Source organism: Passer montanus, unplaced genomic scaffold (genome assembly GCF_014805655.1).
Source record: "Passer montanus isolate IOZ18808 unplaced genomic scaffold, ASM1480565v1 scaffold4, whole genome shotgun sequence".
NCBI lineage: Eukaryota > Metazoa > Chordata > Aves > Passeriformes > Passeridae > Passer > Passer montanus.
In genome coordinates, this window is record NW_024368818.1 from 5,873,778 (window position 1) to 6,006,074 (window position 132,297).

General features: G+C 42.8%; 2 protein-coding genes and 1 long non-coding RNA gene across 4 annotated transcripts; 1 reads left to right on the forward strand and 2 right to left on the reverse strand.

Annotated features, from left to right (window-relative positions):
• The first annotated feature begins 19,356 nt into the window (after positions 1-19,356).
• ARHGAP20 (Rho GTPase activating protein 20) lies at positions 19,357-78,487 on the forward strand. Its single transcript, XM_039718736.1, has 15 exons — positions 19,357-20,569; positions 30,442-30,527; positions 47,879-48,049; positions 53,112-53,261; positions 55,090-55,131; positions 56,082-56,166; positions 58,806-58,883; positions 62,363-62,429; positions 64,352-64,534; positions 68,690-68,868; positions 71,751-71,912; positions 72,888-72,997; positions 73,237-73,426; positions 73,868-73,979; positions 75,539-78,487. Exons 1-15 carry the CDS (start codon positions 20,471-20,473, stop codon positions 76,627-76,629), a joined length of 2,805 nt encoding a protein of 934 aa, XP_039574670.1. The 5' UTR covers positions 19,357-20,470; the 3' UTR covers positions 76,630-78,487.
• Positions 78,488-85,775: 7,288 nt separating this feature from the next.
• LOC120506717 lies at positions 85,776-90,771 on the reverse strand. The gene is made up of 3 exons (XR_005628583.1): positions 90,576-90,771; positions 89,303-89,376; positions 85,776-86,459 (listed from the first exon to the last, which is right to left on the reverse strand). It is a non-coding gene; the product is annotated as an uncharacterized LOC120506717 (long non-coding RNA).
• Positions 90,772-97,447: 6,676 nt separating this feature from the next.
• On the reverse strand, positions 97,448-113,325 carry FDX1 (ferredoxin 1). 2 transcript variants are annotated; one of them, XM_039718357.1, is made up of 4 exons: positions 113,048-113,318; positions 106,685-106,809; positions 103,703-103,832; positions 97,448-100,494 (listed from the first exon to the last, which is right to left on the reverse strand). In XM_039718357.1, the coding sequence occupies exons 1-4, from the start codon at positions 113,215-113,217 to the stop codon at positions 100,380-100,382; spliced, it is 540 nt and encodes a 179-aa protein (XP_039574291.1). In that variant the 5' UTR covers positions 113,218-113,318; the 3' UTR covers positions 97,448-100,379. The 2 variants fall into 2 exon arrangements, with proteins under 2 accessions (XP_039574291.1, XP_039574292.1); XM_039718358.1 differs by lacking the exon at positions 97,448-100,494 and adding an exon at positions 100,516-101,957 and having other exon boundaries at positions 113,048-113,325.
• Between the last annotated feature and the right edge of the window lie 18,972 nt (positions 113,326-132,297).

Here is a 132,297-nt window from a genome sequence, read left to right on the forward strand (position 1 = left end):
TCAAGCACACCTGAGCTGTAGTCCTCTTTGAGAAGTTCTGAGACCTTTTTGGCTTGAGACCAAAAGGTGAAAATGTAGGTTCTTGACACCATTTTTAGATTAATTTCTGCGTGAAGTGATTAGGAAACATGGCTGCAATAGCATTGCTTTTGGAAACTTAGGGCTGCTTCTTCCTGGATTTCAGATTTAACACATTTTCTTTTTTTCAGCTCTATGCTAATTAACATCAAACTGTAATGAGATAGAATAATTTAAAAAATAACTTAAACGAGCCAAGAGTTATAAAAATAACAAATCCTGTGGGTAGCATCCAAAAGAATTTCTATCATGCTGACTGATTAGAAGACTCACCGAATTGTCTGTATGGAAATTTTGTGTCACCAATCCCCGGCATTCAGAAATTTTGAGATTTTAAAATTAACAGGTTCACATCCCTTCTATTTGCTTTAAGACTGATTTTGTAACCTCTATACTGCAGGCTCCTTTGTTTCGATATGAGGATTTTTTTTCTGAAAAGTCAAGGAAAAGGCACTTTTTTAATTCTTAAAAGCTGAGATTCTCTGATGTTCACTGGGTGTCAAGAACAGTGTTCTTAAAATATTGCAGATGCTGGGCATGTCACAAAGGCTATAAGGAGCTGTATTTATTTATTTTCAACATGAAGAAAATACACAGATTTCCATTTAAAAAAATTTCCTTTTAAGTGTTAAGACATTTCCATCAGAAATTGGACTGATGTGTGTTGTTGGGCTTTCCCTAGGCCGGTGGTGCAAGGTGGACAACCTGGTTAGGAAAGCAGGCCACACAATATGATTTTTTAAGGGTTGCATCTTGGAAGATTTAAATTCTTCATTCCTGAAATGACCGGAAGGGGTCTGATCCAGGTATACCCAACACTGCTTGTCATACACATGGGGATGGTCCCCCATTTGTTTGGGTGCAAGGGGTATTTCAACCTCCATCCCATTCCACATCTCTTTGACTCCTGCAAGCCAGGGCTGGAGTCTCTCAGCAGCTATCCAAATGGGGCCAGGAGATGGATCCTAGGGAGAGCTGGACCCCCAGGGAAGATGGCACCACGTGGTGCCAGCAGCACTACATCGTGGGAGCTGACCCCACTGCAGCACTGATTCCTGGGGCAACTGACTGAAGCTCTGCATGGCTGGTGCCTTTGGGGAAAGGGATGTCAGGAGCACTGATGCTGCAGCACACATTTCAGGAGACCAGGTCTGCTCAAGGCCCTGCTAACTGCAACCAATACCTTGGGTATTAAGCAGAAGCTGGGAGACAGCCAGTTTATCTGCCAGCTTCTTGCCTCTAGCTGAAGACACGTGTGATAAGCCATGCTTTACAGAAGCAGTCCCAGTAGCAGATGAACTGGCCACAGACAAGCTTTCTTCAAAAGTTCATCATCCCCATTTCAGAGGGTTTACTTAAGGCGGGGCCTGCCTTGAGCTGACAGGCAGCTCAGGGAGACAAGGAAAGCTCAAGGGACAAGGAAAAGTGACACAGGAGGGACAGAGCTGCGTCATCATTCCTGGTATCAAGCATGGCTGTGGCCATGGCTGAGCTTTCTGCATAATGGTGTTGTTTAAAAACTGTGCTCAGGCCAGGCTCTCCTTGATTAAGAGCAGCCAGATGGACACCATAAATCAGCTGGAAAACTCTGGGCCAAACTCCATGCTCACACTGATTCAAACAGCCCAATTTAAAGTCACAAATGGGATTTGTGGAAACAGAGCCCAGAGCAGAATTTGGCCTTTCTTGTTTGTTTAGATTAAGAAATTTGGACAGTAAAAGCCCACTTATATTCTGGCTAGCAGGGTGGGTATCAGAGCACTGGAACAGTGGGAAGCCCAGACAGATGGTTACATGAATCACAGAGAGGCAGGTCTGATTATCTTGATATTTTTCATGAGATAAAGTGGGGGGATGCAGTGCCATATGGTGGAATATGGCTGAGGGACTCTCAGCAGCTGGGCAGGATATGAGCACTTTCCAAGGCAAGTGGAAGAGTTCTCAGAGGGTTGGACAAGGAAAAGGTGGCTTTCTGGGACAGCCAGGGATGCTGAGCCACTGGAGCAGCAGTGTCCTGAGAGAAGGATGAGAGAATAAAACCAGACAGGTTGGTCCGTGCAAAAGCACTGCAGCATGGAGGGAAACAGAGAGGAGAAAGGTAAATGTGTGAGGGTGAAGAAAGAAGGAAAGAAGTTTTGCATGGAGGATGAGGGAAGCCAGTGGCATTTTTGGGTCCGAGTGCCTACAGAAAGGGCAAAGGGAACAGGAGACCAGTGCTGCTAACGTTCTCTGTCTCCAGAGGCTGCTGTTGTTTTGCTGAACCTCACAGTTATTTCTTACAGGCTACCCTAGAATAGAAACAGCCTATGGTTTGCCAGTCCATCTTATCCTAAGGACTGCAACAAAAAGGAAATTGCACAGAAGAAGTGGATTTCCACAGACATCTTAAAAAAGTGACCTTGTGCACAGTCATTTAGACTCACTTCACTTTCATGAGCTGTTGGCTGGGATTGCTGCTCCAAGGCTTTCTGTTTTGCTTGTAGCAAATCTATGTGCAGACTACCCCATTTTAAAACAATATGCTATCTAAAATCAAGGAAGCCTACTCCTCTGAGGTAATCAAAGTATATAGTGGGTTTATATTTTGAGCCCAAGTGACAAGAACTCTCTGGCAGACAGTGCTTAGGGGCCTGCAGGTGCACCAGGACAGTGGGTGCCTTTCACAGAGAGAGAGAGTGTCAAGAAGATGACACAGTGCCACAGGACCTACCAGAAATAGCTCTCCACATCAGTAGCAAATCCAGAGCACAGTGCTGAAAAACATTCTCAAGAGGTCAAAAAGATTTTAGCTGAACCTCATTGGATAACCAAGGGTGCAAGGGGCTGACCCAAGGTCTGGATACCCAAGAGTGGAGGCAGGGGCATGAGATGCAGGGAGATGTGCAGTGCTGTATCTCAGCTTGACCACTGTTTCCCAGAGAGGATAATTCGGGGTCTTCTTTTCCAGTGGCTGGCAGGCAAATCTCATGTGTTCAAACTGGGGAAGTGTCATAGATGTTGTTTGGGTCTGGTCAGGAAAATGAGGAATGAGCTTTCTTTTGTTTGGGTTCCGTGGTTTGCTTGAAGCTGGCTGCATGTTTAGCAAACCTCAGAAATAGGGTTAGATACATCAGAGAGCAAGTGGAAAAGTACTGGGGAGGAAGTGTGCGAGGGCTGTCTGGAAGATACCACATGGGCTGGCTGGACCACAGGCTGGGTGAACCAAAGCTCATGCCCTGCAGTGCTGGATCTGGCTGCGGTCACAAAACCCACGGGACACAGCGTGTGAGCCCTGGTGACACTGCGGCAAGAGCCCCACGCCTCCAGGCCTTCCAGCACCAGGAGCCAGCCCCGCCTGGCAGGACAAACTGGAAAAGCAGCATTGGAGACCACTTTAAGGGGCAAAGTATCAATAACTTGACTTGCAAGGAAACAGCAGACTAGATGACTCGCTGGAAGTAAAATGGGACAGTTTCAAACCAGGTGCCTTACTTTACTCATCCAGCATGCATCTAGTTGCTCTGATTTATTAACATTAGCTGATGCCCAGCAGTACAATTCCAGAGGGAAGCCATAATTCCCACCTCTTTTATAACTGTAGGCATCTCAAAAAGCTACTGGGAGTACATGTGCAGGCAGTGCAGGGACAATTTTCAGAGTGAATTACATGCTGCTGTTTTATTCTAAGAATAGGGAAGGGACTGTACGTTATTTCTGTCAAGTCATTGCCCCATAGAAGGGCTGATTGTCTCTTGTGTGCTGAAGAAATAGCAAATGTCTCTTTTTTTTCTGTCAGAAGATCAAATAGACAGATTGCACAACAGAGGAACTGGACCCTTTGCATGGAGAAGTAGCTGTGTGAAGTAAGAGACAGCCTTTTGAGTCAGCAGACAGCTTCATCAAGAAATACAGGGTATATTTGCAGGGATGCAAAAGTGCCAGTGTGTGGGCAGCCTCTTACCAGAGGCAGGTAATACGACAGGCCCAGGGGAACGGAAACAGTGAGGGGCAACCTAGTTATGCTCCCAAGGTGGGGCTCATGTCATGACACATGATGTGAAAAGTAGGAATGATTAACTGTGGATGTAAAAAAGCAGGATTTAGGGTGAGAAAAGGGAATTGATTTCAGATTTAGTGTCTGAGGCACTTTCACAGAATGGCTCTGGCAATTTGTTAGCCAGATCAACGTATGATTTCTTACTTCGGAAATGTTCATCTCTGCTTGACACGCCGACGCAGGGATGGATGTCAGTGGAGACAAGAAAAAGGACTGCTTTGCCTTATCTGGCCTCTTTTGCAAATGTCTTCACTTTCAGCAGTTTATAGCTTCCATCTTGTCCACATAATTCAGAAACATCTCCAGACAAATCCTGACTTCAGAGGCCAAGCCACAAAATCCCTTGCCAGTTGTGACCCGGTATGCAGCAGAGTTGTGAACCGGTTCTCTGCTGTTGCTATTGCCAGCAAAGGCACAGTGAGAGACAGAGTTCTCCTCCCAGGAATCCTCTGAGCTCAGGGAGAGGCATTTGAGGGATTTTGGCAGGCTCCCAGGTGATGGGGTCTTCATGCAAACCAGCTGTCTGCATGTGCTGTGCGAAGCCGAACTCTGGGCAGCAGGACTGAAACAGTTTCTTGGAAAGCAATGCGGACTTGCTACTTCCCTGGAGCTGCTATGACTGCAGTACAGCACCCCGTGTGCTCTGATCAAATGGCAATTACCCAGTTTCAAAGCAGAGGTCATGGTCATTAATGCCAGGGACCCTTTCTGACGACAAACAATGCAGTAAATAACAACATCCATCCAGCTTGCGAGTGGAGCATGAAAAGCACAGTCCCAGGTCAACTTCAGGATGCTCAGCCTTACCTGGGGACTGTAGCAGCTCTTGCCCAGTCGAGCTGCTCTCCTGCTTATACCACTCATGTGCTGGACTCATCTGTCCTGTGAAGATAAGGTTGTGTGAGTTTATGAAGATCATACACTTTGGATTTTATGACTGCAGACATCTCCTGTCTCTCCAGCTGCAGGAGGGCAGTATACATGCTCTCTTCCCATCTGGAAGCAGAGACCACCTGCTTGGCTCCTGTTGCAGCTGCCTGTGGACAGGCTGAGCAGGAGGAACATGCAGGGCTTGCTGAGAGGGTAGGGCAAGGCCTTGCACACTGGGACAATGCTGCCTCACAGGCAGCCAGAGTCCTTGGCTGAAAACTGCAGGACGAAACCAGAGCAGGCAGGAAAATAATGGACAGGAAAATGATGAATCCATCTAGGTGTCTGTGCACATGAATGTGTGTACGTGTGGCTGAGGAAAGTGCAGAGCCAGAAATGCATAGAAGCAAACCCTCCAGGACAAGGACAGATTATAGTGCTTTTCTTTGATTTACTCTAAAGGAGACCTTCCCATTATGTCATAGGGGAAAGAAACATGTTATTACTTTTTTATGGCGATCAAGGTAAAAATTTGTTATCTGCCACTCTTTTGATCCAGAAAGCCTGAGCTGGTATAGATAATTTTGACAGATGAAAAGAGAAAAAATAAGCAATGCATGAACACACTGTGCTAAGGAGCAGTCACCACCTAGAAAGGACAAGGGAAGCATTCCTTTCTTTTCTGATGATGGAAAGTGGGAAACTCACTATAGACAGGCACAGACAGAGATGTCATTTGAAATCACCTTTCCCATGGATGACAACAATCATAAACAACTGGAAAATATGTATTTCATTGGCCTTACATGCAATTACTGTCTATTTTCCACACAATTACTGCCTATTTTCTTTTCTACATTTGCATATGCATTCCAAATAATTTAATACACAATTTAACAGATAGAAAAGAAACCCTCCCTCAAAATTCTTTGTTTTTACATAAGAAGCTAAACTGTCAATAATAGTCACCATTTCCAAAGACAGCTTAAGCAGCAGTAAACTTGTGGAAGGGCGTGGAATTTACTTTTTTGTGTTGTTTGAGTCACAGTCTTATTTAATAAAAAATTTCTAGAGTATCAGGTTTCTAGAGATATCTTTTGGTTGTTACCTTGTGAGATTATTTCCCCCAATAGCCATCACTAAGTTGGGAAGGGGCAGACCCACAGAATCCCTAGTTTGGGCTGTTCCTGCAGGTCTCCAGGGATGGTGACCACAGTGTTGCTGGATGGGTGCAAAGGACAGTGGAGACTCCCATCTGCAGTGCTAATTGTGAGATTACTGTACCAGAATACTTGATGACTTGACTCTTTCTGAATACTAGCCAACACAATGCATCAGAAGGTGCATGGATTTTCACAGCCTCTACCCATGCAGCTGTATTTCATTAATTAGGCTGTATTTTAGTAAGTTTTAAACTAAAGTGATGTTCAGAATCTGAAACATTTTAAAACTTGGCTTGTTTGAGATATTTTTTTACATTTTTAATAATGAATTTAGTGAGACAGATTTCTCTCAAACTTGAGCCTGATTATCCCCAGTTACTTCTCCTACCCCGGACATTGCCCCTTCCATTTTCAGGTGGGCACCACTGTATCCCATTTGGCTGCCTCTGATGGTACCATGTGAGCTGAACTAATTTATCCAAGCGCTATGATTTCAGAACAGAAAATAGTATTGAGTTGATTTAGAGGCTGATTCAGCAGCTTTCTGGAGGATAAGTTAATTTAGAGACAGGATCTGATTTCTCCATCCCTGAGGTCGCATCTCTCTCACAGGTGACTCACTGCACGTCCCAGCCAAGCCCAAAGTCTGCCTGTCCAGGCATGTGGCATGGTGATCAGTGTCACATATGGCTTCTGTGAAAGTGCAGCAGACTCAGTCAAAAATATTTCTGGGACAAACTTACAAAAATGCTGGATTGCAGATAAGATAATAATGCTGGTTGCAGTTGCTAACCTTGCCCTCGGGACAACTGACATAAAATACTGGTTTGGGACTTGTCTGTAGCAAAAATCCCACAATGAGGAAAAGAAACAAACTGTTTCTGTCCTGACGTTTAGTATGATTATTGTTGTGATGCTCTAAACATGGCTCTCACCTTTCCATATCAAGTGGATGCCACAAACTTTAAATCAAGTAGCATTATCTCTGACATCTTGGCTATTATAATACCAGACCAAAAGATTTATATTTTTCTCAACATAAAGCAGTTACAGCTTGCCTCTGCTGAGGAGGAAGTCACAAGTGGAATTTGGTGTCATTAAAACAATTTCATTCTCGTTAAAACAAACCCTGTTTGCTATGGTGATTTAGTTCAACCTATCTCTTGTCCTTACCACCTGCTGCTCAGAGATGCCTAGTCAGCTTTTGGCTAGCAAAATAAACTTCTCTAGCAAGTCCCACCAGTGTTCTCATTCTATCAAGGCAAAAATAGAGACTCTATATGAAGAAATTCAACTTCAGACATATCAGAAATTTGAGCCACCCCCTTCCAAACAACAAGTTCATTTTTACATTATATCCTGAATGCACATCTTTCATTTCATCAAGGAAACATATCTGTCATATTTCCAAAGGCAAAAAACGTACACACATATACACCTTCAAGCTCATAGAAACCTGAATCTGTAAGGTATTAACTTGTCCTTGTCAGTTCTCTATCATGTGTATATGAGCTAATTTTGAAGCCTGCTCTCCTTGCAGTCAGTAATAACCTATGCAGAGGTAGCTCAGTACACCCACAGTAATCACAAAATCTGCAAAGAGAAAATGCTCCAGTAGAGATAATATATTTAAACTTCAGGAATCTCCATGCTCATGTATTCTACATTTTCAGAGATGTAAATATACTTAAGAAGAGCCAGAAAGGCATAACAGTTAAGGTTGAAAATGGAGTTATCAAATTTGGACTAGTCTTTTCCAATGTGTCAACATTCAAATGCTTCCTGTTTGTCACCCTTTTTTCCTTCTTGTAGGGAATATGTGAAAATAACTTAAAGAATGGAAGTAAACGGGAAAATGGAGAAACCAGTGCATCAAATCTCTCCCAAATCTCTCACACAACCCCCCTTCTCATATCCCATGCATTGTGTTTTCAAATTGGCCAAAACTTGGTTTACTAATTAAAAGCTACGCCTCTCTTCTAAATTGTGGTGAGCCATGACATGGTGGTAAACAAACTGTGTATAGAAAGTTCTTGAAACCATTACTGTGTTGGCATCGTTCATGCATTTTACAAGTATTAGGTCTGCAATGCAAGTTATGAGAGAAATCTTTTTTGGTTTGGAAAGTAATAAACATCTGGGGGAAAGGATGACCTTCTCACTGAGAACTAATAACAAAATAAACAAACAGCCTAAACCACATGGAAAAATATCATAGCTCCCTTGCATATGTGCTCTACATTGTAGGAAGTGTAAATGCATAAAAATGATTGGTCAAGTATGAAACAAATGTGTGTGTGTCCCTCCCTTCCCTCTACATTAATACAACATTAAGATTGCAATTATGATCATGAAACATCAACACAGCAGTGGAATTGCAATAAGCCACATGTGTTTCTAAATGAAAGATCTTGCCAAACAGTCTTGATTACATTTTATGATGGCGTTTTACTATTACTGGACAAAAGCAATGACGTAAAGGAAATATTCTGGGATTTTAGGGAAGCAAATGATAGGGTATCTCACACCAAAGAATAATAATCAAAACTGGCCTGGAAATGAACATTGTCACATGGATTAAAATCTGGCTGGAAAGCTACAAACACAGAGCTATGAGGCATAACAAAACATTTAGTAGAGAAGCCTCATGGTCAGCCAACCTTCAATTCATTTTGCAGAAAAGCAGGACAGGCTAGCAGCCAGGATCAGCGGTAGCCAACCTGCAGGGCAGGGCGATGTACAGCCCAGAACAAAATCTCTGGCCTACAGCCTGCTTTCTGCTGCCAGCTAGCCTCAAAGTCCTCCAGACACAGGCAGCATGTGAGCACCCTGAGAACAAATGACTAATGGTAGCAGTTATTCAGAAAGATGAACAAACAACAAATAAGGGTGAAACAAGGGAAAACAATTTGGTTTTGGTTTATGCCTGGGAAAAGATTCCTTGCTGTAGGTAACTGTAGAAAGCGAAGGGGGAGAAGTGATATTGTGGCAAGAAAATTTTGAGATCAGACAAATAAAAGAGTTCCTGGAGGTTTTTGGATACCACCATGTTTCTCATCCCTCATGCAGGGAAGCTAAGACACCAGTGACTTTTTATCAGCCACAATTGCTCGTCTGAGCTGAACTTCAATTCTCATTTTACTTTTATTACCATCCTGTGCAATTTTCTACAGTATTATGGGAGTATTTTGCTCCAGTAACTCTATGGTCCCACTCATAAATGAACATTACAATTTTACTGGTAAGCATCATATGAAAATGCTGACCAAAGCTGATATAATGCTCCAGCTTACAGGGACTGTGTAAAATTATAGTGCTTTATGCAGAGAGCTGAGTGGCTTGTGGGCCAAGAAAGCTCCTGGTTCAGATTAATTCCCACTTGAGAACAGCAACAACTAGCAGACAAAATGATACACACTCCACATTGATCAATATATAGGCCAGAAAGAAAATAAGTTTTATAATGAAAATCCTTCCATAATGTCATTTAGATATTAATTTAGTGGCAGGGTATTATTATTCCCTAACATGGTATTTATTTTACTGACAGATTTTATAGTTATCAAAGCCCTGAATAAAAGAAGGAGCTCTCAGTGATGACTGTTAGCTTTCTGGTGTGACTGTCTGGAAGAGCACATCATCTGTTATCCCCATTGGCATGCTCATAGCTCATTACCTAACACTCTTATGACAATTGCACTTCAATCCATATGTGCCCATTAGGCAATAAAGCAGCCAAAGCCACAGTCAAGCTCACCTTATTTCCTGTCTTTAAGACATGGAGCTTGAAGAAATACTCTTTTGGGTTCGGGAAGTAGCAGCTGGAGGCAGAGCAGAAAACACGCAGGGTAGCCATTCCAGATTAGAGGGGATGGATGCAAGGGGAGACAAGGATGGAGCATGCTGGGAATGGCCAGGGCTGCCTGGTGGGGTTAAATAGCACCAACAGTGCTCTGTTTTCAGAGGGTTTGAAAGAGGAAGAGAGAAGCAGCTCCAATATTCTGAAATATCTGTGTCAGGTTAATGAGTCTGCAAATGACATCAATCTGCTGTGTAAGGAGCTGTGGTTTAAGAGACTGGTTTTTATGTCACAACTTCAAGAGCTGACATTATACCTTCAGGTCCAGACTTAGGAGGCACAGGGGCAGCTCCCATGCCCTGTGTGCCACCCCACTTCACAAAGCACCCACCACTTTTCCCAGCAAAGTCCTGCAAGGCTGTAGCACAGCTTTGCATTGGAGTGCTGGCCTCCTCCCCCAGCTCAGCTCTGGAAGGGGTCTGAAATGAAAGGCATCTTTCGGGGGGGTATGGAGCCTTTCACACTGCTGGGGTGGTCTGGAGGGGCTGGCGGCAGATGGGAAGCAGCAGGGCTGTGGTGCTTTGGGATCCACGTGGTGGAGCAGCCAGGGCTCCGGAATTTGCAGTGTAAACTATGCAGGAGGTGCGACGCAGGACTTTTATTTTTCTGCCAATGGAAACTTCTGAAATAAAGAGGAAGGGAGAGCTCTGGCACTGATGTAATTCCAAGGGTTTCCACTGATAACACTGATGATTTGCAACCACATATCAACCTAGTTTCTGGCACCAGCTCCTTCTCAGACACGGCGCTACCCCAGAAGATTCATTAACATCAAATTACAAACCCCTGTTAAAGAAATATGATTTACGAGCATCTTGAGGGTGAATGCAGAGGTGGAGGTTTCCTGGATTGTTTTTAATGGGTTTGAATTCAGGTGCAGGAGAAGGAAAGGTAAGCTAGAAAAGGCTTGGAATGTTGATGAATTTGTGGATGAAATAACCTTCTTCCAGCAGCTTTTTACTTTTCTTCACCAGTCCAGTGAGGTAACTGTAAAATTTAGGTATCCAAAGAAAATTGCAAAGCATTAAATAAAGCACAAAGCCAGAATGTATTGTAGAATAAGTGGATCATGTGACACCAGTGTCAGCTCAACCTTTTGAAACCAGCAGAATTGTCCTGGGGACATAAAAATATGTGTCATTTTGTCATACCGCAAAACACTGGAAATCCTGCAAAACCTAGAGTGTACATTTTTACACATTTTAATTTCAGTTCAATTGAAACGGATTTTTTGCTGCCTTGGTTACTGAAATTGGCCTGGTAAGAACAAGATTCAGCCAAACCCCATAAATCACTCATTTTTCTTGACAGACTCTCAGGATCAAGAGTTTCCACTGACCTGTAAGTCTTCGAGCCAAGAGCAAATCTCTTCAGTGCAGAAATTAATCTGTGAACCTTGAACAGCAGCAGAATCAAAATGATAGTCCTGTGATAACTACTTCAGATTTCTTTTTAATAAATGCCAGTACTCTCCTTGACAACAATTTTAAACTGTTTTTTTAAGTGTATTCTTTATTTTCATGACCAAGAACACATCCCCACAGGCAACTATGTTTTGACAACTGCAAATGCATAAGATGTGCAGCTGGCAGGCTTGCCATGTTGCCCACGTTGCATGAAGATGGTCCAGGAGCACCTAACAGTGATCTTCTATGCTATATGCTGTATTTCTCAGGAATGACATTAGCTTATATCTCAGTTACACTAAAATAATTATGAGGTGTTTCTGTATTGAAGTTGTGTGCAAACTGTTGTAATGTGTGGCACTGCTGTATTGCTGATGCTGTCCAACCCCATGTCAGAGAGCTCCCTTGAGAGAAAATCCCCTATGAGAACTAGACCATCTAAGTGCAACATGTAAAAAGAGTCATGGGGGGAAAAAAAGTCATGCTCCTTTAAGAAAAATCATGGTTTTCAGTAATTTGAAAATGCAACACCTCTGATGCCTCCATGTCCCTTCTGGCTGCATGTGCCATTTCTTGACTTGGCAGCTCTGTGGCTGCCAGCCCTGAGCCTCTTCTTCCTTCCCATCTCCTTCCACCCCTTTCAGTCCTCTCAGCTGTTACTCTGGCCCAAATCCTCTGCATTCACGGCAATTAACATTTTCACTCTTCCAGCTATCTGAAGGAACCTTTCTTCCAAAATGTGTTAATAATTTTTTCATATTTTGGTTTTCCTAATTTAATTTTTAACGAAGTTTATAAAACAGTATTTTGTTTTGAAGGATCTGGAATTTATACCAGAGATATTGAAACCCAATGACCTTTAGGGTCTCTCCCAACCCAAACCATTCTATAGTTCTATGATAACAGTAACAACCCTTTCTTTTTTCTCAAGCTGGTATCCTAAAATAATTCAAGCCCACTATTGTCCTGCAGCTTAGCTTTCCACCCAAATCTGTGCACCTCGGTAGCGACAACCTTTCTATTAATTTAAAAGCAATAACCATTTAGCTTTGCTTGATAACCAGGGCCCATATCCTGCTGATTCAGGAGAAATGCTGGGTCACAGCTTTGATATTGAGAAGTAAGCGTGATGGGAATATCTGCTGGAATCTCATTTAAACTTGAACTATAATAGCTTTGTGGATATTTTCTGAGGTCAACAGATATAATGTCACTTAAGAAATGTAAAATGAATGTATTTTACTTTGCTAAATGGCTTTTCATATCATGGAGAATAACAAATATTTTTGTAAAATATTAAGGATTGACTGCCAATCTCCCCATACCTCTCCCCACAGCTACACCTGTCTTCAGTTAATAAAAAAGCAGGGAAATATTTGGGTTGGAAGTAGGGTGTGAAAGGAAGAGAAACATGTGCACATCATCCTTACAAACAAAACACATCCTGCTTTGGAAATGATGATTTAGAAAGGAAATGTACCAAAATGGAAAGAATTCAGAAAACAAGATGGATTGGAGGATCAGGAATCATGGACTGCAAGGAAAGCTGAAGGATTTGGTATTGTTTAGTCTAGAAATAAGGGTTGTGGGGACATAGTGTCCAAATATGTAGAAGGTAGCTCTAAGGAGGAAAGAATAAACTCTGCTCATATCCCCTGGGGTTAGGACATGTTATCATAGGCTTAGCTGAGGAGGAGATGGTTTCATCAGGGAAAATAGCTCCCAGCTGAGGTGACAAGGAAGCGACAAGCTCACAAGGGAGGATGCACATCCCCATCACCCTTCATTTCTAAGAACAAGTAATTGAGGAAACACTGAGGAAAAGCTGCCTGATGATGAGGTCAGGTGATCTGAAGTCCTTTCTAAGCCTGCGTCTTACAATTACTGTGTTGGAATTGGGAGCAGCTTGGATACACTCCAAAACCATTGGGTTTTTTTTTCTTAAAACATTAGGATGCTCAAAGTAGCAGTTGTGAGGCAGAGTGACTGTGGCAGGAGCCTGGCACAGATTTTGAGCACTCCTTGTCCTCGCTGGCCTCCCCTTTCTAGAAATTACACCCTCTTACACTGCAGTAAAAGTCAGACTCCATTTGGAGGTCGACAGTCCTTGTTGTCCATATCAGACAGAAGATCCAGGAATTTCAGCCCTCACTGTATTTGGTTTGTGTGGCAAGGTTTTGGTATTGTGTGTGGAGGCTACAGGGGTGGCCTCTGTGAGAACCTGCCAGAAGCTTCCCCCATTTCCAAGAGAACCAATGCCAGCCGGCTCCAAGACAGTCCCACCAGTGCCCAAGGACAAGCCCATCAGTGACACAGAAGAGTAATGGAGTGGCTTTGTAAGCACTTAGCATCCGACCAGGGTCAACCCCCCCCACTCATGTAACAGACCATTTAATCTCTAAAATGCTGGGGGTGCTGTATGGCCAAGACAGACAGGAGAGCCAAGACCTTGCTCAATGGAATGCAGTGAAGTCTGGGCTCCCACCTCGGCTTACAGAAGCTGAAGATATGTACATCAGCTTATATGGAGTAATCCAACACACTTTTAGAAAAATGGAGCTGTTTCCTTTTGGATCCCAAGTAAGTGGGAGGATGTCTAGTTCATTTTTTATTCATCTGCATCACTTTTGAAAGCATCCAAGTCTTGCAGTGAAAAATTTTGCAGTCTGTTATGAAAGGACACCTAAAAATCTTGTCCATCATTTTTTTTTTCTTTTAATGTCTGTCCTTCACAGCTTGACAGTCCCACAAGCTATTAGGAAAAGGGAGTTCTCTGTGGTGAATGGAAAATAGTAAATGCAGGATGGGATCAGAAGTACAATACAATACACCAGCATGTTAAAAAAACTGACAAAAAATATGGCCCTCAGGGCTGTATTTTACACTCACAGTAAAAACTGTCTGGGTTGTGAATTAGAGAGACAGAGAAAGTGATGCCTGAAATGGATACAGAGCAAGGAAGATAACATGACAATTTTTATGGATGAGTGAATGTTACACTTGAAAGGGCCCCCTGTCCATGAGAGCTTCCTTCATGTTTCCTAAAGAGCCAATGTCAACAGTCCACTTTCTGCTTGCTATACATTTAAGTCCCATCAGCCATAAAACAAAGATGCCCTATTCTTAGTGCAACCTCAATAACTTCCCATTCTAGTTACTATAAACGTTTCTGTTAGGAATGTATAATTCTCACCAGTCCCTTGTATGCCAACCTGACTCATGTTACCTAATTTATCACTCTGTGCCTCAAACCACTGAAGTGGGGATTTGGCTGTCTATGTGGCCAGTGCTTTGTGGAGCTCCAGGGAGTCTGTTGGCAACACCTGGCTGTAACACAAAAAACAGTGCAGGTTATTTATGACCTGTATGCTGATAACCATGTTTCTCAACTGTAATTTTGGGACAAGCATCTGAAAACACCTCCCCCAGCAAAGTTTAGGTGATAGAATGTCTTTTCTCAAGAATATGTTGAATATGAATAGAAACAAACCCTGATGCTGAGTATCACTGTGGGTGCTGAGGACCATGGGTTTTCAGGACTCAGGTAGTGTAATATGTACACTGAGATTCAATAAGGCTCAAGCTTATACTGAAGAGATGTGTGTTCTGCCCATAGCTGCACACTTAATAGATGTTTCCTAAGGTCAGCCTCCTTTGTCTTAATGGCACCTATCTTTTGTACTCAGGATTAAACTGGGGTTCTGGTTCTGTGTGTTCCACCACTACCCACCTACCCGAGAGCAAATTTAAATGGCTCCAGGCACAAGTGCTCAGATTAAGTTTGGAAATGTTGCACACAAAGGGAAGAGATTAAGCTTTATCTTAAATGAAATGCTATCCTTTCATGTCTGATACTTAGCTCCTCCTGAGGTCCTTGTGGATCCCGTTACTGACTTTCAACTTGGCCTCCCAATTTGCAATTGAAAGACTGAACACTGGACAAGGACAGTAAGAAAATCTTCAGTGCAGAGAAACCAAAAAGAAACAATCTTATGAGCATATTAGTGTGAATGAAAGAAATAAGGCATAAAAAAATGAGAAGGAAGATAGAGGAAAAACAGGGAAAATGTGCATGGTAGGAAAATTCAAATGTCACTTGCTTCTGGGAGGTGTTGATATTGAGCCACATACACATTGAGATACTTATGCCAGCCATATTTGCTCACAAGCACAGTACTGGTTTAACTACACTGATTAAAAAAATCAAACTTAATTAAATCAGAGCAATGTTTGCATGCAGGAAGCATGCAGCCCTTCAAAGGCAAACTTCCCTTTGATGTGCTGGACTGAATTTCACAGAGCATAAGGCTGAAGGGAATATTAAGAATTGGTAGAATCATTGGCTGGTTCATCCATAAGGCTGGGACATAAAACTCTTCCCTGGTGTCTGGGCACTAGGTGTAGCTATGGGAGGATGGCCCTAGATGGCCACAGTGGTGATCCCATGTGGAACACCCAGATTCTCCCTGTACTGTGCTGTGCCTGTTCCTACAGCTGAGTTGTCAGCTGGGCTCCCCATTCAGCTCCACCCTCATCCCTGCTGCTGGAAACACGCCACGTGCTGCAAACTTGGACTCCACATTCACGCAGGATCACCTGCACTTCTGGGGTAGAGAGAGAGGGTAGGTCTCTGTTTATTTGACAAGCTTTGGCAGAACAGCCCAAGTGAGGTGTTTCCCAGCCGTTAAGGAGCTTCTAGGCAGAGCATCTGGCACAAAACGCCCCGTAAACTTTACTGCTTGGGAAGGGACAGAATGGGGTGCTTCCTGTTAACGTGATACTATCTGCACAAAACATTAATAACTGCTGTGGCCTGAATCCCAGGAGGTTCATGAATTCCACTTAGCAGCTACTCACATAGCATTTAGCAGTTTTATTAGCAGTTTGCTATCAAAACAGAAGGGCAGGACTTGGTGCCTGGGCCACCTTCTACCCAAACCCTTTGAGACCAGAGCACAGAGGATGCTCTCAGTTTACAACTTTTTGAGAAAGGAGCAGCAGTAAATACCATGATGATAAACAACGAAGGATTCACACTGTAGGGCAAATACCTGCCTCTAAAAGCTCTTGTGCTGAGTTCCAGCATCCATTCCATTCATCCTGTGTTCTTCTCCAAGTTTTCATTTCAGCTCAGATTTTCTCCATCGGAGTAGCTCCAATCTGTCCAGGATATGGTCCTATTTTTAGCTGTTCACAATCCACAAGCAGCACAAGATTCTAGGTACTGGGATATTAAAACAGAAAGTCATTGCATCAGATCTCATTGAAATACAACTGCCCCTGGAGTTTCCAATTCAGATCAACTTTGTGTCTTTAATTGCATGGGGCACTGGTGTGCTTCATAAAATTAGTGTTCAGGCAACTGTGCCCTTTTGGGGCAGATTTGATAGAACCATGGGTTTTTAGTGCAGGTTAAATACTGTTCATTCATTTATAGCCTCACACTGTTCCTCAGATATCATAATTTTCTTGGAAGGGAACGTCTGCTAGTGCTAATGTGCTTGGAAAGCTCATAAAACCCAGAGGTAGCAGCAGCCTGTGTATCTTGCATTTGCTAACAGTTCACTGTGGGTTTCTCTGATGTGGCAGATTTACAGGGGTCATATTTCCACCTGGATGAGTTTGCCCATGAATAATTCTCCCGTCTTGTGTACAAACGTGATTTTCCTACAACACCCATATATTTCTCTGTCCCAATTCTCCCTGTGTATCTCTCTGGTATTTTTCTTCACACCACACTGTGGTCAAGGCAACAGAAAGAAAATCTTTTTATGAACATGCATGTTATTTTCTGAGCCTTCTATGTCTTTTTTGAGGGGGGTAGGGCTCAAGCAGGATTTTAGCTGATGGTGATAATGGTGCAGATTAAGGCTGATTTGATGCAATTATACACCTTGTCTTTTCATTGTTCAGACCAACACAGGCCAGAAATACCCAGGCTGATGTTAAAACCCTGATAGCACGAGAAGCAGCACCCAGTAGGTGCCCCACAGCCTGGGCAATGTCACAGTGTGCCTGCTTTGTGCTGTGGGGTGGCAGGGACTGGGGTGGCTCAGGCAGCAACGGCCCTGTCCTCATGCCTGGCCTCACACCAGCCCATGTGGGATTTTCTTCATCCTTGGACAAACACTGTGAGAGAGCTGGGTGATTTTCCCACTGGGAATCTCTGCACAGAGGCAGGTTAACCATCAGGCAGAGGCAGTTCTGGGAATTCTGCACAGGCTGCAATTGCATCCTGTCCCCAGCCTTGATCACGTCCCCAGTTTTCAAAGTTCTCTCAAAATCCAAATGAAAACCAACAAAGTCCTGATCTGCCAGAAATAAACTGTTGGTGAAACTCTGAACAGTCTTTTGGGAAAGCCTACTTTTCCTGTTTCCCATTTTTGGCAGTTGTTAGCAGATTCATTTATTTTTACCCTTTGAGATTAATCACTGTGAGACACGAGACCCACTTGCTGCTCATGTCACTCCAGGCAAGGTGCTCCAGGCTGCCTGTAGATTTCTCCTGTACCTGCATGCTTCCTCCTGGTCACTTCTGCTCCAGCAAGGGGAAGGGAGGCTTGTAAAACCCTGCTCCCTCCCAGTGACTCCTGCCAGTTCACACCTCCTGCACCAAACCTCCTGTCCACTTTTTTCTGTCAGAAGAGATTAAGGAAAGGTATGGAAACATTGGATCCACAGAAGAACTGAAGCTAACAAAAACATGTTGGCTGTATGTTTGCATATGCAAACATAGTTGTGCTTTGAAGAGAAGAAAGCTTCCCCATCTTGGTCACAAAACAGCAAGATTTTGATCTATTTGCCTCTGTGAGTAGGTGAAAGAGTCGGCACTCAATGAAGAGTGTAGGAAATGCCCTCATGGTAGTAGATAAAAGAACACCTCTGTGCACGTGCAGGCATTTCGGCAAGCTTATGCAACATTTCCTTTTCAAATAAACAGATATGAACAGCCCTGTTTCCAAAATGTCACCGAGAATATCACTTGCAAATGTTTTTGGAAAGGAGGTTGCCAAATTGCTATATATATTCAGTGCTTTGAATAGGCATTTTGCACTGTTTCCTTTCTACCCTGATAAATCTTTTCTTAGCCCTCCCACAGAAACTCAAAGACCTGCCTGGGGACAGCATCCCTCTGGGTTGGGTGCTTGTCCCCGTGTTGTAGAGCTGGGTGCTGTGCCAGGGGAAGCCTCTGACCCTGCCTGTGTCCCCTGGCTGCCAACCCCTTGCAGGACTGGCACTGGATGAGGATGTAAGGAGGAGAAGCAGGGATGTGACCAAAGGGGTGGGACGGGAAGGATGGGAGAAGCTGTGAGAGCACCAGCACAAGGTCTGCACTGCGCGGGGATGGCGCTCACAGCCAGCATGGCCCAGAGGGGCAGGAATTAGCTGGCATCATGGTTTTCAGAGACTCACGCTTTAAAAATTCAGAAGGCTTTTTTATATACTACTTTGCCTCAGTGATGAATGGCCATCTGTCTGTAGATTAGTACAGACAGCAAGAATGCATCATTTCAAGGTTTTTACACTTCAGCTGAAAGACCTTACACAGGCAATGGAGAGGAAATGGTGCCGCTCATGACACATTAGCACACACATTGTATAAAAACCTCTGCCCTACCATCCACTGCTTTCCCAAAGATATCAGGGGCAGCCTGCTGGGCTTTCTGAAATCAGACAGTGTCGTCTGAGAACTGTTTCCTGGTGGTCACGGTATCTATGAGTTTCTTTTTATTGGTCAGTCATACAGTAGGGAGAAAAAGTCAGGTCAGATCCACAAAACCCCAGTGCTTCTGAGGAGGCAGAAGAACTCATACTGCATTCCAGACTTAAATATTTAATCTTTCCTTACGTGATTCCACTGACTCACAAAAATGAGGGTGCAAGGAGAGGGCAGATGCCCACATCAATCTCAACAAAGAGATCACTGAAGCACTTTTACATGGACATGCTGAGCCTAAATAATGCATCCAGGGTAGCTACACAACATGGAACCAAATTCATAATTTACTACTATTTTAGTCATATATGGCAAGAGCCACCACCACAAAGCTGCAGAAGCAGCACATCCATTTATGCTTCCAGAAGGAGAACCAGCTTGGGCCCTCCAGATGTAAAGGAATCTTGTTAAAGCTGAAACTCTTCCCAATCCAATTCACCACAGGGATGTAAAAACTTATCTTGCAGAAGGAAAGCGGTGGTTTTGAAAAGCTGCACACGAGATGTAGGGCCTCTCTGCTTTTTCTTTTGTGATCAACGTGGGAGAAAATGCATGTGGAGTCTGTAACAGCTAGAAAGGCTGGAGATAAAAATATCCCCCAGAAAGTGTAGGAAGGGTTAGAAAGAACCTCCTGGGTGATCAGGAGTAGCTCCCCGCTGCTGAAGACACCACGTTTAATGAAGGTATACAATAATGTACCAGCATGACAGCTGCATCAAACCAGGACCACTCGGAGTGCTACACCTTCTGCTCCTGGCTGGCAGGGATCCTCCTCCTCTTGGGATCAGTACGATCGGTACGCTTTCTTCCCTTCTCCAGCTGAGATTTATTTATAGCCTCCTTACAACCATTTGTTCTTGAGCCAGCACCATCCATTAGTGGAACTAGTGGTTCCTCCGTACTGCTCACGGCTTTCCGGAGCACCACGGCATCCCCTCGGCCTCCCCCAGCGCACGGGCAGCCTCTGGTGCTTCTGTCCCTCACCAGGGACCCAACCAGCCCTGCACCCAGCCCACGGCTCGCCCCTCAGACGGGCACGTCCGGCGGGAGGGCCCAGGGGAGGCCGTGCCCGGCGCGGAGCCGGCTGCTGCAGGGACACTCGGGGCGCCACAGCTCTGTGGGCACAGCGCAACACCCGCCGCGCTGCCGGCGCCCCACAGCGCTGAGCCTGCACCTCCCGCCACAGCGCTCCGTCCCCACAACACCCGAGGCTCTTCTGGGACCCTGCGGCACCCCGCGGTGCCCTGCCCCTGCCACACCCGTCCCAATTCCCGGGATCCCGCAGCTCCCGCCCGTCCGCGCGCGTGTCCCCGCGGCGGGAGCGCGGCGGCGCGGGGCTGCATGGACGTGATGTCCCCGCAACAGGAGCACCTCGGCCCGGCCCGCTCGTCCTCGGTGAGCGGCGAGAGCAGGGGCTTCGCCGCCGCCGACAGCAAGAAGGTGAGGCCGCCCCCGGAGACCACACGGGAAAGCGCCCCCCGGTCCTCGTCCGCGTCCCGGAGCTTCCCGCGGCGGGCACCGCGCCCTCCGCCGCGCCGTCTGCCCGGGTCCTGCACGCCGCCCTCGGAACCGGGGTCGGGGGATCCGCTGGCGGAGCCGGGGCTGTCGGCGGGAAGCGTTCGAGCACAGGCTCCCCGCGGAGCCGGGAGCGCGGCGTGCCCGGTGTGCCCGGGGGCTTCTGGCGGCTGGATAACCCGGGCACCTCGGCGTGGGTGCACGCGTGTCCCGGGAGCACCGGGAGGCTGCTGCCGGCGGGTCCGGGGGAGGTGAGCAGCGGCGCTGCCCAGCTGTCCCGGCGGCTCGGAAGGGTTTGCTCGGAGCTGTTCGGTGCGGTCACTGGGCTTTGCTGCAGGGATTTCCCGGGGATCTGGCGCGGAAAGCCTTGCTGCGTGGATGTGCTGGACCGATCAGGGGTTTGCTACATGGATTTCCTGGGGAAGCCTAAAGGACGTTTTGCTGGATGGGTTTCTGGAGGTTTTGTTCGGTGGGTATCGGAGCTGGGGAATGGATTGCAGAGCGGTTATCCAGGGGATCGAAGAGGGATGTGTGCCTGGAGAGAGCGAGGGAAGGGTTTGGTAGAGATGAGGGTGTTTGGTGGCTGCTCTCGCACGTGCTTTGTGCAAGAGGAATATAAGAAGCTCCCTGAAGAAGCACCTTATTCAAAGTGTATACAATTGATAGCAGAAGAACCTCATCCCATCTTCAAAACTGGTGGTTAAATCTGTTTGATGTCTCAGATTACTTTTCAGCATTTGACACAATCAAGTGCAAAATGCTCTCTTCTGCATACAGGCAAGCACTTGTTCCTGCCTTTTACTTAGCTGTAACAAGCGAGCTGTGATAACCAGATCCTTCCTGCTGTATAAAACAGGAATTCTTTTTTTCTCTTGGGTTTAGCAAGTGCTGAAGTGGTTTTCTATCCAAAGTAGAGCTGGTACCTTGCTGCCTTGCAGATTTTGCTTCACAATGACATTTGAATCTATTCACTGCCTTGGCTTTAGAGGTACACTTTAGACGACTGCCAAACAGGCTGGCAGGATTAGAATGACTGGCCAGGTTTCAGTGTCCCTTAGTAAATCTGTCCACCTGGTGACAGTTTAGGATGGTAGTAAAGTCTGAGCTTGTTTCCAATTCCGTGGCTAAGCAGTCCCTGGGATTTTGCTGGCCGTGGCACAGCAGTGCTGATGTGTCTCTTCAGGCTGGGAGGTGATGCTGTGTGTTTCCATGGGTTGTGTCTGTGTGTGCTGTGTTCCACCAAGCCACATAGTGCTCCAGCCTGACTGCAGCCCTGGGGACCTCTTCTTATGATAGCTGCTGTCAGTGGTGGAATGGTTGCCTGGAGAGAGTTTCGCCAAGATTTCCTCTACACTTAAAGTACTGCAGTTAATACCTGATTGGTTTCTGAACCGGGCGTGTGATACACCTACACAAGGTGGTGGAGTACCTTCTGCTGCCCAGCCGGGCAAAATGATGGAGTAGATACTCACCCTTTCCAAGTGCTGTGATCTAATTTCAGATGGCTACAGGTGCAGCTTTGATTTCTATCAAACATTTCTTTCATTTTTGCTGAAGACAGAATACCACGTACCTTCCAGCCTGGCAGAGCCCTGATGCTAGGCACCCACCTGAAATGAGAAGTTATGTTTGAGTACTGCGAAGATGAACGTTTTTATTGTGCAAGTTCCACTTCATTATTCAGCATTCTGAGGACAAATATTAATGGTAGCACTTGTGTTTCCTATTCGTGTTCCAAAGAGCCCACAGTCGAAGGAATGCAGACCTTGTTTTTGCCAACGCTGACAAGAGAGCAGGGATATTACTTTTTACAGATCTTGGCAGCCCTTTTGGAATTCCTCAGCGTGGAGGCACATGCAGTGGGGGTACAGATGGAGATCCTCCTGTGGAGAAGCAGCTTGAGACCCTGGCTGGGCCCTGCAGCATATGGCAGCTTTGTACCCCATGCACAGCCAACACAGGCAGCCACCAACATCCAGCCTGCAGCTCAGCTGCTTGTCCACAGTTGTGGTGCTTCCTTGAGAGCATGTCACCTCTTTATGTCTCTCTGGGGAAGAAGATTCCTACCTTTATCCATGTACAGGAAAGGAGAATTCCTAATTTTTCCTGAAGCTGGATCTCAGTTCAAATATTTCTTTTACTGCTTGAGTCCTTTGGACTCTGTGTTGTCTTCTACTCAGTGCCAAAGCATCATTTTTTCACAATACAGAAAGTCTTTTTTGGTAACAGGGAGCTTACCTTGTTTGTATTGGTTGCATACAGTGAAATGAAAGAATGTGTTGGCAAGAAATCAGTTTTGATGCTGGTGACACAGCATGTCAAGTTAAACAATTTTGTTGCAAATATATATTTAACATCAACTGTTTTGCTTTCTGGCAAAAGCTACCCCTAAATATGTGATGCAAGGCAACCACTGAACCTTTCTCACTTTTTATTATCATGACTGTTTTCTCAAATTAGCTGGGATTTGCTGCATTGTTCTGTGGTTTTCTGAACTCCTACTTCATCTTCCACTTGGCTGTCAAAACGAAGCTGAAGGATCACGTGCTTGATCACACCACAGAACCAGAACAGGGACAGAAAATGTCTAGGGCTTTTTTCATGTATTTTATATGGCCATTTAAACTAGCATCCTGGAAACGTTTCTGTGCCTATTCTTGGCATGCAAAATAATTTGCACTGCTAACCTACCTCGCGGTCTGTGGGAGGTTCTCTCTGTTAAATGCTCACAACGCTCTGCTAAAAGGTGACATTGAAGTGCGGTGTTTTAGTTAATGCTTTTGGAAAATTCTGGGCTAGTTTCCCTCCTTTACTGGAGTCACTGGAGTCACTATGTGTGATTGACCTACAGAGAAGTTTTGTGTTGACTGTTTAGCTTAGAAACCAATACCAGTGAATTGATGCAACTCTGAAGTGGATTGCAGTAGCACGAGTAAAAGTGATGATACTGACAGAGCTTATTTCTACAAATTTGTCAGAACAAACTATGCAGCAGAGATGTCTTCTATGCCAATGTAACTGTGTCAGCAGTAGCAGCTGGGTCATTTAACCATATTTATAAGTTCCTGGTGTTTCACTTCTCTCTTCTCAGAGGGACTAGATTCCAACCAACCCTGAATATTTACGCAAAGCAATATCTGGTAGCACAAGGAGTCAGTCCTAGGATTTTTGCTGCCTCCTTTACATTTTAAGTAACTGCTTAAAATGTTTTGGAGGCTCAGCAATTTTTAATATTTACACCTACAGAGTGTGCAAAAAATTAACCATTTTGAATACTACCCAAAGCAGCTTTTATGGTTTGAAACTTGAAAACTGGCAATTCCGTCACTGTAAATATGTGTGTCTTTGTGATTCTGATCACAAATGCAGCAACAGTTTACTGGCAGGGAAAATGTTCCTCGATGCTGCATTAAATGGATAAATTCAAACAAATTAATGACATTGGAAGAGTATTCATACATAATCTTCATCCCTTGTTTTACTCTGAAAAGATGAATCAAGTAGGTATTTGCCATTGTATTGTATGATACCTTGATCTCATGCCAAGAAATTTATCTTTTTTAAGACAAATCTCCTTAAGCAGGGATTTCTTCTTCCTGCAAGATTCTGTCCTGTTTACTGTGGTCCTGGCTGAGGATCTGGTGGGTTGTTCTAAAATCACACCTGATAGTGCTGGAAATTTTAGACACATGGGAAGGCTTCTGGCACTGTTTAGTGGAGTGATGAGCAATTCCTATCATCCTGCCGACATATCCTGTAGCTATTTTGTCTCTGATGAGGACTGAAAAAGCTCCTACTTTAACGAAATCACCCACAAAGTGGGTCATTAGGTTAAAATCACCTTGATGGGCTGTCCTGGCTTGTGGTAATTCCCTGTTGTGATGTGCCTCCTGGTGCTGATTTAATTATGAACTAGTGTTAGCAATCCTTCATTCCTCTGTCCATGAGAGAAACTGAAAATTATGCAGAAAACAATGTGTTCTAATTCTTGAGTTCTTGAGTTTCCTGTTCCTGGGTTTTTGTTTGCCCCTCCTGGTGGCAGTAGGATAGAGACAGGCATGATAGGTCATGTGGGATGTAACACCCAAGAACTACAAATAACAAATTATTGCTTCTTTACTTAATGTTGTTTGAAGCATGGATGTGGAGTGTGGTTAATCTCCTCTCTCTGTCATCTCTAAACTGCTCCTGAGAAAGTCTTTATGCACAGAAACTGGGGCAGAATTTTATCCATGTGTTAACCTTCATGCTTTGTGGCAAGATTGAAAGGAAACTTTGGGCTTCAATAAGACCACCACAAACAAAGTCACTGGTCTGAGACTCATTGTAGGACCCACAAGCAGCATACTCAATGTTCTTCTCCTCTGTGATGTATTTACTGATCTTCCACATCTTCATCTTGTGATGTAGATGACTGGAATCCTTTGAAGACATCCACATCAGTGCTTCCAAAGATTTGTGTCCTTTGGGAAGTATGGTGAAACATGTGTTGCTCTTAGCTTCTTTTATCCATTTTTCTTTCTACTCTGAGATGGCCTTCAGTCTTTGCTGTGCTCTCTAGCAGCTGCTGTTCCATGATGATGTGCTTTTGGTTCCACTGTGTTGATAACTCTTTTCTCTTGTGCCCCTGCAATTGTTTTCTCCACAATTATCCATCCAAAAATGGCTTGCTTTCTAGGAAGGCCCTTGTAAGTAAAAGTATTCTGCCAGCATAAACAAAAGCACATAGCTTTGTCACCTGCTCTGCCTTTATGGTAAATGGTCTCTCTGTGGGACCTACATCTCTGCTGCTTGAGCCAGCAGTTCAAATGCAGTCATCTTCTCACCCTGATTATGAGGCTCAGGAATGCTATAGGTCAGCATAGGTCCATTTCTTGCTTTAACAAAGTATAAGAATTCTTGTTATTTTTGGTGCTTTTTGACAATTCAAGTCTGTAAGTCTAACAAATACTGGATTATAGTATGTAGGAAAATATAATCTATTGCCTCTCCTAAGTGGCCAGTGATACAGGGGGAGGAGTGCTGCCCAGTTGTTCTGCAAAATTAAGTGCTATATGCTGAGGGTTGTGGTGATATTTTTGATTTTCAGGCATTTTGCTGAACTTTGCCTCACAGTTTCTGGCAAGGATTTGTTGTCAGTGCTTTGGTTCATATCTAGCTAAACCAGGAGTGTGTGGCACAGATGTGTTTTGTTGCTCAGACAACAAGAGCAGAGTTTGCATGGGTGAAATCCCTCGCAGTTATTAACTTAAATACATTTAGAGAGCAGGATTTGTTAAAATCAGGCTTCCTTTCATTAGAAAAATAAAGCAGTGAAAGGGAGAGCTTAGCCACTTGAAAGCAATCCTCAGCTCGAGGCATTGGCACATCTGAGGGTTGTTCCTGTCACCCAGTTAAATGACCCAGGCAGATGTCCCAGCCTTGACCCATTTCTGGAGTGAGCCTGTAAATCAGGAGCCTGAAATCCTTCAGTGTCAGGGCAGGCTTTAACAAGGTTATCTGCACATTGCTGAAGAGGCATTTTTGCTGTGTTTACCTGTCACTCAGGAGCTAAGTAAATTTTTCAACTGTTTTGTGTGTCTGTTCTTAAACAGACATCAAGTAACATTTTCTCATCCTAAGCTCCAGCCACTGCAAGAAGACAGTTCTTCCCTGTGTTACTGAGCATATACGTTTTTCTGTTCCCTGTCCTTTGCTCAGATAGCAAGAACAGGATTGATGATGATGATATTTTCTTGGTCACCTTACTTTTCTTTTACAGTCAGTGGAGGAAAACTTCTTCAGACAAGACGAGCCGTGCCCTAAATTGTCCTTTTCTCTCTGTCAGCTATAAAAGGAGCACAGGGTAGACAGCTCAGGTGTGTGAGTCAGAGGCTGGGGAGAGGAATCTTCCTGCATGTGTCTGACCATGGCATGGGTCAGGCTGCACAGCCTGGCAGTGTGGGCAGTGTGTTCCTGGGGAATCACCGCACACTGTCCCTGTCTTAGCCTGCCAGCAGCTGCAGCAGGGTATCCATTTAGTGCATAGATTTTTAACCTTTCTAGACACTTGAAAATATTATAAACACTCTATATGCATTACTTAAGTTACTTGTCATCACAAAATAAATTGTAAGTACCATTAATTTTTTTCATATGTTCTTTATTTAATTCACACTCTGCCACTCTCGTTAGAAGTGTGATCTAGTAAAGTGATACACATAAAGTGCAGGAACGGTTCCAGTTTTTTTTATCTTACCACATGTTACCTTTTCCATGGTGGAAATCAATATTGTAACTTGGCAATATATTAATTTATATAAATTTCATATAGTACCATCATCCTCTTCAACTGCAAGGCAAAATTAGTTGAATACTGGCATCCAGGAATAGATTTTTCCTCCAGCTGATGACTTGGGAGATACTTGGGCAAGTTTTACTATAATCCATAGGGGTTCTGGTTCCTGAGGAGAGACAGCATATTTTCAGTGATCTTTTGCAAGCTTTCGGTCTTCAGCGTGGTGGGCTGGCCTGCTCATAAACCGCCTACCATCACAGTTTACAAAACAGTGTGTCAGATTGTAGGTCTGATCAATATCTGGTGTAAATTCATTCTTTTCCAGTCTACAGGCCTATGACTTTTTTATGCCACATGAGAAACTGGCCAAATACTACCACCAGTCCAACAAGTGAAAATGCAAAACCTTTTGTTTCTGTTAAGAAGTCAAGACAACCACAACCAGAAATGCAGAAACTATGAAGTTAAACCTGAATCGGAGCAGAAGGGGCAGCAACTCAAGCTTTTAGATGTGAGGAAGACAGAAGTAACTCTAGTTTGTCCTGACTGACACAAGATTATCATCTTTGCATCTGGCATACTGTAAACATTCATTATAGATACTGATTTTGTGATACATTTCACATGGGTGTGACTCAGCCAGCAAGTATGAGAATTTCTGTCTGTGTTGACCTTTCTAATATTTACATGAAAAAATGGGAGGTAATGATGTGGGACACATGTTGAGAAATGCTTCTCTGTGTCCCATGCTTAAATAATTGGTCAGTGCATCTCCTTTTCCTCCCAAACATCTGCTCTCACAACAGCTGTTCAGGATATATCTCCTCTTCTCCACATTGCCATCCTTGCACATAATAAAAACGGATCCAACTTAAGGAAAAGTGAATTTATCCTCTCCCTTCTCGAAGTGAATAAATTCAAATTGTCATGATGGTCACTTATTTTCTCTTCCCAAACTGTATGTAGCAAAATAAAAATAAAACACCCTTTTCTGTCTGTAATCAATGTCTCTGTGTAATGTGTTTATTTGCATACAGCTGACCTGACTCACTTGAGTGCTGTGAAAATCTTCCTGTTCTCATCAGTGATCTTTTTATGTTTTGAGGTTATTTTTTTTCTGTTAAGATTTGCTTAGTAGCTGTGCTAAGAGTTTGCCCAGAGAGGCTGTGGAATCTCATCCTTGGAGGTAACACAGACCTGCAGTGGAGGTGGCCCAGAGTGTCCTGCTTGGTTGGGTCTTGCTGTCAGCAGGTTCAGAGAGGCTGGGTCACAGACCTGCTGGGATCCTCTCTGACTGAGCTTATTTGAGCTCTGCTGTAGTCTAGACTTTGGTCTTCAGACGTTTGAGTCAAGACTAGACTCTCACTGGCACAGGTGCTATTCAGCGCTGCTAACCCAAGCATGAAAAATTATGGTGTAATTGCCATAGTTTTTAAAATACTGCCTTTTTTTCCTCCAGTGGCTTTCTTTTCAGACCTGAAGATCTCTTTGAAAGTGTAACCAAACTTCCACTGCATTTGCAGGAGCTGAGATGCTCCAGGTTTTACCCCCCACAAAAGCCACCTGCCCAGTAATGTGTAAATTGCAGTAAATTTCCCACTGGGAGGTGATGCTTTATATTAACTCCTGAAATCTGCCTGTTGTGTGACATATGTGGCTGGTCTTCTGTAGTATGTTACACTGCATTGTTACACAGATCTCTTTTTGTCTTTGTATTTACAGGTATGCTACTTTTAAAACCTCTAACAGCTTTTCAGATTAGCTAGCAGTAAGACAAACAGATTTAATTCACTAGAACAATTTCTCTTATTTATTTTAAAACTATTAAAAATGGGCATCTCTTTTATTAGTAATCTTTTATTCTTCAGTTATAGTCCAATTGGAGACAGCTAAATGTTCTAAGACTTAATTTATCAGTCTTGAGAAGGTTATGTTTTGATAAAGTAGGGAGGAGGGGATAATTTTAAAAGGCGAATTGAAATGACACAGTTGAATTTATAACAATTGCTGCACAATAGCTGTAACGGAGTGACAAAACAAACAAGCGTGCTCTACATCAATAAAGAGAGAACCAAAAAAATGACACAATAACAGATGGACTGCAGTCAGTAAAATAAATGCACTTGTCACAGGCGAGTAAAATACAGAGTTCAGTTTATCCGAGGGGAGCACACTGTGCACCTGCCCAAACAGAATGCCTGCCACATCCAGCACACACACTGGCAGAAGAATCAGTTGTTCCGACTGTCCTGACGTATTTGTCCTGGTAGTCAGTGGTTATTTCTGTATGAAGGAAGAGAGTCATGCTTTGTGATTAGCTGAGAACAGAGCCTTCATGGCTGTCAGAGGTTCACCTGTTCGTGGGCTCTCAGTGGTGGCTGTAAGGTACCACTGCATCAGTGGATATTCTCCTGTCAGGGTCTCAGGAGGAGTTTGACCCTGCTTCTTTTGTTCACCAGTTTATTCTGAAAAGTATTTGAGCTAAATAAGGTAACAGTCACCCTTCTGGTGGAGGGTCAGTGAGGGGAGAGGTCATGCACCTTGGCAGCAGGCTGCACAACCAGTTCAAGACAGCCCTCCAGGGTTAGGCCAGGACTACTCAGTCCTGCTTCTGGCTGCAGGAGGGAGACGGAATGCATTGTGGTGAATACATTTGCATTCAGGAAAATGTGTATTTTTGTCTCTGTGGGTGCTTTTGAAAATTTCTACCTCTGGGGAAAACAGTGGTATTTATTTGCTCGATATTTTTATTGTTGTGTTCAACTTCACTGACTGGAAATCCAAGCTCTCTTGTTAGCTACTGACATTTTAATCTCTTCCTTGTGCTTTCTTTTTTTTTCCCCTGGGGTGTTCTCTGTCTTTGAGTGTCTCCTTTTTTTCATTCTCTTCCTAGTTCTGTGCTAACAATTGTCCTGCCTCTCTCTATTTTATTTTTCTCATACCTAGTCAGCAATGAAAAAAATATAATTGTTGACTACTGAGGGGCAAGATATGCTCCAAATTGAGTAGTAGGGAAGGAAAATGCTCAATCTCTAAAGATTTATTAAAAAAGGGTAGCCTAATATAATGTGTAAGGTCAGGCAGGTAGAATCCAAACCTTAATTTATGGTAGATGTCAGATGTGACACAGAAATGTATGAAGTATTTGAAATTTAAGCCACCACCTGGATATTTGATAAATTTAAAGTACAGTAAATTCATAAGGGACAAAAAAGTGGTTGAGGACCAGCTCTAGGTGTTTATTTCATGTGTGCAGGGTACCTCAAGTATCTGTGTATAGACACTACTTTTCAGCTTTTCTTTACACTGGCTTTCTGGTAATGTTCCTGCTTTTCTTACCATATTTTCCCCCTCCAGGGGGAATTTCCCTGCAATATTTTCCCCCTCCAAGGTTGCTGAGGGCAATAACAGCCTTTTTCCCAAGGTCTGAAATTGGAGTGTGGCTGTGCCCAGTCTGTGTGTGTGCAGTTATTGTTCCAAATCTCACCTGTGATTTCATTTTGTTTCTCTTTCCAATCAGAAGATGAAGAGTTTGGCCCAAAGACGCCAGTCTGCACCATCTTTGATCTTTGTCAAAGCACTCAGCAGATCTAGATCGGCCTCAAGGTGAGTCAGTGACTTTTGCTGGCTGTATTGTTTTGCAGTTTCTCAGCCCAAAACTTGAAATGTTTTCGAACTATTATCCATACCAGGTTGTTGAACACAATTCAGGCTCCTTCGGTAGCTGCACGACTATAAAGGCTGCTGAAAGGTGTGTCAGAACCAGCCCAGGCACCTGGTGGTCTCCTGGAAGGGTTTCCCCAGTGCTGCCCCGCTGAGCTGTTTATACTTGGCTGGGTGGGCAGGGCTGCTCTGCAGTTTGTAACCAGGCATGAGACATTTGGGCTGCTCAGCTGTGAACAGTTTGTGACTGGCTTTGATTGCATCCCGTGGAGATGGCATGGGCGGAAGATGAACGCTTGCTGCCTTGCACAATTCCACAGTGTCAGGTGTAACTCAGGATTGTTCACTGTAGAATTGCACAGTTTAGTTTGAGCTAAGTTTCTTCTGTCATTGCCTGCTGCATGGCACAGGCTGTCCAAGGCTCTGGAAGCACCTGCTGGTTCAGGACAACACTGTGGGCCAGAATCTGGTGATCACAACCTTCCCCTGTCCAGTATTAGCACTTTTGGGGCTGAATTTGGGGTGTTAAGCATTCAGCCTTTTTTGTCCTTGTCTTCTGCCAGAATCGACCATCCTCCTCCCATGTAAAGCTGCCACAGAAATGGAAGTTTCTGTGGAGCTAGTCCCCTGTCCAGCCCCAGCCCTGACCTGCCATTTGAACCACTCTGCATACATAACTTTTTTCTCCCTGCACTACAGTTCATTAGACTTTAAACTTACAAAACGTGTTTATCGAGAAATGAACCATCTGGTCGGCTGTTAATGCTTCCAGCTGTGTATTGCTCTTTATGAAGAAATGTTATTGAGGGAAATAAAAGTATGGCTTTGTAAGGAATATTTTTGCCTACTCTGTGGTGCATTAAGTAATCAGTACTTGAGCTTTGGAAAGTTTTTTGTCTTTGATCTAATTAATATCTGGTTTGACATCATTTAGAATTCCACAGTATTTCAGACCACTGAGAAAGTATTCTGTGAAAAAATCAGAGTTGCAAAATAGGAAAGCCAAAATTCACTTACCCACTGGTATTCAGACAATACTTTTCTTCAATTCTACTTTTTCAATTTACTTTATTGCCTGCTCCATAAGTGTCAGAAATAAAAAATAGCTGGAGAGACATCGAGTGTAATATACACTACATTTTCACCTAAGAATTTTATACTTTCTTAAGTGTCTTGCTTGTATAGCCCAGATCAGAATTATTTCCAAATCTAGTGGGTCAAGGGTTCTTTCATAAGGCCAGTTGGCGGAAGCTGTGTGGTGGAGAGGACTGAAGAGGGGAATGCATTTCCTTGTTCTGTATGCAATGCTTATCCTACCCAACTGATGGATGCTGCCTCAGTCATGTCTGTCCTCTGCCTGTGGCATGCAGCAATTTAGCTGCTTCTGTTATTTTCAGCAGAAGTCTGTGGCCTTTGTGAGAGGTACTGGGTGAAGTCTGAGGATTCTCAAGTCAGAGCAGGCGATTTTGTAGCTTCAGAGTCTTTCAGTTTAGAGTGTGACACTTTGGATGGTGTTTATTATTGTTCACAGGAGCAGCAGTTCTCACCTGTGCCTGACTTCCTTGTTTGGCTGTGCAAAGCACATTCCTCTTCATCACCAAACTGATGGATGAGTTTGATCTTTCCACTCGGTTTGTTGTGTAAATGCTTAACTCTGGTGAAGTGCTTTCTCTGAAGCAGAGCTGAAGAGCAACAAAACGACTTCTCATGTTTTCTAATCTCCTCCAAATGTTTTACCTCAAACCTGTCTCTGCTCTTAGTTCTTATAGACACAGCCAGTCTGCAAAATCTATCATTCTCCTCTGGCAGTGAACCTTAATACTGGAACTCCATAACACTTACTTGTTAATGGTTGATTAATGATTTGTAGATAATAAAGCTCCTATCTGAAGTTAACAAACATCTGTGAGGGATTTATTTGAATACTCTCACCTCAGCAGCTGGCTCACCTCAATATTTGTTGAAATTAATGAACAAGTGCAAAGTTTAAAAGGGCAGGAAATACTTAGAAGCCGAGTCAGTTTGTATTTTTATACCACTTTATATGTCAGGTGTCCCTGGTTTATATACAGGGCACTTTCATAAAATGTAGTGGCACTTTGGACAGACTTACTCTGGGGCATTTTAAAGTTTATTAATGCTTTTTATTCAAAGAAACCATTGTGACATCTGGAGATGGCTATTTAGCATTCAGAGGACTAAGGTTTTCGATGGTAGTGTTATGGTAGCTGTGATGACACAAGGATGTGAGCAAGACAAGATGATCTAGCTGGAAAAACCAGTGCTTGTTTGTACCATTGTCCTCTTATCCAGTCCTGAACGAGAAGCAAGTCTGAAAGTCATGTGTGCTTAAAAGCTTGTCATCTTTTTCTCCTGCTGTATCATTGGGTTTGATGAACATTCAGCTTTCATTACAAATCTTTCCTTGCCTTGTCAATCATATAGAAGGAGTCACATGATATTCAGCCTATAGAAGAATTCTGGGATGGCTGTATGGCATGGTGGTGCACAGAAGGGAAACCTTGCTGTAATCCTCACTTGACTTGGACCTGCAGGCAGAAGAGAAACATAGTAAACAGTACAGGTATTATAGTGGAATTTGGGCCCTTACATCCAAGAGATGAAGATAGGCAGACCATCATTGCCACATTGTTCTTGTTTCTCTTCCTTTTTTCCCCCGTACAGCTTCTTTTTCATCACAAAATTATGATGAATAGCCATGTAAAGACTCTTCACATCATCAGACATACTCTTCAGAAGAACTTTGAGCAAGGTTATTGTAGAAATACATTGGAAAAGTAAGCTTTTGGTAATTTTCTTTGCTCATATTCATTCAGGTGCAGAAAAAATAAATTTGATTGTTAACTCCATTAATGCGTATGAAATCAGCAAAGGATTTGGGTTAGTTATATTTGCCCACAGATTTGTTCCACAGTTGTAATCTTCCTCTTACTTTTTCTTGGTGTCTTTTAGTGAAACCTGCACGACTTAATGATGCAGTTCAGTGCAGTACAAATTACATGCTTGAAACAGAAGTGTCTGAGGCCTGGATTTAAAGCATCGGGTCATCCCAAATAATTGATACAGAATAATAAAAACTTGTTTCAAGTAAATTTTTCAGCTTTTGTTCTGCTGTCGCTCAAACCAATTTTCACACGTGACAAAACCCAAGTTTTTGCTCTGCATTGGTGGTCTTCTGCTTGCATCTCTGATATTTCACAGGGACAGCCAAACTCTGTGCTGCAGTCACCAGCAGCTTCCCCTTTTCTGTTGCACACCTCAACAGATCTTTGAAGGTGATATTTTTACATGCTGAAACCAAGTAATATAACCTCACAATTTCTGAGTCTAGAAGACCATGTATAGATATGTGTCTCTACACATTAAAGGTGTTAAAATACTGAAAATGTAACAACTCTTTTTTACAGTATGAAGAGCGTTTATGATATTATTTTGGTGTAAGCTGGAAGCACAGGCTATTTTTAAGAAAAATCCCAAAGGATATTTTTTAGAAAGTTTTATTAATAAATCCCTAAAGAACCTGAAGAGGAAGTTCCTAAAATATTACCTCTACTCAATTTCGTTGTGTGGTTTTTATGGTTGGAGAAGTGGAAGGTAAAAACTGGAGATTCGACAAGTTTCCAAGGTGTTTCCTCTCCTTGTTTACATAGAAGTAATGTTATGCCATTCACAGAGAGGCTGTTCTTCCTTCTTCCAGTGCACAGTAAGTGGTTCTGGCATGTCATCTTCTAGGGGTCCTGTGCCAAAGGCTAAATATCCCAGATAACGAAGATCATATGTGTAATCTAGTAATACATTCCACTTGGCACGAGTCAAATACACAGTGTTCTCGGAGTCTTGGACATTGTGTTTTCAGGGCTTTAGTCAGAAGAAATGTGGATGATCCAAGCTATGGGACTAGAATAAGACAAAAATAGAGACTTTTAATAAATGTAAATTGCCAGAATGCCTTAACTGTCTCTTTTTCACAGGGAAGATGGGTAGCTGGTGTTTCAGGCAAAACTGACGGCAGGGACGAAGGGGATGAAAGTTCATTGCGAGTAACCAGCTTGTTACGTAGATATTTCAGCCGCAGTAATTTAGCTCGTTCTTCAGTCATTTCCATGCTGGTGAATAACCTTGCCTTGCAAGTTTGGCTGGCGAGGCAATGGACGGGGAGCGCAGGCCCCTGGGCCGCGCGCCACGGCCGTTTTTACCTGCTGGCCCAGGATGAGGCCCTGATGCAGAAGCTCTCCTGTCTGCCCGTGCGGAGGTGGGTGTCGCTGCTGCACGGCCCCCTGGCACCATGGCAGCGTTTGCTGGAGCGTGGGCTGTGGATGGCACCTCCCTGGCAGAGGCCGCCCGTGCCGGGCAGAGGAGCGGTGCCATGGGCCAGGCCCGCCACGGCCCGGCCGGCCGATGGTGCCACTGCTGGTGGGGGCACGGCTTCGCCCTGGGGTGGCACGGGGCTGGCAGCGCCCCAGCCGGGAGCGTGCAGGGCTGTGAGGGGCAAAGGCCGTGCTGTGTGTGCCTGCCGGTTTCCAGGTGCGCCTTCCACGTGTGGTCCGTGGGAATTTGCCTCCGGAGCAGCTGTGCGCCGCCAGCGAGGAGAGCGGGAGTTGGCATGGACAGGTACGATCCCGCTAGGCATCTGGAAGGAGGGAAAATCCTACTCCTAGAGACTCAGGCACCAAAGCAAACAGAGGTGACTTTGCTTCTGGATCGAATTCTTAGATTTAATTCAGCCTCCAGAAACTTCATTGGGATTTTTTTGTGAGGTTTTTTTATTTCATGAAAAGTTTTGATGTTTTAATATTTTGTGCTTAATCAGAATAGGCAGAAGTCTCTACATGAGAACTGCCCTGGATTTCTCCCCTCAATATGTCATGTTTCCCTACGTAAGGTAAACATACATGAATTTGTGGAAAAAATAATAATTGTTTTTAAATTGCTATTTTGTATTTAATGCTCTTCCTTTTTAATGGATTATACTTAAAACAACTTGTGATTGTATATTCAACTTATATTCTACAAGTTGTCAGTTTCTAGTATATCTAATTCATACTTGATTGAAGCTAATTATAACACTGGACTACTGCTTCCTTGAACCAAGTGTTTGAACACAAAAGTTACTTTTACATAATAATAGCTGAGGATAAAATTTTATTAGCTGTTAACAAGGTGAACTTTCTGAGGCCTCAGATGGCCTTTTAACTCAGAGACTGGCAATCCTGCCCCTCTGCTGTGTTTTTTCTGTTTTGTTTTGTGTGAGTGTATGTGTGCATGTGTTTGTTTTTGATAAAACCCCTCAGTTCTTCATTTATGACCTACAAACTGGCTTTTAGCAATGTTTGTACATCTGGAGATCGAAATGAGCTGCGGCTTTTGGAGGTATACTGCTTTTTTATTAAAAGGAAAGGACTAGAGGTAAGAAGGAAGGCTTGGAAGCAGGGTTTTGTAGAGATTGGAGTTTAAATAAGGGATTAATTTTACAATAAATGACTAATAGTTTAACACCAGTGCCTTAAGCTGATTCCCTTTTGGAGAGAATTGTGGCAGTGTGAAGACAGCGAGGGGCAGTGCTCATCAGGGTGAGTGCAGGGCTCTGCTCGTCCAGATGTGTCAGTGTCCACATGTGCTTTTGGCTGCAGCCCTTTTAAAGGACTTTTTGGATTAAGCCTTGAGGTCTGGCAGAACGCAGCTGTTGTCCAGCCATTGTGTGTTGCTGATTTTAGACAACAAAATCTCTGCCAAGTGACAGTCTGGCCAAGCAGTTTGGGCAACAGCATACCTGAGGAAATCACAGACCAACTTGCGCAGTCTGCTTTGTGATCATTTATCTTGTGTAAACAAGCAGAAGGACTCTAATGATGTGCAGGCTGATGTGCAGCCTCTGGTGCTCCCACTTCTGACAAGGGCCAGCATTAAATACCCATGGACTCTACATGGCATTGCTTCTCCTGGCCCAGCTGCATCCTCGTGGCGCACAAAGCTGCTGGTGAGGGGTTTTAATCACACTGTGGGAGTAACAGTCTGTATTTAGGTATCTTCTGTGCCCACTCTTTAGTGTTTGAGTATGGGGGCTAGATCAAATAAAGGATAATAAACCTCAGGGGCAAGACTCTAAACCCATAACAGAAAGACATCATCTCAGAGGCTTCCTGACCTCTCAAGTGCCTCTGTTGTTTAGACACTGTCTTGCTGACCAGACAGCTTACCAAACACCTGGAGTTTTGCTTTTGCACAGCGTAACTGTTGGCAGCACTGAACAGGTAATTATCATCAAAAGGCACAGAGATGTGGGCGATCCTCTAACAGTTTTTTTCCCCAGCTCAGATCACTAGTGGAGTAGGAACCTCTGACTAATCTGCCTGGGTAGTTCCGTGAAAAACTCGTTGAATAAATAGGTGGGCAGTGAGTTATGGGAGAGCAAACAGGTGCATGTGGCTCCATGCATGTTCATAAGGAATCTGGGTCACTACACTTGCCATAGCTGGCAGCAGCAGGCATATTAAGTAATCTCTTCACTGTAATAGGATAATTCCTGTGCTGTAGTACAAGTATCAAAATATAATTCAAAGCCCTGGAGGCAAAGCAAAGCCAGATTTGTTCCTGTTACAACTTGACAGGTGAAGTGACAGTGCTGTCTTCCGTGTTGGCACCCATATTGGTTTTCTCTCTCAGAGAAGTGGTTCTGACAAACTGCAGCCAATACAGGTGCTGAGCAGATCCTCTCTTCATGTCTGTGGTGGAGCTTTGTGGAGTTCACCCCCTGTGTCTCACAGTTTGTAGACTCATAGGATGGCTTGTGTTGGATGAGACATTGAAGATCATCTGCTTCTGAGCTCCCTGCCGTGGACAGGGACACCTTCCACTAGACCAGGTTGCTCAGGGCCCCATCCAGCCTGGCCTTGGACACTGCCAAGGATGGGGTATCTGCAGCTTCTCTAGACAAACTGCCAGTGCCTAACCACAATCACAGTATAGAATTCTCCCTAAGATCTAATCAAAATCTAAAATGCTTCTTCGATAATGGGAAAATCAGAGCCTAAAGGGAAAGGGCTCTTGGGTAGTGAAACTCTGAGATTCCATGAGCAGCCCCACTGCTGTTATCCAGTGATTGAGTGGGGTGACTGACAGGCACCAAACTCAGGCAGTCAACTAGAAAATGCCATTTCCCTATTGAAAGGGCATGGTCACACCAGTGCCTTACTCTTGTCCATCTGCAGCCTGTGTGCCATAGAGCTGGAGATGTTAGGGTCAGCAGAAACATGTAGGCTCTGACAGCCATTCATGATGGTCCAGAAGGGATCTCTAGATGTCCACACCAGTCTTTTTACCTCATGTGCACATCAGCTTTAAATTACCTGTTTTTGTAGAGATCTGCAGAATGTCCTACCTAGTTTTGGTAACCCTGAATTCCTGGCTGTTACATGACCTGTGCTGAACTCTTGTAATACACTTTACAAGAAGATCTATGAAAACACCTTTTGAATAAAAGGTCAGTTTCATCCATGAGGTAAGTCAAAGTCAACGGAGTTGAGCCAGGCTATTAAATGTTCCAGTTGTGATTAAGTGGGATTAATTCTCGAAATTGCAATTATTGCTTCTCAAAAAAGTTAAGGTAGGACAAAAACTGTATCTCTTCAGCCAACTGAAATAACACGGGATCTCTTAGTGGGACTGAGATCCCAGACTGCTTCTCTGTATCCCTCCTCAGAACGGGTAGGAAGAAACTTGGTTGGTAGTAGCAAAGGTAGCCTGTGCATCCAGGATTCTTGTAAGGCCATGAGAAGTTCCAAAAACTCAGACATCCATGGTGCAGAGCTGTAGACCTGGGGTGTTAGCTTTTGGACTTTTCTTTTGCCTCAGTTCATCCTATTTTTTTTCCTTTTTTGTTTTCTTTATTATCCTTTTTCCCCCAAAAGGCCACTTTTCTGAGACCTTTTTTTTTCTTTTCTTTTCTTTTTTGGTCTGAACAATGAGATCTCTGTTTGGGTAGACAGTGCCTGGAATGGCATTTCCCTGGTGCAACTGTGAAGAGAGAGTAACTCAAGGTGGTGCTGCTATTTCAATCAGTAAAAGTGAGGGAGAACTGCAGTGGGGAACAGAGCATTGATTCTTCCAAAGGCCAAAAAGCTTTTATTGACTTCTGCCTGTGAATGTGTCCTCTTCCAAATGTCTCCCTTGCTCAGGGGGCCATAGACCAAAACCCCTTGAACTTGCTGGCTGACTGGAGAACACCCACACTGCAAGAGCTTTTCAATAGGATTTACATCGCTTGCCCTAAATTGTTTTCTGGTGGAAATAGGCAAAATATGACCAAAACGTGTGGTGCTAATTTATACCAATAGAAAATTTTACCCTTGTGTTAAATTTTCAGAGTAAACACCTTGCAGCTGGAAGCAAAGCCTTGGAAGCAAACCAAACCACAAGTTTCCTGTCTCCAGCCTCCACACTGTAGTGCATGTTTGCTCTGCAGAGAATTGTGTCCTTTTGGCTATGTAAAAATTACTTAAGTGCAGCTTTGTTTACAGTTAAGCTGCCAAGCTTCCATCCTGAAAAGTGTGAGGATTTTGTTTTAATGATGCATTTTACCCTACAGCTATGTGATATTTTACTGCCAGACTACAGAAAAGTAGTCTGTTATGTGCCTCAGCACCTGAAACATTTAGTGCAAAGCACCTTATTCTCTATAATAATTTTAATGTTTCATAAGGTTTTGACATCATGCAGAGATGATACAAGACAATTTTTAGAATCCTGTTATAATTTAAGTTGGAATATTTTCTCAATATATGTTGCATTCAAATGTGCACACTGGGTGTTGGAAGCAGAGGAGTGATATCCAATTTCATAAATATTAGTTTTAACCTTGATTTCTGCCCTAAAATGTAAATTAGTCTATTCATCTGAGTAAAACTTGCTCCCAGTCTCAATCAACATATATCTTCCTGCCACTGTCCAGGCTTGTGCTTGCCCTGCCAGTGCTGGAGAGTGGGTTGCAGCACATTTTGGTGGGAAGTTTTTGTGACCCTGCTGGGACTCACTGCTTGATCTTGGGTATAATTTTCTGAGGTCCAGCTGCTTGCCTGCGTAGAATGAGGACAGCCCTGTGCTGGAGGCTGTGAACTGAGGCTGATGCTTGCTCCAGGTCAGAGGACTCCCTGTAAGATCCAGGGGCACAGTCCATAAGGGAAAATGCAGGGGTGAGGGGTGACTGCCCCATATTTGTTCAAACACATTACTTGTAAAAAAGAAGCTGCAACCAGTAAAGAACACTTGTAAAGTAGAATCAAACACTGTGAAACTTAGCAACTAATGCTGTTTGAAAAACCAAGCAGGTCTCACTTTTTTCATGGTACAAAAGCTCCTGTACCCATAACGGTGATGGCCTAGGGGACTTTAAAGGAGCGCTGCAGAAAATAGACTTGCTATTTCTGGAATGTGCACTGTTTTCACAAAGTGCTGCTTCAACTGCATAAAATTTACCAAAGATAACAGCATGCAAACATGCCCAGCATCCTCAGAACGAAGCTCCCTTGGCATAGCAGGGATCAATTGACAGCAGATTTTCAGAAATGGATTGGCAGCCCATGTGATTAAGAGAGTTTCATGCTTGTTTATTAAAGTCCCTTCTATAAATAGTCCGTGTAAGTTTACAGCTGCATACTAGCTTTGTGCTCACCCACATCTTACCTACCACCTTCCTGGAAAACACTCCTACCCTCCAAGCTCATATTTTTTGTGCTTTCTCTCACCCTCCAAGTCTAATTATTATTTATTACAATCAAGTGCCATACAAATGTAGATGAAGTGCATATTCAGGGTCATGAAGATTTGAAGTGGGCAGATCCTGAGCACGTGGGTGAATCACCGAGGGCACTGGTTGTGGTTTGGAGGCAGTGACAGAAAGGAGCAGTTAGCACCTTTAAAAATGCAGAGGATTTTATATCTCTATCTCTATATATATCTATCTCTATATATATCTGCCTAAGTAGGGCTCTGAGCTGCAGATTTCTCTGTGTGGGTGAGCCTTGTCTGTGCTACCTCGTTCATGGCAATGGGAGCTGTGAATGCTTGTCCCCGAGACCAGCAGGGCTTTGCGTGGTCGTACAGGCAGTGGAGATGGAGCAGGCTGGACTGAGCAAGCCATGGGAAATGGGCATGGCTGTTGGCCTCCCTGTTTTCAGCTCCTTTCTCCATCTATAGATAGCTTGTGCCCAGCCAGATCTGTCCAAAGGACATCTCCAGATAGATAGCATTATTGAGGAGTACCGTGTTGTATCTCCCTATTTCTTCCCTTTTCCATCTACAGCTGGGAATGATTAAGAACTTTCCATCTGCAGAACATTTGAGGGAATGATCAAGAACTTTCACAGGGCTTTGCTTGTTCTCAACTTTTCAAAGACAAAGCCCCTTGCTGACAGATTTTGGAGGTAGGTCTGTGAATGGGTGTAGTGCAGTTGTAGCCTCCATTCTCTTCGTGGCCGTTCTAGCCTGAGGAGTGATTCTTCAAGCCATATGCTTTAATAAGTTGCCAGCATGACAGAGACTAAATTATTCAGGAGCATGGACAGGACTATCTCCATTGCCCTGTGTTCAGGCCTGAGCATAGGCAGTTGTTTTCAATGTACAAGAAAAACTCTTGTTTCATTTAGTTTTTCACTCTTCTCCTTTAGCATACAGAACAATGATCTGGTTTGTGTGATTATTTTGGCAAAGTCTGGGATGATTTTTTCAAGTTGACTATAATACAGTTCAAGTCACATCGAGATTGCCATTTATGATTAAATTCAATGTGTTTTGAAGTTCTGAAACCTTAACATTGCCGTTTGCAGCACTATAAGGTGAGTCAGTACCCACTGCTGAGTTACAGATTTGGTTGAGTTTTTTGTACCACCTTATCTCACCTTATTTGATGAGCTCTTGCACACCAAATTGGAACTATTTGCTTTTGGTTACTTAAAGAATTGTTCTCACTACCTTAGTAAGTTAATTATCTTGAATGCAAAACACCCTCTAGCCACAGGAAGGGTAATGTCTCTGAGTGTTAGCTGATTTCCAGGGGTAAACCATTTTGGCTTCCTAACTCCAGTTAGCAGGTCCTGCCTCATTAGCAAAAAAACAAGGAAACCATCTATTAAGCTCCTATTGAAGTTCTTTCTCACAGGACTGTTTAGGAGCTTAAGGGTTGGAGTAGGAAGCACAGAAAAAAAGTGCAAGTACTGTTTCCTCATTTCCAATATAAGCTCAATTAATAATGTGGGGGAACTTCTAGATCTTGCTTGCTTTTGGGGCTATCTCTACTGGTCACAAATGACATGTTTTCCCTGACTGATAATCCATTTTGGCAAAAATAAATAATGTGGGCTGAACTGTAGGCATTTCTTAGGGTGCATATATAGCTGCTGTTTCACTAGCCTTGAAAGGGTAGCTCCTGATTCTCTCAGTGGGCTTCTCTAGCCCAAAGCTGTGATGCAGCAATGGTAAAGTAAGTGCTTTGTTGAGAGACACTGAAGTTGAAAGTTCATTGGCTTTATTATTCCTAAAGGATAAATTGCTTATTCTTTAGAGCCATGCAAAACTGGCCTTTGAGATATACAAAGTAGGTCTGATGTCTCTGAACACTGTGAGGAAGGTTAGCCAGTGCTCTGCTTGGTGGCTTCTCTAGCCTGTAGCCAAAGCAAGGTTAGATTTATGCTGCAAGCTGCCAGCTCTACACCTATAGGCAGACTCTCTTCACTGTTTTCATAAATGACTTGGACACAGGACTTGAAGGTACACTTACATCAGTTTGCTGATGATACCAAGCTGGGAAGAGCTGTTGCCTGCAGAGGCCTGCAGGGAGATGTAGGCAAATTAGAGACCTGGGCAATCACCAAGTGCATGAAGTTTAACGTGGGCAAGCGCTGGATTCTGCACCTGGGGTGGGGGAGCTGTTGCCTCCCTGGAAGGGAGAGAGGCCTGCAGGGAAATGTAGGCAAATTAGAGACCTGGACAATCACCAAGTGCATGAAGTTTAACGTGGGCAAGCGCTGGATTCTGCACCTGGGGTGGGGCAGCTGTGGGTGTAGGGACTCATTGAGAAGAGAGACACTGGATAGCAGCCCAGAAGAAAGGGGCCTGGGAGTCCTGGTCAATGACAAGTTGAATATGAGTCAGCAGTGCCCTGGCAGCCAGGAGGGCCAAGTGTCTCCTAGGGTGCATCAAAAGCAGTGTGGGCAGCAGGTTGAGGGAGGGGGTTCTCCTCCTCTACTCCACTCTGATGAGATCCCACCTGGAGTTCTGTGTCCACTTCTGGGGTCCTCAGCACAGAAAGAACATGAACCTATTGGAGTCAGGAGAGGAAAGCCATGAAGATTACTAGAAGGATGGAACACCTCTCCTAAGAGGAAAGGCTGACAGAATTGGAACTGTTCAGCCTGGAGACCTTAGAGCAGCTTTCCAGTACCTAAAGGTGGCCTGCAAGATAGGTTTTCTTTGAGGGGTGTTGAGATACCCCATGCCTGGAAAGATTCGAGGTCAGGTTGGTCAGGCCTCTGATGTACAGGAAGCTGTCCCTGCTGTTTGCAGGGGTGTTGGACTTGAAGACCTTTACATGTCCCTTCCAACCCAGGTTATTCTGAGGCTCTGTGATTGAATGATTCTCGTGGGTTCCTTCCACCTCAGAATATTCTGTGTTTCTCTGAGTGATTGTATGAAAACTGAAAAGTGCCTCTCGTCCTTACTTGAGCTTCAGCACCAGTGGAGGCATGCAGGATTATACGTGCAGTACATATTTGTGAAATGAGTGTAGGCCAAGTTGTTCACTATAAGAGGAATTTGGAAAGGTATTACGTATGTGTTAGACAGACCAAGTGCAATCTCACATATGGCTGGGCTGGTTCATGTTTCAGCCTTTTGAACAGCTATCATTTGACTAGTCTGCTGATAAAAAGGTGAATTTCTCACCTACATCTTGAGAAGGACTTTAGAGGTTAAAAAGAGAAATGGTATTTTATTTCAATAGATATCAGTCATGCAGAGAGCACTGGTGCTGCATCGTAAGGGCAAATCAACTTCTGTGGCTGCAGAGAGATCATCAGTGGAGGAAAGTTCTGGCAGAGAACAATAACCAAAACAATGGAGTGAGGTTCAGGATGCAGCATGAGCAGTCTGTGAGAAGGATGTCATATAGCTGAGATACCTGCAGCAGCTCACTCCAGCTTAGCTACCTTGGAACAGGTTGTTCCCCTGAGGCAGCTTACAGCTTAATCTAAACCAATGATAGGCTGAAGTCATCATCAGCTGAAGTCAGGGGAAAGCTTCCTATTGGAATAAATCACATTTGGATCATGGATTTGGTGACCACTTAGCATGGACTGTTCAGCTCTCCTTCAAAACATATTTTCTTTCATTGTTTTTGCTATAAACAGAGAATATAGCTGACATCTCCATTAACACCAAGAATAAACATGTTGTGGGTAATGCCATTCAGCTTTATTGGAAACCCCAAGGAAGCTCTTCAGGGGGAGGAAGTATTTTTTGTGCTTCTGTGGTTTCTGGTAAATACTGGATCAATGAAGTGAGCTCTGATGTTTGGTTTCACACTCAATGTAGCCAGGGTTAGTGTTTGGCTGACTAACCTCATAAATTTCACCCTCATATGTTTCACCTGCAAAATTGAAACGGTCTTTTAAATCATAGTGTCTTTTGAATAAACACTATTTTGATTAATTTGAAAAATAAGAGGTATAAAAATTTATGTTCTGGAAACATCCAGTGAGAAATCTTCAATTATCTTTCTACTAATTTCATCCAGCACAGTGATTTTAGTCTTTTCCTGAAGAGCTAAAGAATATCTCTGTAGATATCCTCCAATTACAAAATTTTCTCCATAATTAAAATCTGACATGGAAATTTCAGACCCTTCAAAATAGTACTTTTAGAAAAAAATGTCCACTTAAGACTAGAGTTTTATAATGGCAATGCCATCAAAACATCAGTGTCAGCCTTGCTTCCTCACAAAATGGAACATGACTGATTGCTGGCTCTACAGGGTCCCCATCTAACCCCATCTTTCAGGAATCAGTTCACAGTTCCTTCTTAACAAACCTGGATGACAGCTTTTTTTCTTTCTTCCAAAATAGAAAGATGTTACTGTGTGGGTTTTTGCATGTGCTAATCATAAAGTGATTTTTAGGGAAACATAGGAAAGGCAGAGAGAGCCCTACATCACTGACTTGCATTTTTTATTTATATCAGAAATTATGTTGACTTGAGTTTTGTCTAATTTTATTGAAAGGAATTTTCAAAGAATCAGTATTTACATACTTAGCACTTTTTCAGAATTAGACCCATTTAATGTCCAGAAAAATCATTGAGCCATTAAAAACTGAACTGCAAAAATACCTCTCTCATATAAATCCCTATGCCTGAGGATATTGCTGATCTGCATTTTCAATGTAACAACACTTGGGTTTCATTCATGTCTTGTAACAAAGGAACATTAATTGAGAGGATCAAAAGCCTGCTTTCCAAAAGACATTTTTGTCACTGCTGACATGAATTTCCTCCATGTTCCTTGTTCCTGGGGCATTAGAATATTCTGGCTAAATTAATGGCTTTGATTTTTTTTTTCCACTTCGAATAAAATATTGGCACCTTTTTTTTTTTCCTTTTTTTTTTTTTTTTAAAAAGGGTTTCTGGGGAGCCACTTTGAAGAAAATATTGGCACCTTTTTTTTTCTTTTTTTTTTTTTTTTAATAAGGCTTATCAGGTAAGGTCTAATATTAGTGTATGTAAGACTGCTTATTAGAGTTCAGCTGACAGATGTGCTTGAAAGGCAGTGGCTCAAAAGGCAGTTCAATTTGCTTGACCCTTCTGGCATTATAAACCTACTACACCTTCATTTGTGTACCAACATGGCTAAGATTTAGCTTAGTTTAATTTGAGAGGCTCCTGGGCTTATGGATCATGATGTAGAAAACGTACAAATAGGAATTATCAAACAGAATTGCCTGTATGGAGACATAAAAGCCAGACCTTATGATTGTAAGAATGTTTACTGCAGTGTAACATGAAAAGGCTTTTCCTCACACCTGTTGTTACTGGGTTCAAGTACAGGTGAGTGTATTCCTGATTGAATCTTTGAGGTAAAGGCCATGCATCTTTCAGGCAGGTGGACTCATCAGCATTCCTGAATTCTGCTTGAGTTTCTGTGCCAAGTGCTGCTCGGGAGTTGGTGGATGGAGTCCCAGTTACCTAACACTCATTGATGAACTGGAGAGGTGGCAATTTCTAGTTCCATGGGGGTGGCAGGGAAGGAGAGATGCTTGTTGTTCTCCTGGCTCCTGTTTCTGTCTACACAGTGTGTATCCCTGTTACGCTGGACCAAAATTCCTGCCTCTGCTTTAACCCCCACACTCCTGGACACCCCTTTTGCACAGGAATGACCAAATAACTTAGGTTTCCATTCTTCATTCTGTAAGTCATTCCTCTTCTTCCTCTCTTACCTGAGGGGATAGGTAATGAAACACAAGATTAAGACACAGTTTAAGACAAAATAAATTGAGGAATTCTTTTAAAAACTGAAGACTCATAGCCATAAAGGAGAATCCAAGGCCCTTCCCAGCAGGTAGGGATCCTTGGCAGGTCCTTATACATCAGTGAAAGTGTGTCCTGCTAATGTAGGCCAATCTTAGAGCTTATCCTTTCTCTCCCAGCTGTCAGGATTTCCTAAATAACTTTCTGCATAATCCATCCACAAGTATCAAGGAGAAGAGGGTCATGAGTCATCCAGGTTCTAAGAGAGGTACGAGGTTTATGACCTTCTTTGAAGGTTTCCTGTGCTTGCTCTTGTTTTCTTTCATTCCCCACCCCCCCATTTTTTTTGTGACTTTCCCCACATAAGCTCCATTTCTTCTCCCAGAAAACTCATTAGATGTTTGTCATCCATTCCAGTGGGACCAGGAATAAACTGGAATTGCAAAGTTGTCCACTTCAGCCTGACCTTGCCAAGCTGATCCTGCCAAGTGTTAGCTTAATTTTTTAACAAGAAAAACATAAGTAAATGTATTTGAATAAAAATTGACCTGATTTGTTTTGCCAGAGAGAAATGGTTCATTTGGAGGTATCTCTTGGGAAAGAAAATGATTGCAAATTTTGATTTTAAAATCATGAGAAAAGATTCTGATGGTACCTGTATTTAATCCAGAAATTCATTATTTAAGGTACACCAGGGTATAGGAGACCCCAGTTCAGTTCTCTCAGCTCAGTGTGAGAACTTGAGGCCATGCCTCTGGCTTTCCAAGGGAGAGCCTGACCTGCTACAAGCTTCTAGGGAACCCTAGAGAAGGAATGCCCTCCTCTCAGATCCTCACATTCATTTTGTTTGGCTCCATATAAATGGTCATTTGTTACAGCAAGGCTCAGAAAATAGGGATGTCCTGTCTGGGTGACTAGGCTGACCATCATGCTAGAGAAAATCTATTTCTGCTTCAATAACTATTCAGCTGCTTTATGTAGAACAGTTAGATCAGGAGAGTTTGAGAGAATCATGTATTCACCCTGTGCTGCAACTTATTCAATACTGCCTTAGAAAAGATCAGTGTCTTCTAGGAGAGAGCCTGGTATTTCCCCCACAAGCTCGGGTTTGGATTACCCAGCAGCCTCAGATGAGAGCTGTGCTCCAGCCACACAACCAAACCCTGCAGCAGGAGCTAGCTTCAGTGCTTGTGGGTTGTGTGCTGGGAGAGAGAAAGGCTGAGCAGCCTTCTCGTGTTGCATCTAGTATGTGGTGTCTCTAGCAAGGTTCAGTAACACCTTATGTTTGTCATTGTTTCTCAATAATTTTTATAAATGGCTTTCAGCCCTGAGTATGAGTCCTATTCTGATCAAGGTGGGTGTGCAGTCCTCTGTTCATCATGCATTATGTGTCCTTATTCTATTTGGAGAGACTACAGGAGAAGAAATATTTTCTCTAAGACTTCAATACAAAGGGAAACAAATACAAATAGCAGAAATGGGGAGGGCTGTGTCTATATTATTGTCCTTTGCTAAATGCTACTCATGCTAAATGCTACAGCTTTTACAGCTTGGGCTGTAAAGCTTCACTGAGGACAGTCCCTAACAGATTTTGTGTCAGAATCTGACTGCTGAATTATCCTGTAAGTGCCTCTCACTTTCACTGAAATGTGGTCAAATAAATTACTTTTTGGCAGCAGGTATGGGAAGTCACTGCCTGGTTCTCACTCTCAGGCAAGCAGCTGATTTGCTTTCCTTTATTCTGTTTATTTGATGTCCTTTTGCAGGGAAGGCTGCTTGTCCCCCATCAGCCCAGAGTCATGGCCCCTCGTGCAGTCTTTCATATGCCACAACCGCATGCTCATCCTGGACGGCCACGTGCAGCTGAAGACGAGTCTGCAGACCCAGGAGCGACACCTTTTCCTCTTCACAGACCTTCTGGTTGTTGCCAAGTCCAAGTGAGTAAGGCCCCTCAGGCACTGATCCTGCAGAGCAGACCTTTTCTTCAGTGGAACATAGCATGGATTTCCAGAATGCTTTTATAATAGCAAATCTTCCCTAAATCATAAGGAAACATTTTATTTTGACCTCTTCAGGGACCTTTGAAAGCCTCATAGCCATAGAGGAATTTCAGGATGTAACATTTTATGGAAGTATCAGATATTCTTTGATATATTTCTTTTCTGTCATCTTCTGTACTTTGGGAGTGCAGTGTCACAAAAGACTCATTGGCACTCAGCTGTGTCCAATGTGCTACCTTCAACTTCTTGTTTTAGATAGGTCATCTTTAGTCCTGTGGGGTTTGGATAACATCAGTGGTTGTGTTGTAGAGGGATTAGAGGTTTTAACCTTTACCTGGAAGCTGCTTTGATACACACCAGGGATGAGCAGCTGTATTAAAATAGAGATTGCAGGTGGCACAGCAGTGTCTGTCTCTGTAGGTTGTCCTGTGCCAGAAGGAGCATGGGGAAGGGGAGCCATGCTGAGCAGTCTGGGTAGTGTTCATGTGTAATCAGGCTTGCTGTTGAGCTCTGATTATTCACTCTACCATTCACAATTAAATCACATTTACAAGCTGTGTCGAGCATGCCAGCTTCATGCGGCATTTGTGGTTTAAGGCAGTTTTAGAGGGTGCTTTCACTTGTTGTTATGGGTTATGGAGAAGTAATAATAAAAAATCCTGATGTAGCTTCACTGTCTGTTAGGCACTGTGTTGTGGTTTCACAGGGTGGGCAGTCTCAATGTGAGTCCTGGGCTTTTGCAATGTGTCATTTTGCTTAAGCAATTGTTTCAGGGGCTTCTGGGAAAAGCCAAAAGAAATCTGTGTTTCCTATAGAAATCCGAGCTGTGTCTGTTTGAATCACACATAGTAAACATAAGCCCCCCAGCTGAACTCCCTCACTTGATGTGGTGTGACAACACAGAGGATATTTTACACAAAACATGTTCCGCTATGGGTGGGTGGAGAACATAAGGATGTTTAGGGGAAATCTTGGTGTTCTACCAGCACCAGCAGTAACAGCATCGTTACTGTATTGATTTTTGTTTGTTGCTGGTTTAGGGTGGGATTCACCTCACCTCATTTCAGCTGTAAAGTGAAATACTTGCAACTGACATACGTTTCTGGGTTCCTCTTACAGTCACTGAGGCAAAACCAGCTCCTTACTGTGGCAAAGTCACCTGTGCTGAAAGAGCATTGATAGTGAGGGGAGTCATGCTCTTGGGAGTCTCTCTCTGTTCACTGGCTACTCAGTGGGCATGGTCCACTAGCTTAGCTCCTTAATTGTGGAAGAGTACAGTCAGGAGGGATAAAGCCCCCCTCCCTGGTCAGCCTGCTGAGCACAAGCTATGTTAGAGCCCCTGAGCTGCACATTGCTGCAGGTTTGGCTGGGCCCCAGTGGGACTATTTGCATAGGAAAGCACTAGTTGGTGTAACCGCACAAAAATCTGGTCCCCAGGGAGTAATAACAGCTCCTACAGCATGTGATTTAATGTGGTGAAGAGAAACAATGTTAAAAAAGGTGGAAGAGAACAATTTGTGCTTTTGCATGTGAAAAAAGGGGGGGGAGCAAGTCTTTTCTAGAAATGGCAAAAATAGTATTTTGAGTGATTTTACTTCATGTATTTTGAAGAGCTAATTGGGATGTTCTCTCTACAGCTGCCCTGTCAGCAATTAAAGCATCAGAGCTGTCACTAATGAATACTACTTAAAAATCAGCATTTTTAAAGCTGTCTCACACTAAAATGCCAATGCTGATTCCTAGAAGGAAAACCCAAGTGTGTGTATTGCTATGTGGCCGTGACTGTTGATTGCTATTGACTTTTTAATAGCTATTACAGAGTCAAAGCAGTAAGACTAGGACAGAATTAGTGATACAGTTGAATCTGACTTAACTTCAGAATTATTCCTTGTGAATAATTCTGTCTGAAGTAGTTTTTCAGCTTGGGGCTTATGAACCCCTAAGGTATCTTCAGTCCAGCTGGGCCCTGTGCAGGTGGGAGCTCAGCTGCAGGTGACCAGCCACTGTTCAAACGGAGCTCATGTACAATCAGACTTTGTGTGACTAGCAAATGGGTACAAGTTTTTGCTAAAGAGAGCAAGTATCCCGTGTCCTCTGAGCTTGCAGAGTAAACTGCTTGTACAGGACTGAGCACCTGCTTAAAGGCAACAAATTGGCATTGCTCCCATAGGAATTTGTGAGGGGTGAGTAAGTCCTCTCATTAACTGGTCCATGTATGACTTTAGACAAGGGGCCTGTGGGTGCATTTTTTTGCTGCTTTCTAATAATATCTGAAATATAAACTCCTATGGTTTCCAATGATGCATTATTCTAGTTTATAAAAAATAAGAATGATACTCACATGCTGTGCTCCTCTACTGCCCTATCCTTCACTACCTTCATATGAGGTTTAAGTCACAAATTAATTTATTGAGAGAGTTTTTCTAACTAAACCAAGGTCAAGTACGTAAAATGTTATACTCTTCTTTATGGATTGATTTGATTTCTTACAGAGAGTGTATGTTTTTATTTGGCAGAATAAAAATTTCAAGGATCTGTTAGTTCAGTGATGAAGGTGTCTCACGTACATTTTTTTTTTGGGAGACACAGAGAAATGGTTTCCTTTTTCTCCTCTGTGATGTGCACGTGCATACATATATGTGCCTTTTAAGGGTATTTTCCTGAAGTGGCTGGACATAGAAATTAATGGCTGAATTCATACATGGAATTACATCAGCAGTCTCACAGTAGATCCATAAATGCTTTTGTCAGAGAATTCAGTTAAGGAGATTAGCAAATCTGGGGAGAAATTAATCTCCCATCTGTTATCGGCTCCAAGGTATCCAATTGTAAGCAAAAGGAACTCTGTGTACTCTGCAGAGGTGGCATCACTTGGGGTGTGCCAGTATCTACAGCAGTGGTCTTCATGATTTTTCTGTTGATTTTAGTTGATTTGGAATTTGCCTGATATTCACAATAACATTTTTTAGGAGACTTCCTTAGAAAGTATACAATACTCATTAGATTGTTACTGTACCCATTTTTTAAATGTTCTGTCATGCTTATTCCTTAGTCAGCAATATGTTCATTTCTAAAGGTAATGCTTTGGCATTTAAATAGAATACACATGTTTCACAAATGCTAAGAAGCCATGGATTGCAAAAGGACATGGCAGATAGCGATAAAATTATACTTCAGGCTCTTCAGATGTTAATGGAGGCTACTGTTTCAGCACCTCTGGAAACCAGGCCACTTGAATACTGATAATAGCTGAAAGCTGTGACTAGGCATGGCACACAGGGAAGAATATACATCAAGCATGACTGGAGATCATCCTTGTGTTTCTGCCAACACCCTGCTGACACCTGCTACTGGCACTGTTGAGATCTGGCTTTATGGACTGTAAATATTAAAAAATGACACAACATGTAGAGTGTTCAATGTACTGGGTAATGGCAAAAAGAAGTTGAGGAGAAAGGGAGGGTCAGCAGATTGATTTCGTGGAGTCAGACCAGACATCCATTTATTAACATCCACATTAGAATTGTATTTTTTTGTAAATCTACGTTTTCACAGTTCATTCAGTGGTCAGTCAGAATGCAATTATTTTGCATTCTTGACAGACCTTATTTGTTGCATCATAAACTCATTTGCTAACAAGGGTGTTGAAACATGCTTCTGTTCTAAAAGTTTCTCTTTAATTGGGTAGCAAAATGTAATAAAAAGAGGTGAAACGTTCAGCTGATCAGGAGACACCATAGCCCTAGTTTTGATAAGTACTGATGATTCTTTCTTGACCTTCCTCTGAATGTGCTACCACACCTGTAGCACAGTGTCATCTGGAAAACTCCGACCAGCCAGGTTCATCTATGTCCTCTTTAAAGCCATGAGGTTCAAGTGCTTTCATGTTTCTGTGTTAGTTCAGTCTGTCCCAAACCAAATACCTTGTAAGAGGCTAATCTCAGAGAAGGTAGTCCATGCGTGCCAAAGCCCTAAGAAACTGCTCACCTGGCTTATTTATTTATAGAGCACTAATCACCCTGGTGCCCAGCTCTGTCCCCATCCACATTTGCAACACAGTGGGGAGCTGATGTGCTCTTGGTTTCAGGGAGGGGACACTTCTCCTCCAGCCTTTGCCTGCTGGCCCAGGAGAACCATACTCAGGTAATTCTGCAAGGCTTGAAGTGAGTGTCTCTACACTGCTGCAGAGCTGGATTGACTTTGGGAGTTTTTACTTGTTTCTCACAAAGCACTAGCACTTGCTAATCCTACAGAGGAAGGACGTTTATAAAGAGAAATCTATTGGAAGAAAATAATTGAAGTTCAAATGGGAAATTATGTAAATTTGACCTTTACTCAGTTGTTTAGTAACATAAAACATAGGAAGGGCCAAGTTTTTAAAAATTGGGAAAATTATGTCTCTATTTTGAGAATGTGCAAGTTCTTGGCTCATTCTCCAAGTGATGTGTTCCTAAAGCTACCATGTAGAAAGTTTGTGAAGGCTGTGTGGTGACCTGTGCTGTAGTTAACATAAATAGCAATTTTTTCTGCTTGTTTCTTCTTCAAGTTTTCTTCGTTTGCCCTGGTCTAGTTGTCACTACTTAAACTCATCATCATTTTTGACCCTGAGACTAAGCAATAGAACTGTATTGTGAGCTCCTCAATGGCATTAAAGTCACTGAAAGGAGAGTCAAATACAAGTGGCAACCTTTGCCTCATAACAAAATTTGGAGGGCAACTCTAGACATGGACAGCTTGCCCCCAAGAAGGGGGATGTCCAGGGATGCCAGAAGCAATCTGTTTATCCCACAAATAAGAGATTTGTTTATCCCATTTAAATAAAAAATTGGTATGTTTTTATATGCAACCCAATAAAACATTTTCTTTAACTGAAGCAGAAGTGCTTCTTGTGTCAGCTCCAGTACAAACCTCACATGTGCCTGAAGGACAAAAAACTAGTTGTTTAATCTGCTGTCTGTGTTTTCATGTGTGTGACACACCTGTGACCTTCCACCTGCAGGTCACACTCTCATTTCAAACTGAAGTGCCAAGCACGTCTCTGTGAGATGTGGACAGCATTTTGTACAGAAGAAGTGTGTGAAGGCAGCACAGACCCAGACCGGTCCTTTGTTTTGGGCTGGCCCACCACAAACTGTGTGGCAAACTTCAGGTAAGAATTGAGATATATTTTATTTAACAAGTTATGTAAATGTTTCTAGGCTGACAGATCATGAGACTGTCACAGATTCATTTCAGCACCAGTGAATGTGGGGAGCAGGAACTTGCTGATTCTCAAACCAATTCCTTCTATGGCTCTGAGCAAGTTGCCCTTCATTACCTAATCTTCCATCTCACTTATCATTTTAAAAAATGAGAAAATACATGATTTGGCAAAGCACTTTCTGTACTGCAAACTTGCTTAGTGGAAATTACCTTTTTTTTGGTATAACTCAACAAACACCTTGGCTAATTAATAAGATGAACTACAAATATTAAACAGCCAAGCTAATGAAAGGATCAAAGACACTCTTGTAAGACAATTTTAAACTGAGGGCTATGTATTGGAAGTAGCAGAAAAATTATAGTGAAATAATGACCTTTGTCCTATTTCTCTTTTTTGATTTAATTGTGCCAGAGAAAATGTCAAAATTCCTCTTAAAGCAGAATCTCTGAATTTTAATATAAAGAAAAAAAATTTGGCTGTCTTTGCAGCATTGACTGTAAGACACATAAGGGCTGTAGAGGTAATTTCAGTGATTAGGATAATTTTAGTCTCAGCAGGAGGGCTCTTTCGTCACTTTGGAAGAGGGAGGGCACCATCCCCCTGAAATCCCAGCTGCTTTGCCTGAGTCTTAGGACTCGCATTTCCTTCTTTATCAACACAGAGCAAAAGCTGAAGTATCTGGCTTAATTTCTATGTCCCATTGTCCATACCTAAGGACAATGTTGTCTACAAATTGCAGTCTCCTGAGCTGGTTGAGCTGTTTGTTTTTTACATGTAACGGTCCTGAAACAGATGAAATTTTCTGTTGATTTTCAATTGAAATCTTGCCAGAATTTCAGGAGCTCTGCTCTAAAGACAGTATGTCTTTATCCTTTGTAGATAATTGAAAGTAGTTGAATAGGAAAGCAATAGCTTCAGTCAAAAACAGCTAGAGATTTTACAGAAGTGAAATTATTTGATGTCTGGAGGTAAAAAATCTAAAGGGCCATGTGTGAGTGCATAGATGTCTGTCCAGCAGAACTGAAACAACCAAATCAGAATCATGTTTTTACCATTTATAAAGTGCATTTCCCATACAACATAATTGAGTAGGTTTCTAGTTCCCTAAATGCCTGCTGTGTAAATTTGAAAAACTTGATTTGCAAAAGCAACAGTGGGAATAGCAGTTACATCTGGGCTAGGATTTAAATCAAGAAAGTTGAAGCAAAATGAGGTTAGATTCCTTGAACTGTCATATTATTAGCTATATTTTACTGGACTCCTTTTTATCCTTCTGAGTATACACATAAGATAAAGATAAATGAGATAAGCCTCAAAATGTCCAAAGTTAAACCCTACTAAGTACAGTGGGCTTTTATGTACTTTGTGATGTGCTGATAAAACAATAAATAAGAATTTGAGTGGAAAGAAATCTGTGTACCTGAGGAAATACCTTTAAAATTTGAATTGAGCTTTTTTTTTTTTTTTAAGTGCCCTGCTCTTCTATTTGGACATTACTTTAGGAGGTCAACACATTTGCTACAAAATTCAGTGGTGAAGCTTTACCTTCTGTGGCAAAAATGGTAATTGGGGATTTTAATCTCCCAGGCAGGCTTTTCAGTTGACTTTGCAGGGAAGCAGACTTTTCATTCAAATCTGGATAAACCTTTTAAGTTTTGGATGTATTTATGAAATTGCAGCTAAAAAAAGGTCCATTCCATTGTGGTTTGTAGAAGGTTTGTTTTGGTATTAGGATGATGACTGATTTGTCCTGTTTTTCCTTCAATTCTTTCAGGTCTGCAGAACAAAAGGAAACATGGCTGTCTGTTTTGCAAAGGTACTTTATTATATGGTCTTTAAAGACACTGGAAAGAGTCCTGGTCTAGACCAGTGATTCCCAAGCTGTAGTGCTTATGCCATCATGATAGATAAGCTCTTTCAAATATTAAAGAAAAAAACATCTCATGTCTTCTCCCTCAGAAGATGTTGTGTGCTTTATGCAACAATCCCTGTGCAAGGAGGGTCAGCAGAAAACTGCAGCAATTCCTATCACACATTGTTCCTTCCCAACACAGCAGCAGGAGCCTCTGCCACTGTGGCTCGAGTTGAGCCCGGAGTTCTTTCCATGGTGGTGGCATTCAAGCAAGCCCAGCTAAGAAACCTCTGTTCTAACCTGTCTGCTGCTCAAGGCTGGCTGTATTTTATTCTGAAAAACCATGCCCCATGCTGGAGGGTAAGGTGAAGGGTTAGCATAAGTAGAGCTGTCTTATTTTGTGCAGTGTTTGGACAGAAAACTACTAGTGATGGTTCTGTTTTCTGATTGCCCAGTTCTTCTGGTTGAGGCTTGTGTCTTTACCTGATTCTTCAGAGTACCTTGATTGTTTAACTCATCCTTGCTGGGATGATTTCCAGTTCACTGTTCCCCTGTTCAGTTCTTTGAACTAGTCTCTACTGATGGAACTGATTCCAGTAGGAGTCTGTAGTGCAGACTCAGGCATCACAATGATGGGTAGTTTTAGCTTGATTTTGTTTCCATTTCTTTCTTTGCTGCTTACTCTGATTTCTGCAATGAACTTCAGTGCAAGAGGGCATTACTGGGGGAGCCACAGTCAGTGTCCCTTCCAGATACTGCTGGATGCTTTCTTGTCCTCAGAGATCTTTTACTGCAGTACATCTGCAAATGATCTCCTTCTTAGCAAGTTACTGCTTGATTGCTGTATAAATCTACGTCTTGCTATTTATGTGTGCAATATTAAAAATTTACTTGTTTTTTATTTGTTTTGTCAGTCGGATAAGAGAAGAGAAGGAAAAAGACAATCCTAAAAGCATTCATCTGACGATAATTGCAAAGGACGTGGGAACTTGTGCATATGTAAGTGTTCTTCAGCTCAACAGGGCTCTAAATCCACATGGCTATTCACCTGCCAATCCTTTGGATATTGAGAGGTTTCCTTTGGTTTGCAATCTCCTTTAAGGATTCAGCCCCTTGAAAAGTCTTGGCATAGACAGCCCTGAAAGGTTTGTTGCCTGTCTTTAATACACAATTTCTGTTTCAAGGGCAGTGTGCTTGGTAAGAAATACTGGTTCTGGCACATGAACTAAAGACTGTACAGTGTGAAGTCCCAGGAAACACCTCTAGTAGAATTTATGCATAAGCATCTTCAGAAATGTCAGTACAACGTTCCTTTTTTTTTTTGTTTGTAAAACTTATCTAATCCCAGAGCAGCCTTCATTAAATTCTGCAAAGTTGCAGTTGTTTTATTGTTTATAATAATGTTAAGTCAGTTAATCAGTGTATAAGACCACTCTGAAATTGTCTTAAGCATGTTAATTCTCAAATAATTGGTGTTGGTGAATTTATAGGCAAAGACTAGATGGTAAAGAAAGGCCATTCATAGTGTGATTTGTACCTTTTTGACTATATAATTTTTAACCTATTAAGCTAAATTCTTGGATGTAGCCAGTTCCATAGAGATACCCTAGCATTCAGTGATAATCCATCCATTCTTCCTCTGCTTTTTGTCATTTCTTTCTAACTGTGCTTGTGACATCTGTATTTCAAGCTCAGAATCCTAAGGAGCATGGGCAAGGGCATAAGATATTTTCACAGAAGTTAGATTTCACTGTAAGTCTTTGCCCAATAATGATTCTCCACTTAGAATTTAGAATTCTATATTTGCATAAATGTAAGCATAAAGGAGTCTGCATTATTCTTTTTTTTTCCCCACAAAATTATTATTAAGGTAAACAATGACAGAATTGCCAGGTTGCTAAGACAAAAGTTAATAAGCAGTACTAATAATTGTGACAGTTTAAATGCAGGACTGCAGATCAAGGTCTGCTCAGGTGTAAAAGCCGATAAATCATACATGCACTCAGGTGTTGCAGTCTCGTGCCAGGGTTTGTTGGGGCTTTCTGCAGTGTCTTTTCTCCTTAGCTATAATTAGCTCTTGTGCCATATATGGTCTCTTGATACTGACAGTCCTAGGAACAACACTCTGTAGTCTAGATATTATCAGTAATAAAACAGTAGAGGAACAGATGGAAATTTTGTGATGCACATAGTTCTTATGGTGCTGTGGTTCCTGTGCTACAGCAGCTGGAGACACCCAAGAATTATTTCATTTTTGGACAGTAGGGAAGGCTGAACACAAGGTACAAACTACATTCTAGCCAAGAGCAAAACTTATGCAAATATGCTGACCTACTCCTGAGAGCCAGATGTCATTGCTTCAGGCAAATGTTAAATTTTTTATGGTATGAGCATTCAGATCTGTCCTGAAGCAAGATACACAGTATTCTCACTACTTTCCTTTCATTGCCATGGCAGCTTGTTACTGCCAGAGTCTTACACAAAGGTACAGCTCAGATCTTTTTTAAATGCAAAATGTCAGGGGATTGTTTCACCTGAACATCCTATGGCCAGTATAAAACTGACGTGCTGCACAAGGTGTCGGGGTATTGCAGACTGTCTTGGGACTGGCAGTAAACATCTAGATCCCAGCTCTGCTGTCTTCTGTTCTTTAAGGTGGGCTTGGGTGGTTTGTTGCAGTGGGCTTGCCTTGGTTCTGCCTAGGCTTTAGTCTGGCCATGACCCAGCTGTAATCCACAAGCTGTGTAGTGCTGGTGGCAGAGCCAAGCCAGCCTCTAAGCGTGGGTGTGTACTGCAAGCATTGGAGCAACCCACGGAGCTGAGGTACAGAGCACTGCCCAGCAGGACAGGAGCACTCCTCCCAGGCAGCAGGTGCTGAAATCTCCCTCTGGAAAGACAGCTGTGGAAAGTGGCACTTTGGCTGACACAAAGCTTGGCACTTAGTGCTGGTCGCCGTAGCTGGTTACAGAGTGGGGTCTCTGCTGCTCCGTGCTTTTCCAAACTGCCTATCGGCAGATTCTGGAGGATGCTGGAAAGGTCTGTTTGAACTGGATGGAACATTACCAAGAGGAAGTGCTTCTGGTACTAAGCCAAATCTAGCTTTGAGAAATCTATATAGATTGTGGGAAACGTTATGGGGATGAGCAGCCTGTGTACAATTCTTTCTTACCACGGAGATCTTCGGTTGAAAAGGACAGAAATTAACAATTGATGTTTCACTGAAAAAAACACCCTGAAATGTTTCATTTTTTAAAGGAAACTTCCATGCTTTAAAATTAATCAAACCATTATGTTTCCCTTATGCAGTGTCTAAAAGTGCAGTTAGTGGTTCTGACTTCTTGCATATTTTAACGTGGAAGTCATGTCCCAGTAATTGTAATACTCTCTCTTCTGACTGAGCTGTTGGGGAAGCAGGAAGCAAATACAGAAAGTATATGGCAAAGCAGAGGAATCAAACCTTGGTCTCAGACAGCTGGACCTTTATCTATGTAGTATAATTTATTTATCAAGTAAAATTTCAACAGGATATTCTCATTTTTTCTAACAATGGATTCTATAGAGCTACTGCACTTCAGATACTCTTTGCAAATCCAAACTTTTAATGCGACTTTCTCCTTCTCTTTTTTTTCTGTTCACAGTCAAAAACCCTAAGTGTAACCAATGTTGATACAGCCAATGATGTAATTCTGATGGCCCTGCAGCAGCTGGGAATTAATGTAAGTCCTTGCACCAGTTTTAATGAGTCTTTCTTTGTAGTTACTTTTAACAATCAGATCTTCCCTTGCACTTTTTCCAAGTTTTAGGATATGAACATTAATTAAATACTTTAACGTAGTAGTCCAGAGTTATTGAAATGCAGCAGAAGTGCCTTGTTAACATATAGACCTCCAGAGATTATCAAGTGCCTTAAAAGTTTTGAGTAAGCCTCTCATCCCTGTAAGGGATCAGTCATGTTTCAAGTTGCTTTTAAATCTCCTTTGCTGAGAGGAGCATATCTTGACACAAGAGGAGATATCTTGACACAAGAAGTGAGAGTTTGATAGAGCTCCTTTTGCATGCTTCAGTGTGAACAAGAAGCCTACTGGTCTGCCTGTTAGTTGGTTTCAGAGTGTGCAGACATGCATGATCAGCTGCACTGCTCTCAAGTGTCCCAGTCAGGTACTCTAAATATCCATGGACCTTTGGAGTTATGTGATACACTAATGTAACTCGGTGATTGCATGGAATCTGAATGCACCCAATCGAAACAGTGTCCTGAAACTGTTCTGGAAAAAGGCTGAATTTATGATAATGCAGGGTAGTGTACCAGATAGATGCAGTGATCCCTGATAGATCAAGTACTGCCTCAGCTGGCTTCCTTTGCCCTAAACCAGACTAGGTAGTGCCTCAGGTGTGGTAGAGGATCAGTGCCAGGGACAAGAATTCTGGCTTCTCACTGTGTTTCACAGTGTGGCTCCAACCAGTACCACTGATCATACAGAAGCTCCAGGATGACAGCTTTTTAACTGGTCTATCAGCTTGCTGTTTGGATAACAGGATTTTTTAAAATGTTTTACTCATTATGCATATGTGGATCTCATTGCATGGAATCTGACAGGTCTTTCCTTACCACAGCCCTGAGTGTGAAGAGTCAAATATCATGAGCAAAGTGCCACTGTTACTTACAAAGCTTCCCTGGGGCTTCTGGAGACTCACAGCAAAAGTTGGAGTAACCTCAGAATTTGCCTTCCCCAGCATCCATTATCCCTAATTTACACAAGCTTTTAATGCAGGAGTCTGTTCTGCTAGCTTGGCATTTCCCAGGCACAGCAATTTGTGTCTACCCATCTTGTTATTGCTCAGACATTTCATTTACACCAGGGCTGGGGCCCTGGCTCAGAATCCAGTAGTCCATTTAATTAAGGAATCTCTGGAGTCGATAGAGAGATTGCAAGGTGAAAAGGATAAAAGGTGAATTAAAATTAGGATTTTAATTGCAGATTGTCTCCCCTGCTCTGCACCAAAAATCAGGAGACTAAGTGCTATTACAACTGCAAGTCTTTATTGTGATGTGCTTCATTTTCACCCATTTTATGGGTGTCATTTGCGCTTCCTCACTTTGTGTACAGAAAAACCAGGAAAATGGTAATATTTAAAGAGAATATTTTGTGATTAGCAGGACAAGGAGCTGGTTGGGTTTCAGCATTGTGTTCTTTTGTATGTATAACAATCAACCTTTTCCTCCTCTTTACATTTTTATTTCAAGTAGAAAAAGAACGAAAGCCATATGAAAGATGTAAAATCTTGCCTGCAGAATTATTTGCCCAGCTAATACACTACATTTTTTACTGTTTCTTTATAGCAAAAAGCCTTTTTTTTTCATTAGAGGCGTATCATAAGATTAGCAATAAAATCAAACAAGCTAAATAAATTAAGCTGTAGCCTGCATAACAATCAAACACCCAGCCCCCTGGTAGGATTGTTCTGGCTGTAAGGAAGCTCTGCCTTACATGCTGTATCAAGGTTTTTTATTTCTGTCCACAGACAACCACTTGAAAGGAGCTCCATGACTTTTCAATGGCACTTATAAAAACTACATTTCACATATTGTGTGATTAATGGGGCTATTACTTTGGCTGAGTTCACTCTGGTTTAACACATCAGGGTTTTTTCCTCTGTGGTTTCTCTGATAAAATGACAGCTAGCTCGTGCAAAATGGCATTGATCATCTGTTCCAAATTATCAAGTGGGGCAGAAGGAAGGGCCTTGGGTTTCCCAGCTTTGTAAGTACACTTGCTGACTTTTCTGGGACAGTCACATTTATCCTGACAAATGGCCTCATAAAGCCATAAAGGACAGCATTTGCAGTCAGAGATGAGCAGTCTGCCTGCTGGAACCACGCTTACTGGCCCTTCCCTTGCCTGCTTCCCCTTCACAGCAACGAACCCTTTCATATATGTCTGTGAAAGGAAAAGCAAATACCCTTTCTTGTGCTCTTCAGCTGTATTTATTTGCTCCTGGCTGCTTGCCCCGAGGCATCAGAGATGTCTCCAAAGCCTATTTATTTTCCTTCTGCCCCCTGCTAGCTGACTTAACAGCAGTGCTAATATGGGCCAGAAAGCTCTGTCAGTCAGAGAGCAAACTGCAAAGGCTTTGTTGGGTGTATCAGCATTACATCAGGTGCATGCAGCAAGTAGGAGGAGTCTCAAAAGCCTTAGGAACACTGGGTGAAGGTCCAGAAAATACAAAATAGTAGGCAGGTCTGTTTAAAAGGAGGTAGGAATTAACTTTGGATCTAAGTAAATGCTGTCATGAGGTATTTATCACTTTTTATAGCCAGAAAACTTTAAGATTTTTAACTATCCTGATTTAGTAGTGTCACCAAAAAGGGATTTAAGGTAAAATAGATCACTTTTAATGCAGTGTATTTATCCACTTTTTATTTTGTACATTTATGCTAAAGGCAATATTTAGAATTCTCTTTAATTTGATTTGATTTAAATCAGAGGTTTTCACAGCTTTTCCCAAAAATTTCACATTCCCCAGTCTTTTGAAAGTTGTCTCTTTTGATGTAAATTTATCCTCTTTGCTGTACACTTTAAAGAGGGCTCAGTAGTCTTAGAGCACCATCCAGCAGTCCCAAGCCCTTCCACACATAAGGGCTGCACAAAAAGGCTGACAGCAGCCCTACAGCAAGATTTTGGGGCAGCACTGAGTGCCAGGAGCCTGGGGCTGCCATCCTTGCCTTGGCATCTTTAGGGTGGGCTCAGGTCTCAGGTGAAGGTGCTCCTGCCTTGTGCTCCAGTGTCAGTCACAGGTCGCTGTTGGCTCACCAGCCTGAGCTCCTCCTGCTTAGAGATGTAGGAAGGCTGTGGAGAGAGTGGAGCAGAGCAGTGAAGTGGGCTCTGACATCCATCCCTTTGCTGCCAGGAGGCACTCCAGTCTGAGGGAAAGAACTGGGGGCAAATCTCCCCTTTTTCTTCAGAAATGATGGGCTCCAGCACTTCTCACTCCTCAGAGCTGAACCCAGGTCACATAAACCACACTGCACATGACAGACACACTGCAGGAATTTTGCTGGTGGAACTCTTGTGCACTACAAAAGTAAAGGGGATTCCTTTGACTCTGCTGGCAAGGTGCAGATTATCATTATATTGTGAGAAACTTTGTGTGAGAACCTGTCCTGCATGGCTGATTCTTAATTTTGGTTTTAAAGGGCTCTGAAAAAGACTACAAGCTATGGGTGATTTCAGGAAGAGAACATGCTCCTTACCCTCTTATTGGTAAGTTGTTTGCATTGTTTTGTTTTTCAATATTCACTCAGTGGAAGCAAGAAATAGAGAGAAGACTGAAGTTCAGTTTCCTCTTTTGTTTTGTTTTTCCTGTTTTTTCTCTTACTTCCCTATCACATGAGTTTGCCTATCTGGGGAGTTAGGGAAATGGTGATCCTTTGTTTTGAAGAGCAACTGTCTGCTTGTGTCACTAAGAGGTTGAAGAAGTTCATTTATTTCTGCCCCAGTTTTGTTGCATGAGCCCCAGTGTTTCTGCAGAGTTGGCCTTTCCAGTCACCTCCCCTTCTGGAGGTTGTCCAGCTTTCCTGTATTTCTTCCTACACCTCCATAGCATTGTCCTCTCCTCAGTGAAACTCACCAGAATTTTGAGAAATGATCTTTCCTTCCACAACTCAATTTAACTGATTCAATCCTTTCCAGTCCTGTATTTCTCATTCTGCCTGACAACTCCCCTCTGATTAGGAGCAAATTAGTGCTTATTAACTTTCTAAAATGCTTTTCAAAACATTTCATGACCAGGAATTAACACACAGCTCAGAAGTGATTGGATGGAATGGTTTGATTTTGGCCCATGATTCACTAAGAACAAATCTCTTTCCATTAGTGAGAACATTTCCCTGTAGAAGCCCAGCATTACTTGTGCTGCATGAGTTTGCACATGATTAGAACAAGAAAGACTTGTGGGTTTTCTGGTTTTTTCTCCTGCAAATCTAATCCCAGTAAATCTTAGCATTCCTTCTCAAAGTAACCTTAGCTACAAATGCTTCACTGGAGTCAGACAACATTAATATTTATAAAATGTCTAACTTGTGCACCTTATAGAGAGTGCAAACTGTTTTGCCTTTGAAACATACCAGACTTTTGGTTTCTGACCATTACTGTGTATCTTCTTCAGATCAAACTACATCCATGTCTTTAAACATAAAACCAGAAAATTCAGAAATGGGAAAGGCCTTTCTAATTGACTGACTCTCACTACAAATTCAAGTTGCAATCCTTGGAAAAGAAGACTCTGATGTGAAAGTGATGCTGTGCTTGATACTAATGCAAAGGTTTATTAGACAAGGCAAACTTTATTACAGGTGCATGTCAGAAGCAGAGTTTGACTGTGCCATAGCTTCATACTGTAATCTCAAATAACACCTCTTCCGTTCTCTTAGTGTTCAAGTCCAACTGCAAGCTAACTAAAACATCTTAGCATTGCATCCAAATTTCATATATTTAATCCACCAGGTCTTTAGACAAGTCACAAACGCATCTTTCCGGTGGCATTCATGAAAGCTGCTCCAGAAATGAATTGCCTCTGTGTAGTCCCCAAAGATGCTGGTTAAAGCCAAGCATAGCTCATTTGCATCAGCCCTGTGATTAATGTTTCCTTCCTGTTTCAGCCTCAGACAGGAGCCATAATTGTGTAACTGTGTCTCATTTGACTGAGTTGATGGCTGTTGGACTTAACATGTTGAGGGAGCGAAGATCACTTCCACACTGGAATTTTTTGGTTTTGCATGCTCAGCAGAAATTTGACGTAACTCATCCCAAAATCTCATTTCTCTCCAGAATGATGTGAGCAAGCAGTACCTAAACTTTCAGTGCCACAATAAAAGCAGTAGAAAGAGTAAACAGTGGATTCAGAAATAGTCACTTCTGTTTTTTTCTGACGGGCTTTTATGTGATACATCTGTAATAGATCCTATTTTACTTTTACGTCTGTTTAACTACACCAAACACAGTAACTCCCTATCTGACAGTGTATGATTTATGCCCGTGCAAATATGGAGAAAAGCAACAATTCTTAGATTTCTGAGAAAGTGCTGCGGGCCAGCAAGCAAAATCTCCTTTTCCTCCAGGGCAGATGGAGTTTTGCAAGTCTGCAGTGAATCCAACAGAGATTATTACGATTTCTCTTTGAACAGGACATGAATATCCCTTTGGAATTACAATGAGCCACATTCGTGACGCTATGCCCCACGGATCAAAGCACTGTGCCTGCCCCAGGCAGCTTCAGGGCCCTTTCTCGACGGAGCAGCTGCCCCAGGAGCTGCAGTGCCAGTTTGTGCTGAAGCCCAGCCAGGTGGCCGTGTGCCAGCAGCTGAACGGTACGTTGTCCTCTCACCCCACCTCCCTCCCCAGCCTGGCCACCTGGCTCTGCTGCAGAAGGCAAATGTGCCAGGCTGGGGCGCAGTGGGAAGCTCAGAGGAGCGTGCAGGTGTATCTTCCAGCTGCTCAGGGGGTTTTGCAGTGTAGCTCTCACCGATCTGAGCATGCTGTTGTGTATGTGTCATCTTTGTAAGTTACATTTTGACAAGCTGCCTGTCAAGTGATTGTTCTGAAGTCAGCAAAAGAAAGACAGAATCTCTCCCCTGCAATTTTTGTGAGTCTGTTAGCTGAGCTTCTCTCTGCAGCCCTTGCTGTGCTCTGTGACAAGGCAGGGTGGTTTCATGGTTCAAGAGTCAAGGCTTTGGCACAGAATTCCCATGCAACATTTGGCAGCATCCTTCATCTCAATAAGGTACTTAGGACTACACTCTACCTCACTGGGACTCTCAAGTGGCAAAGTTTAGGCAGGTACTTGGGTACCTAGATGAGGTGAGCAAATAGAACTTTATTTCAGTGCTCTTTGAGTAAAATAAAGAAAGTAATATTTTCTTCTGCCTTTGGCCTTGGTGCTGTAAAAATACGAGCACCTACTCTCTGTTTTGCACTATGTTGTCAGCGACACAATGACTGTGCTGTGCTCATGATAAAACAAATAAGGAGGTAGTGACAGGATTGGGAAATTCGACTTAGGGCAAGGATACATCCCATGGTGTGTTTCTGTTGTTCTCAACACACTAGCGTTTTCAGCTCAATTAGGAACTCTGCCCTACTTCACCATTAATAACTATATCATAGAAAAAATAACATCCACACTGTTATCTTGGGCACTCCCCAATACTTAAGATCTCCCACAATATATGAATAGGAATAGAATCCATTTGTTATGGTTTTAGAAATTAAATACAGTGAAGCTATACCAGAGTCCACTACAAATTATTCTGTAAATTGATTATATTTTATATAAATTAATTTCCTTTCCACATGCATTCATCCACCCCCCTCCCAGTAATTTGTATCATATATTACTTCATGGCATATTTTAAGAATGAGGCAATCTAGCAAAGGGGTGTAATTAGGTTTACAGGCCCTGCTTTGGCAGCTGATGTTGACTGGCAAAAGAAAATAGAAATGCAAATCAGGCCTGTAGAGTTGTAATGCAGATGTGTTATCATCAGTGCTGTGCAAGCTGCAGGAGTGGAGTGAGCCTGGCTTGGGGCAGCAGAAGCCTGGGGCAGCCTGCAGGTCATGCACAGGGACTGCACTAAATGGGAGAAAGGCTTTTAATCCATTCACCTTTCCTTCTTTCATCAGACAAAACCTGTTGAAGTGATGTGTAGATGTAACTGCTTGAAAATCAGGTTACCTCACATACAGTGCTGTTCCTTGTGCTTTTCCTGACTGTTTTGGGTTTGGAAAATGGCAAAAATTATCTGCATGCTAGCCAAGGCTGTGGTCTGGCTTTTGAACTTCAAATCAGCAAGCCAAAATGTGTGTTGGGTACCCACTGGGCACACTGCCACATACAGGGAGAATTTACAGAGTAAATTCAGCATCTGTAACCCCACACTTCACTGCCACATGCTGTGCTGTCCTGCCTGCCATCACTTCCCTGCAGTGGGATACCACTGTGCTGTCCCTGCTGGAGGCAGCAAGGAGCAGCTGCCCAGCTCCATGAGCCTGCACCACGGTGGGACAGCAGTGTAGGTGCTGACAGGCAGGCATGACTGACAGCTGGCCCTCATGACAAGTTAGTGGCTCTGTGGACACCAAATGTGGTGGTGTAACTGCATCAGCTGTCCTGGCAGGATGGTTAAAACAGTACAGGAGAGTTTTCTGTGTGGAAGAAATGGAGTGTTTCTGTTGCCTCTGCTGTGGCCTTTCAGCATGTAACAGGAATGGTCACCTACCAGTTAAACATAGCCATTAAATTATGCTCCTGAGCACATTGTTAAATAGAGCTGAAGATTCATATAGAAGTTTCTGATTAGTTTCAAGGAGAGGAAATGGCATTTCCATGGCTAGGATATTAACTATGACTAGACATTCCCTTCATGTAAAATATGAGCAAGAAGAGGTGGCTGCTGTGAGCTCTGACCAAAATTTTCCAACAAACTGGTATTACTTTTTTTCTGATTCTGGCTTAGAATAATCCACCAGAGCAAGGCCATGAGGTCTTTGTGTGGAAGTACTTCTGCAGAGCAATAATTGGCATCTGTCTTGGCTGAGAGGAGTCTGGTCTTTTCCTAGTATTATAACTTTGCACAGGTTCAAGGAAAGAAAGTGAACACCCACCTCTTCTCATCTCCTTTTCAGCTTAAGACTTGTGAACACCCTTAAAAAAGGGGTATGAAAAGGATGAGTTTTCCTATTTTTCAGTGAATGTTAATTTTTAAGTGACAGGGCAATTCATTGCCACACAGCAGTTTTTGGCTTCTGCCCTGGTGTGCTGAAGAACACTGGCTGAGATTTCCTTCCTGTCCCAGGAGAGAGCTGCAGTTTGTTGCAATGACCCCTTGTTCACATTCTCAGTTTGAGACATGGCTTTTAAGGGAGGAACAATCAGTAAGACACTGAGAAGAGTTCCTAATTTTAAAACTCATTTCTTTCTTCACTTCTGCTATTCCTTGTTCTCCAAAATAGCATCTTAATTTTTGCTTCCACTGAGACCTACAGGGTATACAGAAAAAACCACCAGTATGTATTTGCCATTGTGTCACTAGAACGCTGGCAAACCTTCATTTGTGAAGCAAACCTTATTCAGGTGTCAATATCTAGCTCATCTGAAGGAAAAAAATACAATTCTGAAAGTTACAGGTCAGTTATGGTCTCCCAAAGTATGATGTGTCAAGTAAAGCCTAGACACTGCCAGACTTACATTTCTTGAAGCTTTGGACTGTTTAAAATGTATATCCTCATTATTTTTTATGAAAAGAATTTTTCTTCAGGCTTTCACATTCATATGTTCACATTTTGAGTTAAACTGTAACTTTTCATCCTGTAAGCATTTAATGAAAAGACTTCCACCCATTCCCAGAGGGAGCATGATCTGGAATGGAATGATCTATAATGAAAATCACTCTTTGAGCTAAAAACCAAATTCTAATAAAGTATAGGAGAGAATAAAGTATTGGAGAGAAAAATCTGGTATTGTACCACAATCCTTAATTCTGCAAGACTTGGTTCTGGCCTCCACAACAGCAGAAATTAAAATGTTTGGAAGAACCAGCTAATTAAAATGTGTATGGGGTAGGCAAGCAACTAAATCAATGCTGATTAGCTTTGAAAACATCTCAAAAAGGAAAATTCTATCAGAATAAGTTTTTCCCAGTGAGCACTTCTGTCATAAACAGTCTGCACTCCTTTTCCCTTTAGCAGTAACCCATGCTGTTAAGAAGACTTCACAGTGGCTGATGTTGAGAAAGGTCATATAAAAACCCCCTTTTTGTGTCCCAATAGCAGTATTTCCTTCTCTCCAGCCTCCAAACAGGAGTTTCAGTTAGCACGCCTGCCTTGCTGTCTGATGAGGTTTGTTGCAATGGAGACAAGCAGAGCCCATCAGTGTGCTGCAATGCCAGCTGGAAGGCACTGATTAAAGGGCAGGCACCATCCCTGGGCCATGGTCAGCAAATGCTTGGAGTGAGGACACTGATGATGCTCCTGCATTGTGGAGAAGAGAGCAAAGGCAGTGGCTTTTCTTGGTTGGAAAATGCCCCATCCCATTAGTTGATTCTCTGGTGGTATTTGTGGGGAAGAGTCTCCCACATTGTCAGGAGACCTAGGATCACCCTGGACAGCATGATGAGGTGAGGGCAGTGGATTTACTCCCGTGGGTGGAAGATGAGTTATTTAGTAGAGTGCAGCTGTGTGAAGTCAGCAGACTGAGGTTTGCCATCCTGCACTTGGTGGAGAGTGCTGACATTGCTCCAGCAGTGCAGGGCAGATCCTGGTGGTGCTCTTCAGGGCATGAGTAAGGCAACACATTCAACACACACACACAGTGGTATGTACTTGGTGGATTAGGCTTAGCTGGATGCAAGGAGTTGGTTGAGTTCATGACATTTTTTCCTTTGAAACCATAGCAACCACCAAAACCCAAATACTGGAACTAGAATTGAAATGCATTTCTCATAATAAACACCTTTCTCTTTCCCCAGACTTAAGCCAAAAGTCATTTAAAAGGAAAAGATCTATCATAAATTGGGCTTTTTGGCGTGGCCCAGGCACTCACTTGGACAATGCACCCCTCTCCTCAACATCTGCTGCTCCTGGGAAGCTCTTTGGCCTCTTACTAACAACCATCTGTGAGGATGACAACCTGCCCAAACCCCTCTTGGTGAGTCCCAGGCTCAGGGTTGGGTCTTACAGTGGTGGAATTTCTCTGTGTAGTAAATGAAGATATGTTTGTAAATGGAACATTGAAATTACCCAAGGAAAGAAACCAGAAATATTTCCATAGAGAAACCTAATTTCTGATTCCCAGCAAGAACTTTGGTTTTTTACATATACTGCGGTCAGGCCCAGTTAATAACAGCTTGAGAAATGCATGTGATCAGTCGTCTGCTCTGGGCTATTTCTCCTTTACAGCCCATGCTATAAGGCTGGTTCCCTAATCCTCACTTACACAGTGTAAATAAATGCCACATTCACACATACTTTTTAAACCACTCCCAAGATCCCTGTAAAATCCCCACATCCATAAATGTCTCATCTACTGTCCCATATAGGCAGCCCACGCATGCATAAAAATGCCTGCCCATAACTAGGCAATTCCTGCGCCTTTCTTGAAGTCATTCCAGGGCAGGCAAGCACTCCTGAGTCCTCATTTTTGGTCTGACAGCACCACTGCAAAAGAATAGGTGGGAATGTGGAGACTACAGTAGCATCTTTTCATCCTGTCTTGAGGGAGCTCTGGTGCTGTGGGTGCTCTCAAAACCAGCCTAGGACCAATAAAAATGTTGTCCTAGAGCCCATTCCTAGGCATAATTAAGGCATGTACATGACATTTTTGGTCATTAGAAGGCCCTGTTGTCAGTACAGCAGATGAAGTATTTAGAAAGTGGGAATGAGCCCTGCAGGATTGGGTCCTTGATCCTAACAGCATGACTTCTGGCTGGGAGGAACTGCCAGAACCCCACTGAAATCAGTGGGGTCACACCGGTGTAAAAGAAGAGATGTTCTGTCTCCTAAGGCAGGTGCTTGATGTGCTGCTTCATCACTGCCTGAATAGTGAATCATACCAGGATGTTCCAGGTCTTTTAATCGTGTTTTCTTTGGAAGGAGAAGTGTGCATTTTCATTATTTAGGTTATTTAAATAAGCTCTCCAGAGATGGACTCTGTATGGCTATGATCACCTGATCTCTCCTTCTCTCTGTTTAAGAGATGAGCCAATGCTGCATTTCAGAAATTTCTCCAAAACAGAAATAATAGTAAAATTTTATTTGAAAAACATCCCCAAAGTTACTAAGCATGGAATCTACAGCTTGGTAGACTTCGTGCTTTGAATTTTAAACATTATGTTTATACCACAAATAGAACTTCTGAATTCATTTAGCATCTCTGGAGAATAGAATACTGGGGAACTGAATGGGATTTACCTGCAAGAGAATAAATAGCAGGGATGAATGCTGCAGGCATGCTGGATAACTGCTTCAGAGCTTCCAGCTTGCTTTCACAGCTGAAGGGCTCTCTTTTAGCCATTGCCACACTGAATTGTTTTGCACCATAGCTTCATTCATGAAATTTCATCTGGGTTTGTTAGTTTAATAGGGGCTTCCCATTTTTATCTTGTATTTTGTTCAAAATGTATTTTGAAAGGGTTTGTTCGTGTGCTAACATCCTCTGCTGTGGGACTCAGCCTGTTTTGATGGGAGAGCTCTAAATTCCTGCAAAGAGAATGAAAATGCTGACATGAGTCCTGTTGCCATGAAGGTGCTCCTCCAAAGCATCTGTACTTCCATTAATTCTTATCTTGGACTTCTGCAAGAGTGGGAAAGAAACATGAAAAAACAAAAGCAAAAGTGATAGCTTCCATTAGACTTATTTGGTCTGCTGTGTGGCAGGAAGACCTACCTAACAGCCCAGACTAGGAAAGTCCCCAAACTCCATTCCTTATCCATTGCTGTTCACTAATTCAGTTTAATGATGATGGACCAGTGTCCCAGGACCCCCCCTCCATGTCCCTTTTCTTGCCATCATTTTTGATAACTTGGTCCTCAGGCCACTGTGTGCATACAGATAATCCCAGAGGCTGTCTGCACATGTTTCCCCTTTCCAAGAGATAACCATGACAAACTCTACATTGCTTGGAGCAGGTCTGCAAGAGTTGACCTGCATGTCTGAGAGATGGCCCTCAGGAGACTGCAGAGAACTAAGCATCTGGCAAACATCCTGAACATGTTATCTCAGGAGAAGTTTCAGCATTTCTTTTTTTCCTTGTTTTCCTCTTATGGTAAATCTGCTTGTTTTCCCTTCTCTGTAATAAGCTGTCTACTTGTTTAATGCTATGCAGCCTTGCTGGCTTCAGGGGAGCCACAAGCTGAGCTTTATCCCTCTTGGAGTGACCTCTCAAGCAGGAGCACCTTGCCTCAGAGTTGGTTCTGCTGAAAGCCCTGAGCTGCTTGCAGAGTCTGATATTGCTCACAAGCAGCAAAGGGGTAAAAACCTGACTGATCAGCTGTAGAAGTGCAGATATATCTTAACAAACAAAGCACTTTCTAGTTTAGATAAAAATCTCCTTTTTTCAGATATCAACAGTGAAACAGAATTCTATCTGTGGTTGGTGATAATATTAACTACAATGATGAGCAGTGAGGGTCTCATATCTTTCTGCAAAGCAGTGTCTGGCTGAGACCACTGTCAAATGCAAAGCTTTGAATTAGATAGACCACTCTCCTTTTCCCATACCACAGCTTTTATATGTTTAAATGACTTGGCTGAAACTTGCACAGGTCCTGGAAGGTCATGAAGAAAGTGCTCAGCAGTGGCAGCACAGTATTTCTGCAGGGATGTTTTCCAAAGTGAGAGCTCTAAATCACAGCTTTGCTGTGCAGTTTGACATGGTTTGGAGAGTGAGCCTTGACTTGTGTTTGATTTCTGATATTTTTTAGGACTAAAAAGTTTTCAGCTGTGGCAAAAATGGCAAAACTGCATTTTAGTGGCACTGAATAATAAAAAATATTTATGGGAAATCCTCTTTGCCTTTTTAATTTTTTTAGGACATGCTTTCCCTCCTTTACCAAGAGGGGCCTTCCACCAAGGGTATTTTCAGACGCTCTGGAAGTGCAAAAACGTTCAAAGAGCTAAAGGAGAAGCTTGATTCAGGCACTGAAGTGGACCTGGCCCGTGAATCCATATTTGTGACAGCATCTTTGTTTAAGGTATGTGAAGAACGTTCCTGTCTCTCTTTTTGGGTGAGAGCAGCACAGATCCTGTGCTCAACCAGGGACAGCTTTTCTCCAGGGACAGGCCCACAGAGGAATGAATTAACAAGAAGGGGGTGGCACATGAACCTTGTGAGGATCTCCACAGGAGGCTACCACTGATTTAGGATGAGGAAGAGGAGTAGCCAGCTTGTTTTGCTGACAGCTTTCCTGAGGTCTGTGCTACAGCCTGGTCCTGTTACTCTCTGCATATGAAATACTAAAAGGCATGTTTGCAGACCAGTCCCCTTACACATCAGTACTACCCTACACTGCAAATCCTAGTGAGTTTATAATGTTGCCATAAGTATTTTGATGATTTTCTCCATGCATTATACGGTCTTGTATGTCAAAACCAATGTTCCTTGTGCAAAAAAAGCATCACCTTAGCTATTTTGGGAAGCTAGGATTTGCCCCTCTTCCTAAACTGCAACAATTTTCATGCTCATGGTTGAAGTGTTAGGAAAGAGGAATAGCAGGACTATCAATGACTAGTTTGAGTACTCCATTGATTAGGGGAAGAAGGGTAGTGATGCCTTGGAGTGCTTATAATCTGGAGGTATTTGAGCTTGTCAGCTGAGGAGGAGAAACAGGGACTACAGATGAAGTGATAGGACAGACATTATGCTACATCAAAATAACTGGTCTCACTGCAGATTTTATAGTTCAGCAATATCAGATGGAGCATTCAAATACCTCTATTTTGACAGGAAAAGGTGGAGAAAGGCCAGAAAATAATCACTTCAAGCTTAATCTAAAGTGCCTCTATCTTAGATGATTTTCTTCTGGTTTTATGTGGTTATGTGTAACAATGTACTTGCCAGTGAGCACTGTCCAAGATACATCCTCTTGCATCTGTGTATCTTATTCCTATTCCCTCACATGCCCCAGAACAGCTGTTCACGTGTTTTGTTCTTCTTTTCTCTTGATAAGGATTTTCTTCGAAACATCCCAGGCAGTATTTTATCATCCCAGCTGTGTGATAAGTGGGTCTCTGTGCTGGATCAAGGAAACAATGAAGAGAAGATAAAAAGCATCCAAAGGTAGTTATTTATATTCTCTACATTCTTTTCCTATAAATGTATATCCCAGAATGCAGAATCACAAGTATTCAACTTGCAGTTATATTTTTTTAACAAGAACAACAATATCTCTTTGACGCCCTCCCTGATTTAATTAGTGGACCACATTACCCTGTTTCTGCATTTCCATTATTTTGACTTGTGTATATCTCTGGAAAGTGGTCACTAACGTGAAGAATTCTGGTTTTATATGTTTTCAGGTTACTAGAGCATCTCCCCAGAGCTAATGTTGTTCTCTTGCGTTACATCTTTGGAGTACTGCATGGAATAGAAATGCGATCTGAGGAGAACCAGATGAATGCCTTTAATCTAGCTGTCTGCATTGCACCTAGCCTGCTCTGGCCTCCTGTATCCTCCACTCCTGATATAGAAAGTGAATTTATTAAAAAGGTGAGAAACACTTCGGTGTAGCAGCAAACCAAACCAACCTTCATCCCATTCAACCAGGCTGTTGGTTGCAAACATGAGAACACTCAGTACTTCTTCAAATCAGTATTTGTCCTCTTATCCGGGGTCCAGCAACATTCATCAATCCATTCTCATAACCTTCCTGGAAGAAGGGGAGAGAGGTCATAAAGCAATGCCCAGTGTGTCAACAAAATGTTTCTCTGATCTCTGGTTGTGATGACCTTGGAACAGAACAGAGTAGAATGGAAAAGATGTTTACAAGGATGTGTACCAGGACAGTTTATCAGGCCCAGGAGACTGAGAGAATAGTTCCTGGCTGCCTTCATAGATGACACTTTGCTCCTGTTCCTCATCTGTATGGTGAGCTTGTCCTGAGTTGAGTAATAGAAGATCTGATATCTCTCTCACATTGCTTTGTTGCAGATTTCTAGTCTGGTACAGTTCCTCATTGAGAATTGCTGCAGGATTTTTGGAGATGAAATTACCTCTCTCTTTGGAGAAATACTGATGACATGCAAGAGAGAGAACAGCTCAGGTAATGCAGATTGATGTTTTGATCCTATTAAGACAGATAAACTCAGCCAGGCAAAAGATCAATATATTCCATGGAAGAAGGCTGTTCCTTCTTCATGTGGTGTTCCCAGATACTCCTGTTCTCTTTCCATTCAATTCCCCAAAGGATTGGTCAACTTACCCTAGACCTAGATCATATCACAAAATGCTTTCACAAAGACTCTTGCTCCTATACCAGTCACCTGAACCACTACAGTTAAAAAAGGAGGAGGGGAAAAAAAAGAAAACAAAAAAAGAAAAATCTAGTGAGGGTTTCCTCTCAAATCTAACCTGTGTTTTCCCAAAATATTAGGAGATCAGTCATGAACAATGGTCATAATACAGCTGTCACACCATTACATTAGGGTTGAAAGTGTCTGTTCACTATCAAAAGAGAAAGATCTCCAGAGTTGCAATGGGACATCCAGATTTTGCTGCTAGCACAGAAAAATCATGGAACTGGGGACTGAAAGTGTTTGACAGACTAGCTGACAGAGTTTTCCAGATTATCATTAATGCTTTTTTACTCTCCAACCCTCTGATTTTCACTGGAGTTTTGTGTCTCTCCTTGAAGTATTTCTAAAGCAGCATTTTTTGTAAAATAAATTTTGTCACAGGTGGCCTGCACTGAAAGTGGTAATAGCACTTGTGTCAGCATGTCTGACTGACTGTGTTGTGTGGCTGTTTCAAACTCATGCTCTGCCTCCAGAGAGATTGGGTGAAATTTGGCCTGCCCCCTCCCCAGGAGGGAAGCACACGGGATCTGCTGTGCTGGGATGTGCTGGCAGTGAGAGGTGAGACCCACGACAGGTCACAGCAGCTGAATGAGCAGGCACTGAGGCATGGTGACTGCCCGGGCATGAACTGTGTCTGCTGCAAATGTGAGATAAGGCAGCTTAGCCTAACCCAGAGCAAAAGAAATTTAATGTAATTCCAATTATTGCAGGTACAGGATAGGGTCCAGGTGTGCAGTGCTCAGTGCAAATGAGGTGGCTGTTTAAGCTGAGCCTAAAACTTCACACTGTTGCTCTTAAAAATACTGTATTTTCTGGAAGAAGTAGAGGTAAGAAGTATACCCTGTTATCTTCATTTGTCTAAAAGAAGGATATAAAGATTAAATGTTGCTTTCAATATTCAATAATGAAAAGAAAAAATAAATACATTATCAATATATGTATACCATATATATATATCTATGTATATAAATTATTGTTTGCAGCTGGATTAGCTACTATCCACTTTAAAAAGCCAAACCAAAGCAAAATCACAACAAAAACCCCCTAACTCTTACTTGTGCCATTATCCTGTATTTCTTGACTGAACAGTAGCTTAGTACCCACTAGAGCTTCTCCAGTTCAATATTAAGAGAGTAATTTTTAATGAAATTATTAGTACTTTTGCTTGAAGAATCTTTAAAGGGCAAATGCTCCTGAAAGTAAAGGATACTTTCCAGAAAAAAAAGGCAAAAAAAAAAAAAAAGCAGCTGCTTGTAAAGAGGGTGGTTCAGTCACTGATGTGTTAACACTTGGTTTGTCCTTGCAGATGTTGCTTCTCTCCATCAGAATGACTCTTCCTATGACAGCCTGGAAAATGAGGCGAATGATGAAGCTGACTCTTCCTCCAGTGACTGGATTAAAACCCGTGATCAGGATTACAGAAGCAGGGAGTCTGTCTTCACTCTGAGCGATGGCGATTCGGAGCAGACGGAGGTGGATGAAATCCAAAGCCAGACCAAACTGAAGCAGTTGGAAATTTCCGACGACGCGCACCCGAAGTTTTCCTTGCAAGAAAACTCAAAGGAGTCTCCCTACTCCAGCGGTTTCCCCTCAGCAGCTACCTCGGGTGCTCCCAAGACTGTGAGGAGGCAGCGGCGCTGCTCCGAGCCCGCAGTCGGCCTGCAGAGCTCCAGCTCGGCCCGCGCCGCGGCCGGGCGCGAGAAGGCCGCGCGCAAAGCCAGCTGTGACGTTGTGCTGTCCCACGGAGACGAAGAGTGTCTCTGCCAGCACCAGTCCTTGCAGCTGGAAAGGCAAAAGCTCGGCAATCAGAGCTTGCTTGTAGGGATTGACGTTGGTAAAAGTGACAGCACAAACAAAAACGTTGAGAGGAAAGACCTGTTTCATTGTCTCCTGCCTCCAACGCCAGAGGGATTAAATACTTGCTCAGGATTTAGCTCTTTTAGCCAGTCTTCCTCTGGGACATCTCCATCTGTGTCGTCAATTTGCTCCTTGGACAGTGCTTTCTCCCAGTTTTCAGACCAGGCTCTGTTTACCTTAAGTGAAACCTCCTCCCCTTTCGATAGCACTTTCCAGTTGCTAAAGAACGAGGACGCTGCTGCTGCTGCTGCTCTGGCTGATGACTGTTTTCTGCCACCTACCACAGTGCCACCATCTCCACAACCTACTGACACTGGGGCTGAGAGGGGCTTGGTGGGGCCCAGCAGCAGGTCAGCACCCCTGAAACCTACTGATGGAGTCGAGGGCTGTTTCATTAAGCCTGACCTTCAGCCATTGCCTCTGAAAGTCACTGGGAGAGACGGACTTCACGATCAAAGAGGTGGTCTAGAAAAGCATTACAGCAATCCAAAGTTTGAAGAGACTGACCAAAGCTTTTTGCAGAGGAATCTTAATGCTTAAAATAAACACCGTAAAGAAAATGCCTTTGGTGTTGATGTGTGTTCATTTTAAGTTTAACATCCAGATTGTTCAAATTTAATTGAGCAGTCCCTGGACTCACAGGTTTTCTTTTTTTAGGAAACCGAGTAATGTTCCAATATAAAGCTTTGCGGGAACATTGCAGGAATAATAAAAATTGCTGAAAAGCAAGCCGAAATCTCCTGAAAATGTGGAAGGGACCCAGGAGGTAACTAAGGCCAGTGTCCTGTTCCCTGACCCTGCGAGGGCAGCGGGCTGCCTGCTGGGCCTCTCTCCTTGACCACTCGAGTGTTGAGCCTTGAGATGTGAGTCCCAGTCCTTTGTGCTTTTGATGTAGCGTGCAAAGTCAGCATAGCTTCCATAACTGTGGTATTATACTACTGTTCTGAAACTGATAAATATGACCTTCATTGTCCTCCAAGGAGTAAGTGTGTTGTTTTCTGTATGTTTATACAGTATGTTTGATAGGTGTAGTTATTTCTTTCACGCTGCAAAAGAAAGAAAAAAGTAAGCCCAAAAATATGTAAAGGGAAACGCTGAATCTTGTAACTAACACCTTGCAACTCTGTGTTTCATTTATTGTGCTTTGTTGGCTGTTCTGTTCATGTTTAAGTTGTGAATAGTTTCTTAACATTGCTGTAAATGGCATTATGTATTATTGCAAGCAGAACACGTGTAATTTTGTTATGCAACATCTAAAACATAAAACCACAGAATGGATTGGTTTGGAAAGGACCTTAAAGATCATCCAGTTCCAACCTCCTGCCATAGAGACAGGGATACCTCAGAGTATCTCGCTCAGTTGCTCAGAGTCCCATCCAACCCAGCCTTGAATACTTCCTGGGATGGGGCATCCATAACTTCTTGGGGCAACCTGTTCTAGTGCTTCACCACTCTCTGAGTAGAATTTCTTCCTAATCTAATCCTGTTCTCTTTTAATTTAAAACCTTGCCCCTTGTCCTGCTGCTATCTGACCTTATAAAAAGTCACCTCCCTTCTTTTTAGAAGCTCCCTTAAGGTAGTAGAAGGCCTAAGTGATGTCTTCCTGTAGCCTCCTCTTCTCCAGGCTTAACAATCCCAACTCTTTCAACATTTCCTCGCAGAAGAGGTTTTCCTTTCCTCTAATGTTCTTTATGGTCCTTCTCTGAACTCCCTCCAGCAGTCCCTGTCCCCCCTGTGCTGTGATCCCAGAGCTGGAGCAGCCCTGCAGGTGGGCTCTGAGCAGAGCAGAGGGGCAGAATCCCCTCCCTGGCCCTGCTGCCCACCACTGGATGCAGCCCAGGACACGTTTGGCTCTCTGGGCTGTGAGAGCACACTGACAGCTCATGGCCAGCCTCTCATCCATCAGCACCTGCAAATCCTTCTGGGCAGGGCTGCTCTCAGTGAGTTCTTCTCCCAGTCTGTACCTGTATCTGGGCTTGTCCTGACCCAGGGCAAGGTGCAGCACCTTGCACTTAGACTTGTTGAGCCTCCTGACGGTCTAATGGGCCCACTTCTCAAGTTTGTCCAGGTCCCTCTGGGTGGCATCCCGTCCTTCTGTTGTGTCAACTGCACCTCTCAGCATCCTGTCACCTGCCAACCTGCCGAGGGTGCACTCGGTCTCACTGTCTGTGTCCTACATCATATAATATATTGGAGTAATGCATTATCTAAATGCTTTGAGTTTGTATAATATATCCTGTTAAATTTTGCTATTATATATGTTCTGAAAAAAATGTGTATTTTTGTACTTGCAAAAAACTGCTGCTAATTTTACAAGTTCTGTTTTGTTGTTATGGCACTGGTATTGATGTGTATGCATTCAATGCTATATATTAAATATTATTTGTTATGTCATAAATTCAGTTTATATTCTGTGGAATTTTTTTTATGTGTCAGTTCTACAAGCTATTGCTGAAGCAGAATTCCCTATGATACCACTGCAAATCTTGTGTGAGAAAGGACTGAAGCATTTTCCTTCCTACTGCGCGTCATCATCCCATTCATTTTTGTAAATTCCAGTAATTCTCAAGTAAGAATTCCACTCTTTGTCTCTTCATCTAGTGGTAGGAGGATGTTTTCAACTAATGGGATTGAGTCAACAATATGGAGGTAAAGAGAGATCTCATGGGATAATACCTGTTAGGATTGGGAGCAAGGAAAGGAGTGGAGTAAACCAATGAACGAGAGCAAGATTTATTCTTTAATATTAGCAGGTTCTTTTTCATATTCAGCTGTTTTAATGACAACAGTGGTATGCAGAATCTGATCTGTAACAGTCACCTTCCAAAGGTAAAATACTTGGTATTGCATTTTGAGACCTGTCATCTAACAGCCCTACATATACACCTCCTTCAAAACAAACAAAGAAAAGACTGATTGATGTGATGCTATTTTGAAATAAAACAGCTACTCTGCATTTCCATTTCTATTCAAAACAGTAAAAAGCATATTGCCATGCTGCCAAGATTGCATCGAGTAGCAAATACTGATTCATTGCATCAATAATAAAGCTTTAGAAAATCTCCAGTCTCTGCAACATAAATTTTCTGTCCTGCACATGGTACCCTCCTACAAGTCATTTATCTCTGCTGTCTGAAAAGAGTACATCTGAGTGTGCTTCGATGTAAAGGGAGCTATGTGTCTGCTTTTGAGCAGTAGCTAATGCTGGAGTGATTTCAGCTTTAAATGTATGGCAGACAAGCTGGATGTAGACCCAGCACAATTTGAAATGCACTTGTGTCTTATAAGACATACACCCTGCTGTAGGAATGTAGGAGAATGCCCCCTAATGACAGAGTGGCAAAGCTAGCCTTTGTCCCCCAAAAAAGGAAGGAAGCCCAGAAGTTTCTCCCAACGATCAGGTGAAAAGCCACCTTATAGGACCCCAGAGACTTCACTAAAACCTTGGGGTCGCCTAATTGGATAGAAGCCAAAAAGTCCCGCCTAGCCCATCAAGTAGAAAAGAAGAAAACAAAAGAGCCACGAGGCTTTTGTGAAGGTATTTGTACCAGGGGCAGACCTCTGTACCTGGCTCGGATTTTGTTTGTTATTTTGCCTGTTATTAAACCTTTTTGTTTCTAACACTGCAGCTGAAGCCATCCTGCTCATTATTTGCCTCCAAAGGTAATAGCTAAGCTATCCTTGGGTGTATTAGGTTCCTTTTTGAAAGCTCATAAAACCCTGGCCCGACAAAACAGAACCTAATGCCCTGCTGCTGCACAAGGCGTGTTCTGTGACAATCACCAAAAAGAGCACTAATGGGGAAAATCACTGCCTGCAGCACCTCTGGGCTGCAGCACACAGTGAGGGAATTAAATGCTGCTAAGACCCAACATGGATCACACTGAACGTTTTTAGAGTGTCAGAGGCAGCTCTGAGCACTGCAGTAAGCATTCCCCTGGCTCTGCTGTGGGTCTCCTACATGGGCTCCGAGTGGATCTTTGCATCCCCATGGATCTCCATGGGCTGCAGGGGCACAGCTGCCTCACCATGGGCTGCTCCAAGGGCTGCAGGGGAATCTCAGCTCAGTGCCTGGAGCCCCTCCTGCCCTCCTCTGCACTGAGCTGGGAGTCTGCAGAGCCATCCCTTTCACATATTCTCACTCCTCTCTCCAAGTGCCAATGTGCATGTTTTCGCCTTTCTTTAACCCTGTTATCCCAGCTGCTGGCTTCAGCCATGACCAGCAGCGGGACCATCTTGGAGCAGGCTGGCATTGGCCCTGTTGGATACAGGGAAGCTTCTGACAGCATTTCACACACACCCCCACCCACATTCTCCTGTAGCCCCCTGCCATGCACATCCAATGCATTCTGTGAGAAGGTGGTGGGCTGGAGGTGGCCCCGAGCACTGAGCCCCCACTTCTGCCCTGGCTCCAGCTGAGTGTCCCCCTGCTCACTGTGGGTCACCTGTCTCCATAAACTCCATGTAAGCCTGTCTCCATAAACTAGGGTGGCTGCTTTGGGGGAGCTGCTCAAGTTTTTGTGAAAAATGGTAGGTGAGATGTTTCCCAAATGCTTACTTCTTTGGTGAAGTACCAAAACCTCACAAAAAAAAAAAAAAAAAAAAAAAGAAGATGAGTGAGTTAGGGAAGAAACAATGGCTGTGACTTCTCATTTACTGCTATTGAAGACAGAAAATGAAGCAAACTGACAAATTACCTCACTACTTGGATTTCTGTCCCACAGGGGTTAATGTTCTCATTGTTAATGAGCATCCTGCCTCTGTTTCACAAGTGCAAGCCATCATTCCTTTCAGGTAATTTCAGAGATTACTATAATGTAAATTTAGATCAGTTTGTTCTCAGCCTACTTTGAAGGTTTTTTCAGTTTTTTGGTTTGGTGGTTTTTTGGGGTTTTTTTCTGGGCTCTTCCATTCTTCTTCTTCAACCTCATAAATGCTATTGCTTCATCCCTGCAAGTTTTATCTCCCTAGCAGAGGCCAGTTCAGAAGAAGGGAAGACATGTACCATCTAATCCTTGTCTAAAGGAGCTTGTAGAGCTCAAGAGAAACAGATTATAGATCTAGGAAATGAAGCATGACCTTTAAACTGAAGGTGTCACTCTATCCAAAACTCTGAATCACTGGACTTCTGTTAATAGCTGCCGTTTCACACCCTGTTTCATTCTGGCGACATATGTGGTCCCCGGACCTGGTAGTTGACATCTCATTTCTAGATCTACTCATTATCTACTCTATGATATTGGGCAAATTTCTTTGCCTCCTGTGCTGCCTGTTTTGCACCACTTGTCTTTTCTCACATCATGTGCCCAAGAGTATTGATGGTGATGTCTTAAATAACCCAGAAAAGGTCTAAGAAACCAGAAAAGGCTGTGGTCTTATATCCAGGCTTCAGGTTGTCCCAATAAACATATATTTGGAGCAGAGACTAAGATACATTTTCCCTCAGTATCTAGCATTTCTCCATATCCTGTGTTTGGAATACCTGACCATGCCTAAGGACATAGCCTCAGTCCAGACACCTGTGGCCATCCTCAAGCACTCACATCTGGAGGGTGACCCAAGGCACCAGCCACACTGGGAAAATCCGTGAGGGAAGGGCCTGATGTAGGAAGAGGCTGAGCAAGGGGCTGGTTTGCAAAAAACAAATTTTTGGCATTTGTGCACGGCCACTTCCGCGTGGAAGAGTCCTTCGCTCCTGCCAAGTGTGAGAGGCACTGGAGCGTGATGTCTGCCGGCTGAGCAGAGCCTCACACCAGCGTCAGGGGAAGGGAGGCAGCTCTCCCTGCCACAGACGTGCTTGCATGGTTTCACTCGCTCCCAGGATTAGTTACCAACATCTCTGCATCGAGGCCACTGTCGAGCTAAACTGATTGACCCCCCGGTGTCCAAAGGGGAAGATTCTTTGGTTAAAGGTGTTGGATATTTCTGTTAAAGCATGGTTGGCACACAAGGCCTAAAGGTTTTAGACATCGTTTGTGTTTTATAGATATGCACAATGCAGTCTGGACTGTCATTTTTCCTTGATAGTAGGTTTGCTCCAGGCCCTGTTTTGTCGGTTTCATTGTGGCTTCACTGCAAATGTCAGCAGTTCCTCGAGGACAAGTACTCGGTAGCTGCTGCCAGTTTCATTAAGTTAAATATTTCAGAATTTAGCCATTCTGTGACCCTGCATGGGAGAGGCGTTTCCAGTACAGAAATTATTTATCTGCACTTGATTCTCATGTCACAAACTATTTCTGTCAATGTGCTACAAATCTGCTCTCAGGCTCGGCAATAATTCTGATATGACCATTGAAGGCAAGGCTCTCATCCTCCTCCTCCTCTTGGCTTTTTAGAGTTTCCACAGGGTTCCCGGCTGTCCCAGAGGCTGGGATGGGTAGGGGGGCTCGGTGGTCTGCCAGCCAGGGAGGGAAGGGACAGGAATGTGCTGCCAGGGTGCACAGCTGAGGCTACACCATCCCAGCTGAGAGTTCAGACAGTGACCTGATGGTGAGGGCTGATAAAGACAGAGTGACCTGTCTTTAAAGAAAGCGGAGAGTGACCCACTGGTGACTGAAGCCTGCACTCAAGAGGATCCCCACAGGAATCAAAGGGCAATGCTGGCTGTAGTATCCCAGTCAGTCCACCTACACCAAGGCAGCCCCATCCCTTTCCCTTGGGCTGTCAGAGGAGAGGAGTCAGCTCAGGGTTCCTGGGTGAACCCCTCCAAGGCATTAGTGGGACCCTGCAGGAACATGAGGGGCTGTGGGGGAAAAGTGTTTGAGGATGCTGTATGGACAACCTCTTAGGAGGTGTTCCATGTGGGCTGTAGCACTGTGACAGGCTTATCATGGGATGTTTAGGGTAAGGATCAAAGGCAGGGACAGGGAGGGATTAAGATGGACAGGGGAGGAACCAGAACAAAAAAGAGAGGGAAAGGGGATTGAAGGGGCTGGTGTGGGTGGCAGCTGGCTGGTTGAACACAATCCTCTGACCTAGCTCTGTACCTCATTGCCACAGCCTGCCCTACTATTACTCGATATTCGGAGGTAATGATGTAACTAATTATGTATTACTAATAATAATCGCTGTTTCATTCTCTCAGTTGCCTTTCTGTGTGAGCACACCCTCTACTCTGAGTCCATGTGAGAGAGCAGCACCAACCTTCAAGCTGGACAAATGAGCAGCTGCAACTGAGCCAAGTGCCAGCAGCTGGAATGAGACCACAAACCTCAGAGACTGGAGGGTGCCAGTGCCAGCACCTGGGGGAAGTGGGGCCAGCTCTGGGGCACACTGAGTAGCCAATGCCAGATACTGGGGAGACCCATTTTCCATGTGTGTGTGTATATGTGCCTGGCGGATGTCACTCCTGATGAGCTGGAAGGAGCAGTGCCAGCCGCGTGAGCTGCTCACGTGTGTGCCAGCCCTGTGTGCAAGTGGCTGCCCCACAACAGAGAGAGCAGATTTGAACAAGAACGAGGGTTTAAAATGTCGAGTGCTCCATGGACAGCTTGCACAGATGTAGTGTAAACTGCTTGAAAAGGACCTAGTGCAGGAGAGGGATGAAATCCCTCCCCAAATCCAGTCAAAGTCACCCAGGGGTCAGTCACCATTTGCTGCAGGGAGCAGCTCATGTGCAGCCTGACCTTGAGAAGGCAACAGCAGCTCTGTTAATATGACTTAATAATGATGACTTAATAACTATGACTTAAATGTTTTCCCTGAAGAAATGGTTTTTACCTGAAACACCACAGAAAAGACCATTGGAAGTTCCCTTAGCAGAGGTGGGGCCTGACTAGGTGGAGGTGGCAGACAGGAGGCAGGGCTAAACTTAATTGTTTTGTGGGCACAACTGCTCAGGAAAGGGACATCTGACACCACAAGTGTCATGACTTGAGTCCACAGATGTTCATGACTCAAGGAACCTGAGGTGACCAAGCAGACAAGGAAGTTCATGGCCCAAAGTCATCTTTCCAAGAAGGACTTGGTCTCCACAGATGGCTGTCATTGGATGATTTTCTTCATTGCTCAGGCCCATCTGAACACTTCCATGGCATTGCCATCCCTCTACTGAATGTCCATATACTTGCAGAAATGTGCAGCATCTAAATGATGTCATGCTTTTCATCCAGAGATAGATGAGGAGTCTGGAAGACTACCTTCAGCAGAGTTCCTGGGCTTGGGCTTAGCTTCTATGTGTAAATAGTCCCAGAGAAGCCCAATAAAATTGCTTATGCACTTAAATTCCTTACTGGGCTGGAGCCGTGCCTATTTTCTAAATAAATTAGAAACCATACCAGATGTTCCTGGTTTATTGAAAAAAAATTATTCCTATGAAGATTTCATTAAAAAATTTAATTTATATTACAGAGGTCTATCTATTATTTGATAGAGACTTCCAAAATATTCTTTTATGGTATAAGAAATAATAAAAAGTATTCAATACTTATGCATCCTGTCTAGATATAATAATAATTTATTTTTTTTTTTAAAGAGAAGGATTTGTCCAATAAAATGTTTGGCAAAGCCAAAGTCTGAATTTTTTCCATTTTTTTACCTTGGGATATGAATTTACTGTCGACTTGTCTGAAGTATGTAAATTCAACACACACAGTAATTGGTTTACTACACAGAAACTGAGGGCTTGGACTTTGCCAAGAATTTTTACTGTGTAAATTCTTCACTTTCCTCACATTCAAAAAGGCCATAAAAGCCATAACTCTGAAAACAGGTCTCAGTGAACAAAATCTCAGCCCTGCCTCAGGGTGAGGAGACCCACACAATGTAGGTGCAGAGCAGGTCCGACTGTCCCATGGGTTGTTCCAAGGTATTTATGGCCTTTATACAATCCCCATACTTCCCCTTCTTTTAGGAATGCTTAGATCCCATCCTTGAAGAGAAAAGATGACTCTTGACATGGATCATTTAGCTCATAGGAGAGTCCATCACACCTGCAGTCATCAGTTAGCAGTGTAAACCACCAGATCCTGATGCTCCTTCCATGCCCAGTGACAAAGTGGCTCCAGTAACACAGTTGTCACCTCCACTGGAAGAACTCCCCATCATTCTGTTGTCACAAGCCCACAGCTCCTTTGTTTCTGCCAGTCTCTTTGATCTCCTCTCCAGGTGGCACTGGAACAAGTGAAGTCCCCAACATGGAATGTATCAGACCCAGCAGGTCAGGGTTCAGCTCCAGCAGGTGAGTACCTGGGGAGGGAGGAGGAGCTATTTCACCATGGATTTCCATACATTTAGAAGTCAAAATCCTACATGGATCAACTGAAAAGGGAACTCAGGAAAGGAGCACATTTGGGAAGCCCATTCCTGGCATGGAGAATCCTTACTCTTGTCATCCCTTGAGCATCACACCCCCACTGAGCCCAGCCCAGGTGTCTGAGCGCTCTCCTCGTGCAGTGCTTGGAGGGCCTTGGGGCGACCACCCCACAAACCCAAAATAACCCATCAGGTTTGAGGCAGGATTACTTTATTTTCCTGTCAGTAAATATAATTACAAAATATCAGCCCAACAATTACAGATTCAGCCTGTTCCCTTGCTGATTTCAGCTTTTTTTAGGTGGGTGTTATTGATTACAAGGAACTGATAAAAATATGCACCTATGATTTATTTTCCTTTTTTTTTTTTTTTTGCCGTAGCTATTTCCAAAGGAAAAGAATTTGCATAGAACGATCTTTTTAAAGAAAAATCCAAAAAGTTCACACCAAGGTGAGCTCGTATTTTAAAATAAATAGACAAAACAACAAAAATCAGCAAGCAGATCTTTTTAAGTTAAAAGCTTGGAAATCATAATTTTCAGTCATATATTTATTTACCACGATATTTAACCTAGAGGTGACACTTTGGTTTCAGCTGTTGACTGGGGAACATCCATGCCCAGCTCCTAACATAGAGCCCTCCTGGAGAGGCTCCCCAGTGGCACCCCAGATCTGGGTGGTTCATTGCTCAAGAACACTCAGACACACGCTAAATACTAAAGTAGCCAATGCTCTTGACAAAATTATCCAGAGCAACAACTTCTTCTGGAGGTGGGAAGATGAGGACAGGGCTGCCTCATGCATCTGCTCCATGTTGTGATGGATATCCACGTGGGAAGAGCCTCCCTGCAGCACTGGGGCTGGTGCCAGCACTGGCTCTGCCCCCTTCTCCCTCCTTGGGGACAAGCACTGAGGACATGGGAGAGGAGCACCAGCTGTGGTGGTGGCTTTGCCTCCTTGCTCAGGTGATGCCTGCACATTTCCATGCAGGGGAATGGTGCAAAAAGCTTTTGGGTCCACACCAGATTTAGACCTCTTGGACTTGCTGTAGCAGTGAGTCAAGGCTGAGCTCTGCCTGCATGGGAAAGGTCCTCTGGGGCTTTGTTCCAAACCTGCACCTGCAACAAAATGCTGGTGAAGGCTTGGCTGAAACCACAACCAAAGTTTCCAACCTGCGCCCTCCCAGGCCCAGGGCACCCAAAAAGCCCTGGCATCCCAAAGTGCCCAGGCCTGAAGCTGTGTGCTGTGGGCCCTTGCAGGACCTCGAGCAGTCAGGTCACAAAGCCTGCTGCTTTCCTGGAGCAAGGGAGCTCACATCTTTGAGCAGTCAGAGCTTTTCACTGGCTGAGGGCATGGGGGAGAGGTTTTCATTTGCCTGAATATCAGGGAGTGGATGCATTCTGTATGTAACATTGAACATTATACCAATAATCAGTCCAGAAGGATGCGGTCTGATCCCCTTTTTTGCCGATTTACCATACAAAATTGGTCTTAATTGGAGTCTGGGCACTTGGTGAGCGCCAGAAAAGCTCCATATGCATATGCATGTGCGTGCACTCGTGTGTGCGGGCAGAGGAGGAGCACGGCCAGCATTGCCTGTTGCCCCTCGGCCCCTCGGGGCTGGCTCAGGGCAGGAGCAGCCGCGGGACTGAGCCCCACACGCGGTGAGCCAGCCCCACCGCCGGGCTCTTGCCCAAATTGCTGCCAAGACACTGCTGGCTGTGGAGAAGGGCATCAAAGAGAGCGGGCTGGGCTCGCAGGCAGCGAAAAACAGGAGTGTATTCTTCAGATAATTTATTTGCAATGAATAATTCAGCTAGCTTTAGCTGGGAAGCTGGATTAAATGCAGAGCATTAGGCACGCTGAGAGCCCCCAATAAAGGGAGCTATTCACTCCTAGCACAAAGGAATATTATTTACTATCATTAATTAACTTCCACACAAAGCCACAGCCATTTCCTTAGGTTCTGAGAAAGAATAAGAGCAGAATGCGAGCACAGAGCTGCCGCACTTCCCCTGCGGTTTCCTCTCCGCAGACGCACGCTGGCTGCAGGCTGCGCTCGGCTCCGCAGGGCGGTTTTGGCAGCGCTGTCCCTGTGCAGGAGCACAGGCAGGGGATGGAGGAGCCCAGCCCCTGTCCCTGCCCCTCTGCGAGGCTGTGCTGGGGGTTCTGCCCCACTCCTTGTCCCCCAGGCGGCTGTAGAAGCCCGGGGGATGACACAAAGCGGCATTCCCTACGCTCCTGCAGCTCGGGAATCACACTGCACAAGGGGGCAGGGAGGCGTTTGCCTTTGGGAAATGGGTTGAGAGTCTGGATGCTCCATCCAGAGCATGTTTTAGATTTAATGAACCGCTGTGCTAATTAGTTCTCTGAAGTGTCTGCTTTGAAATACCAAGCTTTAGGATAAGTAGAAATGCAAATTCTTGGCAATTATTATTGCTGCCGCAGTAGTGACTAAAGAGCGGCTCCTTGCAAGCAAAAAGAGAGATAGGCAGCTTGTGGTTACAGAGCTTGTTTTCCTCTGTTACATTGTGCTCTTGGCAGGTGATGCCAGAGATCACACAAAAGGCTGGGTGGAGATTCTTGGTCAAAATATTTTTCTGTTGGAAGACAAGGGTTTAAGTTATATTGGAATATTTCATAAATACACATTGATTTTTTTAATTATTTTTTCTGGTTTAGTGCTGAAGCCCTGTTCTCTTTATCCATGAAAGTCCAGATTTTCCTCTGAGATTTTAGATGAAAAAGGCAAAACAAAATTCTATGTCAGATCTTGCTTCAAGGAATGACATACTTTTAGAAACATCAAGAAAGGAAGTCAGAAAATTAAGTCTCAAATGGAATTAGAGGTTCCATTTGATTCCATGTGATTTCCCCCTACTTTTTTTATTTGCTGAGAAATCTTGAGGGCTTTGCAGCCCAAGCATTCTGCTGGGAGAAGGATGTGGGGTGGCTGAGCAAGGAACAGACCTGCCAGCAATCTGACAGTGCTGCCCCAACCAGCTCAGGCTGAAGCTGGAGACACACCCTGGCAGAGGGCAGGACGTGGGGTAGAGTTAATTTCCTCTTTGTCTCAACCCATGAGTTTTTCCACCTCTCACCCTCGTGATTCTCTCCCTGATCCCACTGCTGGGGCCCTGAGTAAGTGCCTGTGTGGGGCTTGGCTGCTGCCTGGGGTCACTCCGTGACAGAGACGTGGCACAGGGGTCATGCCACACAGGTCTAGGCAGGAGCCTAAGTGGTTCTCTAGGATTTAGGTGCCTTTAGGTGGAATTTAGGTTAAATCCCATTGTAGTTGGGATTTAGAAGGACCAGCTCTAGCCATTGCTACTATCTGGAGTGCACTGACAGACAGTCACAAAGCTGCTAGACATGGCCTCAGTGTGGTGGGGTGATGTGGGAGGGGGTTTGTGCACTGCCCATCCCAGAGGCTGCCTGAAGCCAGAGGTGCCTTTGCAGAAGCCCTGCATCCCACGCTCTGGCAGCAGCAGCCAGCACTCACCACGTGCCCCCTGCTTTGGGCTGCCCAGGGCTGCTGTGTGTGCATGGGCCCTTGGAACCCCTCGAGCTGCCTTCTCCTGGTCTTGCAAAGGCAAGAGCAAGCTGTGGTGGGGAGAGGGAATTTTCACACAGAGAAATCTGGCACAAAGCAGGAGTTGAGTTTTCTCCTGTTGGTCCTTTCTGTTCCCATACAAGAGCTCCATCATCCCACCAAGCTCCTGAGACAGGGAACAAGCTGTGATTTTTAAAAGTAATTGCCTGTGGGAGATATTAATTCTATTTTTATCCTTCCCTGTAACAAAAGCTTTTCAATAATGCCCTCACCACTCATCAGCATTACCCACTAAATACATTTAAATAACACAGTTTCTGTACTATCCTTTTAACTCCCTGCTTGCCTCTTGATATTTGGCCCAAGAAATAAATGCCACATTTCTGTTTCCAACACTATTGTACTTACACACTCTCAGGACACTTCCAAAGATCATTTCCTAAGACAGAAAGGTACTCTGTTGTGAAGGGGACTGTCCTAACCTGGAAAACAAGAAAGCAGCACAGACACACTCAACTCAGAGATCAATTGGAAATGCACACGGTAAAAAAGAAGAGCTTAGGAGTCAATCTGAGCTTCAAATTCCATTTGAACAACAAAGATTCGGTAGAGAGGATTCATGAAGCAGCTTGGTTGCATAGTCCCTGATAAAACTGGGATTAGCAAATATTTTGAACATAGAGCTGCATTAAATACAAAATGTAGACCCACCCTAAACCACACACAGGCACAGCAAACACATAGTGAGCAGAAAGAAGCCATGAAGCACTGGGCTAGACTAAGGTGACTGCCAACCTTCATCAAAACTCCCCAAACAATTAAAAAAAACCCAAACCAAAATGAAAAGCCTGCCTGCAGAGATTAATGGGAAAGAAGTGAGCCATAAAGACTGCTCAGATCACCCCTTACCCTGTGTCACTGCTAGGGACTCTGCCAGACAGAAGTGCCTTGGTGGTCACAGGCTGTGAGTGTGCCCTAGCAGGGTCCCTGAGCCACAGGCTCCCACAAGGAGGCAGGACAGTGCAGGGAGTGGGCACACAGCCCCGGGAGCAGAGGTGCACCACATCAAACCCCCTTCATACTAAACCAGCCCAAGATCCACAAATGGGGAGATTAAAAGTCAGCCTTTCAGCAGGGGGAAATGGACCTAAGGGTTTGCACCTTCTGAGGCACAGCCCTCAGTTCCTTGCCCATGATGAAGATGAATCACAAAAAATCACCCCTGGCTCTGCATCCATCTCCTTGGATGCAGAGCCAGGGGTGATTAAAACTGTCTCTAATCCTCCCACTCTAAGTTCCTTAATTTCCCAAGACAAATGATAGCATCTATTTACATAGTAATAGTAATTTACATATTCTGTGCAGACTGACAGGAAAACAAAAAGATCCACACAAGATCACAAAGGTTTCTCCCCCTTCTGGGTATATCTTGAAAAATGTTAAATAATTACAACCTAGTTGGAAGAGCACACTTAAAAATAACTTTTCTTAGACCTATGTTGGGTTTTTTTACCCACAACCTCTCTGGCCCTCCAGGCACCTCCCACCCACTCCAATCCCATCACCAGAAGCAAGATATGTAAGCTTAGAAATTATTTGGGTAAAAACTGAGTGACCATTAGTCACCAAACCTGACTAACTGGGAGAGCTGATAAAGACCCAGAAGAACCCAGTTACTCACAAGAGATGTGCATTCACAGCACTCCAATTCTGGCTCTCAGCTTCTGATTCTCAAGGGATCCAGCTGCTTTCAAAAGGTAAAACATCAATGAGAAATTCATTATTACTTCACATATGAAAAATTATGGACTCCATGGACTTGGCTATTTTTCCAGCTGAGTGGTTTCCTAACAATTAGCATTTTTCCTTCTCAGCCTTGATCTCTGAAGAGCTTTCTCTGTTTTGTTTTTTTTTTTTTTTTTTTTTCCTAGGAGAACAGTTTTGCCTTCTAAAGCCACTTATCCCCATGGTGATTATTCAGTTATTGCCAGAGTAGGACACATTGGGTTCACATATGTCACACCAGAGGCTCTACACTAAGAATAACCTTTGAACTAGCTCTTCAACTGAATCCTTATTCTTGGCATTTGTATTTATGAAAAAACAGCAGTAAAACCACTTTTAAAGCCCATTGAGAAAATGTCTTGGGTAATACTCCTGATATCCTGGAGTAATTTATTTTTTTTTACTCCTCCTGGAATAATAAAAAAAAAATGTTAATGAGAACTGCTTTATAATGTGCCACAAATTATTTAACATATTAAACTAATAAAGTCTGTAAAAATACACCAAATTTCAGTAATCAATTTCCTCAAAAAAAATCAGGACAAGATCAGCAATAAACTTAACAGATACACTGCAAATTTTATGCAACAAACTTACCAGATGCACAAAGTTTATGCAGTTGCCTCATCAAGTACACTGGGGGCTGAAATCAGTGATCTCTGAGCATTCCTTCCAGCCCAAACTGTTCTGAGATTGTGTCACTCCCCAGGCAGATTGCTGGGGTTTACACCCTTCTGTCCATCATTTTGAGAAATAATGCAACATTAGAAAAGACCTGTTAGATCCTGTGCTATAGAGAGATAATTTCAGTATTTACCAGACTTGGAAAACATTATGAACATGTGTAGCACAATTAAATGGCATCATGTGCCAACCAGAATTGACTTCCTGCACACACATTCTAAATTAACTGCTTCACTGAAGAGCATGTGTGAAGAGAAATACACAAAGAAAAATATTCAGATTCCACACTTTTTTTTCACATGGGAAAAAAAGAATTCGAAAAATTCAGAAGTTAATTACCTTTTCCATGAGACTTCTGCTGCTTCATCTTTTCAGAAGAGCTGATGGTAATATTTCTAAGGAGCACATCCAAGCCAGCAGCATGAGCAGAGAGCTGTGCCTGGCAGAGGCAGCACACAGAGGCCATGGGGCTGGATGAAGCTGTTTGGATGTGGCTTTTTGTGCAGTCACCAATTAAATTGTCTCCTGCTCCCTGCTCAGCCACCCAAGGCAGCTCCAGCACTTCCAGCAGGAGCTCTGGCAGGAACCACGCAGCAGAGACCTGAGGTTTTCTGGCTTTGTGTGGCTCTGGGAATGTCTGCTCCACAAATTCCTTTGGGCAGCTCCTTCAGTGCTGAGCTGTGCAGCAGTGTCATGCTGGGCTCACACCCTGGGTTCCTCCTGCAGGTCCTGGGCATGGAATAGGGGACACAGCCAGTGATGTGGCACTGGAGCCAGGAGCTGCTCCTGTGCCCCTTCCCTGTTTCCTCTGGCAGCTCCTGCAGAGCTTGTATTTCTACCAGCACTTTACCCCACTGGGATTCTGGGCATCATGGTTCTCTTACTTGGAAAGTCAGATAAAGCTGAGGATTTTCATTATTGGAATGAGCAGAGCTTGCTTTCAATGCAAATATTGACTTATGTGGTATAAAGAAAATTTTTGCAGCATACCTGATGTCTCTCTGACAAAGGAACACCATAAAAAGGACATAAATTGAGCAGAAGACAAACAGATGTACCCTCTGAGTGAGTGGAAGTCACAAGAAGCTGCAGGCAATGCAGTGGGAGGGAACAGTCAATAAATCACAGGCTCTCCTGCAGAATCAGTGTAGGAAGTAACAGCAGAGAGGGCTGGGAGCTCACTGCATGCCCCAATGGAGCCTGGCCATGTGGGCTTTTTATATCCAAATATTCAGTGTGCTCTTGAAGAAATATTGTGGTTTTCACTTTTGGAATAGTACTGTGACTTTTGTCAAATGCAATTTGATTAAACACTTTAGCTAAATCAAAATATACAAGTGGGTTTATTTTGGAGAGGTGAGGAGCAAGTGGCAAAGATTGGCAAAAGGTCTTTTCCTTCCCTCAGTGGATTTGGGTCAAGTGTTTACAGACTCACACATGCTGCCAGAGCAGCATCCATCCAATTTTCTGGCAGGAATGAACTCCTTAATTAACATGGATCTCCATCTGGCCTTGAAGGTGAACATGAGTTTACAGCAAAAAAACCTTTCCATGTATTTTTGAGTGCACTCCAGATTTTAAGGAGCTAAAAAAATCCCTATTGGTCTGGTAAAGAGCATCTCATTGCAGAAAACACAAACTGCTGCCCGTGCCTGCATTGGGCAGCACGTCAGGTCCTGGGTCAGTTGCACTTGCACAGGTTACCCTGCAGCTCAAGCTGAGCTGATTTTTACTCACTAGCTAAAAGATTTGGGGAAATTATTTTGCCAGAGAGTAAGAACTTCTGGTACCCATCCCTCAGGGGAATGTTAATGTTACAAATTTCCTGTGATTAGAGCCATTATGGAGACTTTTCAGCTGGAAGGAAGTAGAAATGGATTAAGAGTATTATATATGGTGGCTTTATGGTAAACCAGGAGCAGCCCAGTGCTGGGTAGTTTGCAGCACTGATTAACTAGTTATATAAGCAGTGAAACACCACAGCAAATATCTGGTGGTTACTCTGTACTTTTACTCTAAGAATTAACTCCTGTTCCCAGTAATTGCCTTTCCCCCTTCATTTCTGGGTGCTGCTGTAAAGATCTGTGATATCTTGTGCCCCCTTTAAGCATTTTTGCCTCCAAAATGGAGGCTATAAGTAAGTGCTATAACAGGCAACTCAGAAGCTAGGTATTTCCCAACCTTTTTTAACCAAATATTTAATAAAAGGCAAAACAGTAGAGAACAAAGACCAGTGATGAGGTTTTTAATGAAGGTAATATTTAATGTGAAGCTCACATTGAATGCTCAGACACAGGCTCTTCAAGCTGGAAAAACATTTTCTGTATACATCACTCAGCAGAGGGAGATCCCAGATTCCTGAGCTTCCCTGCCAGGACAACAATCACCCTCAGGGCAGCTCTGCTCTGCTCCCCAGACCTCTGCCTCAGAGACTCCTGTTGCTGCCCTCCTCCTGGAAGGACAGCCCCAGAAGGGCAGGAAACTTCAAGACAAGGGACATTGATTGCTTTTATTTCTCCATGCCAGGACATGTTTTTCCTGATTTTCTGATGCAATTCCAAAAGCTGTGATGATCATAATGACTCAATTAGGCTGGAAGAAAAAACTAGAAAGTGCTGAAATCTGAAGCAGAGACTCTCCTGCTCCAGCCATCCCCCGCTGTGCTCCCTCCTGACAATCATCAGTCCCTGGAATTGAACCACAGCCTGAACAAGCTTCCCTGTCACTCTGAGCTACCATATTCCTCATCTCTGTGACAACATTTGTTTTCTTTTATAGTTATTTTCATCTGTTGCTAAACATTCCTCGGAAATGACACCTTCTCCTTTAATCTGCAGCCAAAACCCATTTCTTGCTCCCTGGGTGGGACGCGTCGGCCTCTCTCTTGGATCTGAACAGCTGCAGCTGCATCACTGGGATCTTGTGTCCTGTTTCCTTCTCTTTCTCCCCTCCAGTCAGAGTTTTCTAGAAAAGGAATACCCTTCTAATTCCAAGCCAATCCCAGTAAAGCCTGTGAGCACTCACCATATCAAAAGCTAGTGCTAGCTTACCTATGCAAAGCAGGGCTGCTCCTTGAAGAAGAATTAAATGAAAACGAGTTGCTGACCTGCCCCTGAGTCTGTTCAGATGCACTTGGATGGAGCAAGAACATCCAACTTACCTGGATATTTGTTTGATCCAAAACTGGATCCTTAAGAAAGGCATTTTTTTATCAACGTGAAGGAGGAATGCTTTCTGTGGCCTGGTATTTCCTTCAGCGAGATGGCAGACTTCTCCAAACCCAGAGATTTCAGCCCCCAGATGCCAATGGCAGTTTGCTGCCAACAGGAGAACCCAATCAGCCACGGCTGTGAGCAGGTACAGCTGCACAGGAGCCTGCAGGCTTCCCTGGAGTATCTGGAAGAGGTCACTTAACGTGGCACCAGCATCCCCGGTTGTGACCACTTGCTGGAGAAACCAGGAGCACAAATGTCCCACGCTGAACAGTTAGGCTGTGTGATTGATGGATCACTGCCACCAAGCTATGGCAGCAGACACACGGTGACAAGCAGGGTGTTGAACAGTTAGGCTGTGTGATTGATGGATGGCAGCAGACACACGGTGACAAGCAGGGAACCCCATGGCCGCACCAGAGCAGTGATGGGGCTGCTCCCAGGGCTGTCCCGGGAAGCCACCACTCCCACAGGCACCGGCAGGGCTCACGGCCAAAAGTGCAGGTGTGTTACACGAAATAACACGATGCGGACATGCTGCTACTTTCAAGGTAAAAGGGAAGTTTATTTTCTGACTCCAACATTTATAGATTTCCAAAAGTGACAGTGGATTGGAGGGTGAAAGTGCCACCTCTCCAATGACACTGGACAAACCAACAGTCCATCAAATTTCTTCTCCTCCATAAAAGAATGCAAAACAATAAGCTATTTACATAAAGTGTGTGAGAAAGTTCGTTACAAGAATGTAAACACCAGAAGGCTTAGAAAATCTTAAAAAATCAGGGCGGCACGGGTGCCTGCGGGGCTGGGGCGTTCCGTGTGCCCGATGGCCGTGTGTCCGTGCATCTGCGTGTCACTGTCAGCTGCGGCTGATTTGGCACACACGCCAAGCCCTGCAGCCCGGCCTGAAGCAGCAGTAGCGCTTTTCCAGCGCCAGCCCCGCGCTCCCGGCGCTGCCCGCACCCCGAGCCGGCTGCAGAGCGAGCAGCGCCCGCCGGGGCGGTGCCCGAGCGGGGCTGCCCCAGCACGCTCCCATGTGCGGGTTTTCATCCCTGGAGCGCTGTGCTGCAGGGATTTACCGCCTGGGGTCAGCACCAGCCGAGGCAATGCCTGGAACACAGGTTCTGTGGGCCACGAACGGGAGCGGACGCAAAGAAGGGGGCACCCAGCCTGCTCAGACCCGTGCTAGACTCTCTCATCTCTCGCAGATCCCTAGTGCCGGCTCGGGGGGAGGCACCGCGCTGTGGAAGGTGGTAAGCGCAGGGAACGCGATGCCGGCTGGACCTGAGCACACGGGGCAGTGTAAATGCACGGAGCAGCCTTTTCCTGGCTGGGCTGGGGTCAAGGGAGCTCCCAGGACTGTGAAGGGCAGCCCCAGAGACGCTTGGTGGAGCACAATAAGCCAACAGCTTTTTGATGAAGAGTTGAAGCTGCAAATGCTAAACCACTGCCGGCTAGAAATGACTTTTTAAAGACATTTTGAAATGTAGACTACTTCACCTCAAAAACCTCTGCTTAACTCCATAAAAAGCAAGTGGTGGCCAGTGGATTAGAAAGTCAGTCTCAGGGTTATTTTTAATGCCATCGTTTATACTTTAATGCTTGTTTGCTTATGGATGGACTGTGCCTCTTGTCACTCTCCTGGCAGCACAACAGGGAGAAGGCACCGAGGCACTGCAGCCCGCAGCAGGACACGAGGCTACACGGCCACCCTGAGAGACCACAGCCCCAGCCACCATGCAGGAAATTCCCACTCTCACATCTTTTCAGCTCTCTTAAGGAGAAATCATCTCAAGCAGCTGCACTCCTCCCAATGCTTTCTACTATTTGGTAACTCATTGACTCAGCTTGAACATCTCCTCTCCGCCTTTAAAGATTTTTTTTTCCCAAGAAATAAGGATTTTTTTTGTATACCCTATCTTTGTATACCTTATTGTCCCGTGCAAGGACAAAACATAGGCTGTAGGAAATCTCCTTCACACTCCAGCCTGGACCTATGGGAAGGGCAAGCACTGCTTCTTCCCTGCAGCTTTTTTGGACACGGCCTTTTCAACTTGCCTCCAACTGGGATGTGAACTGCCTTTGGACACAGATCTTAAATCCTCTGGAGCCCCATAGCCAAAACCAATGAACTTTCAAATTTAGTTTTTGTCTGAAAAGACACAAACTGCCTACAGAACTTGCCTTTTTTGCTCTCGCAAGAGCCTGCAGTCCAGATAATGGGAACTTCTGACAGATGGAGACGTGGTGGTGTGGGAATGATGCAAGGCACACCCTTCTTTCCCCTTCACACACCACACAAACATACCACAAAATGTCAGAGTCCGCTGGCTCGGGCCTGACTGTGGGTTAGGGCAGTAGAGGAAGGGACAGTCTAGAGCCACAGACAAGTTCCCCCACACCCTTGAAGGGAGAGGGATGGTTTTGGCCTTTCTCACAAACACAACCCAATCCAAAAAACCTTTTTACCCACCAGCAACAGAAGACACTACAACCCACCACTCCCTCAATGCTTGTGAGGTAAGGGTCTGTGCCAGCCCCAGACTTTTGAGCATGATTTCTGAAGTTTAGTTTACAACACAAAGAAAACAGTTTTGATTTGCTCCTAATTTTTGAGGGGGGAAGAGACAGAAGAAACACACTGACCCCATCTTTTAACAGAGAAAGGAAATGATTTTAGAAAGCAAATTACCTGTAATCTTTATTTGAACAGGGAAGTAAACATGTATTCAACTAATTTTGATGCCATAACTGTGTGTCACTGCACAAGAATTCATACTTACACGTTAAAATTCATGGGTAAGTTCCATTTTTCACTGAAAAATACATTCAATAGCTTAGAGAAGAAGGAAAGAAAACTCCACAAAACGTGTCAGAAAGAAGTTAAAAATAAGATTTATTTGCAAATAATTTTGACAATAAACTAGTATCTCTGAGCTGTGCATTTTGGGGACTACAAGTCAGTTCCTTTGTGTTCTGAGATTTCCATTTGCATGCACTATGGGATACCTCTAGAATTCAAAATGAACTTCGAAGTGTCCTTTTTTGCCTTGCTGTGATGAGTAATTCATTCCACAGGCACACTGTAGGAGAGTCAAAGTCTTTGTAAGGAGAAGCTGTCACACGAAACACACAACAAAACCACCTTGGCTTGGAAAGAAAACTCACTTGGGAGCTGTTCCACATTTGTTTAACACAGTGTAAAGCACTTCAAGATTCCCACAAGAAGTACCTGGTGCTGTATTAAAAAAAAAAAAAAAAAAAAAAAAAAGCCCAAACCAAATAACCCAAAAGGGGAAAAACCCACCCCCATAAGCCTAAAACAAAAAACCAAGAAGAGCCCAAAACTCAGTAAATATCAACACCTACCCCTAAACCTCACAGGTATACTGAAACCTCATGTTTCTTTCTGATGTACAAGTGCACAACACATCCGGTCATGACCCAAGTTCCCTCTCCTGGAAGCTGATGAGCTGTCTCATGTAAAAAAAACCCCAAAACCTCAAGATTTAATAGTAAAAACTACATAAATGAGCTCAGGACAAAGGCAATACAAGGTAAGATTTACCTTAATGTCTGACTGTGTGAGGGCAACCTCTCAGTCACAGTTAGTGTCACAGCAGCAGAAAAAGAAGACAGCAGCATCTTCAGAACATTTCTTCAATTTATGCCCACCCTTCCTCTCTCTGCCCTTCATAAAAGCCTGGAAATTTTAATTCTGAAGTTTTAGTTTGAATCAGATTACATCAGATTGTATTCTGAAACCCCTACATGATTAAGTTTTGAGCAGACTACAATTAGTATACCTTGCATTAGGACAAAGTTGGAAGGTAACAGAAGGAAATGAGGTAACTAAGAGAGGGAATAAAATAATCTAATCCATATCTATTTCCAATACAGTTCTAGAAAATATTCATTCTTATAACAAAGAGGAACTTTTTTTTCCTCTTTATGAAGCTCAAAATAATGCAAATATTTGACACTGGAAAAATAACTTCTCTTCTCCACACATACAACAATACAAGAAAAGATGTCCAGATGGCATTGTTATCAGTTCAAACCATTAATGAACACACTAGATCATCCAAATGCAAAAAACATGGTTTATATAAATGCCCAAAAAATCAAAAGTTAATAAGTACTGGTGATAACCAGTTCACATAAGTATTTCTGTAAAGTTGGAGATAATAGTAGTCTTAGAAACATTCTTTTATTTGGGTTACTTTAGAAAGACTAAACCAATATTCAGCTGGAAGCTCTTCATCATCAGTGCAGACATCTTACCACAGGGGTGTCCCTGTACCTTCCAGGGAACCTAGACCATTTTTTTGAAATAAACTTGGTAATTTTGCATCAACCATTACTGAAATGATCCTGTGAGCAAGGCCCAGAATCAACCAATTTCTTCAAGCTGAACACCCTAGCTAATGTCAGACTGTTTCCTGCACAAGCTCAAAACTAAAAAGGAATAAAGATTTCAGAACAAATCTGATGTTGACAAACATTGCCCTGTTCAATCCCAACTCAGCCATATTCAGAGATAAGAGTTTGTGATGGGTAAATTGTGTATGTTCTCCCATTACACAGCTCCAAGGATTCATTCTTCTAAACCTGGTCTACCACAGTATTTGTGGTGTAGTCAAATGTAAATATTATTGAGGTTTACTGACATCTTATTTGGGCCAGGGTTAAGCTGCAGGTGCCAACATCCTGCATCAGCCTGTCCTGGTTTCACCTGGGAGAGAGCTGATTTTATTCCCAGTAGCTGGTACAGTGCTGTTTTGGATTTAGAATCAGAATAATGTTGATAACACACTGGTGTTTTAATGTAAACACGGCTTAGCAACAACGCAGTCAAGGCCTTTTCAGATTCTCACCTCACCTTGTGGGGGTGCACAAAGCCAGGACTGCTGACCCCCAGTGACCAATGGGAGGTCCCACACCGTATGGTGTCATGCTCAAAAGATCAGCTGGGGCAAAAGCTGGCCTGGGGTCACTGCCCAGAAACTGGCTGGGCATCAGCCATCAGGTGGTGGGCAATCGTGTTGTGCCTCACTAGTTTTATGTATTTAATTTGTCATCATTACTGTTGTTTTCCTTTCTGTTTCTGTCCTATTAAACTGTCTTTATCTCAACATATCAATGTTACTTTCCCCCCCCAGCATCCCATTTGGAAGGGGGGTGGGCAGTGGTGGGGTGCAAGTGAATGGCTGTGTGGCATTTAGCTGCCTGCTGGGTTAAACCGTAACACAGCTCCTAGAACTCATGGGTTTAGCAGTATTTTCACAACACAACATTTGCCACATCTCATTAAGATTCCAAAGTCTGGAAAATTCCTATCCTGAAAATCTATTTGCTGAGGAAGTATCATATTTACTGAGAATTTTAACCAGCTCTGAGCACACCATCTTTAATGGCAACACTTCAAAAAGACCCCATGCAGTCCTACAAGTTCGTTTCTCTTACAAATTCAGCTCTGACACCGAGAAGTACTCAGAGTTTGTTTTAGGAGAAGCCCTGTACAGGTGATCCAGTTTTTAAATGTCTTGGCAGAATAATGTTATATGAAATCTGTAATACACTTGCTCATGTTGATAATCCAATGATTACTTATAAGAAGTATTATTGCATTTTAAGCGTAAAAATATAAGAGGTTCTATAAAGAAAATTAAAATAGCATTAATCTAATATTGATAGTCATATAAAATAACTCACAATTATGTAAGTTTCCATATTTAATTACACATTTAAAAATAAGTTATAAAAATAATTAAGCTTCTTTAAAACCCCTAGGATATTTTCTTTTAGGAGTTTTTACTCATATCTACTGATTGTCTAACATCAGCCACAGCTTCTGGTACTCGAACAGTCATATCATTCATTGATTTCTTCAAGCAGATTTGGCAGCCTAAACGTGATCTGTGGGGAAACAGGACATTTTTGTTAGTTCCAGCCCACCAGCAATCTCAGCATTTACCCCCTTACATCTCCAACACTCAGCCATCCCAAACAGACCATGAACTAGGAACAGCCACTCTTGTGCAGGGCCTTAATCCAGCACAGAGTGAGCCACGTGCATCAGCACAAGGATTTGTGTGGCAATAGCCAGGATTTACAGCCAGAACAGAGCTCAGCACACTGGAAAGTCCCGCAGCCGAGTACTTCCTGCTCACTGAGAAAGTGCAGGACATGGGTGACCCTTCCCTTTTCAGTGGGTCACTAATGGGTCAGACCAGTGCAGGGAGTGATGCTTGATCTCCCAAGGGACATCTGGCACCTCTGAAGAGATAAAGGCAATGAATCTGAATGAAAGCCTCAGAAAAAACAAAGCCTAGCCCCTCCATCCAGAGTTCAGTGTTCTCAAACTAAAAAACTGAAGATTGGGTGTAAGCCAGACAAGTAAGAGTGAAAAGACAAGAAACATAGGAAGGTGAAGGATAACACACCCAAGGCACCAGAGATGTCATCCTTCATTTCTACACCTATCATTCAGCACAAGAAAACCAGATGTTGCACATAAGCAATTAAAACCAGAAGATTTAATACCACAACATAATTCTGCAGACAAGCTGCTTTTATTGCTGAGATAACTTTAATTCAATGTCCATGTCTCAGTATTTAAGTATAGAATACTAAAGACATCAGCAAGGATGGGCAACATTCCATAGCAACAGTCCCTGGCAAGACACTAACTAGATGACAGACTGTTTCAAGAATGCAAAGTTCCCACTCCTTTATCCATGTCTCCATACATATGTATCCATATGAATTTGCCTTTTAACTCCAAATGTCATAAAATCCTCTTGCATGTTTTCACAGGCAGGTGATATTACCACAGCACCATAAACAACCCTTACTCCTCACTGTTTTCCTAAAGTCTTTCACAAGGATGCTGACACTAATTAAAACCTAGCATAAATCACTTTTGCATCATGCTGTTGATCACATACCCTTACCAGGCAGCTTAATACTTCTTGTTAAAAGATGGGGGTGGGGGGTTTAACCAATTACTTAGCCTTTACAGGGCCCCTGTTCTTATGCTGTTGCACCTCAAAATTTAGTAAACAATTTCTAGACCTAAGTAAACTGCATGAACTGCAAGATCTTTCTATTATTCATATAAGTCACTGAGATGAAGAAGTAATTTTTAGGTTTTTCATTAGTATGAGTAATACTACTTTTATGGACACATTGGTTTGAAAGAAGATCACATAATACACCAGGACATCCTGTGCAAAGAAACCTTCCAGTACCTGAACAGATCATAAAACCCCTAGAGATAACAATGCAAAAGAAACTTGGCTTTTATGTTACCTTTTTCTATTTTATGTGCACCTTCTACATCACCCATTGGCTCGGCATGTAGACAAAGTTTCCTGTTGCTGATAGGTTAGAAACAAAAATATTTGCCTACTTTTGCAAGCTGTTTCTCATCTTATTTTTTGCTTTATTATTTTAACTTGCCAGGGTTTGCACTCCCCCACTGTACTACTTTCTACTGTTCTGTAGTTAATCAAAACAATTTAATTTTAACCTAATTAATCCTTCCTTTTAAAAAACATGAGCTTTCATGGCAGCTGCTGGCTGAAGCTTTCCCAAGTACAGAGTCACTGACAAGAATAAATTGCTATGCTTATAACTATGACAGAACTTAGACACTTAAACAGAGAGCTGGTTTGCTACTGTTTTCCAATTCTTCAGTAAAATCTCCTTGCTTTTAACCTTTACGTAAAAGGTAGCCAAAGAAAAAAGGTTTTTTATTAGATCATATGCCTCCAGAGCTATTCGGGAATTATTCTGGCCCTGAGCCTAAAAGCTACTCTTTCTTATGGTAGATGGCAGGCTTAATGGGCCTATGTTTTTTTTCTCAAAACTGAAACTGGGTTTTTGCGAGACAGGAAAAATGATAAAACAAAAGAAGCTACAAGTTTCTCATAGCTTGACTTCTTTGCCTTTCCAACCTCATATAAATGTTCAAATTTGGCTGAAGTGAGAAAGTGTCTTGTAGAAATGGCAAGTATAGGATTCCTTTTACTGATACAAGGAGACAGACAAGTTAATTCAGAGTACTTTGCAGAGACACAAACTCTATGCTATACAGACCAGGTATAAAGCCTCTGACATAACCAGAAAGATGATCAAAAACTTCAACAAGCAGTTCTGTTGAAACATGAAGGAATGGGCTTATGAAACCTCATAAGACACAGCTGCCTACTGTTTGTGTGAGCATGTTCTGAGGTAAAGGCTACTTGTGCACCAGCAAGTACAACGGCCCACCAGGAACAGGTCTGTGATGAGGATTAACACCCTAACTACAAGATGTGTGATGGTGGGGGTGATGCAGAACAGAGGATTAGTTTAGAGTACCACTAGTCTAATCCTAATGCCTATCAGCAGTCAGCACACTTCAGGATCAGTTTCTCCCAAAAGGGAATCTGTGATATGAGCCAAAGCATAACAAGTATGTACACTGACATATCTCTATGCTGTTTGTCCTAGAGAAGGCTTGCAGGAAGGATCTTGGTACATAAATACCAGAGAGGTTGGAGAAGGTGGGGTCTCCATCCTTGGATATATTCAAAAGCTGTCTGGACATGGTGCTGGGCATGGTGCTAGGTGGTCCTGCTTGAACAGTGGGCTGGACCAGTTGCCCTCAAGAGGTCCCCTCCAACCTCAAGCCTTCTGTGAGTCTGAAAAGAAGATCTGACCAAAACCTAAAACACTGACATAAACACATTCATAAAATACATTAACTAGCTACAGACTAACAAGGGAAAGGAAACAGAAGGGAGGAGAAACAAGAATAAGAAAATCCACACACAGGACAGCATTGGCAGAGCTTTCATGGAAGAAAACGGGTTTCCAGACACACTTTAGTGCTAACATTTCTGTACCAGACCCCTCTGAAGACCAAGTACTGACATTTTTCAGTCACAAAAACAATACTGACATCTTCTAAATACTAATTCAGACAAACAACACTTAAACCTGGCAGTCCCGTGTAATGGAATCCAGCTACTCCTTAAAAGCTGATTAAGGTGCTCCAAGAATATTGGACTGCCCCATCTGCAAGCCTTTCTTCCCATTCTTTGAAGAAGTAATGTAGGGAAGTGTTATGTTGCCTTACGTTTCTGTGAGGCCATAAGCCAGGTCCAGCATGTCCATCTCTTCATCAGTAATTGCATCTAGTTTCTCAAATATGTGGTCTTCAAATATTAAATGACAAGTTGAACAGGCTAGCGTTCCTTCACATGCACCTAAAGAAAAATAAATCAAGATAATAGAAAATCTAAGTTTCAAATTGCAGCTGAATTTCAGAAGAAATCCTGTGTGTTTGTTTCATACAAGAAGTCTCAGTTGATTAGCAAAATTAATGTTCTGTATATTCCCACATTCATATACCTACTCTGCATTCAACTATTAATAGCATTTCTACAGTTACTATAGTACTAAAATGTACTTAAATGCTAAGTAATTAGTTAAAAAATGCTACATTAGTTAGTTAAAATAATTAATTCCCTTCCCACCATTTAAAGAAAGAATAGCTTTCTAGTATAAGAATGCAAAAGCAGACAATGCTGTCCATCAACACTACTTCATTTATTTCCAATACTGATCCTTCTTATCTCTCTTTTTTCCCAAGGTTTTGAGAAGATTTTCTCTAGAAGTTCAGCAGCAGACACCTGCTAAACAAAAACAATTCCTTAGAAGTACAGGGAGGAGGGATTTTATACCTATTTCTTCTCACTCAACAGAATACTAATTGACAACAACAAAGGTAATCAGGCTGGAGAGAGATGGCCTGCATGGATTATGAGGTGTTCCAGTACAAGTCAAGGACCTAACAAGTTGCTGGAGCAGAGCAGCACAAGCACCAACTCCACCTGCCTCCTACAGCAATTAGGTCACCACAGCACAGTAAAAGTTTGATCCATAACAAATTTGTCACTGTACTGGGCTGTGTCTTGGGCTGGCACCAAGTTCTCCACAGTGCTGAAAAAGAAATATGCACCTTCAAGAAGAGTGGGAGAGCTAAATACTGTGGAGATTACAAATCTCAGGCTCTAATTCAAATTGATACAAGAGAATCAGATAACACATTAACCAATCTTCACTTATTTACTTGTGTCTAGGGAGAGCAGAACCAAAACTACTGTGGCCACATCACCTTTGTAATCATGGAAATAAGAAGCATGGTTGTATGTATAACCACTGATACAAAAAGAAATAGTGGAACCCATCATTAGACCATAAGAACCAAGCAGAAAGCCTCATGCTGCTACAGAACCAAAAGCATGTATTCAGGGTGAGCACAACACTGTAATACATTTGCTTTTTGAATTATATCATGTCTTCAAATACGCATGAGAAAGCAGAGCTTAATTAAAATGCCAAATAAAATTTGTCCTATCAGCAGCTAAAGGATCAATTTATGTTGGGGAAGTGAGGGAAGGGATGAGGGGGGAAGGAAAGAACACTGACCAGTCTCTTTGAACAGTGGAAGGTCTTTCCACAACCATAAAACAAATTGAGTGCAGCTGAATCATTCAATAGATCTGTAAGCCTTTACACAAATATATTTCTATTATTGTTAGTGCACATGGGATGCCCCCTAGTGATAGAATAAGCAGAATTTAGATTTTACTTTTCCCTCATTACTTTTTTCTTAACACAGAACATACATTTTTACTACATTATTTCTCTGCCCTAGTGCAACATTTCATTAGCAAGCAGTTATTGAAATGGGACTAGTATATATTATAATTAAAGACTGTAACAATATTCCAAATTTTCAGTTTGGCTTCCTTTTATTGACAGCCTTGCTTTTTCCCACTTTACCACAATGCTCTAACACAGCTGACATTGACAAGAGAACATTTACTGCAGAATACAAGCAGATGAGCCATAAGCCTAAATGAGTAATTTAGTAAGTGATACATAAAGCTAGTTGCAACACAAACTTTTGAGACAGTTTTTCTTCCCCAAATATAAAAATGTTTCAGATATTAAATATACGGTTTAAAAACTTATAAAAGATTTTATTATTAGCAGTAAAATTTTTTTGCATTTAACTAAAACACACATCAAATTTCAAACTGTGCTACAATATTCTGCTGCTTTTTTTCCCCACCAATTCCTTCCTATTATGCATTCAGTTCTGAAAAATGTACTACCACTTTCTGCTTTAATTCTATTAATTTTTCAGCTCATGTTCATGTAAATACCTTCCCAAGGTATTCAATTACAACTCCCTAACACTTTTGAGCAATGTGGTCTAGTGGTTTGAGCAATGAAGGCTGGTGGAAGATGCCCATGGCAGGGGGGTTTGGGATTGAACAATCTTCAAGGTCCCTTCCAACCCAAAACATCCTATGAGTCCAACTATGAAAAGTGCAGAAGTTTGAAGAAATAGAGAGAAGTTGTAACTTCCTCCTGTTTTGATTTTAAACAGAAGTTGTACCAAGTCAGAATTTCGCAAGATCTCCTTTACCCCAGTTCTTTAATAAGAATGAAACTCCTTGCTCTTCCCTGCTAAGTGACATGGATTTGGTTGTTTCTTTCACTTTGCACTCCTCTGCTATAGATGTGGTGGTGCTACAAAAAGCCTGATAATAAACTGAGACAGTCTGGCACTACAGAAGCAAGCAGGCACTGTTAGAAGTGCACCAGCTCTGGAAGAGGTCTGCAGGTGGCATGTTTCAGATGCCACTTTGACAGCACTCTGTGCATATTCCCCTCTTTACCACTAAAGCCCAAATCATGCTGCCTCCAGAACAGAACTTTTCAGCCCACAAGAGGTCTGCAGGTAGCATGTTTCACACGCCACTTTGACAGCACTCTGTGCATATTCCCCTCTTTACCACTAAAGCCCAAATCACCCCAAGTATTTTTTAAAACTTGAACCAAAATATTCTATGCACCAGCCAGAGGACAAAAAGGGGAGAAAACCCAAGTGAAGTACAGTTAGGTTTTACATATAAAATAGTCATTTATAGTTGGACTCAATGATCTTGAGGGTCTTTTGCAATCAAAATGACACTATAAATATTTATGCATAAAGAGAAACAATTTCTAGACACTGAAGAAAATATTCAGTGAATCTACTTACCAAAACCATCTATGTCTAGATTATTGTCAACAACAACATCCAGCAGTGAATCCCCAGGTTTTCCCTTGGCTGTTAGTTTGTCACCATCACGGTTTATGAAATGAACAGTTATTTTATCTTCTGAACTGAAAAATAAAATTACATAATACAATTAAAGAACACTATAATTTTTCAGCACGTTAGAATTGATTGAATACTACTAAAATAATAGTTGATACTACTACTATCAACTCCAAGAAAAGAGAAATCTAAGTTATTGGCTTTTCAAAGCTTTAACACATACAGGCTTTTACTGTTGTACATTGAACAAAGACCATTAAAAATAAGGAAAAAAACAAACCTTGGTGTCTATTTTGTCACTACAAGCTATATGTGATCCAGATGTTTTACCTTTCACCAAAGACAGTTTATTTTAGGCACAATATTTGTATTTTTAAAATAAATGAGCTTATTTTGAATATTTCTCTCACCACCTTGCTGTGAACCCTTGCTTTGGATTTATGAATTTTCTGTCTTTCACAAAATTACCATTTAAGATAAATTCTAAATTTTCCCGTTTCTGCTTAGAGTTTGAGGTATTTCGCTTTATTAGTTCCAAAATTAAATTCTTCTCTCTTCTCACATATGGAAATAGTCCAATAACATTCTGCTGTTTTTAGGCACAGACTCTCTGAGGAGTTCATCTTGTAAATATTAATTCGAGTGAAGTACAAGGTTTTTACACTGGTTTCAAGAAAAGAAGGTTTTGTATTTTTTTGGCTTTTCTTTCCAGACAACTATTTAAGAAAAAAAAAAACTTGCATTCTGCACAACAATACCTTAAGATTAACGCTTTTAACATTAAAAAAATTATGTTCTGAATTCCACATTATTTTATTTCACACACAAATTAAAGGAAAGCTTTAAATATACTAATAACAAACAGTATGTATTTTAAACAGATTATTTACTTTCCTACAGTAGGTGAGCAAAACAAAAACTTGTTGGATGGACAGTGAAGAAATCTACCAAGAGATGACAGATAAAAATAGAACAACTAAAAAGCCAATTCAAAAATGTATGTCTCCATGTGAAATCCATGTTTAAGAACCACATGTTTCATATTACCCATGCTCTTCTTAATTGTCTGTGGGCTTTGAGTGATGCCATAAGACATGTCAAAAATCAAGTCAGACCCTGGAAAAGTCTAACCTATACATCTGAATATTAAACCAAAAATTTGAAAGTGGCCATGCTGAAAAATCAGTGAACAAAATATTTTTCTAACTGGCTGTAAAAGAATGTGTTTTTAGCAATCTGAGTCCTGGCTTGTTATGAAACAACAACAAATGTTTGTTGCTATGGACTTCATACTCTTGCCACAACTCTTAAGTTCCATTGGCATCAGTGTGCTCCCTGATTATTTATGATGATGTCGTGTTCAATTCTTCTCCTATCATCCCCCAGTCCACTCTCCAGAAGGCAGCCACAAGCTACTATTAACTATAAATTCATTTCAAAACTATAATTGATAATGAAGGGTTGACCTTGCTGACCTGCAGATGAACTTAAAGCATGTACTATAAAAATTTCAAAAATTTTAAAGATCTATCTTTACAAAATAGGATTCACATTGCACAGTCACCTGTGATATCCAAGGACCATCAGCAAACCATTCTGTGGGGGTTTAAGAAAGCACTCTGCTTTTCATTTTGTTCCTCGGCTATGTTAACACCTCCCACAGCAGAACCAAGGAAACAAGCACCCACTGAGATAAAATAGCACAAAATTCACCACCTCCTTGGGAGTTTAAGACAGATGGGTTTAGACTGCATCTGGAAAGGTACAGATTCACATTCTGAGAGCTTAAGCTAATGTCTGACAGTGTAATTTTAAACTGCCTCAAAAAGCCCTTCCAGAGCTCAAAGTACACTCTCCCTTGCTGAAATATTTCTGTCAACATGACAAAAACAACGCTGACAAGAGACACAATCCAATATGTACTTGCATTTCTGGCTATGCTCTGCCAAGGTATAGACATGGCAGGTACTAAATATTTATTCCAATATCCTAAACATATGCTTTATTGTAGGATTAGGCACTCACAAGTACCACGGACCAAACAGTAAGATGTCTGGGCATCCATTAGATCCCTGCAATTTTTGTAAATGAGAAGTGAACTCCCTCCCAGTTTTCAAAACACACTCGGAACTGTCTTCACCTGTGGTTACACTCGAATCTGCTAGAACACCACAGTGGCAGCAGAGGAACAGTCCCGCCCCCACTCCTTTGTTCCTCGTCTCTCCAGCGCCCACACTGTCCTGCAGTAACCTCCGTTTGGGAATGCGCTGGCTGAAAGCCAAGGTCAATAACCTCACAGATGGCAGAACCGGCAGAGTCAGATCTGACCCTGCGATGAAATTCACACCAGTTTAGAATGGCTCTGTTACTGCAGCTTCGTGCTGCAATGACAGAATCTGGGTTTCATGATCAGATTAAACCACAAATAAACAATCTCTTTCAGTATAAAAATGTGCGTTCGGGTGATCCCTACTCCCAATCGCCCTGCCATCATCCTTACACCAGTATTACCACAAGTCAACTCCTTTTGCTAATGTGGATGAAAATCAACCACAAAAACAAAGGAGACTCAACTAGACCAGAAAGGAAAACTGACAGGAGTGCCACCGCCCACAACAAAAACAAGGAAGCAGCAATGGGATCCCTTTGTGGATAGGGGCAATGTGAGATTTGCTTCAGCCAGCTGGGGACCTGCACCGTGGCTGTGCGTGCCTCGTGGTGTGGCATGCAGCAAGGGGACAGACAGAAGGATCACCACCACGCCACTGACTTTTGGTAAAAACTGACACAATCATTAATCTTTCAACAGGACCTAATCCACCTTGATTTATCATTGAAACTAAAACTTATTTGCATAAAGTTAGATATAGCCTTCTTAAGTCTTTCAGTAGATCTGTTTTTTTGCTATTGCCACCTTCTATCACTCTTCTCCTAGCCAAAATATTTAAAACATCTCTGGTACTTTACGTGGTGGAAATACTTTCAGAAGTGTGTGTGCAATAATCAGACTAGTCAGACATTCAAAACACACTGAGCCAATCTTCTCAATGACTGGGGGATACCATTAAAAATATCAAAAAAATCTCACCCATATGAAACAATGTTTAGGCTTCATAAACTTCCAATGACATGGGGTTTGTCCACTCAGACATAGTTGTTTACTTTGATGCAAACAATCCAAATACCAGCATGCTGCAAACCAGTCACAGGCAATTAACAAGAAACATGAGCCAGGTCCATGCAAGTATGAGCACCCTCAGGATTAGCAGGAAAAGCACAATTTATTTTGTGTTATCTGCACGAAGCATAAATATCCCAATCCATGCTCAGATAAATGCTTTTCACCAGATGCAAAATACAATTAATTTCTTCACATGGTTGCCACAGTCCTATCAACATTTTCTATCAAGCTTCACGGGGTTACCCTAAATCAGGCATACTGCAAAGGCACAGAGGAGCACCAGAGAGCTGTAAATGCTGTTTGTTGTTCCTCTCGTGCAAATAACAGTAAATACTGCAAAAGTCTCAAGAACTACTTCTTCCCCCTTAAAAGAATTATCCTTTTGAATCTTCAGCTATTAATTCCAAGTTAAGAATCACCTCTTACATTCCTCCAAACAAACATAACTTTAATCTGGTATTGCACATGGTGAGACCAGCTCTGTTATTCTCAGATCTTTTAATAAACAGCAAATCTAACAGCCCTAATTGCCTGAGGAGTTCCATTAATTAAACTATTACACAGGCCTCAATCAACAGAAGTTGTAAATCTGAACTAATCTTTAAAGCATGCAATTATTATGCTGTGCACGAAAAACATTGCACAGATAACAAGATTGGTATAAAAGAATTCTGAAATAACTACTGTTCACCATGAAATTGAAAGGAAGAATAAGGAATTAAAAAGGAGCAAGAGAAAGGAGGAAATGAAAATGAAAACATAATTCCTGATGCTCCACTGAAACCCTTGGAAACCTCTGCTCACAGGAACCACCTCAGGTAATGCTTTGTCTAGTGATGTCTTCATCCTCTAGACACAAACACGGCTAATTTTCACACACAAACAATGATGTAAGTTTTTACTGAAATAACACTGGCGGATTATATAAAGGTCAGGAACTGGGTCTCAAATACTTTGCCCAGAGAAAGTAACTTAAGCACAAATGGAGAAAACAATAATATACAAGAACTTCCCTTTTCTCCCAGCTTGCTTGGTTATGACACTGAGGATATAAACAACATTGGAAACACTTGTTTGCATAAGCTTTTTTGCTGGTGTGCTTGCTAAATGAATGTAAATAAATTCCATTCTGTATTCAGCCTGTTTGTGAAAGACACGAGGGGATTACAGGCCTTACATTACTATTGGGTAAGGAAATGCCTTCCCTTCATAGGATTCTTTTTCCAAGTATTTTAATACCTTTTAAAAAGACTTGTCAATGCATCACATCTTTAATTTTTGTAATTAAAAACTGCAAATTAAGGACCTCAAAATCAACTGAACACCAGCAGGATCCCTCAGAGTAAGTTTTTACTGAAATAACACTGGTGGATTATATAAAGGTCAGGAACTGGGTCTCAAATACTTTGCCCAGAGAAAGTAACTTAAGCACAAATGGAGAAAACAATAATATACAAGAACTTCCCTTTTCTCCCAGCTTGCTTGGTTATGACACTGAGGATATAAACAACATTGGAAACACTTGTTTGCATAAGCTTTTTTGCTGGTGTGCTTGCTAAATGAATGTAAATAAATTCCATTCTGTATTCAGCCTGTTTGTGAAAGACACGAGGGGATTACAGGCCTTACATTACTATTGGGTAAGGAAATGCCTTCCCTTCATAGGATTCTTTTTCCAAGTATTTTAATACCTTTTAAAAAGACTTGTCAACGCATCACATCTTTAATTTTTGTAATTAAAAACTGCAAATTAAGGACCTCAAAATCAACTGAACACCAGCAGGATCCCTCAGAGAACAGATCTGACTAGCGACTTACTCATCTCACATGGTAGTCTTAGGCTAGAAAAGTTAAGCCTCTCTCTCCATATTAAAAGTATCTGCTGGAACAAAGGCAAAGATCACCTACAAGAGAGTTCAGAAGGAGAATATTGAGACAGCTTTGATGTCAAGGGCACTAATCTCAATCTTCTGGAAACAGGCCAGGCTACACCCCTGATGCTGGGCTGCTGATTGTGAGTCCTGTTCCAAGTCTAGGAAACTTCTCTGGCAACCAAATACATCAGGCTTTTAAAACTTCTGCTTTTTAAATACTGAAAGTTAGCTGTAGACCTGATCCATCTTTGAACATACAAACAACAAGCCAGAGGGCAGTGCATAAACAATCTGTGACTACCTGTAATAAGCATCAAAACTGCAGCTGTGGACTGTGTAATATTCTGAAATACCTACTCTTACATACTGGTGAGGAGAGGAGGAGCTCTGCACATTTACATCGAACCACAGAATCAATCAGGTCAGAAAAGACCTCTGAGATCATCAAGTCCAAGCTATTACAGACATGACCATGTCACCTAATGAACCACAGAATCAAATCAATCAGGTCAGAAAAGACCTCTGAGATCATCAAGTCCAAGCTATTACAGACATGACCATGTCACCTAAATCATGGCACTAAGTGTCACATACTGTCCTCCCATGAGAAAGATGCAAAAGTGCTCTTCAGTACAGAAAAACTATACCAAAGGCAGAAGACACTTCTCTGATATTTGCTGTACTTCTACCACAAGCCCTCTGTGATATGTGCTGTACTTCTACCACAAGCCCAGCCAGACTTTCATGGGGGAAAAAAAAAAATCAAAAACCGAAACAAAACCAAGCAACAGAAAACAATAAAAACGAGTACAACTTTAGTAAGGCCATAACCTCTCAGAAAGCCAGTCTAAGCACCGGGAATGCTGGTTTGGCGTTCCACAACGTTACAAGCCGTGCCAGCGGGGCTCCAGGTCACACCGACCCCGAGCCTCACCGCGCCGGGGGCCGGTGCGGGCCCTCGGCCGAGCCACCCGCGGCGCCGGCACGGCCCTACGGGGCACGGCTCGGCGGAGGGGCCGCCCAGGGCGCCTCGCTGCCACCGCCGAGCAGCCGGTGAAGGGCGCAGGGGGCCGGCACCGTCAGGGCACGGCGGGAAGGTCATCCCGCTCCAGCCCGGCTCGGGCGGCCCGTGCCACGGGCAGCCGCTGGCCCCGGCTGCCCGCAGCGCCGAGACCCGGCCGGGCCCGGCTCCTCCGGGCAGCCGCCCCGGGGAGCCCGCCCGGCGCCGCACGGCCGTGACCCCCTTACCTGAGCACCGCCCGGGCAGACAGGCTGAACGGCCGCGCTGCCCGCCCGGCAGCGGCAGCGCCGCTGCAGCCCGGCCTCGGCCCGGCTGCCGGCGAGGTGGAGGAGAGGAGCCAGCGGCGGGAGGAAGCGGCGGCGGCCCGGAAGAGCCGCGCCGGCCCCGGGGCGGCCATGGCGGCGGCACGGCAGCGCTGAGCTCGGCGGCGGCGGGGCGGGGGCAAAGTCCCGCCGCTTACGCCTGCAGCGCGCGCGGCGGCGATTCTCGCAGCCGTTTACGCAGCGCGCGGCCCGCCCCCGCCGGCGTGACCGCGGGGTTACGCAAAGTGCGCGGCAGCGCGCGGAGGGGCGGGGCCGGCGCGAGGGCCCGCCCCCGGTGCCCTCAGGTGCCCTCAGGTGCCCTCGTATATTGGTGCACCGCCCCCGGTCCAGATCCCAGCGCTGGCGCTCCCCTTCCCGGGAGAGCGGAGTCATGGAGCCCAACACGTGCTGACCCTCTGCCCGGCTGGGTCCACGAGGGATTTCTTGTCCCAGCAAGGACTCGGCGCTGACACGCGCTGGACTCACCCAAAGGGTCGTCGCTATTTCCCAAATGCTCCTTTGGGAGGCCTGTCCTATGAGGGAGTGGGCTCCAGCTCCAGGCTGGGCAAGTGGTCGGTGCTCTTTGGAACTCCCTTGAAACAGCTTATAATAATGTGGAAATGGAGCTGGCAACTGGGAGTCTGAGCTGGCCGCCTCTGCTGTCCAGGCAGGACTATGGAGAAATTCCCAGTTCCTCATTATGTTTCTTACAACAGGGGATCCAACGTCTAAAACACGGGCATCAGCAAATGGACGGCAGTGCTGCTGTCAGAGGGTCTAGCAGGGGGTGAACATTCATGGTGCATGGCTCAAGTACCAATATGTGCCACAGGAAATTTTGAAACTCCCTGAGCAATCACAAACTGCACATGCAGGCACAACTTGTCTCTGGTAGCTTTGATCAGATGGTTGTGTAGATACCCTTCATTCTACCACACCCTGACTGGAGAGTTCTGAGTGAATAAGGAAGAAATATAACAATTACTTTGAAACAGTTCTGTCAAATGGGAATGGAAGCGAATGGGGTAAAAGAGGAGGGAATGATACCTCTGATACACTTGAGGTTGCAAAGATTATTTTTGATGCCTTATAGTTTTGTTGCATCAGACTAAGATTGAAGAGGGAGATAATGTACTATATAACTTGAACTTCTGTATTTTCTTTAAGAAGAGTAGGTTCTGGTGGAAATGTCCTGCGGAATTTTCAAGACCTTCCAAACTGTCTGTCCATAAACCAAGTGCTCCATAAACCATACAGATTTCATTTTCATTGGGTTTCCCTCTTTTGTATCACAAAAGAAGGTGAATAATGCAGTTTATTTCAATGCTGCCACTATAGCATGGGGTTGTATAAGCATAATCTTAAGCCAGTATGCAGCTAAAGACGTACAGTTCCAGCTGAACAACTAATATTGTAATGCCAAAAGAGCACATCACATAATCTAGCTTGACTTCAACCAGACGGCTGCTCATTGTAAATTAAAGGTTAATGCAGGAAATAAGCCTGAAAGGGACCCTCTGTACATTCTAATGTAAGCCTTTGCTGTCACATTCAACTCAAGCAACTAAATAAAGAAGTATTTATCCATTTCTTAAAGTTTCCTTTCTCATATTAATTGCACTGAAAAATAGTCCCAAAATTTCATTCCTTGCAAGTGGAGAAAGCTTAATTATTTATCGATTTTTGAATAATTTATTCATTTAATTCTGAGTATAGAATATTTATGTTAATTTTCCACAGGCAGGGCTGCTCACGAATTAAAACACTTTCTGTTCTTTGTGGCGTTCACCCCATCATTTGTTGTACCTCCTCCAGCCCCTTTTTTTAGCCACTGTTGTTACTAGTATCCTTCCATAATTCAGAAGACTCTCACTGTTCTCCTGGTTATCCCACTGAGCCATTTGTGCATATATTGGTTTGAATTCCCGTTGTTAAACATGCGTGAGTAGTTAGCACATTCACTTCAGGTCTCATAGGGCATCCCCAATAGATAATGAGTCTGAGTGTCTCTGATAGTATGACCCTGATACAGAGACTCTCACTGTTCTGGTTATCCCACTGAGCCATTTGTGCATATATTGGTTTGAATTCCCGTTGTTAAACATGCGTGAGTAGTTAGCACATTCACTTCAGGTCTCATAGGGCATCCCCAATAGATAATGAGTCTGAGTGTCTCTGATAGTATGACCCTGATACATCCCAGGATCGTGTTTGATCTCATTTTTTCATGTACAAATTAAATCAGTAGCCTCAAATCAGTGAGCTTTAAATCACTGTGGTTAGTTAATAATCCAGATGTCCTTTCCTGCTTCTCATTAACAGCAAGAGTCCTTGGCTTGCCCAAACTGAACAGAGTAAGGTCTTTGCACTTTGCTTCGTTCTACTTTCATGTGGGGTTTTCACTCATGTTCCATTTTAACAAAAAAGGCCAATTCCATGAACCTGCTTCCCCTGTGTTGTGTATGTTCCACAGCTCTGTTCCAGCCCTGTGACTGCCGTGGCCCCGAGCACGTTACCCCTTTGCAGAACTTTAGTTGGCAGAGTCCAAGGTCAGCTACTTCACTGATAAGAGCAGCTGTGATAAAAGCCAGCAGCAGGGCCTGTCTGTCCCTCGAGAGCCACTTTTAACCTGTGGCTTGTGCCAGCCCTCACCTGTGCCGCAGGGCAGCCAGGCAGCAGCTCTGCTCACACCAGCTCGCATCTCCACGGCTCTGGCTCTGATCCAGACTTGCTCACTTGGCATCCTGGCTTGGCCTCGGACTGCCTTGCCACTGCAGCCCTGCTGGGTGACCATATGGGCTGTGTCTGACCCTGACCGCTGTCTCTCGACCTAATTTTGGCCCTGGGTTGCTGCTCTACATCCTGGCTCTTTGTTGATGAAGTGACTGCTTTCACCTGCCTTGGGGTTGTGCTTAGTTGCTGGCACACCTTCTGTTACAAAGCAGCCAAATCTTGCTGCTCCCTGACATCCACCACCCCTAAACACAGAGCCCTCCTAATTTCCTCATAATTTCTATATAATGTACAATTTTGGGTGGGCAAGCTTTAAGAAAATGGTGGAGTAATTTAAGTCAGGACTTCTCAATGAAATAAGAGTAGCAGAGTGAAATAAAATAGGAAAATTACAAACCGTGGGTACCTATTTTCTCTCTGAATCTCAGTTTTGTGCCAGTTTCTTTTCCTTGTCTCTATGGGATATTCATTCTAATGGTAAACACTTTTCAAGAGGCACTTCATCATTTCTTGTAATTTTTTTGGTTTTGTATAGGTTCTTGGGGAACTTTTTTTTGTAATTATATCCTCCAAGTCTTTACTATTTCTAAGATTATAGGAGGCCAACAAACCACTAGATGGCAAACAGTTTCAGGAACAGAATTAACGCGTAGGTATTGATACAACCTTCTGTCCTCAGCTTCATCATTCCTTTTCTTGTCCAGCTTTGTGAGTTGGATCTGGGAAATCTGGGTTGAAGAGGACATGGTCCTTCTTCTCTCTGCCTGTCCCTCTCTTTTGCTGTTGTAGGATTCATGAGTCAGATGTGTGGTGGATTCATACAGGTGATTTTTGCAGAGACTAACAAGAAAAAAAACAAACCCAAAATCCAACAGAAAGCAAAAAGAAAAAAAAAAAGCATTTTCCAGGCATTTCACTTCCACCAACCAGCCTGGAGACCCACTGAACAAGATGTATCCTGGGAGAAAAGCAGTCCCAGCTTGGGCTATTTTATGCTGCTAAGCAAAAAGCAATGTCTTTTTTTTTTTTTTTTTTTACATAGAATTCCAAGATTTAGGATGATACAAGCATTAAGTATGTGTATCATTATCAGCAGATTATTTGCATAAATTACTACAGAGAGTCTCTCTGAGTTCTGTTTTTCAGTCTAAAAGAAACAGGGCATGAATGCATATTTACAAAATAGAAATCCAACTTTATTTTTTTTAGAGATTTTGAAAATAAAAAATAATCCACCAAGTAATCAGACTTCTATATACCATTAGCTTTTCTGGTCACTATCAAGTCCTCTGTGATCATGTGTTTTAACCGGGATTTTCTTGGAAGTGAAATTGTGTCAAATTATCCCTTTCAGTTAAAACATTCAGAGTGATCCAGAGAAAAGAAAGAATCCATCCAGCCATAAACCCATGGAGTTTCCATTTGTAGCTGAGTGAGTGGGACACAGGCTCTGTTACCCTCAGCCCACGAGCACAGGACTTAAGAGCAGTGAGGTCTGATGTAACCCATGCTTGAGAAAAGGCAGGAATGTGAAGGAGTCACATTGAACCAATGCAAGATAATGGACAGGCAAAATGCTTACAGGCTGGTTGTTTGTATTTTGAGGATTATTGTGCCTTGTAAGCCTTTCTCTAAAAGGCAGGTAATCCAAGGATCCTTGGATGAAAGCGTCTGTAGCTGCCAAGTGATCCTGGAGCTAAAGAGGGATCTGGGAATTTTGGCACTTTTTTGTTGAGGATCTAGTAACTGTGGTGCAGGAGTGTGGGAGCATGTTCTGTTTGCAATTGCTTGATCTTTGCTGGTTTCTCTATAGCACCTGAAATACAGCTGGAGACAGACAGAAATGTTTTGAGTTTTGTCATTCAAAGAGGTGGCACTCCAGGAATAAGCCAGAGAGCCTGGTGTTTGTTATCCACTCAGAGGGGAAAGCCGAGGAGGTGTGTCTGTCTTATGACAGGAAGGTGAATTACTGCCAAGAAATTCTGCTAAACTGTAAATAATCCACTGCTTCAAAGCTATGGTTCTGTCATACATAATAGACTGTGAAATCTGTGTGAGAATTTGCATCTCTGACTTTAAAATTAGTTTCCTGAAAGTCTTGATGCTCTTTAATAGAAAGATGTGTGAGTTTTTCCACAGGAAAACTTTTCGTACTCTTTTGAATTTCTGAAATTCTTCAACTTCATGTTATGCATAGCATTTCATGGCAACAGTTCCTTCCTATGATAAGCTGAAAAAGTACAGGGACGGTGTAATGTGAAATTTTCAAAACAAACCAAAATTTGTCAGCACTAAGCTAGAGCCAGGTTTCCATTGTGACTATTTGTCTCCATCAACAGGAGACCTTGAAGTGTGTTCAAAATTCAACCATACGATGTCATGGATGGGAAAACCACATAAGGAAATACAAGAACACCACGTCCAGCTCATGTCTGAAATCCTTCACCTGCACATGCTGTTGATAGATAGGAAGGTATTATGGGGAAACTCATGCTTCCTTTATTCTTAGTTTTTTTCTCAGGTGGCAACTTTTACAGTTGCTGCAGACAAAATATGGGGCTTGAGGAACCTTTGGTCTAACATAAAGCAGACTGTTCTTTTGGTCTGATGCTTTCCTAATTTTCATATGTATAATAACACCCTGAAGATGAACTTGTTCTTACTGGAGGACAGGACTTGAGGACCAAAATCCCTAGTGAACTTGAGGACAATTTCCCTAGTGAATTTGGGGCAGACCAATCTTTTTCACTACAACCAGCGTCATAAATAATGATCAAGACAGTAATTAGAGTCTCCAATTAAATAAAAAAAAGCATTTCCAGCTGCCTAAGTGTGGTGTTGGCAATGAATGACAGCCTGACATGCGCTCCTCTTGTCTGATGGTACCCACTTCTGTGGATAAGGCTGTTATGAATTCTCAGTAACATGTTTCCACTCTCTTCCCAGAAGTCCATACAGTTGTTTTGTCAGAACGTGTGCTACAAAGTGTTAGTAAAATCTCTCCATCAAACAAGGACTTCGATTGCTTTAGATGCTGTAAGTCCTGCTGTGCTGGTGGTAGCAAATGAATGACTGATGTGTAAGGTCCTGCATGCTGACCTTTCTTACCTTTGGAAAATACCTCTTCGCATAAACCTCCATGAAGGAATTAATTTCCTCTTAGTGGCAGTCTATTGGTTTGGAATGCTCAATTACACATGAGAAAGGCTTTAGTATAAGATTCTTAGAAGGTAGTGAGTGCACTGAGGCAGGGGGTTATGTGTCCACCAGGAGGCACAGCGAGCTCGGGCTCTGTCTCGTTCACAGTGCTGGACATGCAGCGCCTACTAACCGTAAAGGGCAGCAAAAGTGTTCATCAGATTTTTACAGACGGAGGTAGAAAAAGTGGAGAGCTGGCAAGAGGCTGAATGAAATGCATGTATGTCAAAATTTTGTCCCGTCAAAGGCTATAATTTCAAATAAATTTGGTGCTGTTCACAGTCATTGGAAGTAATAAGCAATATGACAAAGATAAAAATGCTAATCAGTGTGTAAAGCAATACTGGGGCTGAGCTTCTTAAAGTAGACACCAGCAGTTGTGTGAGAGGCCAAATTAGATACTTCCATGTATCTAATGTACGTGTGGAGAAGGACAGGGTTAGAATTATTGAATCGTAGAATATCCAGAGTTAGAAGAGACCCATAAGATCATTGATCCTGGCCCTCCACAGGACTGCCCCAAGAATCACACCATGTGATGCTGCAAACATTTATGGATGTGAATAGTCATATCTGTTACATCTTAACAATAAAAAAGGTTGCAAAACCAGCTGGAAGTTTACCAGGAAGTACTTGCATATTTGGGACTTCGTGGGAAAGCAGGCTGTGATAAGCTTATCAGTTGTGCTCCTCCTCTGACAGTGTAACTGGAGTTACAAACAATTCAATTCTCTCTGATCCTAGAAGCATGTATAGCACATCAGGAATACGATCAGTAGTGTTTTCAAAGTAGCTAAATTTTGTGATTTTTAAAGTACTGTAGTAAAATTCTTTTACATCATTTTAAAACTTGGTCATTAGCTAGGAATTGAAAATCTAAACCCAAGCAAGTAAGTTCTCTTCCCAGGCTTGAAGAGAGACCCGAATATAAGAACGTGGAAAAGAAATAAAGGGAACCCCGAGCTATTATTAAGTCCTCATGAGTCTTGGTTTTATAATGCCAGCCTCATGACTTTCTGGGAAGCAACTTATTGAAAGCCTTAGTTTGACAATTCTGTGCTTGGCTAGCTTGGGCTTGACCCAAGTTCCCTTTTTTCTTGGCAGCACTTAAAACAGTTGAGATGTAGCCTATGCCCCTTTGTAATCCAAGATTGCTGCGTGCAGTCAAGAACCTTTAAGCATGGGAAATGAATAAAATGATCCAAAACTGTGGGGCCCAGCTGCTGGTGAGGGCCAGTGGGACTGGGATGAGGAGCCAAGGGCCACTCTGCTTCCATGGGACCAGCTTCTATGTGGGTTTAGTCCTGCTGACACACTCTGGTTGATGCAGAAATTCTGTTTGACTTTTAAATTGTGCTAGTTTAGCTGGCACTAGTCCAGCTGCTGGAAACTCAGTTGCATAGAGAGAACTCTGCTGATATTTCCAGTTCTTCAGCATTCACACGAGCTGCTGCTGCGCTCCAAAGAGACGCAGTGTGCAGCCATCTCCTGCAGCAGGTCACGTCCTGCCGGAGCAGTGCGGCAGCAGCGCCAGGCATTTTCGTGACCGTTCAGCAATCTCAGCAGTAGAGCAGCAATAAAACAATGCTTCCAATGTACTCCACTGCCTTTGCCTGTCGGCTCTTATTTCAAGGCAGAGCGCTGTGCTGGCGCATACACAGCCTGCAGTAGGTTTCTCCCGAGCCGCTCCGAGGGCTCCTGGCCAAAGTGCGGGCACAAGGTTGGAGTGAGCAACCCATCGTTGTGGTACTGCTGTGGTTCCACACTGCTGAGGTAGCACCCTACCCGTCCCTCTTTTATACATTTCTATTCTCTATGTGGGAACGAGGGTAACAAAGTCATGCACCTCTCAAGTCTTAAACCAGGCCAAATTCTGTGATTTAAACAGGCACGGCTTTGGAGTTAGCAGGGTCCTGCTGTGCTGCACCAGCTCGTAGCTGGGCTTACAGTCCTGATGCAGAGGCCTGTGCATCAGGTCTTTACATTTACTTGTAAAGACAAGTAAATTAATCTCTAGCTCCAGCTTTTATGCCCTCTGGAATTAATCGTCATACTTTTTTTAGTAACCTTAAAAGCAAATGCCTGTCCAAGTTTCCTTGTAACATCTTGGTCTTGCTGAGTTGCTTGCAGTTGTGATTTCAGGACGGGTGTTTTTTGCACTTGTCAGCTTTTAACTGCAGACTGCTCTCTTGCTAAGGTGGGAGAAATTTGAACTATGCCGTCATATAATGTAAAAGCAAATGCTTTTCCAGAAATCACTGTTTGTTTATTGAGGGAGGTTAGGAGTGTGTGGGCTGTTTCCTGGAGCCCTGTTGTTGCACTCATTGCAATGCTTGTTTCTCTACCACTTTCTAGCTGGGACATTCACTTAGTTAAACTGAGTTTGTTTCCTTTTGTATCTACCCATTCTAGGTTAATAGTTTAGATGATGGAAGTTCCTGGCAGTGAACGTATGAACACTTGCATTCAAAAGACTGGTCTTACTGCATGAAAGACCAGGTTGTCACACAACAGCTACAGGAAAAATATTTGTATTTTTACATCTGTTTTATTACAAACACTCAAATTTTACTGAAGCTAAAACACACCAATTCAAACACAAGACCACAGAGTTCCTTGCTTTTATTTGAGAGTATCATATTTTAGTGGAAGTAAACAGAAGTTAGCAGTTAAAACAGCACTCACCCTCAGCACCACTCTGGAATACAATCTGCACCAAGATGCTCCTGTCCCCAGTGGAGATGTCAGCCCATGTAAGTGACACCTGCAGAAATGCTCACAGGCAGCCCATGGGCATCCTGCCTCTCTACTGATGCAGAGTGGTGACCAAGGCTGAGCTGTACTTACTGAGAACCAGCCTCTGAGGTTCTCTGAGGCTCTCTCTCATGCTGCACGGCCAGGTTTATGCATGACAGAGTACATTTCTTCTACAGGACGAGTGTGGAACATCCCTCGAAAGGCAGCTGAGATACAGCCCCCCAGATACAATATGAAACCAGAATTATCCACATCTTTCCCTGCAGGATCGATATCTTAAGTTTATCTGCCTCCGCTTCACAAGGGAAAAAATCTAGGGAAAATCCTGTGTTCTGTTCCCAGACTTTTGCTATAGGTCTGACATCTTGTGTAAAGAAATATTACAGAAATATAACGGCTAAATTTAGGATAAACAGTATCTTTTAATTAATCTTTCTTTAACTTGCTGAATTATCTTTTTTTTCTCCCACAGATTTCTTTCTGGCTTTGCCTATTTTGTAGGAAAAATAGCAGTCCAATGATTTAGATTTCACTAAATATGGAAGAATTTAGATCACAAGTTCTGCAGACCAAAATGCATATGAGCAATTCTTTGATTAAAAGGATCAGTACTACTAATGAGACTCAGCTCTTTTGAGACTAACTTTACTCTGTATTTTATCTTACTGCAGTAGTGAGCTTTTAAGTAATAGATAACATTACATATTACACAAATATTTTTGTAACTGATATATCTGAATATATTAAGATGCAGATGAGCACACTGAGTATCTTAAACTGATGAACAAAAGTGTTAGCAATTAAAAATCTCTTCCAGGGATTTTGAAAATGTAATGCAAAGCAAATAGCATCTCATTATACTAACATCTTGAAGAAGGCCTGAACCTTCTCTAAAGCATTGCTCTGAAGGCTTTAGTTTTGATGAAGAAATTTCAGCAGCCGTTCAGCAGAAGTGAAGAAGTGGGCAGAGAATGTGCCCACATGTGCATGTGACAGTACTGCTGCTGTTTTACTCACAATATCTGGATTAAAAGCCCTTATGCAGACTTCAGGCATACCTTGATTTTGCTTGTAAAACCACCCTAACAATACAGCCTTCCTTGCTATATTTTGCAGGATGTGGTGTTTCAGTTTTATCATACAGCTACTAAGGAAAAAGACACGTAAGCAAAAATGTTGTGCTCTGCTCAACTACCATTGGCAGTAATATTGTGACCATGCTGCTCATTGAAAGATAAGCAGGTTACAGTGAGAGCTGGACTCTCTTCTTCCTTACAGTTGTAAAGCAGGATTATTGCCATCAGACTTTGGATATGTGGGAGAATGAATATCAAAATGAGCCTTTGCAAATACAGTGAACAAAAAGAATTTGGGTGGAAGCACAACAAACCCTTCCACAGGGAATGGTAGCACTTTGAGGATCTTAATAGTTGGCTATTGCAGTTTATCTTAAAAGCTTAAATGTCTTAGAACAGCTATAAAATGAAATCCACCTCACCATTTTCATGGTCTGTTGCATTTGTGAACAAGGTTTTCCAAGCCCAAATAGTTGTATAGTAACATCTGAAATGGATCTCTGCATAAATGAATTTCCCAAAAGCCTAAGTAGCCTAAAAGAACTGACTTCCTACGGTAATGAAGGATTTTCTGAACAGTTCTGTAACATGTATTTCTTACATTCCCCTAAAGGGTACATACTCCCAAAGGGAACTAAAAAATGACCTTTCAGAAAAAGAGAGTTTGGAGCAATTACTTGCTCTTCAGCAGTCTCTTTGAAATTTTGCTTTACAGAATTAAACCTTGGAGATTCCTTCCTCTGTTTTTCCTTGAGGCATGTATAGTTTGATCACTGACATGCTCTCTCTGTGGGCTAAACCTAGTTTTATTTCTAAGAAAATGTTGAGCTCACTGAAGCATATAGCTTGCCATACTGCATTATGTTCATTTAGCCCAGCTGTGTATCTGTAACTGCTGTCGATTCCCAGTGCTTTTGAGAAGATGCAAAACCAAAGCAAACTCAAACATGTTTTCGACAGAATTGGGGTGATGGAGACTTCATGCAACCTACTAACTTGTTTAAACTTTGCGTTTCAAGCTGCTTTTTTCTTTTAGTACCTCTTATGAAAATAACAAGAATATCCAAAAATACAGTAATCCAGGACAAGAGAATATTGTCCTCCCTCTTAGACTCCTGCTGTGTGTTTTGGCTTTATAACATCCTGGAGCAGTGAGTTTTGAAGTCTATTTTGTTATTTGATGAAAAGACAACATTCAGAGTTGTCAGCTATGCAGCCTGCCTCCTCTTGTACTGCAAGACTGAGAAAATGAAAGCTCTCAAACCAAGTTCTCTATGCTATTTTTGTGTTTGCAATCCATTTGCTAGACCTTGAAGAAGAATCTTATAAGGGAATATTTACTAAAAAGTGACCTTAAAATACTGTATTTCCTATTCACAAACGGCTTAATAAAACAGAACTTAGAAAGGAGGAAAGTAAAGGAAGGGAAATGGGACAGCAATTACACTTTCCCTAAAGAGGTAGTCATGACTTAGAGTGGTCCCCTGATTTCTTAGGGCACGTGACAGCTACTTACCCTCTTAGGTAATATTTTTTTCATTGGCACTAAAGATCAAGTCCAGTGTGTTGACCACCAGCCTCAATCCAGGCTATTGTGTGTTGAAGCAACACCATGTAATTTGGGTTGGTTGATCCCAGTCCTCTGCTGTCCTTCACTACTCACCATCCTGATGGCTGTTGCTTTCTGTTAGTCACTTGTCAGTGATTTTGTGCTTCTTCATAGGAGATAACACATAAAGACACAAATAATCCTTGTTGCTCCAGGAAGATTGTTTTTTACAGTCTTCCCTTCTAGGAGCTGCTGCAACCCTAGGCCTAAAGGGAGGTTTTAGAGTCAGATGACTGCTAGCCCTGAGCACATTTACACTGAGTTAGTTTGCCCAGGCTTTTCACACATTACTGCAATTACATCACAATTCCAAATTTATACCATGTTTTCTCACAGTGTCTGAATTGTTAACAGATATACAACAAAGCATATCCTTCCAAAAGAAGGATTCAAGCCTGCTTCTTTCTGCTCAGCTCCTATTGTACCCACAGGACGCAAATGGAGCACTCACCCCCTCTTGATTTTCCATTCCTCTACAGTACTCAGAGAAGGGTTGGCTTTGTTTTTTCAAGGGTTTCTTTTGTTTGTTTTGTTCTCTCCTAAGCCTCAGGCCTGCATATTTGAATCTCTTCTTATTTATTTAATTTCTCAGGCAAAATATTCTAATTCAGTTACAGGCCTTTTTTCCACACCGAGTCTGTATCCAAATGTCTCCTAATTCTGTAGCCTTCTAGACTGCAACAACCAGAGCTGTACAGATTTCAGCTGAGATTGTGTCATTTGTACATATATGAATCTTAAACATTTTCTTAATCATAACCAAATACTGTACTATCTACATTGATAAATCTATCTAACGAAATATTGTTTTCTGGAAAAAATATTTTTAACATATAATGCGCACAATTAGTTTTTTATCTTCTCTACCTTGTGCAAACTTAACTTGACACTGTGCTCCCTCTACACAAACACTGAGGAAACTTCCCCATTTTTGTGTAGATTGACAACAGAAATGAAGTTCGCTGGCACCACTGAAGCAACGAAGGAAAATAAAATCTCAGCTGTACTTAAATCATAGGAAATTATGTAAAGGAACAAGAAAAGGCAGATCTTCAAGGTACTAAACCTTTACTTTCATGCAAAGCCTCAATGATTTTGAGTGGCTCCATGTAGAAGAAACTCCACATAGAAGATGATGAGCAATCAGCAGGGCAACCAGAATAACTCTCCTCTTGATCTGTTAAGTGGGTGCAAGGAACATATTTTGTTTTAAAAGAAACAAAAAGTGAACAAACCAGACATCTTTGCAGGAGGAACGCTCCATCTCATCTAATTAAACTCAAAAGATGAACAGTTGGGCTACAGAGATGCATGCACCAAACAGATGTTCAACCTATTCCCAGAATTCAAGTTTGGGATGTAACAAAATTTTGAATTTTCGGATGGAAATAGTTGTACCCAAACCTGCTGGTTTCACTGTAGGCTGCAAATCGCATTTAATGCCAAATATCAGATTTAATAATGTATTATCTACAGGCTTACATTAGTTCAGGATATAGTAGGAAAAAAACCCCTGTTCATTGTTTAACAAGGTAAATAGCTGGGATTGGTATTTCTTCTGCCTTCATAGGGGATCTCAGTTTTATAACTTTATTTTCAGCCCAGCTTTTGTCATCAAAGTAGGCTTCTCTGCAAGTTTACTTGATAATTTAAAATCTGTCAACCAAATACAACCAAATGCAACTAGGGTAGGAGCCCTGAAAAAAAATAATATCCTAGAAATTTTATGTAAATATCCATCAGGAAAGAAGAAAAAGACAAGTGAGGTGTTGCCAGCTGGGAAGGATTGACTGAGCAATCTAGTAACTTCTTGGCCCAGAGAGAATCCACACTAGGCAGAGCTCTCAAGTTTGCCTCAGCCACAGGACAGAATCACAGCTACTCCAAGTCAGTCAGTCACAGGGCTCTGTTTCCAAGCATGCACAACCAAAGTCAATCAAGTTTTTTGCAGAAACTTCACTATTTTGTAATTTCAACCTCAGCAGCAAGGTTGAAATCAACTCTGCCCTAGTGTACCATGTCTCTGTTCACCAGGTAACAGAAAACCATTAGCAGAATTCAAATTCTTAGGGGGACTAATTTCCTGTTTCTGTTTAGTCATACATCATGGTTTTGGTACTTGTTATATTGTAGCCCACCTGGTTCTTCAACTGCCTTTGAGGTACCTTAAGGGTAGTCAAAGACTGCATCTTTTAGTATTTATTTCCTACAGCAAATAAATACTCTAAAATCTTTCAGACCTTCTTCATACACAGTGAAATGAAAAAGAAGCAGCCTTTAAGAATATACTTGGAGACACAGCACACTGAAGATCTTAGCACCCTAGCATTATCTTACCTTTCTCCTTTTCCTGCCTTGCTTCTCTTTGATGAACTTCAGTGAAGGGTGATTTGATCTGATAAGTTTCGATTGCAACATAGCTGCTGCAAAAGCATGTGCCCTCTTAAGGCTAAATTACCTTCATGCCACCAAATTACATCTTTGTAGGTGAGCTGATGATAAAGCTTTGTGGTATTCTGGTTCAGCAAACGAAGTGCCTTGATACGTTCCTCGCTTTTTATGCTTGTGAGGTGGAAAAAATTAATCTGTGGGGATATCTGCTTCAGCAATAGAGCTGTAGCTGGTTTTAATGACACATGCTTTTGCTAATATCAGCTCAGCCTTCTTGTTCCTAAATTCCCTCAGAAGTTTAGAATGCCGGTGAAGTTAAAACCTTGTACTCAGTACTGGCAGATTAACTCTGAAATAAGCCAGTGATTTCAGTGGAGGCAGAAATCATTTAAAATAAGAAAGGAATTGCATTCAGTCTCTTGCTATCTATTTACATAATGTTAATACTGAGGCGTTTTTGGGGTTTTTGCTTTTTTTTAAAGCAGTTTCATTATTAAGGTTTAACGGAAAACAACTTGGCAAAAATGGGCTGAGGAGACTGTTGTGGAACATCCCCTTTAAAGAGGCAATGGAGTGTTTCTTTCAGGCATTTTTGCATCTTTTGTGATGCTACTGGAATGCCATCAAAAATGTCCCATATCCGGAAAACACAAACTTATTTCAATTTTCACTCTTCCCTCTCCCTCCCCCCTCAATATATATAAGTATTCCAAAAAAATTCCCATACTTAAAAGAGGCTGGATTTGTGAAAAAAATATGTACTTCTATTTTGAGGTTTTGACATCTATATTTTTGTAAAACTGGGAGATGACAAAATGTTGAGAATATATTTTGCCTGAAAAGTTGTAACAGTCCTTCTATGGTTTTGCTTATTTCTACTTGTTAATAAAGAAGCAAGTAAATGTAGTAAAATTAAAAGGGACTAGGACCTAAAAATAGCCCAGTGATGGATTCCTAGTAAAAAGTTCTACTTTTTATTATGATTTTATTTATTCACAAAGTTATGGGTGTCTCTCAGAATAGTGTACATCCACCTTAGAAGAAACAAACAAAAAACCCACAAAACACAAACCCAGCAATAACACAACCCTGAAAATACTTGCTTTGGCTCTAACAGGTGTATATATTTTTCAAGTTTTCAAACACTTACATCCAATTCCTTGGTAATCATATTAATTTTTTGGGGTTTTTTGCCTGCAGAAATAGATTCTTAAAAAAAGTTGTCTGGGTTGGTGTCTTTAAGTGCTTAGTACACTACATACTATTTTATTTTGTTATAACATTATTTTGCTGAGGTGATATGGTTATCAATGACTTTGTTTTCCAGTGCTATGGACATGACACAGCTACTGCCACAATCTATCTAAATAAACACCACCACTAAAAAAACAGTGCTGTCACTGCAGAACAACTTGTACTTGTCATAATAATTATAACTATGAATGAGATAAAAATATTAAGTGGACGCAAGCAGGAACTGCAGCTAAGTGTCAGCTGTTAGATGACAACCTTATGTATCAGTGAAGGCACATTTGGGTGACACGACACAAGAGCAGTGACATGCAAGAAATCAGACAGCTTGCTCCAACCTTAACTGTAAGCAGCTTTATTTGTTAACCTGTCTCTTGTGCAATTACTGAGGTAAAAAAAAAATCAATCATAACATTATAAACGTGATTGAAATAATAGAGGGAATGTAAGTGCTGCATAATACACACTTGGTGTACAAAATAAGCAAATTATTACCAAGTGATATGACTACTGATTCACTTACAATGAATTGCTCAGATCTATATTTGGCACTTAAATAAACGCAGTCCTCTACAAGTGATTCTGCTACTCCCGGTCTTGAGTAGAAAATGTATTAAGATTTGACTCTGCAGTAGGTGGACACCACTATGGTATCTTTGCTGTAGTACCAGTGACAAAAAACCAGGGAAAAGCCAAAAATCTGTTAGTGGAAGAAGTCACCATGTGTGACAGACCCTCAGTGATAAAGCCTTTGGGCTTCTTACTCCCCTGTGTCTCAGGCTGTGGGTTAGCACAGTCAGCAAGGGAAACAATGTTCCTAAATCTTACACTGGCAGGAATTGATTGGGCTGCAGGACAAAGCTTTTCAAAAAATCCTTTGGATTTTCAATGGGAAAGATGTGTGCTGGCCAGCCAGGCTTCACAGTCACTATTAGAGGCTAAGTCCCCTTAGGTGGGTGACCAAATCAATGGCTGAAAGACGGAGCCAGCTGCCACCACTGATTTCACTGCTCTGCCACTGTTGTTCAGGTGTTTTGTCCAGGCTTTCAGGTGCTGATCTGTCCTTTCTGTTCACTGTGTGTCTCTGAAGAGGGAGCATTCCCCTTCCATGTGGCTTTTTGCATGCTAGGTCTGTCCTCCCTCATTACAACACTCATGCAGGGGATTGTCCTGGACGTGGACTCCCAGACTTCTTCACCAGAGCTGAGGATTCTGGAGGCACTGCCCAAGTGCAGGATCTTGGCCCTGGAGGACACCTAAATAAGCTTCACACACCCATGGTATTTCAGAGAGGGAAAACCCAAATTCCCCAGGATCATGCCATATTTTGCCTTTTGAACTTGATCAAAGCTAAGACTGTACATATGCATGCAACGAAGGCAACTTGGAATTCTCAGTGTTGCTACTGGAACCCTTTCATTTTTATTGGAATCTGGTATGTTAATACCACGCATGAAAAATAATTTTTGGAATTAGATACATTTACTTTTAAATGACAGACAAATTTAACAAGAGACATAAAAACTACTACTTTAGACATTTATTGTAATTTCACCAAATATTTAAAATATCTGTGAATTGGATTTATCTGATGACCACAGAATACTTTAAATTCCATTTGTTTCTAGAAAAGACTTTAAAGGGCAATCTAACGTATTGTTTGGAAAAATAATTATTAATGTCCATTAGGCAATGTATCCTTTTAACAGAAAAAAAAAAAAAAGGCAATTTGGTTTTAGACCATGCAATTAGTAAGAGTAAAATTACCCTGCAATAATTTTAGACAATGTCAGGTCTGCTTCTGTAAACATATTAATAGCTGAGTATGTGTGTTGAGTCATATGTATAATTATTCCCAGAATGGCTGCCTTCCAGGCGTGCAGGCTGAGTCCATGTATAACTCTTCACGTTAGGGGCATGCTATGGGTAGCACCACACTTCTATCCAGGCTGTTGAACTAGGTAAGGTCAAGGTGTTTTGCATACAATTTGAAAATAAAAAATTCAGAAATTTCTCATGGTGGTTTTTGGGTTTTTTTAAGCTGTCCTTTCCAAAATGCCTTGTCTAGTAAATGCCCCTTGAACTGTACATTTGGCTTCAATAAAAGCAGATTCTGACACACAACTGGGTATTCACTGACTGATGCTTTATGCTTTTGCAGGTGCACTGAAGAAAAGAAACCTTGGCCCAACAATCATTATTTTCTAAAAGGACTCTAAGATTGATTTCGCAGATCAGGCAATAGAAGTTTAAAATCTGTTTTTTAATGAAGAGCTGGGTTTTGGCATTACTGCTGAAAGACAAACTTTTATGTCTTGCACTTAGGGCATTCTTATCATTAGCTTTATCTTTATAACCTACCTCTTAAAGAACTGTGTAATTTAAGTTGATAGGGGTATCTGAAAGCTCTCTTTATTGCCTGTAGTTCTTTCTGTAGTTTCAGTTTCATGGCTACAAAGAATATGATCTCTAACTACACTTCTGTTTTTACTGCCCTGTTTTATCAGACAAACTGCAATTTTACACCTTGTTAAGGAAGCAAGGTGAGAAGAAAACCACATTATACTGTTGACAAGGAAGATAAGACTATTATTTACCTTGACATTTCTGAGCAATAATATTCTTCATGTAACAGGATAAGAGATAAAGCATATCCTGCAGTGATAATGCACAAACTGAAAGGAACTGGCTTCCACAGGCTATCAACACCAGCAATGGAACTGAGCCCTAGTGCAATAATCCTACTTTTGAGCCGGTTCAGAACGGACTACTTGAGAAGAAAGCAAGCCTTTAATTCGGTCAACTAAAGTAAACACATTTTATCTGTGCACTGCAGTGAATCACAGCCAATTTATTTAAGTGGCTGAATGAAACAGGGTTTGTTTTTCTGCATTTTGTTTGTTTGTTTCATTTCCCTTGCTCTGACCTGCAGGTAAAGGCCATCTGAACGGGGAACAGTACAACGCACACTAAGGGTGCCTGGTCCGTGAAACTGTGTATCTGCAGACACCGCAAGATGCCTTAGAAGTTTAATGGGCTGCAAAATACTGTTTCACATGAGGATGTTCACAATGAAGAACAGAGACAAGAGGGAATTAGCCACCGTCACTTCTCCCTTGGAGCAAAACGGCACAAACAAAGCTGGAAATGAAATTTTAGCCGATGTAAGGAAATGTAACATATCTTACATAGACTGAGATGTTCAGATTCTCTGATGATGACTTAAGATAAATGCCGGTTTGAAATATACAACAAAATGCATAAAAATATCACAAATTAAACTTAATGTCTCCTGAAAAAGTAATTATGTTCAAACGTATATCAATAATTAAATTTAATTTTATAATAGTTTGTATTCTGTGGTCATTCACCTTATCAGAATGTTCTTTTTTATTCTTTTTGAATATGAATGTTCTTTTAATTCTTTTTGCAGCAGCTTTTAATTGAAAATTCCTCATAGTTCTTCCCCCAGCTTCTCTTTATCAGACAGCCAGGGGGTGAGGTGTATTAATAGCAGCTGCATGACTCAGAGTTGGTAGCTCGAGTGGATCCCTTTGCACCGAGCTTTGCTGTTTGGCCTCTGCTTGGGCTGCCACTGAGCTCCGGGAGCACCTTCACTTCCTTGCAAACAAAAATAAACTGAGAAAGCACGGTGGGGGCTGGGATTGCCTCAACCTCTCTGTCCTTCAGGATTCTCCTCACTGCTATTTTCTTCTACATTCCCATTGTGACTGCACAAAATAAAAAAAAAAAGAAAAATATCAAAAAAAGGTGCGATCCCATCCACCAGCGTGACTGTTTCACACGACTGAGTGATGAAGAGAGAACGCCCATCACTGCGATGATATGGAGAGGAAGAGGGTCAGTGCTCCCCACTCGGACTGCATCCCACGCTCTTTCCCTGAAGGCATCCCTGTTCTCATGAGCCACCACAGCTCGATCCTTCCCAGCCCCGGCTCACGGCTCACCCCGCTCCTGCGCCGCCAGCTCCGAGCCGCGCTATCAGGCGAGACAGCCGGCCTGCCACCGCGCCCCGAGCGCACGCCTGCCTGGCGGGGCTTTGGACGGAAAAAAAACAAAACCAAAAACCAAACCACGCCGCCAACTCCCCCTCCCTGGCTCAAGCCTTTTTTGAGATTGTCCTTTCCCGCCCGCCCGCG

Coding starts and splice junctions, on each gene's coding strand:
- ARHGAP20 (XM_039718736.1), top strand. CDS start 20,471: ATGGACGTGATGTCCCCGCAACAGGAGCACCTCGGCCCGGCCCGCTCG. Junction 56,167..58,805: donor ACGTGGGAACTTGTGCATAT/GTAAGTGTTCTT, acceptor TTCTGTTCACAG/TCAAAAACCCTAAGTGTAAC. Junction 73,980..75,538: donor CAAGAGAGAGAACAGCTCAG/GTAATGCAGATT, acceptor TTGTCCTTGCAG/ATGTTGCTTCTCTCCATCAG.
- FDX1 (XM_039718357.1), bottom strand. CDS start 113,217: ATGGCCGCCCCGGGGCCGGCGCGGCTCTTCCGGGCCGCCGCCGCTTCC. Junction 106,810..113,047: donor TCTGCCCGGGCGGTGCTCAG/GTAAGGGGGTCA, acceptor TTTATTTTTCAG/TTCAGAAGATAAAATAACTG. Junction 103,833..106,684: donor TCTAGACATAGATGGTTTTG/GTAAGTAGATTC, acceptor ATTTTTCTTTAG/GTGCATGTGAAGGAACGCTA.